The 144,179-nt window shown below is 46.1% G+C and overlaps 3 protein-coding genes and 1 long non-coding RNA gene across 4 annotated transcripts in view; 2 read left to right on the top strand and 2 right to left on the bottom strand.

Annotated features, from left to right (window-relative positions):
- The first annotated feature begins 63,107 nt into the window (after positions 1 to 63,107).
- galnt9 (polypeptide N-acetylgalactosaminyltransferase 9) lies at positions 63,108 to 105,774 on the top strand. The gene is made up of 11 exons (XM_047015870.1): positions 63,108 to 64,031; positions 70,089 to 70,269; positions 75,973 to 76,139; positions 78,848 to 79,022; positions 84,244 to 84,441; positions 86,744 to 86,861; positions 98,342 to 98,527; positions 100,352 to 100,489; positions 102,400 to 102,495; positions 104,935 to 105,102; positions 105,265 to 105,774. The coding sequence occupies exons 1-11, from the start codon at positions 63,791 to 63,793 to the stop codon at positions 105,409 to 105,411; spliced, it is 1,815 nt and encodes a 604-aa protein (XP_046871826.1). The 5' UTR covers positions 63,108 to 63,790; the 3' UTR covers positions 105,412 to 105,774.
- Positions 105,775 to 121,664: 15,890 nt separating this feature from the next.
- On the top strand, positions 121,665 to 126,408 carry atad1a (ATPase family AAA domain containing 1a). Its single transcript, XM_047016008.1, has 10 exons — positions 121,665 to 121,758; positions 122,376 to 122,616; positions 122,762 to 122,860; positions 122,951 to 123,071; positions 123,203 to 123,403; positions 123,628 to 123,734; positions 124,038 to 124,127; positions 124,249 to 124,299; positions 124,677 to 124,849; positions 125,129 to 126,408. The coding sequence occupies exons 2-10, from the start codon at positions 122,443 to 122,445 to the stop codon at positions 125,253 to 125,255; spliced, it is 1,143 nt and encodes a 380-aa protein (XP_046871964.1). The 5' UTR covers positions 121,665 to 121,758; positions 122,376 to 122,442; the 3' UTR covers positions 125,256 to 126,408.
- Positions 126,409 to 130,256: 3,848 nt separating this feature from the next.
- On the bottom strand, positions 130,257 to 134,362 carry LOC124463997. The gene is made up of 3 exons (XR_006955686.1): positions 133,172 to 134,362; positions 131,365 to 132,972; positions 130,257 to 131,254 (listed from the first exon to the last, which is right to left on the bottom strand). It is a non-coding gene; the product is annotated as an uncharacterized LOC124463997 (long non-coding RNA).
- Positions 134,363 to 142,852: 8,490 nt separating this feature from the next.
- htr7c (5-hydroxytryptamine (serotonin) receptor 7c) overlaps positions 142,853 to 144,179 on the bottom strand; it is a 13,026-nt gene continuing 11,699 nt past the window's right edge. The window contains exon 2 of the mRNA XM_047015730.1: positions 142,853 to 143,585. Coding sequence (XP_046871686.1) covers positions 142,853 to 143,585 — 733 coding nt within the window. The remainder of the gene's footprint in view (positions 143,586 to 144,179) is intronic.

Here is a 144,179-nt window from a genome sequence, read left to right as displayed (position 1 = left end):
CTATAAAAAATAAAAAAATGGAAAAAAAAACCTGAACAAATCTGGAAATTCCTGCCTAAGCAGATGAACATAAGGATCAACTCTGATGGATTAGTGAGGGGATTTGCCACTCGAACCTCATATACACACACACACACACACACACAAACCCACTGAGTGGGGGCAAATCACACATCTCATTTCTATTATGGAAGGTGGATAATTGCAACATTTTCGTATCAATTCAATGCTTCATTACCCAATGGGACTTTTAACAGAGGCTTAGGCGGTGTTGTACAATCGTCCTAATAGGCCATGCGAGAGCTCCACCAGAACAAGCCAAGAGTTCTGTTCCACATCCTTCATCTCATCAGTCCTATGGACCGGCTCGACAGCGCAGAGTGACATTAAGCAGGCGTGCTTTGTTTGCGTGACGAGTTCACACAAGTTGATCTAAGCTGCCTCAACAAGGACACAAAACAAACAGGCGCAGCGAACGTGGCCGTGAGTTGGTTTTATGTGAGTGAGAAAACGCGTGGCGCTGACGGGAGGATAATAGCATCTCCTGGAGAAACCTTCACAGGCAGATCGACGGTGATTCGCAGCGACCTCAACATTCCCATCGAGCGCTAAGGTCCGGGGTGGTGCGAGAGGATTGTGGCTTCGTCTCAGGGTGGACTGAAGTGTTCCAAGGAGGTTGAGCACCCCGCCTCAGCCAGACCCAGGTTAACCATCACCCACGGTAACCTGAGGTCAGAAACACTCCCTCCACACTGTGTGTGTTGCTTATCAGCATGCTGCCATAGGTCAGTGTGTCTCAGCGGCCAATAGGACCGCGTGTCAGCGAGTTAATTGATAAGCGACTAGCACCAAAGTCAATCTAGTGGCATTGGCAGGGCGCACTAAATGTTGATGGCTATGCCACTCTTACAAGCCCTGCCGAGCACTCATCACACAAATGGCAGCCGATGACCTGTCTTCGAGGAACCCCCCCCCCCAAACATCTCCATCTAACAAACGAGACACATCACCGGCCAATGAACAGGGTTCATGTCTGAATGTGGTATTCATGGTTGGCTAAGCCCGTCATCGCTGACATGCAGCCGCAGCTAAAGTAGGAGCCCCTATTGTTATCTGTTGACAGCAGTTACACCATTGTGCTGGTGAGATCACACTGGAGAGCACTTGAGTGTGACTACCCACAAGTCTTTCACAGTCAGCACCTGTCAAATCAGACTAGCGCATGCTGCTAGCATATTCAAGGGCAGGCAGGATCCAGAATCCGCTCAGATCTTACACCTGCACACACACACACACACAACCGCAAACACAGCTCAGATTATTCACCTTCACACCGCACACACACACTCACTCAGAACCACAAACAAATACAGCTTCTATTGTACACCCCCAACACACACACACACACACAAACACAAAGCTCAAAGTATACACCAACAAACACAACGACAAACAAATACAGGTCGTATACAACCGCAAACACATTTCTCAATATCCACGTAGCTGAAAAATGTACACACACACGAGCCAAGTCAATAACACACACAATGTGACCCCCGGAAAACCTCTTTGAATCCTATCTCCTGCCACTCCAATTCCAGTAAATGGCATAAGGGGAGTGAATGAAACAGTAATGGCCATGTTACCTTGACAGGTTAAAGGCATCCTCAGCTACCAAACTGATGACAAGGTACATCCGAACAACACTTCAGGCCTTGACGTCCACATGAAAAAAGGGGAAGATGTTGACAACTCTCCTCAAAGCTTGTCATACTAGGTAACGCACTCCCATCTAATGAGCAGGGCCCCCAGCTAGCTGTGGGAGAAGCTACTGACTGGACTGATGGAATCTCCATAAACAGGACAGTCATAACATCATCCCCCCTCGAACCGAGGTAGCAGGTGTGGGCTCACCCACGCACTTCCTAGTCATGCCTGGGCATTGGTACACAAGAATTTGCAATTTGGGTCCATAATCCTGTCATTAAGACCCCTCGCGTATCCGTTGAAGTTGCCGTGTGAATGTCTAGGTAGGAGCCATAGACCATGCAACCCAGAGGCGCTTACAACAACCTGCTTAGACATGCAGAAGGTGCCATGTTACTCGGATCACTTCCTTTGCTACTGTGTTATCGCTTTATACTCTGTACACCTATGGCTGTGACCGAAGCACAATCTTAGATGTGGATGAGTTGGGGCTAAACATCGTGTAACATGACCCCCAACCTATCTTCACGGCATGAGTACACATACCACAGTAATTATTAAGAGAGTGGTGTACAAGTCAGCACACAGACAAGTAACCCAAAGCATCTGCTGAATACACTTCAGGTATTAATAACACAAATGTTGATGTGTATGAGACAGCATCCCCAACTCATTAGACAACCACAAACTTCTGTCATATGCCATTCGACGTGTCCAGCATAAATGATTTGACAGCCCTTACCTCTAGACAGTCCAAGCTAATGAAACTGGTAATGGCAAATCCATCAATTATATCCTCTTCTTGAGAACTGGATTCTCGTCTCTTTCGTCGAGGGGGGCGAGAGGCTCTGGCAGCGGGTGTCGAGTGTTGAGCCTTTTTAGCGTTCTGGGAGGTGGCATCTTTTCCAGGACTTTGCTCTCTATCTGAACAAGATGAAGGGTTTGGACTGCGGGCATCCCTGCCCACCGCCTCCCGTCTCCGTATCCTCTCACGTTTGGAACGGGATCTCCGACTGGGCTTCAGTTTTCCATCCATTTTAAAATATATTGCACCGTAAAAATCACTCGAGCCCACCTAAAGAGAGACGTTTCTCTGTGCGGGCAAACAAAATTATAGACTACTGTAGCTATTACAACGGGAAGCTACTCGTATAAATAACACATAAATATAAACAAATAATCGCAAAATGACCTTGAGTGTAAACCTCGAGAATAGCTTACAATAAACAAATGTTCAAATATGTCATGCAGGCGAAGCGATGCAAATCGTCGTATTTGTCGCTATAATGTCCTAACGTCGACGCGTTCTTTATATAAGCAGGTGCAAAACGGCAAAAATAGTTACAATGAAGGCATTCCACTTCCTTTGCAACTTTTGTTGCATTGGACAAACAATGTTATAGCCTAGCTGCATACCACAGACAGAGCTGAAAGATCATGTCGCTGCCCGTTGTTTTCCACCCCCCAATCCATGATCCGCTGTCAAAAAAGGAGCCTGGACAATATCCGTAAAAAATCCTTATTGACAATAGGTGCTTACCGAGTAAGATATCCCGTAAATGATCAATGTGAATGATCCTATTGGTAAGTTTCGACCATATTCCTCTGTCAAGTTCCACTGTAAGCCTTTGCGCGATATGGCAACGAGGGCAGGGAAGTCTCTCTACTTATGCGCAATATTTTCTAAATGAGAGGCTACTCCGCACGGCTACTTAGGAGCACAACGAACCATCAACTGAACAATCCCGTTAAGGCCGTATGTATACACAATATAAGTTTATAAATCCACGTTTGAATCCTGTCCTTGGTAGCTCAGTTGCTCGTGGCTCATCGTATTTTTTCTACTCGCATAATGCAAAGCTTTGATAAGTGTCCTTAAAGCGACAGGGGTGATTAAAATCTCATCTCGCCTGTTTTCCCTTCAACCGAAATTAGTACAGTAAAAGCTTCATAGAACCGAGATAACTGACGTACTTCCGCCACCTCAGGCTAAATTATCATAGGAAGTGAGCTAGCTGGTTCATACTTCCAAATGTCTTACTCACTGCATTTACTTTAGAGGCATTTCTGTAACGTGTAGTCACTTTCATGAAGCAGCCTACATGTCTTTATCTAAAGTGTCAGTTTGACTTGCACTTAGCTTACATTAATCAGATAGCCCAGGCTACCCAAAATGCCAACCCCTTTATCCATTATCCACATATCACATAACATATCATGCACAATTAGCCTACCCTATGACAGTTACAGAAATGATATGGTATGTTGACGAAAGAGAGAGCACTTTTGGCATTTTGGGTCATCTGATCACAGTCTATGGTCTAATCACAGTTTATGTTCACAGTTTCTTACCATAGCAAATAGTTATGTCATTCATGAATATTATGATAATAATATAACAGATCATTTATTCTGACACACAAAAAGTTTCATACTTTTTGTGTACTTTTGATGTGGCTCTCCTTATAGGCCAGTATACTTACATGGGAGTACACATTAAGGCTACAGTTGTTCTGCACACAAATACAGGAGAGAAACTATCTACAAGTTCTTGGATGCACAAGTTTGGAGACATTCTACCTACTGTTTGATACTCCTTGAATACCTCTGATCTTGATATACTAATGATTAGTTTACTGCATAGACATAAACTAATACTGTTTGTGTTATTCAGTCATAGCGAGGTTAGAAATAGACATGCTTGTTAATGAGAAAACACACCATACCATGTAGAATTGCATACCTATAAAGGCCATGCTTTCAAGTATGCTACACGTTAACTAAACGCCTCTACTGTTGTGATTTTCGAGTGCTTTCATTAATTAGTCCAACAAGCAGCAATTAAGGGGTTGAGAATTACATCTGTCTTACTGGCATGCATATATATTAATGATAGTGATGTGTGTTTTTTCAGGCTCTGAGAATGGCACATACTGAACATGGAAAACTCCTGTTCTTACAACTGTGTAACCTCTGCCAACCCTGAGTGTGCAAAATCTTCTGTTGTGAAGTGTTTGGGATGAGCTCATTCCATAAGGAGATTAGAGAGGAACAGGTACAGAGTCTGGGGAAGAGGGGGAAGAGATTACTTCTGTTTCTTTCAGGTCAATATTTCCATGGTAGCTTAATCCACACATAGAGAATAGTCTGAGGTCTTAAATCACAGTTATTCAAACAGTATTCTCTTTGAAATTCCCAGTCGGTCTGTGGTGCACTTTTTCGAACAAAAGGAGACTGTTGGGCTTTTACAGAGAAAGTTTTCCAGTTTCTGTCTTTTGTCCTTAGATAATGACAAAAAAAACATGTCCAACAAGTAAGTGAAGCCAAATAGTTTTTTTTTGAACAGCCAAGGTGCTGTCTTTTCAGTAGATGCTCTAACTTGGCAAGGAAAGTGAGTTCTGGTGAATATATAAGACTCAATACAGTACAACAGCTCTCTTTGTCAGACTATTCTGAGAGCTTCTCGGATATACAGTAACACAGTGTTCAAAAGTGCCACAGTGCCGGAGCAACGAGAGGAGCAGTTTAGTGTCGAACAGTAGAAGCTAAACTACACACAAAAGAAAAGTGTAAGCCAGTGACAATATTTTTGAATGGGGCCAAAACCTACAGCAGGATATTAAGGTTAACCCTAATACATTTGGTTTAGTATGATACTGGTTATGGCATTTTATGAGTGTGTTTGAAATGACTGCTGCGCAGAACGCAGCTGCATGAAACCACTTGACAGTAAGTAAATCCAGCATTTCCTTTTTTGGAGTGAAGGCAACTCCATCATTGCCTAGCCCTGGCTGTCACTGAAGAGATACAGTGCATTAAGGAGACAACCAAGCCGGTGGTTTATGCCTACAGGGGTTGTGGTAGGCTATGTGAAATATTATGGAGTGAATCAGTAGACTGTCACCATTTAGAAGTAGACTACATGAGGGCTTGAGGCAACAAAATCTCTCTAGAGATTGTTGACAGTCATGACATTGGCTGCTGTAGGCAGAGTATACCATCCCATGAAATATTAACCTGCTAGTTACCCCTACCTCTCTTTCGTGCTCTCTCTCTCTCTCTCTCTCTCTCTCTCTCTCTCTCTCTCTCTCTCTCTCTCTCACTCTCTCTCTCTTTCTCTCTCTCTCTCTCTCTCTCTCTCTCTCTCTCTCTCTCTCTCTCTCTCTCTCTATCGCTCTCTCGCTCTCTCTCTCTCTCGCTCTCTCCTATGTATTTTTTTGTTACACAATCATGTTAAAATTGTAAATGTACCTCAGTCATGCCAGTGACTACAGTATTACGTACTCTTACAAATAATCTTTGACATGTACACTCATCATTGACATTGTCTTAATCTCAATGAATTTAGGGACCTGAGAAATTGTAGATTCTCCTTGTTCTCATTTTACCTCATGGTGAAAGCAGCGATGTGTCAAAAATTCAATGAAGTGGGTAGGAATCCAAGAGCCTTTGGATATTTTATTCCACAGAGGAACATAGTTTAATCAAACAGAAAGATTAACCTATGTCCTTTACGGAGTGAGAGAAGAAAAATGAGTGGAATTTACCGGCAGCCCTTAAAAAGCCAATTTGATTTTTATTACAGACATCATTCAAGGTGAAAATTACTAATTTGACTTGCTATTTTTGCAAAAGAAATTGAGTCAAGAGATTGCTCTAGATAAATGTCATAATAATGTCATAATAATAAACTTGGATGGTGGAAAATATGATGTTCACAAAATGTTAGCTGACCACGCTCTTTTCTTCATACCTTGCTTGTCCTACATCACCATCAAGTGTGTTATAATTTAAGAATCTCATGTTTTAGTTTTTGTTCAAGGGGTTTCTCAACATTTTAAGGGAGATAGCATAATGTGTTTTATTGATCTTGACTGTCTGTGGCAACTTCTACTCTGAAGTAACAACATTCCCTTTCCAAATCATATCAAGAAATGTTTTGCCAGCAGAGCTTTTCATAAAAGATATCTGAGGCGATCGATAGATTTCTAGCTCACAGTTTCGATTTCTCTCAGTGAAGGGATAAACTGTCCCTCATTTGTGCAGCTGAGTGATCTTGTTGTAACACTATGAAGGTATAACACAGCAAACCTGACAGCATACCAACACAGAACACTGCAGTCATTTATCCTGGGGTGTGCTGGGGCCTTCTTATTGGCACACAGCTTGTTCGTGTCTGAGAACCATCATTACACCGCTACAGTATCTCTACTGCCTGCTGTTGATACACTAGCAAGGATGAAGCGATCCGCATGCGCTGAGAGGGAAGGGTGAGTTTGTTGTGTTCTCTGCTTTCTTCAGACTTACTACTTTGTCCTTTCCTTCGGTGCTACATAAGCCACACCAGTGGCTGCATGTAGCTTTTGTAGCTTACTGTGGTCTCCCAAAAGACTTAATCCAACACTCTCTGTCCTCTTGTCTTTTGAGTGACAGAAAACTATTCTCCGCAGCCACATTGCAATTAACACTTGTTACGTGGGAGCCAGCAGCTGGAGCTTCCCAAAACATAATGAGAGAGAGAGAGTGAGAGAGAGAGAGTGTGAGAGAGTGAGAGAGAGTGAGAGAGAGAGAGAGAGAGAGAGAGAGAGAGAGAGAAAGAGAGAAAGAAAGAGAGAGAGGGAGAGAGAGAGAATGATTGAGAGAGGAAGCGAGAGAGGGGAGAGAAAAGGAGAGGCAGAGACAACACGCTGTGCATCTCGGCTCCCTCTTCTCGCGCGCTCCACGACGAACGGCACGGTAACCTCACCTCATCTTTGCAAGTGGCAGATTCCACAACCTTCAAACGAGTGGAAGCAAGGGTATATTAGCGAGGGGAAATATTTACACTACAGCACTTGCCAGACTGACACGTTGTCACAAACTGTCACTTGCTATCACCACGCTCCTAAGGTGCTTTGGAATGAGTGTCGTTTTTGCTCGAAACAAGTCAGTGAGAGACAGACATACAGGCACAGGGAAAAGGTATTGTTTTGGTGTTTTTGTTGTTTTCGACAGAGGTGTTAACAGCGGTATTATATCAAGGAAAAAGTCATTACGTGGAGTAAATGTGTGGTGGAAAAAAGCTTGTAACAGGCAACAGTTCAGGCTGAGCAGTCCTTTTCTCAGACCATGGAGCTACAACAATAATGCATTGTGGTCTATCAGGGTCTTTAATCTTTCAGCCGCGCGCTCACTTATGAGGTCATGGCCTGGCTCCTTTCTTATCCTCTCCACTTTATCTTTGGATGAAAACTCTGGCCCAGAAATCTTTGTAGGGGGGGGTGTCATTGATAGTGTTTGAATTGTGAGGCTCATTGTGAATACCGTTTTTATCTTTCAAACATTACTGCAACGATGAGCTTAAAATTGTCATCTGATCTTTGCCTTTTGCTGTGTCCGTGATACATCTATTCTCCAGTTCATCCGATTTATTTGAATTGCAACGTGAGACTGTAGCTCACGGAAAACTCACAGCAAAATCACCGACGTGAGAACTCAAACGATCGACAAGATGATTGAAAGTTAAAAGCCTGTAAAGGGAGTGTGTGTTTAAACAGAGGGCTCTGAGCGAGCGTGTAACATTCTGTCCTTAACACGGCTCCTTGGCTTTCACAAGCTCTTGATTAGCGCGCAGCAGCCGCCAGATAAAATGCGTTCCCAGATCTCTGGGTTTGCACATTGAGTACCATAGCATTTCATTCCTCTAGACAAACAGCTACTTATATACAGTAAGCAAATAATGTAGCTGCAGCTAATCAAGCAACTAGTGTAGTCATTCTGTTAAGTAAACGTTGACTCAGTTGACTACAGATTCTTTCTTTGCACCAGAGATGTGTGACATGTACATGCCAAAAAACATTGGAGTTTTCCCCAGCAGCATTTCATGTTAATTGTTAACAGACTTAAACGTAAAAAGTTACAGTTGACAGTATTTGTGCATCAACGTGATACTTTATGAAACTGCTGAAATTTATGTTGTACTGTCAAAATGTCAACTCCCTTATGTAATAACCAACTGCCATTCCATTTTCACTGGATTTGTTACAAACGCATCAGTACTAAAATTATTCCAATGCTCCATGAGGAAACATTTCCTCAGTCCAGTATTACAGGCAATGACTTCACTCCAATGAATTTATGACTTGAACCAGAATGTATTCACTCCTGCCCTGATTCATAATGTAAGCTTCAAATGCAATATCTACTCCATGATCGTGTGTGACTGCGAGGAAAAAAAAGAGGCATTTACTACTGAGTGTGACACATTGATAGCCCGCCCACCAAATGTGTGTCGTGTGACTGCTCATTTGGAGAAGCTGTCTTTCATCGACCATCCTTCCTTCTTTAAGGCCTCTGTAACGTCCCCTCACCCCGCACCAACCCCTTTCACGTTTTTCCCGGGGAGTTAGATTTGAGGGGGTGAACAGGTCTTGGCATACCTGTCAGCTCGTGAATAATATGGAGATGGATGGAACACCGTGTGAAATGTCAGTGTGGTTTTTCACTGGGCAGTGAGGAGGAAGCTACATTTGTACCTTGACAGGTTGACTTTGTGTGATTGCAATCCCTTCTCCCACCAAAGACTTTCATTAGCCATCAAATGGGCTTACTACATTAAGACTTTTTGAGCCGTTTGTGATTATGTTACCTATTTTTAAGAACATAAGGAGGTTAAGGACAAAGACATTGGAGAAAAATGGAGAGGAGAGCAAGGACCTTGGCTCTCATTATGGTTGTTCTTTTTCAGTACATTGTGGTGCCTACCTCTCTCTCTCTCTCTTACTCTCTCTCTCCTTTGGTCTCCATCTCTTTCACTGTCTCCACATAAACATTCCACCTCACCCGCTGCAGCCACAGACAAAGAGAGAGAGACACACACACACTTCCACACTTCTACACAGCGAGTCTCCCTCTCTATTCTGTGAGTCACTTTCACTAGCGTGCTCTTTGGGTTGAGCTGCAGTTAATCTCCTGGCTCTCTTCTGGAGGCAGGATGAGAACAGAGGTAACAGTAGCTGGTCGGCTGGCTGGCTGTCTAACTGACTGGCAGACTGGCTGGCTGGCTGACTGGCTGGCTGGCTCACTGGCTCACTTTCTTACTGGCTGGAAAACAGGCCAGCTGGCTGGCTGACTGGCTGGGTAACTGACTGGCTGACTGGCTCACTTGCTGTCTGGAAAACAGGCCGGCTGGCTCGCTGGCTGGCTGGCTGGCTGGCTGGCTGGCTGGCAGACTGACTGACTGACTGACTGACTGGCTGGCTGGCTGGCAGACTGACTGACTGGCTGGCTGGCTGATACAGTCTGGTGAGCAAGTCTAAGACTCCCCAGGGAGTGCTCATATGTTCATAAAAAACAACAAGCACAGTTTCACCTACTCAAGTGATTATGGGTCTTGTGTAGGCGTCGCTCCATGTTTGCTCCTGATGAAATGCACTCTAGCTTTTGACATTTCGATTTCAATATCCCGCCAGCCCTTCTGCCTGAGGCTCCATATCCCCATTATATCTGCCGTGATATACATATCAGATGCCACACACTCTGGAGGAGGAAAGAGGGGATTGTGTGTGTGTGTGTGAGGGTGTGTGTGGGTGTGTGTGTGTGTGTGTGTGTGTGTGGGTGTGTGTGTGTGGGGGGGGGGTAGAGAGCAGCTCAGGGATTGTTTTTCTTCTATCAGAGCACCATTAGTTGTTGTTTTAAAGGAGGTTGTGTGTCTGCATTTGTGTAAGTGCAGTTCTTTCTGCTTGGTCTTTGGTGCTTATAAGTGCACTTGTATACAAACACAAACAACATTTCTACAAACAACATTTCTGGGTCGGTTTTCAATGCACGGAGACGAGAAACAAACAGCAAAAGCACAGTCAGGTGATGGTGGTCGATTTGCCTTTGATTCTGCAACATGACAGGTGCTGATTTGAACAGCACCCGTTTGTCTGCAGATCAGGCTCCGGCGAGAGTGTGGAACACCAGGAACTCGTCAAAAGCAATATATGGAAACACAAGCTGAGCAAGGGCTGTTTCTTCCATCTCTCTGAGTTTGAATTCCAGTTGGTTTATTTCTAGGTGGTATACCAGCCAGTCAATCAGTCAGCCAGTCAGCCAGTCAACCAACCAATCAGTCGACCAGCCAGCTAGTCAGCCAGTCAGCCAGCCAGTCAGCAAGCCAGTCAACCAGCCAGCCAGTCAGCAAGCCAGTCAGCCAGCCAGCCAGTCAGCCAGCCAGTCAGCCAGGCACTCAGTAGGTTCGCTTTCAGCTCTTTTCCCCAGTGAGAAGAGATGTATCTCTGAGCACAGGAGCGAGGAGAAATATCCCTGCTCACCGCCACTACACTCCACTACACACCTACACACACCCAAACTGTGTTTCTCTATTTGAGGATCATGGAGGATCAGACTGTTGTCCAATACACACACACACGTCTCCACACCTTCTCTTCCCCTCCAGCCTCTCATCCTGCTGTGCCCAGAGGAGCTGTGAGATGACAGGGATACATAGAGAGACACAGAGAGAGAGAGAGACACACAGAGAGAGAGAGAGACACAGAGAGAGAGAGATACAGAGAGAGAGAGAGAGAGAGAGACACAGAGAGAGAGAGAGAGAGAGAGAGAGAGAGAGAGAGAGAGAGAGAGAGAGAGAGATGTGCAATGCTTCACCTGACTTTACTCTCCAAAGCTTTTAGTAAAAAAAAAACAAGCAGTTCTGTCGGATCCAACAGCCACACTGTGACTTCGCCCTCTCTCTGCAGAGGGTTTGCTTAGATTTTTCAACACTTTCAACACTTGTCTGTTTGGTCAATGTCTGCACGCGCATCCTCCTTGTCTTCGCTTCTGTCATCTGGCCTTCTCCTCCTCTATCTTTCTCAGTCTTCCTCCATCTCCCCCTTTCATTACCCCACCCCCCCCTCCTCCCTCCCCCCTCCTTTCCCCTTCATTCCCGAGGTGGATTTCCAGCACTTGTTGTTCCCTTTTGGTCTCAGCTAAAGGTGAGGGATGCATTCGCCATACTAATTACCGATGTCCTCTGGGCGGAAGGGCAGATTGGTTTTCAGTCACTTCTCATAAGCAGGCCTGCGGGCGAGGGGGCCGGCCGTGGAGTGTCACTTGCCCTCCGCCCCGTGTCCTTGGAACGGGCCTGTAATGACAAGCGTCGCCTTATTTGGTCCACCAGAACACCAGCAAGGAACCAGAACGCCTGGGAGAAGCTCAAGAAACCTTACCCCACCTGAACGGATTCCTCTTGGTCTCAAAAGCTGGTGGATGTGTTGGTTTCCGATTTCACGTTTCAACAATGTTTTGTTCGAGGAATTCCGGTTAAAGCCTGCGAGAGGCTGGCCTGCTTTAGACGTATTCAATGAGAAGAACGGAAATAACATGGGAACATTTACCTTGGCGGTAGGTAGATGTTTGGATGCTACTCTCATTCGTATTGTGCTCAGGTGATGAGTCAAGGGAGGACCAGGATTGGATGCTGCTACCACGGCCAGGAGAGTGAAAGCAACACATGGCTGACAGGTCATGCTTCAGTTCTCCAACCCTTTAGAGAACGGAACTTGGATTAACCGATTTAGTTCTCATGCACGAAAGTTGTGTATTTAAAAAAAAAATCTGAGGTAAAACGTTCAACTGCAGATCTAGATGTCGCAGGTTCAAATCTCCCCTTGCGTGTCGCTTTGGATCCAAGTTTCTGCTAAATGAATGTATTATTATTATTATTTAAACACGTGGAATTAATTGGCTGCCAACCAAGTCTGTGTATGATGAGGTTATTGAACTGTGAAGGAACACAGGAGAACTAATCACAATAGTGACAGCGATGACAGAAGACAAGCGGAGTTGATGTCAGTCGGGCCGGCAAGTCGGTCAGGAAAACAAATGTGATGCTGAATAGGCAATAATGTACAACGTGTCAGCCTAATTAAGGCCAAGCTTATTAATGCGTTCCTATCTCAAATAGATTAGCTACAGGCTAACGATCGTTGAGTAATGACCCAGTGAATTGTCCTTTTGTATTGTCGGGATAAATACACTTTTCTCCTCCCCCCCCCCCCCCCCCCCCCCCTCTCTCTCTCTCTGTCTGTCTATTCTCTCTTTCTGCCTCTCGTTCTCAGTCGGCCACTTCCCCAAATCCCCAAAACATACATTTCCGAACGGCCGATTGAGCTTTGGCTGAGGCCCTTTTGCTTCTCCCATCGATCCAGTCCCCACCCCTCCAAGTGGAGTTTATGCACTAAATTTAGTCCAGTGCTAAGGGCTCTCATTAATTATAGATCCATCAGCACGGATGGGGAAGCGCCATTGATTGGTTTCTCTTCCAGGGAGAGAGAGGGAGGGAGAGAGAGAGAGAAAGCGAGAGAGAGAGAGAGAGAGAGGGAGAGAGAGAAAGCGAGAGAGAGAGAGAGAGAGAGAGAGAGAGGGAGAGGGAGAGGGAGAGAGAGGGAGAAGGAGAGAGAGGGAGAGGCCTCTGAGAGCCCCAGTTTAGGCCAGCCCCGCACTCTGACTCAGCCTAAAAGGCCCATTAGCCCTCGTCTGCACAGGAGGTATCCGCCATCTCTCTCCAAGCCGGCTGAGCGGCGGACCCTTCCACCATCAGCACTTTCATCCCTCCAAACTTCGTCTGCCTCTGGCTCCGGTCAAGAGGGCCGGGCGCGGAGGAAAAAATAAACACACATGAAGAAAATGAAGCGGAACGTGAAATGAGGTCACGCAATGTTGCGTGAAAACAGGCCTCGAGCGTGTGGGATGATCGGAACGCGGTCAGACGTCAAGTCCAGAGTGTCACATCGGAGACCTATGACTGGACAGTAGCGACAAAGGGGAATTTGTGACAAGGTCCTTTCAGGATACAAAGCTGAGCCCGAGGCAAAGTTTTCATTCAGACCCTAGAAGCAGTGCTGTACATTTGTTCCAGCCTCACACTCAGCCAGCAGATTCCTATCCCCCCGGACCCTGCTGATTAGCACAGCTTTCAGCCCAGATTCGTGACATTGGCAGGAGCACACGCACATCCTTCTTCCTGATCCGGAACATGAAGGAACACCATCGCTCTCCCAGGTCGCAGCTGGAGAGCAGGTGGAGCAGCTGTCGTCAGGCATCTGATGTGACACCGTGGTTCTGTCTGTCTCCCCCTCCCCTCTCCGCCCCCCCCTGCCCCCCCACCCACCCTCACACAGACACGTCAGTCTCTCTCCCCACCACCCCACCCCTCCTGTCCGTCACTCCCCGCCCCCGCCCACCCCGTGGGCTGGCTGACAGCCCTACAGCACTGACCACAGGAGGCAGTCGTAATGATAGACCCCCTGGCCGATGTGGAACCACACAGAGCACGGCTCGTCACAAAGAGTTGCTCTACTGGGGAATTATGTGGACTGACCTGGCACAGAAGCTGTGCATTATCCAGTGGATTGCCTCTCTCGGTTTGTTGACAGTGAATAAGCCTCGAGTTTGCCCTGCCAGTCAATAAATCCCAGCTCATGTAAGACGTGCCGATGGGAATTGATGGATCGTTGGACCTGCTTTCTGGTGCTCTTGTTTTTTGTGCGTGTACGCGCGGGCTTTGGGATAGTGGGTGTGTCTGTGTTCGATATTTTCCACAGGTGTGCGCTTGTTTGTCTGTGTTCGTCATGTTCGGGTTGATACGCATTCAAGAACAGGCTGTGAAAGTAGCTGCAGAGTGTGTATGTGCATGCGCAAGGGTGTGTATGTGAGAGAGTTTTGGGGGGAGGGGGTCTTTGAAAATCCAAACTGAAGCCAGACTGCGCTCAGAGGGAGGTGGGAGGAGCTTGTGCTGTCTAATCAGTCGCCTGTTCAAAATCCCCGCCGCTTCGCTTCATGCCATGTGACACAGCGCACACACACGCTGGCGTGCCAGATTAATTTATAATAATGGGCGTACGTGTCAGGGTTATTCATCAAAGCCTTTCCCCGTGGCTCAGAGTTCTCAGTGCAGTGCAAGAGGGCCACGACTCCAACGACCTAACATCCGATTCAGGTCGTGGGGACTTGGGCTGAGGCGTTGGGTGGAAACAGAGTTTGGAGATGATGTCGTTGTGAACCATGCCGAGAGGGCTAATGCTCCGCTTCGCTGACAGATGCTTCCTCTGCCTCGCAGTGGGACAGGGCATCAGCTGGTGACCCGGGTCAGTGCGGCTTGTAGCATGCTGTCGGAGCAGCATCTCAGTCCCTCTCCGGTCACCTGTCATGGTCCAGGAGGGAGAGGTGAGGGGATGGAGGTGAGGGGATGTAACAGGATGGAGGTGAGGGGATGGAGGTGAGGGGATGTAACAGGATGGAGGTGAGGGGATGGAGGTGAGGGGATGTAACAGGATGGAGGTGAGGGGATGGAGGTGAGGGGATGTAACAGGATGGAGGTGAGGGGATGGAGGTGAGGGGATGTAACAGGATGGAGGTGAGGGGATGGAGGTGAGGGGATGTAACAGGATGGAGGTGAGGGGATGGAGGTGAGGGGATGTAACAGGATGGAGGTGAGGGGATGTAACAGGATGGAGGTGAGGGGATGGAGGGGAGGGGATGGAGGTGAGGGGATGTAACAGGATGGAGGTGAGGGGATGGAGGTGAGGGGATGTAACAGGATGGAGGTGAGGGGATGTAACAGGATGGAGGTGAGGGGATGGAGGTGAGGGGATGGAGGGGAGGGGATGGAGGTGAGGGGATGTAACAGGATGGAGGTGAGGGGATGGAGGTGAGGGGATGTAACAGGATGGAGGTGAGGGGATGTAACAGGATGGAGGTGAGGGGATGGAGGTGAGGGGATGTAACAGGATGGAGGTGAGGGGATGGAGGTGAGGGGATGTAACAGGATGGAGGTGAGGGGATGTAACAGGATGGAGGTGAGGGGATGGAGGGGAGGGGATGGAGGTGAGGGGATGTAACAGGATGGAGGTGAGGGGATGGAGGTGAGGGGATGTAACAGGATGGAGGTGAGGGGATGTAACAGGATGGAGGTGAGGGGATGGAGGTGAGGGGATGGAGGGGAGGGGATGGAGGTGAGGGGATGTAACAGGATGGAGGTGAGGGGATGTAACAGGATGGAGGTGAGGGGATGGAGGGGAGGGGATGGAGGTGAGGGGATGTAACAGGATGGAGGTGAGGGGATGGAGGGGAGGGGATGGAGGTGAGGGGATGTAACAGGATGGAGGTGAGGGGATGTACCAGGATGGAGGTGAGGGGATGGAGGGGAGGGGATGGAGGGGAGGGGATGTAATAGGATGGAGGTGAGGGGATGTCAGGTGGCTGAGCGGTTAAGGAATCGGGCTAGTTATCTGAAGGTTGCCAGTTCGATTACCGGCCGTGCAAAATCATGTTGTGTCCTTGGGAAAGGCACTTCACCCTACTTGCCTCGGGGGAATGTCCCTGTACTTACTGTAAGTCGCTCTGGATAAGAGCGTTTGCTAAATGACGAAATGTAATAAAATGTCAATGTAAGAGGATGCAGGTGAGGGGATGGAAGTCAGGATGAAATTGCACTGAGACTGGAATCAGAACAGAATAGAATCGGAACAGAACAACATAAAACAGAATCAAACTTTATTGTCCATCCAGGACAAACATATGCTGTGGCATCCACTTCCATTGAAGGATCACATACTGCACACATACAGTACATTCTTATATCATACACAGCTGCTAGAAACCAGTCACTCCAACAATTCATCAAAGTGAAACAGCCAAACAGCGTTGGGTTGCATCAAGGTGCAACTGATTGGATTTCACTTCAAAAACCTGAAAGAACAGAGAGAGAGAGAGAGCAGAGAGAGCAGGAGTCTGAAAGCTTCCAACTGCCTCAGCGACCGAACGTACAGTCAGGAAACCACGTTTCACAGCGCACATTGCACTCAGTAGGATTTGTTTCCAGCGAGTGTTCAAACATTTAAACACACAGACGCTTAAAGGGGAACCACCTTAAAAGGGTATCAGCTTAAAGGGGTATGCTGTGAATAAGCTCTCTCTGCTCTCTAAGAAGAGCCCTTCGATGAACTTGACACGGTCGTTCTAACCCTGCATATCCACCAGACTGTAGTGTGTTGTCCGCACCAAACAAATAGCCTGGGCCATGTATTCTTGTTTCATAACTGTGCCCTATGTGTGCGTGTTAGTGTGATTAGGTGCGTGAGACTGTATGTGTGTGTGTGTGTACCGTCGTGGGGGTGGGCACCGCGGCTGACAGCTGGGCCTGTGTCAACGTCTGCCACACTCCCTGTATCAGGTTGCCTTTCAGTGGCACCACCTCCTTAATCCCTGCCTGTCATTCCAGAGCATTCACAGGTCTGCCTCCCTCCCTCCCTCACACACACACACACACACCAGCTCTCTGAGAAAGCCTGCTTCTCCCTGCTCTCTCTCTCCCTCCCTCCTCTCACTATCTGGGATATGGAAATGTACGACATTCCTGCATTAACTCCGCTGCCATGACTACTTCCAGGATCCTGGCTTGCGTGGGGGCGTGTCCGAGGGAAGGCTTTGTGCTGTTCCTGATACCATACAGGGCCTGCTCTCAGTTTGGATCGGAGAGGCAGATGTCAGGACATTGTTTGAAATGACCATTGGCATACATGGTGTATGTTAAGTGTGCATTGATTGTGAATGTTTCATTCAACAGTCCTGATCCGACCTGCCAATCAGAAGCCACTGTGAGCTCAGTCGGTTCAGTGTGTGGGATTGAACTTTGAACTCCTTCTGACAGCAATAAAAGACTCGCACGATATTGTCTGTCTCCTCTCTTTCGTTATCCCTCTCTCTTTGTCTCCCCTACTTCTCTATCTCTCTCTTTCTCCCTCTTTCTCTACTCTGAAAAGGATGTATATCTACGTACGCAAAATCTTCACACCTAGCAAGTAACAACCCATAAATACACTGATGACTGACAGTGTGTGTCCGTATATACGTGTGTGTGTGTGTGTGTGAGCGTACAGTATCAGTACCCAAGAGATATGGAATGCTGCCGAGTCATGCCTGCCAAAGACAGTAAATAGTTGATTTGCGCTAGGCTTGCGTGTGTGTGTGTGTGCATGTGTACTGTACTGATGGGTACTGTATGTCTGTATGCGACTATGCACCGTGATGCTATTCAAATAAGACAAGTGGAGATGCTTTGCAGGCCCATGCTCTGTGATTAACGACAGTGCAGATGGTTTCCAGCTGTCGTTTACCAAGAGAATTAACTCTAATATTTACAATGAGGGGAGCTGGGCCCAGACAGCTGCATGCCAGTCTACGATGCCCTCTGCCAGCAACAAGTATGGAGTCCATGACCAGCCACAGGTTGAAGATCACACACACACACACACACAAATGTACTACACACGCCACACACAAAATACACACTTACACACGCCTCTCATTCTAGCAGGCCTCTGCTGAAAATAATGGGCACTGTGGAGACTAATGTACACACAAGCACAACCAGTCGGGCGTGCTGTGATTGAATGAGGAACAAACCGGACCAGCAGAACAAAACCGTTTTTAATCATAGTCATAATCCACATCTTAACACTCACGCGCCCAGACTCCCAAGGGTTTGACGAATGGAACCCTTGCCGCGCATGGCAGCATTGCACAGCAACCTGGCCAACTCTTTTGTGAGCCAGATACACATGAGCCGGCGGTTTCAGCGCTATTAATATGCAGCGCCGCTAGCTCAGTTATGGGCCTGCCTCTCTTTATTTCCCATGAAATGGAACATGTGTTTCTAGCCTGTCACAGCGGAGCCCCATCCCTCCTTCTTCACCCCGGTTGGATTTCCTTCACGACTCGAACAAGGCCGTCTACCGGCCCCTGCCCCCCGCATGGCACACCTCGTCTATTATTCACGCCGGGGATGGTTGAATTGGCGTTGTGAGGAGTGTGGAATGAGGGGTCATGTGATGTCCGTTAGGAGCGAGGCCGCGGTTTAGCCCCGGCGGGTCACAGGGCGGGACTAACGCCGTGTCTGTCCGAGAGCCTCCCCCCTCCCTCTCCCCCCCTCCTCTCCCTACTCCTCTCCCTACTCCTCTCCCCTCCTTCTCTCCCCCCCCTCCTCTCCATCTCCTCTCCCCTCCCCTCCTCCTCTCCTCTCCCCCCTCCTCCTCTCCCTCCTCCTCTCCCCTCCTTCTCTCCCCCCCTCCTCTCCCTCTCCACTCCCCCTCCTCTCCCTCTCCCCTCCTCCTCTCCCTCCTCCTCTCCCCTCCTTCTCTCCTCTCCCCCCCTCCTCTCCCCTCCTTCTCCCCCCCCTCCTCTCCCTCTCCTCTCCCCTCCTTCTCTCCTCTCCCCCCTCCTCCTCTCCCCCTCCTCCTCCCCCCCTCCTCCTCCTCTCCCCTCCTCCTCTCCCCTCCTCCTCTCCCTCCTCCTCTCCCCTCCTTCTCTCCCCCCTCCTCCTCTCCCCTCCTTCTCTCCCCCCTCCTCTCCTCTCCTCTCCTCTCCTCTCCTCTCCTCTCCTCTCCTCTCCCCTCCTCCCCCCCTCCTCTCCCCCCTCCTCCCCTCCTCCTCTCCTCTCCCCTCCCCCCCTCCTCTCCCCTCCTCCTCCCCTCTCCCCTCCTCCTCTCCCCTCCTCCTCTACCCTCCTCTCCCCTCTTCTCCTCCACCTCCTGCTCCTCTTCACCCAATGCCATCCACTTGTGGAGAGTCTATGTAATATTTATGTTAGAGATGTACTCTTTTAGTTTGAAATATTCAGAGTAGTGATGATCTATAGGAAGTACGAGATTAGGTGCAGTTAATGATCTCCAAGCAGTGCGTTTCATGCACGATAAAGCAGTATGTTGCTCAGGTAAATTGCTTGGAAGACAGCATCTCTCTGTTTCTCTCCACAATACCAGACACTGCTTGTCATTACTGTAAATAAAGAGACAATGTGATTGTCAGCTCTGCCTTTTCTTTGTGCATTATCCCACCCTACACAAACACACACACACACACCACACACACACACTGCTTGAAAGGACCCCATTTTCAGATTTGAAGACCAAAGCAGTCGAACCCTGCTGTAATTGAGACAATACTTGAAGATGGTATCCGATGGGTGTTTACTGTATAGACTGTGCATTCAAATGCCATGCCGAATTGAAATATTCACGACAGTCCACTCTCCACTCCATATTGTAACCAATGGGCAATATATTGAGGCAATAAATGTCTGAAAACATTTGTACAGAATACGGTATGTCTAATTTAATGCTTTCCTAAACCCGGACCTGGAAATGCATGTATAACTAGAATCATCACAGTTTAGTGACATAAATGGATTGATGGACCCTTCACTAGCCATTAATAAGAGTTAGAGTGAAGAGGGTGAAGAAAGAGACTGGGTTGGGAACAGTTACGTTACAAAACGTATCTGTGGCAAAAACCAAAAGGCTGAGGGAAATGGGTCACAGCAAATCTGCTCTGTGGTTTTACTGTTGCTGAGAGGAAGGAGATGAGAGGAGGAGAGGAGAGGAGGAGGAGAGGAGGAGAGGAGGAGAGAGAGGGAGTGCTGGGAGGCTTGATAATCCTCTTCAATCCTCTCTCTCTCTCCCCCCTCTCTCCCCCTCTCTCCCCCTCTCTCTCTCTCTCTCTTTCTTACACACACACAAACTCTCTCTCCACGTCCATTGTCAACCGCTCTGTTAGTCTTTCTCTCGGCGAGGGTAAGAGATAGAGAATAGGGAGGGTTTGGGGGCGGGCTGTGTGGGCTGTGTGGGCTGTGTGGGCAAGGGGGGGGGGGGGGGGGGGGGGGGGGGGGGGCGGAGGGGGGGTGCCTCTTACACAGATATTCAATTATTGGAGGGGTCAGCATTCCAAGGCAGTTAAGATAAACTCACACAGCGCTTGTGTACTGTATCCATATCCACACAGTTCTTCAGCGCTGCTGCTGCAGACGTCATTCCAGTTCAGTGCACTGGCCTGTGAGAACGCCACAGAAATGTGATGACTCCATTCTGAGACTGTGGTCTACCATGCCCGCCAGCGCGACGGGGCCGCACACTGTTCAGCAGGTCGAACCCGCCGAAAATGTAAACAAAGAACGAGTCGCAGCGAAAAATGAGCAACGGCAGGGAACCGAGCGCAACAATGGCCGACAGCTCACCTACAAACAGAGGGACAACCAAAACAATCCTGAAAAAAGGCACTGAATAACTGAATTAACCCCCCCCCACCCCACCCCCCAAAGGGTGCGTTCCGGCATTACAAAGCACAAATAACACAGCAACACGGCGTTATTATCCTCTCCTGTTGTTTCAGTGTCGATCAATGTCCCTCCCCACCGGGCGCGCTAATGAGCCCGACTGACCTGAGGACCTTGAACACAGACAGACAGGGCCAGCCTGGCTTGGAGGAGCAGCTGTGGAGAGAGACCAGCCCCGGCAGGCTCGTACGCCCCGCTCTCTTGTCCTCCCCTCGTCCCCCCCCCCCCCCCCCCCCCCCGCCGGATTCCCCCCTCAGGGGCCTCCGGCGTGGCGGTGGCGGCGGCGCCACAATGAAGCCACTCTGTTTCTCAGTGGGCCTCTGACATCACCCACTCGGCCTCTCTCTCACTGGATTGTGTGTGTGTGTGAGTATGAGCGTGAGCGTGCGTGTGTGTGTGAATGTTTGAGCGTGTGTGGATGGGTGTGCATAAACGGGGGGCGGCCCTGGAGTCTCGCAACAATGGATGCATCCCTCTCCTCTGCCTCGGTATAAAAAGCTCTAAGTGGGTACTTGGCAATGCATAGGCGACTGATTAATGGGCTTTAGATAGACTCCCCCGCATTCAGCCTCTCCCCCACTACATTATATGTAAGGAATTATTTGTGGCGTTTCACTGTACACTAAACTGGGAGGAAATAGTGCAGCCGGTTGAGTGTAGCGCCGGGGCAGAGAGACCTCTCTGCTCGGATGATGAACGACCCTGACGCTGTGTGGAGTAACAGAGAGAGCCCTCTGAGTCATCTGCCGTGTCAACAGTTCTGGGAGGAAAGAGCTCACACGAGCTAGGGGCGCTCTGATCAATGGGCGGGGAATGTGTGCGTTTCTCCCAAGATGTTTCTGGGTTACCTACATCCTTCGGTACACACAGCCTGTCAGTAGGCATGGGGGAATCAACCAGACTAACCAGGATACACAATCCTTCACATCGTGGTCTGAATAGCTCGAGAACGTAACAGTTTCTACGTGGGGCTCCGTGCGTGTGGACAGAGAGAAGAGGCACGAAACTGACTTTTTGGGGTCGGATTTAAGGGTGCGAATCATTCCATACTTTAAGTCATCCTGACTCCTGCTTTTGGGGTTACTAAGATAACATTTCCATTCAAGAACTCGAGCTGCCGGGGGGGGGGAAGAAGAGATTTGATGGCTTCCAACGTAAATAAACACAGAGACGAACGCACCTTCGGAAAGCCAAGTTCTCCCAGCTTGGACTCCTTCCAAGTGTCCTTCTCTGAAGCACACATCTTATAAAGCTTGGCTCCCAGACATACATTATGGAAAGCATGTCATGCAGCCAGTCTATCGGCGCTGTCACATCTGATAGCTCAAATGACAAATCAATTAATTCACACGAGAGAGAAATGACCCTTTGTTCCAGATAAACACTCCCAATATGTCTGCCATGGCCATCCATTAAGTGGGGAGGCACTGTCGTTCTTTATCTACCGGTGTGCGTGTGTATTCTCTCTGCGATCGAGCTTGCAAACTTCAAATGCCAGCCACAGGGGCCTGTAAGTGTGTTTGGCAAGCGAAGGCCATGGATTTATGAAACATAATTACCCCTAATAACCCTGGGGCCTGAAAGGTTTAGTTTCAACACTGGTTATGTTAATATTTTCCTAAGGCTCTTCGATAAATTAAACAGTTCCATTTGTTGGCATAGCCCTCTGCGGATCCAAGCAGAGCCAGGGGGCACAGCCTGGAGCATCGGGCTGAAGCGAAACCGAGCGTCACTGAAGAGAACCGGAGGACGAAAAAAGGTGAAAAGAGCCTGTCTCCTCTGCTTGCTTTCCGACGCCACCTCTGTGTCACTCCGAGAATTCAAACAACAGACTGGAGTCTGGAACCTTCCATTCGCTCCCCTCGCCGTTCATCTCTGCGAAACATCTGTTTACGTAAATCCAATCACAACACGTATTTTGTTTCTCGACATGTGGCACGAGTAGTTACAGCTCCCAAAGCTGGTAATTGATAGCGATGCATTATAGAATTTGCGTTTGTGCCCATCATTGATTTCAATAGGTCATTATCAGAGGTTTCTTTTGAACGCTGAACTTTCAAACCCATTTGTTGTTTGGAAGAATGCCAAATAGATAAAGATCAATAACGGTCCACCACCTCTCACTCCTGCATCTGTGGCTATATGAATATTGTATTAATGAGACAGAAATGGTACGTTTTTTTCTTCCTGAGGCCATCATTGATTCAAGCTCATCAAAACCTCATTGTGAGGAAGCCTGGTTAACCTCAAATGATCTCCCAGGCTGTAGTCAATGACTCTGTGAACAAGCGTCCTTAGCTGAAAGCCCATCTAGATGACACTTCTCCCAGTAAGACGACAGTTTGATGATGGGATCTGTTCAATCTTGGGGCGATACCTGGATGCTCCCTCATCTTGTGGGTGACGTTCAGGAGGACTTTTGAGCTCAGATTTTCTTTGACATATATCAAGGAGAAATGCAGAACTGTCATGTCCTACTAGTTCCCAGGCTGGTTTTACACACTGAAATGTCTCACTGCGATATCATACTATGTATCTCCACATCCTTGCGTTTGCTGGTGGAAATATTATTATTATTATGATATACAACATGTTAAAATAAGTACGACATTCCTGCATTAACTCCGCTGCCATGACTAATTCCAGGATCCTGGCTTGCGTGGGGGCGTGTCTGAGGGGCAGGCTTTGGGCTGGGTGGGACTTATGTGTCCTCGTCTGGAGAGCTGAGCTACACGTTTCACAGGACAGTAGTCACAGCTGGCACCAATACCTCTCAGCCTATCAGAGGCGAGCAGAGCAGGACATTTGATCCTCGGTATCATTTTCCCAGGATGCAACAGCTGAAAGGTTCCACATAGGTGAGACGCAGCAGGAGTATATGTTTTTTAATAATGAAAATACTGAAAGTCTTGTTTTTCTTCCCTGTCTCGGTTTAGGAGCACACACACACACACACACACAAAAAAAAACTGAACCGTTTGTTCAAAAAACAAAGCAATAAAAGCAATGAGTCTGGAGTTGTTAATTTCCTCTTTGCTTCAGTCAACCCAATCAGCTTCTGTCACAAGGATACAAGAGCCTTCCAGGTGAAATTGAGAGAGAGAGGAGAGAGAGAGAGGAGAGAGAGGAAGAGAGAGAGGAAGAGAGAGAGGAAGAGAGAGAGGGGAGAGGAAGAGAGAGAGGAAAAGAGAGAAAAGGAAAGCAAAAAAAAAATTGGGAAAGAGGTAAAGAAAGAGAGAAATTGCCAGAGGCAAAGAAGCAATCGAGGACTCTCGAAAACCCCTGGAAGAAGTTAATCCAGGCCGCCGAGGGGGTTTTCATTAGCTTGGCAATCTGTTCCTGCAGAGTAGGTGCAGATGTAAGCTAAGTGATATTTTATAACTGTGAGCTTAGAGGTTCCAGTGCAGGAATGTCTGCATATGGGAAGCATTACAGCTCTTTTCCACCTAGAGATCCTCCTTACTCTTTACAGGAATGTGGCATCCCGCTGGAAAAAGAGGGTTGCTTTTTAGCCCTTTGGATGCAATTTAAGTGGATGCATTCCGGAAAAGTCTAAACACTCTAGTAGTGAATACGTGTCCTGAGGCAACATTCCTCAACTCCCGATAAACTTGTAACCGGATGACAATCCCATTCTCTGGGTCAGCGTACATGAGATTGCTCTGTAGAGCTCAGCTCATTTTACCAGTTGACAGTGACAACCTGGCAACCCAAACGTCTTCCTGTATCCAAAGAAGGACTGACACCGTTACGGTCACTGTATCACTTCTGGACGGGGACAGAGCACTGGGGCCGCCAGGCTGGCTGATAACCCCCAGAAAGGGTGAATCACCCTTTGTGTCAGAGTGGCAAGGTCCAGCACTGCCCTCTGCACAGCCCTCATCATCAGCTGCAGCTTTTAATTAGTACGTGTCCTTCAGTCCGCCTTGCTTCCAGCCATTAGGACCCTTAAGCCCTCTGCAAATTAATTACAAAAGACTGGGCAATCACAGTAATTTAATTCAGCCCCAGGCACCCAGCTTCACCCTTGACTCTTGGCCTGGGTGTGCAACAGTAAGAGGCGAAGAGAGGGCCGGGGTTAGCTTACTAACGAGCACTTAGTCGGTGTTTGCATAAGGAATGTGGGAGTCGAGCTTGCCACAGAGGAGTTCTCGGCTCTAAAGTGTTGTTTCTCCCAGTTCAGTCCTTATCTCACTTAGTATCCATTAAGTCAATGTTTACATACGGGAGCGTTACCGTGGGGACGCCCCCTTGTGGGACCTGCTATCAAAATCACGTTGCCGAGGGGGTGAGCTCGCCACTCACTGACTGATGCCGACAGGTAAGTGCTGAAGTAGGCCAATTAGACTGCGGGGGAAGACTGCGGGGGCAGACTGCGGGGGAAGACTGCGGGGGCAGACTGCGGGGGCAGACTGCGGGGGCAGACTGCGGGGAAGACTGCGGGGGCAGACTGCGGGGGCAGACTGCGGGGGCAGAGCAGGAGGAGAAACGAGGCCAGGGCATGCAGGAGGAGCCCTCCTCCAGGAGGAACCCCGCACATCAGCCATGTCAGGTCAGCTCAGACGCCCGCGACACCTACGGAACACTGTTCTGGAAGGATCACTTGAGGAAAAAAGAGAGCCGTTTCTTCGGGTTTTCAGCGAGTGGAACGCGAGAATCGAACACATGCTATGCTGTTCCACGTGCACGCGCTTACCGCGTGCATGCCTACACCCTCTAGGCTCGAGGGATTGTTTTCCATTTGCAGCCTACTGATACACATTCTCATGTTCAACATGAAATGGAACATCTGCCTTTCCCCTGGACATGCAGCATCTGTGTATGTCTTCATCACACACACACACACACACACACACGCTTAAACACATGAAGCGAGACTCCTGCACTAAACGTCAACGGGATGGTAAATCAAAGATATGTGAGCAGAGAGAGACGGGCCTTCGAGTAAGCGTGGTAAGCGTGGAGTGAGAGAGAGAGAAAGAGGAGAAAGCAGAGTGAAGTAACATAGATAAATAATTCACAGGGACATTAACATCAAGTGAAAAACATGAGGTGTTGCAGCATTGGGGGGGGGTTACGTGCCATCTTGGATTAGCCTAGCGTAGCGTCCCGGTCCTCTCTGAGTGGTCGGTGTGAGGGAGGCAGACGGACGCACACCACACACACCGGCAAATCGAATCCCCCCCGCTCCATTTCACATCTGAGGTGAGGTGTGCAGATCGCAAAAGGAGAAGCTCTCATTGCTAACAATGTATTTGTGTTCCTACATCTGTAACTAGCTCATCCCAGGGGACCAAAGGGCTCCTTGAACCCCGTATTTAGCGATTGCTCTTGTGATGATAAATAATGGCAAACGCTCCTGAGTTTATTGTCTCTCCCAGCGACCCCCCCGAGGGAGCCGACTCATCGGTGCTACGGCAACATCCCATCAAGCACTGTCATAACATCCTCATCTAGCATGGTGCCACGGTCCTGGGTAATTACTGGAGGCCACACCATGCTTTTCTCCTTGAATTATTCTCTCAGTGAGCAGCTGCTAAACAACAACTTCTGTTTAGTCAGTAAGTCCTCCAGCATGTAGATTAGCTCTGATTATGGTCCGCGTTTCCACAACAGCGCTCATTCTGATTGCGGAATGTAATGAAGCTGAATGGGGACAAAATGCTGAGACGGCGGATAAATCTGTTTCTTTTGAACCTCCTAAAAACACGGAGAACTGTCTTGATCTACACATGTACATTACAGTAAGAGCAAAACGAACTAGTGTCCAGTCAGCCTGGGGGTCTTGACATTCATCTGGCCAGATTGTCAGTGGGTCTGTCATTTGTTTGTCTGTCTGCCAGTCTGTCCACTTGTCCAGTCTGTCAGGTCTGTCAAGTCTGTCAAGTCTGTCAAGTCTGTCCAGTCTGTCAAGTCTGTCAAGTCTGTCAAGTCTGTCCAGTCTGTCAAGTCTGTCAAGTCTGCCTGGTACCTGCCTGCCTGCCTGGTGCCTGCCTGCCTGTCCATCTGTCTGTCTGTCTGTCTGTCTGCCTGTCTGTCCATCTGTCTGTCTGTCTGTCTGTCTGTCTGCCTGTCTGTCCATCTGTCTGTCTGTCTGTGTGTCTGTCTGTCTGCCTGTCTGTCCATCTGTCTGTCTGTCTGTGTGGTGCTCGGTGCCTGGTACCTGCCTGTCCATCTCTCCGTGTGCCTGCGAGTGTGACAGAGCTGCAGACTGAGGTAGGGGTGGCAGGAGACACGGTGGCAGAGAGGCGTCCTGGGGCGTCGCCCGGGGCCCACGGCTCAGTCCTCTCCTCTCCAGCTTCTGCCACAGATAAAGGTCAGCGCACATCCCCTCTCACAGTGCACTTTACCACGGAAGACTGGCTCTCCACTCATCTCCCCTCACTCGACATTCTGTATTGGCCGTTGTGATGGTACGTTCTTGTATTGTATGTGCTATCGGGGTGATGATGATGTTTGACGATTTCCCTGCAGCCTGTTTTGAATTGGAAGGATTGTCAGGGGATCATATGAGTTGCTCTCAGGATTACAAATGTAATGTGGTGCATTGATGCATACTGGGGAATCTGGTAGAGCATATGCCATGAGGCATGACAGATTTGCATGGATAATCTCTGTTTGAGGATTAATGGCCTTTTTTACATCCTAGCTTATGAAGGGAGGAATTACGGAGTCTAATAAAATGATTCTGGTTGATGATCAATAATCATAAGTGGTGTTTGTAAGCAGATAATCGTTTTTTGAATAAATCAAATTTGAGATGTGTTGTTTACCAACGTATATTGATCTGGTTGTCTTCATAGCACACTTCCTGTGTGATTGTAGTAGTGGCATTTCAAGTAGAATATTTCAAGTCTCGGTTCCAATTTATCAATATTGGTAGGAGACCACACTGTATATACTAGTATGTACAATATTCAGTACCAAAGGTCTGTAGTGTAGACCTCAATACCTCATGTAGACCTATGTCCACAAAGAGGAAGGAGAAGACTACAACATCATTGCTAGTGTTGTTATTCCATGTATCTATCAAGCGCATCATTGAAACATAATCCTTCTGAGTGCAGCGGCTCTAGAACGTTCTCCTCGTGAATACCTGCAGTCCCTTGTCCTCCTGGTGACTAACTGCATGGGGCACATTCTCCCAGATCTATGAGTTGTCTAATCTAAATCTAATCCGCCATTTTTTATGGATAAATCCTCTCTGAACACTTTGAACCGTAAGGTCACTAATTGGATTTGAGCCAATCCTGAGGTAATGCACACACAGGCTGGACTCATGTCAGGACGCTTTAGGAAGAGTGTGCTGAACCGTTGATTTAGAGGCAGAACTAGCTGTTTGACTACAGACTAGAACCCATTTCTCTCCCAGTAAGGAGTTCTAGAACAGAATTTGAGTTACATCAATTCTGCGTTATTTTCAACACATACATGTAGACACTCATGCATGCACACCTCTAAACAAACCTACTGACTGTGGATACCTGCAAATTGTGTGGACAAATACACATGCTGTGTACAGACATAAACACACGACACTGAAGCGCACACACACACACACACAGAGTATACAAGCAAGCACACATTAGACAGTACATTACACACATAAATCCCAGATCAACCAATGAACAAGATGCTGCTGGCACAAAACAGCCATTCATAAACTATTTCTCGTCTCTCTGGTTTCCAGGGCTCTGTCTCCGTCATTGTGTTCACGCTCGTAAACATTTCCATTCCCGAAAGCGACGCGCTACAGTAACCCCTCGAGATGCACCGTCGGCCGAAAGAGACAGTCCTAAAAACAGTCCTCGTCCTGTTACCATGACAACGCGGGAGACCGAAAGGCAAGAGCGGAATGCGGCCACTTCCAAAACCCTCTTTGGAACCCGGCCAGCCGGCGGACCTGTCCTCGTCTCCGTCTCCGTGGTGACGGCCACGTCTGTCGACGGTGACCCTTCCCCTGCCTCTAACACTGACACACCAGATTACAAGCCAAAACTGAAGTCATTACTCCTTAATGGGCTGAATAAAAGCCTGGCAAGATGGACTCGAACGCGTTTCATTGTTGCAAAGTCAGCTTTATTAAGCAAACCCTGTGTGCCACGGGAGCAAGCGCTCTATGATCTCACCGACAGCTTTTACAGACACTCACGTCCAACCTTACGAGTTTAACCTCTGAGATATTACCCTGTCAAATCCCATCGGACCTGAGTGTGATGTGACCTTTCCTTCAGCTCCCATCCAAGAACTACAAAAGCTTAGGCGGGCCGAGGCAAGCTTTTGGCAGGAGATCAATACTAATCAATTTGCGAGTCTGTTAGGTAATAACAAGCTAAGATGCTGCTCGGAAAAATATGTCTTCCAGACCTCCTTAATTTGTCATAATACCGGGGGGCCAAGGAACCAAACGAGATTATCTGGCTGGAAGAATCTTCCTCCGTGACAGATACCCTAGTCAGGAAGTCATGCTCGCTCAGCAGAACACTGCCCTGTTCTTCAGAGTCCACTCTGTAAAAAAGGGATTCAATTTGGGGATTGCACCCGTCTAAATGGAATTGTTTTTGCTGGTCAACAGCAGACGTGTGTCCTGATCAACCTGCTGTACGTTAGTCATAGTCTCAGTAACCAGAGTAACCAGAGAAGGACCTCGAAACCAACCCACGCAACAGGGGCTGCTGTATGTTGAGGCAAAGAACTCCTCGACACCACTCATGTCCACATAGGCTTCTAGCTGCTGGGGTGTTGCTCTGCGGTCGCAGATGAATATCTAGATCGAGGATGCATGGAGGAGGTGGGTGAGGGCCCGAGCCTGTCACATTAGCTTCCCACACAGGGGCCCTGAACCCCCTGCGCTGCCGGCAACACCAGTCCCATTAATCACACACGTAAGGTCAGGAGCAAAAGCCAATTTAGCCGCATGCTCTACTTGTCGCTCACAAGAGTAATGAATATATTTCTCCGAAGCTGTAAGAGCCAGGCGGAGAAAATGTTCCATGGTATCCCCCCCCCCCCCTCTCTCCTCCCACACACATAGCACAGTCACTTGTTGCTAACCAGTGCTAGGATTAAATTTGGTCATTTTATTTAGTCACTTTTCACCGTATTAGCCAGGTTAACCAACCAGCCCTAGCTGTATCCTCGCCGAATAGGTGTGTTTGGCTTCTGTCCGACGAAGCGACTCCTGTCACCTCCATCCACTTCCTCTGAGAGCAGGAAATCAGATCACTTTCCCCTCATTTATAATTGAGAGGCAGAGGTAGGTGCCTGGAGAGCAGAAAATGAATTAGCTTCAGGTATTTTTAGCAGTCTAAAAATACAGCTTTAAGTCTATTTTGAGGGTCCTTTTAAAGGAAAGGAACCGTCTGTGCTATTAGCAACATCTCTAGTTCTTGCAAAGGATTCGAATGATGAGTTTTGTTTTAGTGAGGAAGGTGGACAAACATGTAATAGAGTTGATTATTTCCTGAACGTTGATATTATGACAGGATGTATTATTTGCTGTTTCAAGCTACTCAATAATCAAACAAAAAACGAATTAGTGTTGGCTATATCAGTTGTGCTTATGCAGGCAAGATAAGAAATCAATTGAGAATTCCATGAAAGCACTGTTGAAGCCCAGAAACCCTGTATACTCAATGACTTTTGATAAAATCAGCCACCTAGTTTCAATATGAATTCATCCAGCAACACACCCTTATTACCGCCATGCCCTCCCGGATGCCTGTAGACTCCCTCCACCCTATCACACCACGCAAAACAGATCAGCATAAAGATCCGGATGACTTGATATCAAATGAGCCAAAAACGTTGGATAATATAATCGGCTAAATGAAGTCATAGGTCAGTTTGCCGCGTCTCCTTACCTCTGTCTCCTCCGACCTGGGATAATTACACCTTTTATCACCCATTATAGAGGCCAGTCGGAGGAGGACAGGTAGCTCTGGGCGGATCAGGCCAGCTTCCAAGCTGATATGCAGCCGCCGAAAAGCTAATATTCACACACCGAGAAACGTATTGTAGAATGCAGGGGAAACAGACAGGACTCAGGACACAAGAGGCAGAGACCACGTTGTCAGTTTGATAGCTCAAGAGCCCAGATATATGTCCTCGTGCCAACACGAAAGCTACCCCGGTGTTGAGATGTCCGCCAAAACAATAAACCAGGTTGGTGAGACCCGTTCAGAAGCGAAACCCCAGTCTGCCTACCCGGTCAGGTCCAAAAGCCCCAGGCCTTGCCTTTCAACCTTTCCACCAATGCCCAAACCAGGCTAGACATCTCCCCCAATTAATCAATAACACTCGAACTTTTGTAAACCAAACCTCCCCCAGCATTACAGTATTATACAGGAGATGAGACAGTGGATTCAATACCGCAGATGTTGCTGTTGCGGAGTGGTGTCACTGTTTAGTGTTGTTCTAAAAGGACTCTGGAAAACAAACGCAACAGATGGGCACGTGTTTCATCCTTGTGCCCCCGCGTTGTCCCTGTCTTCTTCGCGCTTCTGTCATCCAACGCCTTTTTGTCGCCACGAGACGCTCGGATATGTTTGCCAGTGTTTTACTGTCACATTTTAGGTGTAATTTAGATGATGTTATGGCATTCGATCGATGCCCATATGGAGAGGATGACCCCTCCGCGTTCACACAGAAGTCTTATGGCGGCTGTGTGGACCACCGCTACTCCTTCTGCCCAGCGATTCTTTATCCTGACAAAACTCATCTTCCACGCCTTCATTCTCAGTTACTAAATCTATCAGTATTCGTCCGGTTTACTGACAGGCACCTCATACACCATCATACTATTATCAATTCTCATTTCTGAAGCTCCAGCTAAGCTCATTTACATTCCCGACTTGAAGCGGGCATTCATCAGTGTCACCTGTCACAGTTCTGTCGTAATAAGGAACAAAAGCAGCCTTCAGCTTGGCACTGGCCAAACAAGACAAAGAAACGTGTTCTACAGGCATTAGGAAAAGATAGCGCTTGATGAAGTGACAGAAGCGTAACGACTTCTCCCATCCAAAACGTCTTCCACCGCCGGTTTATTTCAACTTCCGCTTGATTGCGGTTACGTTCCAGGTTTGTTTGGAATTCCTCGTCGCTGTCCCATCAAAATGAGCTCGACGATTTTCAAATGGATGCTCTGTTCAGGCTGCTTGATTCCGCCTCTTGAGTGAGTCTTTAGGAGAGGCCTAGGGGGGCGCGGTTCCTGTGTGTGCTGCCCTGTCTTTTAAGTCTTTCTGAGGAGCTACAGCTCATTTCATCTCCTGCCAATCAACGCCGTCTCCGGCCGACAGACGCGCCGTGGGCCGCGTCTTTCTTTACTTCTCTCCGTCTGACAAGAGACGAGGAGAGATACAGTGCCGTGGCCTACCCCTCCAGAAAAAAAGCCATTCGCGAATGCAACACCTCGCTCTCGGCTGTCCGGCGAAAGCAACGCCGCAGACAGCAAGACAGAAGATGGCAAACATAGAGACACTCTAGAAGGGTGGGGGGCAACGACGAGCTCGCTGCCCGGCGTTTAACCGAAAAACACTTGCATTCATCCAGTCATTGGAAGCCTTTTTACACAAACACTATGACAATTTCCCCTCACTTTGAACGTACGCGTGCACTTCAGCCATAAAACGTGTGCCGAGCGCCATGCTGAGAATGTGAGAGGCTATTAAGGTCCCTCTCAAATGCAATATCCGCTTGGCTACGTGCACAATTACCGACATGTAAAAGAGAGTGGCCTTCTTTTCTTCATTCATCTCTTTATGAGACCGTGTTCCCATTTACAGGTGCTGGGGGACAGACTGGAGGAATATTGATTGCGTGCTTTCTTCCAGGCCGTGTGGAAGATCCATCAGCCTGCAGCCCACCCCAGTGAGCTCTGCCTGGGCTCGCTGGGGCCTCAGCACTCCCTGGAGGGCAAAGGAACCCCCCTCCACATCCTCCCTGGGCCATTTCATCTGCAGACTCTGATCCTGTACTTAATCCCGTGGCATAATCCCAATCCCAATCAAGCTAAACTGAACATGGTTGGCCCATCGTTTCACATGTGTGAGGAGGAGCTGACCTTATAAGGTCTGGTGGGTACATTGGAGGGAGACTGTGAGGTTGTGTGTTATTGTTGTTGTGTGTGTGTGTGTGTGGAGGCAGAGGGGGTGTGGGAAATGTCAACACAAAAATCCAGTTCTCCCATTGATATATGCTACATAGAAGCTTAACAGAGATTTGAATAATTCAAAGCACTCGTGTTGCCAGATTCCATAATCAGCTTGCCGGGCTGAAGGAAGCAGTGAGCACCGTGGTACTGCATGGAGACTCTGTGTCGTGCGCCCACATGTATAATTAAGTGACGTGGGCGTCTCTTCTTGTACACGGGCATCTAAATATGCAGGCCATATAAAGGCATCTAAATATGGCCTTAAAATACATCGAAAGTGATTTGCTTGTCGGATGGTTGTTGCTGCGTGAGGACTCTGGCTGGGGGGGGGTTTTGGGCGATCCAGTGGAACGGGGAGGGGGGGGGGATCAGGTTTTTTAAAACGAGCAGTCAGCCAGTGTGACCTTGACCTGCACGCGCTCCGTATCGCTCCCTTCGCGTCGACGGACACAGATGGCGTGGCCATGGCGACCAGGGTGAGACCACAGGACTGTCTCTCCGGTCTGTCTGTCGGTCTGTAGCCACGGCGACAGGAGCCCTCTAATAGACACCTTGCCAGGGGCTGATTAGCACACGTAAACAGCCATCCTGTCACTCCTTTTCCCGGCCAGATGGGATCCTGCCTCGGAAACATCCGGAAAGCACATCGGGTTCTGCGATGACAAGCGCCGATAAATGTCTTTTCATCACCCGGGTACATGGAAATAACGTGTCATCTGTAAAATTGCGGTGATACTTATGTGTTTTTGTTACATAACGTGACACTTTTTGTGGGTCCCGTGGTATGTTTTAGCTTGGAAATCATTGCGCACAACCACAGTTTTACAACTTTAACCTGATACTATGGTCTGGTAGTGTTTTTTAATCACTATGCCTTAATTACATCTGTAAAACTGAAATTAAATAGATTACATGAAGAACAGCTGCTTGCAAAATCCACAAAATGTTATGAGCTAATACGATAAAGCGTAGGTATTTTGGTTTTGCTTTTAGTCTAGATTTTAGTCTTGCTTTGCATGGAATCCCATTTTGAATTGGTTTGAAATATATTTATTCAAAACCACCACAACATAACTGTAAATTCGAGACTCCAGCGTCTGAGAGCGTTGATGTAGTGTACAAGCACGAATAGCCTCCAGGAGCAGCATTGATTCTGCCATTCAGACGCCGGATATAAATCAACAACCTGTTCATACTCTCACCTAACCCCTGTGAAGACCATATCCCTCACCAATCATCCCCGTGACTCACACGAGCACGCACTCTCTTCCTGGATACACACAAGCACACACTTTCTCCTTAGATACACACACACACAGTTTTATCAGAGAGCCCCTCAACATTAGCCTCTGCCATTGCAAGCTGCAGCACAGTATAAAGTCACTGTGGACCAAATGACATCCTTGACACATTCCTCCTGTATTTCTATCCTCCTTCTCTTTTCCACCCTACTTCCCTCCCAGCCTATCTTACTGATCCTCCTCCCCTCTCTGTCTCCCTCCCCTTATCCCCTCCGCTCCCCTTGCTTCTTACACTACCTCTCCTCCACTCATCTCCAACCCTCTCCTCCCCTCCTCCCCTCCTCCCCTCCTCCCCTCCTCCCCTCTCACACTCCCTTCCTCTCCTCCCTTCCTCCCCTCCTCCCCTCCTCCCCTCCTCCCCTCTCACACTCCCTTCCTCTCCTCCCCTCCTCCCCTCCTCCCCTCCTCCCCTCCTCCCCTCCTCCCCTCTCACACTCCCTTCCTCTCCTCCCCTCCTCCCCTCCTCCCCTCCTCCCCTCCTCCCCTCCTCCCCTCTCACACTCCCTTCCTCTCCTCCCCTCCTCCCCTCCTCCCCTCCTCCCCTCCTCCCCTCCTCCCCTCCTCCCCTCTTACACTCCCTTCCTCTCCTCCCCTCCTCCCCTCCTCCCCTCCTCCCCTCCTCCCCTCCTCCCCTCTCACACTCCCTTCCTCTCCTCCCCTCCTCCCCTCCTCCCCTCCTCCCCTCCTCCCCTCTCACACTCCCTTCCTCTCCTCCCCTCCCTTCCTCTCCTCCTCCCCACAATTCAAGTCTCACAAACAGACACAGCTGTGAGCCCTGAGCTGCAGTTTACCCAGCATCGTGTCAGGCCCTGGGCTGATTGACAGGCCCAGAAGGCTCCCTCTCTCTCTCTCCGCTTGGAGAACGTATTATCATGATAATAGTAATTGCGCTTGATTATAACCTTCAAAGGGAATCAACGCTAAATGACGACGGGGTGAGCGTTCCTCGACACCTCTGGGTCAACAGCCTCATGGACGCGCCCTTGGCCGGAGCCCCTTAAGTGGAAATGGCAAGGAGGAAAAAGCGGGCAGGGCTCGGCCCGATGCCCGCAGGCAAACAGTAGGCCTGCCGCTATCCAGCTGGTTCACCCAGACATATCAAACACAATCACGTTCTCCTCTTCATTCATTATCTATGGGGGCCCGGCCCAGCGCGCACACACGCCATCTCCTTTCATCCCCTGGGATCTGTAAGGCTTTGATCTGTGTGTCCCCCTTCGGCTAGCACAGCTACACAGAGGGCAGGCTCCTCTGGTATGGGAATATTCCGGAATGATCACCCTGGCGGTTTCTCTTTTGGGCAATTTATTAAACATGCTTCCATGTGTGAATGTGTGTTCAGCAAGTCTTAATTAATGGATGCCTGGAGGCCATGTGTTGTGCATGAGACTAAAAACTACTTATGAATATGTTCTGGGCTGAATCGGGTTGGTTGGCATGAATACAGGAATGTATTGTGCTGCCTCCTCCACACGTGAATGACAGGATTCACTCTCCCTACACGCAAGACGCCGTCCAAGGGAGGGATTCCATGACAACCTGCAGTCTGCAGCCCTTATGTCAATTGCCGTTAACGGCTTTCTCGATTGCTAAGTCAACATCAAGTCTCCCTCTCAGAATGAAATACTTCTCCTGTCGACATCGTAAGTCTGTCGGAGGGGCCCTGAAATACGGCCCTCCTCGGACCACCTCGGAGGCGAACCCAACAGAAGTGCTGATGTTTGTGTTATGGCTGGGGGGAAATCCACGCTCCAAGTTCTCTGAACCCCCTTGTAACTCCCCCCCCCCACTCCCCCTTACTCTGTCCAACCCTGGCTCCAGATTGGCCCAGCAGGAGACTCTTTCTGCACGGTAACAGCTGATGAATCCACCGTGTAGGGAACTCAACCCGATGAAATAGAAAAGAAGAAAAAAAGAAATACGAAAACAACGACACAAAAAAAGCACGGTATTGATTGCGCCCTGGCTGGATTCCTCCTCTTTTTTTCCACCCACTCGTGCATGCCCGAGAAATGAAGTCATAAAAGCCGTCTTCGGCTGACGTTGGGGTGATCACAAATGCATGTGCGGTGGGAGAGCTGCATGGATGGGGAGGGGGGGAGGGGGGCTGACCACAGCACAGTATGTCTGCTTGTCGCCATGCCGTTGACCATGACATGCTCGCCACTGTGGTTGACACTTTGAGCTGAGGTTTTAAAGGGAGATTGAGAAAACGAGAGAGAAAGAGAGAGTCATAGACAAGGAAACATTCAAAACTACCCCTTTGCTCATGTCGAACTTCTCTCTGCGTGTGCAAAGCGCTTTGGACAAAAACGCTGTACGCTCCACCTAACCAGCAGCACTACACAACACTGCACAGACCACGAGACATCTTCAGCAGCCCACCAAGCATCCACCTTCTCTGCCCCAGTCTGTGTCCCCAGGGGACCCCAGCGGAACGGCCCACAGGAAGGAAACGTTTGCCAACAATGGGAGCTTTCTGGTCCCAAACATGCCTCTGACACTTGCTCGTAGCATTTATTCTCAGAGCCGATCAGCTTCCTTCACACTAGAGGTTGTTTCTCCAACATGGGTGGTGAACGCAGTGACCTTTAACCCCTGGAGGATGTTGACCCCTCGAGCGGTGACATTCCACAGGGGAAGCTGCACGGCCTCCCACAATGCACAACGTTCACGTGGCTCCAAATGAAAAGGTTTGCATGGAAAGGTTCTGTGTGACCTTTCCAATATTGCTTTTGGCTTAGAACATGTTTATACAACGTGCATTGCGTAGGTATAAGTATATTGATTGAATAGGCAATTAAACTGAGCTAAATGTGTAGTAAATCTTAGATGAAATCCATCTGTGGGTTTCATGATCCAGAGGGCTTTCTTTCTTGAGATCATACTTATACTATTTGCCCCATACCGGATGATAAGACTTATTAATTAGAGGTAAACATAGACAGCTTGAGATTGCCAAGAGGAGCAGAACTAAATGATTCCAATAAGAATTCCTAGTGGTGAGTGACGAACGTGATTTGATCAGCGGAGACCGGTTGGATTCTTCCCTTGACTTTGTGCGCAGTACGTGTGCAGTCCATCTTCTATTCCAAACTCTATTTCGGCTCCGTTCACGGAGATGGAGTCCTGACGATGTCTTCGTGGGTGAGAGCCGTGTGGACGTCAGCGCTTGATGAGCGGAGGGTTTCAGTGTATCAGTGTTACAATTAAGTCATGTGTCGCTTTCAGCTGTTCTGCTGGTAATCTTCACCCACTCCCTAGTGTTTATCAAGTGGGCTGAAGTCTATTTTACAGCTAATTGCTTGGATATCATGTTCATTATGAAGATGGATGTCATGACCTCGATCAAAAGCACTTTCGACATCCGAAGTCATGTGGTATTGGGTTTAGCACCACACTCAATCACTGGTGCTGATTTCATGCAAATCACATTCCGGAAGTACTGTACCTTTGCCGAAGAGAAATGATGAGTTTAACACCAAAGGTTTACTTTACATTTATGTCCTCTCTGATGTCTTTCATGAATCATGCCTGAATCATTTTTAAGCACTTATGGTCTAGAAATAATATGGTCTAGAAAAAACACAAGATATGACTAATATAAATGGATTCAGATCCTGGAATAGAACTTTATAGTGAAGTTATTAAATTAATCTTTTGACCTTGTGTGCGTTTGGGTAGGCGTGTGTGTGTTTAATCGAGTTGAACGGGTTGATCTCAGTCCTCAGTATGAATGCCGCCCACCGCGCCATGGCAAAGCTGTTTTTTAGCTGGCTAAAAGGATGTTCAAGAGAGGTGTTCATGTGAACTCAGGATTACCCAGAGTTCGAACCCGGGCGTGGGCAAAGAGAGAGGGGACATTTGTACTGTGAAGTGCAGTGCCACCTGTAACATGTAGATGTGCGTGCGGGTCTGTGTGTGTGTGTGTGTGTGTGTGTGTGTGTATAGAGGGGTGTTGCAGTGACGAGTAAAGCCATCAGTGGGACTGACAGGGTGATGAATGTTTTCGGAGACAGTCAGGACTGGAGCTGGGACGCCTGGATGAAGGGGAACCAAATAGCTACGGCAAATCATTCCTGTGACTGCCTCTGCCAGCCGTTATTCACTCAACTATAATAGGGGCTGTAGGCAGGAAGAGAGGCAGAGGAGCACACAGCTGTGGCCACCAATACTGCATCGAAAACAGTATATATAACAGTGACAAAGCTCCAGCACGTGATTCGGTTGTCTTCTTCTTCTCTGTCTCAGAATCAGAATTCGGTTTATTCGCCATGTATCTTATACAAACACGGAATTTACTGTGGCAGGGAGGTGCAAACACTCAACATATACGAATCTTGAATTAAGTAAAGGGACAAAAGTTGAACTTTTCCTAAGAACTAAACAATCTAAGAATCTCTCTTCGAATGTTTCACTTCATCCCACCCACCAGGCCCCTCCTGCTCCTCCCCCTCTCCATCACCCTGCCCCCCCCCCCCCTCCCCTCCCCGCCCCCCCCTCCTCTCCTCAGCCCATGGTTAATGAGCTCAGTCTGAGCTGTGTTTAAGCCCATTAACCTTTGCGGGCGGCGGTGAATTCGCAGAAAGAGATAGAGACGGAATGAGAGGGAATGACGGAGGAGGAGAGAGAGGAAGAGAGGGAGAAAAGAACTACTGATACAGGCACGCCGTGTTGGTGGTTTTGACCCCCTTGAGACTTGCTGGTTTTAATCTCATTAAAAGTGTGAAGATCTTTGTCGCAGGCTTCCATTTTTTCAACCCAAAAGTCCAGAGTAAGATAGCTAGTTGAAGAACAAAGATGAATGCTTCGGTTCTTATGACATCGTAGTGGGAACGAAGCAGGAAGTGTCGTTGCTACGGTTCAAATGCCCAATACACACTGGTACAATATTCTATAACTCTTTCTCCGTGCTAAACCTCTCACAGGAAGGCCATAGCTAAAAAGGAGTTCATCTGCAGTGTAACACGGCAATTCCACTGTACTGTATGTAGATACTACACAGACTCAGAGTTCAGCTACACAAGAACAGGAACAGACGCCAAAAAGCCCAAATAAATAAGAGAAGTGAGGACTCTCTTAGCAGGTCGCCCTCTCAGCAAAGGGGAAGTGGGAACGACAATAACTGTAGATTTCGTGACTCACCCACACATTGAAGCCGCCAAGGACTGGTGTGGCCACAGCTCTGATCTGCTCTACTGCAATTACAGCACACACACACACACACACACGTGTTGTCATAAGCCTTGTTACAGAGTCGGCACCTACCCTGAGTCAATGTTCCACTCATCCTTGTCCCAGACCATGGCTAACCATGACCCCTGACCCCTGACCCTAATGGCTGCACTGCAGGCAACGGTCACATCCTATACTTCGGCAATCACGCTGATCTGATAGCCATGACGCTAGAATCGCACAGCAACGAGCTGTCACAACTTCAGGAATGTCATATCGTCTAATGTAAACAGCCTGAATCTTATTCACTCCATTTTATGTCCTAGTAAACGTGTTCAGCGTCTAATTACATTAGCAACTGGAAAGGTACATTGTCATCCTGCCTTTGTAAGGTAAACAGCTGCTATTTCAGAGTGTCACATTGGTACAACACAGAAGGGACTACAGAGGCAACACTTCGCATGGAACCATCAGGCAACTACACACACAGCAGGACACACACACACGTGTACACACACCTGCCAGCGCACACACACACACGACAGGACACACTCACACACGCATGCAAGCACACACTTAAAGACACACACACACCCATATGCGCGCACAGACACACACACGCCTGCACACACACATCCCCAGGGGTGTGTGACTATGATGGCTCCATATTTCTCAAGGCTGGTTTGCTTCCCTCTGCTTTTGATTGTCTGTTACTTGCATGGCCCCCTCGGGAGAAGCAGCGGAATTGTGTCTCTCTCAAGCAGATGCTCCCCCCCCCCCCCCCCCCCTCCGTAATCTGCGCTCGCTCCGAGGCGATGTCACCCCGCCGCCGCCGCCACGGCCGCAAATTTACAGAGGGAGCGCGGAGGGTGTACTGGGGCGTCTCTGCCTCTCGTTCTCCTGATCAACGGCAGGCTTCACATGCTCAGCTATTCAAACTGAGAGGGTGGAGAGCACCAGAGAGCAGGGGGGATTACTGACATGGGAATTGCTTTTTATTACTCTAAGGTCGAGGGCCTTATCTATAATCCATGAAGCCCAGGGTGGATGGTGAACAGGCAGCATCATGGAATCGGTTGTACGTGTATTCGTGTGTTATCGCTCCGGTTTGAGTTTATTAGACCTCAATCTATGCAGGATCCCTCCGGTGGGAGATACAGTAGTTAGATAGTGACGGAGGAATCCAGTGCCAATATCTATTTCTTTCTCCTCGGTTGAGGATGAGGCCCGCTTTGTGCAATGTGATATAACGGTTTCTAGGGATTACATCATTGCTAGGGTTGCAGAGGATCTGAGGGAGAAGACTTAGACTGCCACCTGGTGTCTCAGTCACAAACGACATGCTCAACTCGGCACACACTGAAGCCCCCCTTGGGGGAAGTCGTGAGACTGTGTTCCCTTCAGCTTGGCTCAGTGAAGGCTCTCACAAGCAACATTGACTCTATGGAACATCAGACAGCCAAGTGTCTGTGTTCCGGCGTGTTCCTCTATCCGACGGGTAAACGGGCCCTGGCTCGTCCTCATCCCTCCTCCTGTCAAAGCAAACGGTTCGGGATGACACGAGTTCGGCGGCGAGCGCGAGCGCGAGCGCAACACCGCCGAACTCTGCGACGCCGTTCCTCCCGGCGGCTGTCATTAGGAGGGGATTACGGGCCTCTTTTGAAGTCTAACGGCTTTGAAGAGGCTGCGGTTCGCAAGCAGACGGGAGCAATCCAGGCCTCGCTCGGGGGGAAAGCGCGTGGAAGCGCTCGCTTTTCCACAACATTGATTTGTGTTTGTTTGTTTGCCTTGTTGAAAGGATCTCCGAGGAGCCTCTTAATGGTGCTTACAAAGCTAATAGAAAAATGGCTTCAAATCCTCAGCTGTGTCATCATTGGTGTGTGTGTGTGTGTCAGCGGATGCTGGTGTCAGCGGATGTGTGCGAGCAAATCCGGAGAGGGGCTTCTATGTGGCAGTGTGACGTGGTTTGTCACCCTCCCAGCTGCACAGTTTGGTTCCTGTGGCACGGTGTGCTAGTATAACACATGCCCACTAAGGAGAAAACCAAGCTGTTATGTGGTCTGTTTATACTGTAGTGTTACACTATCATATTTCCTTTTTTGTTGTTGTTTGAATTTGCTTGAATTACGGAATAACAGTGGCAGCTGGATTGTCTGGAAAAAGTTATATAAACAGTAGATCTTTTTTATCTCATGCTGGCTGGGCCATCCAAACAGCATTCATCCAGTGCTGTTGTCCTCTGACAAGAAAATGTGGCAGACCTAATAACTCCAAACTTTCGTTTGGTCATTAATAGTGTCTGGCTCACTTCTCTATACACATCTTTAAACACTGCTCATGTTTCATCTTCAGGAATCTGGCAAACGTTGCTTAGGATCTCATTTTGGTTTCTAATACAATCCTTCTCACGGTGGTATGGTACAGAAAAGTGTTTCAGGATGAGTAGCACATTTAAAGCAGTCATTTGAAACATGATGTGTTTACAGAGTTGGAACACTGGACTCTCAGATGCATGGCAGCTCATATATAGATTCAATGGAATTACTTCCTCTCTGGGTGGTTTCTAGACAGTAGGGATCAGCGAATCTACCTAAACAGACGTGCAACCTGCATCGTAGACAGAACTCATACCAACATCGAGAGCCTTCTTTTGGTGCCTCTTTAGTATTGCGCACACTTTGTACAAAATACGTTCTACTGTCTTTTCTGTGGAATCTTCCAGCAACGCATGTATATCCACTACCATGGACATTGGCTCAGGACTAGTAATTTTGTATCCACTGCCCTTTGTTCTTAGTTACTTTTTACAATTGAGAGGACTTTATAATTACCTCAAGGACAGTCAAGTAATCCTCGTTAAGTAATTAAGACGCATACCATTTTTTTGTTTTCATACTAAACTGTAACAAAAAACAAAACGATGTTGTGACAGTTATTTCTCTTTAAACATCAGACAAACCCAAACCCTCCCAGACGACGAAGACACCTGACCACTGTGAGAAAGATGTCTGTCAGTTTGTTTAGCTGCAGTCAGTCAGTCGTAGGGTGTTTTAATTGATGACTGAAGGGGCTTATCCGTACATGCACACAGTATCAATACCATCTGTCACGACACCCATTACAATCACCCGGGGGAACGCTCACAAACCAATCAACCTCAAACAGATGTTGGAAACATTTCCATTAGGACATTTCCCAACGTGAAATAGCACAAACTGTTCTCGTTGTGAGGTTGACGCCGCACGTCTCGTCGTATCGTAGAGAGACGGTGTTGAAAACAGGGAAATTGTTATTCAGGTCAAGTGCTACATGCTACTGAATGAGCATTTAATAGCATATGAGCCCCGAGGCAAGAAAACTCCTATTCAAATTCTAAACACGCCAATGTCATTTAATGACCTTGAAGAGACATGTTTTTACAAGTAGGAGGAGATATTAAATGCAAACAAGCAATTTAATGATGCCATGGTTTAACGACGATGATGATAAGATGATGCCATATTTATTAAGCAGATGTTCTCATTCTAAGAAACCTAAAGAGGGGGATTTGAACTGGCAACCGCTAAAATCTGCAGTCAAATGCCCTGACCACAGAGCTAAACCTAACCCCCCTAATGTGAATAGTCAAGCACAGTAGACCACCTTCCGCCGACAGAACCATTTATATTACATAAAGGATATAGATGGTCACATCTATGGTCAAGTACAGTACATTGACCTTTCCCGGCACAAAAAAACTACATTTCCCATCCATAAATCTACTCGAACCTGTGCAGCTGTAAAGCGATCCGTAGTTCCTGATGTTAATGCCTATAAACTGGTGGTAATGGAAAGGGCAGAGTGCCGGGGCAGAGTCTCCTGTGCTGTGGCTGTTAAAGTCTGGCTCTCTCAGGCCCTCTGCATGTCATCCAGTCCAGCATCTCAACACGCCGGCCTCGTACAACCTTTAGAAATGTCAGCGCCATAAAAAAAACAATGAAATCCAAGTGCCAGACCTCCGGTGTGTCTCGTCGGACGTCATTCGTTTTAATCCTGTTTGCTCGGGGGAAACCTGTCTCGAAAGGTAAAAAAGAAAAAGAAAAAAGAAACGTCTGTATGTCTCGGCTAGCTGAGCAAAGCTATTGTAAATCTATCTGTGTGTGCTGACCCCTCCACTCGCCTGGAAGCCAGTCGGACTGTCTGACTGCCGATGGGCCCCTGGCCTTTAGAGCTGCACCTCCGCTAGGTAACGGAGCCGCAGTGATCTCACGTGCCTCCTGGCAGTCTCAGGGTCAGCACCAGGGCTGTCCACTCCACAGAGCTGTCCACTCCACAGGGCTGTCCACTCCACAGAGCTGTTCACTCCACAGAGCTGTCCACTCCACTTCCCCCGGGTCGTCCAGGGGGTCAGGGGAGGGCACGGACTCAGTATAAATATTATACAGGGTTGAAAAGACCCAATCCAGCGGTGGGAATGTCTTAACTTGACAGACTCCTTAACTTGACGTCAAAACTCGCGGTATATTCAGACAAGTCCATTGTAAAAAGTCTTCATACTAGTTTGTGTGTCATTACACCATTTCCCTTGGGAGGAAATAATGGGACTGAGTTGATAGATTGGAGAGGGCAGGAATGGACCAGAAAAGACTGCCCTCCTGCAAAGGTGTTTATTCATTTGACTGTTACTTGGCACATGTAGCCCATGTTTTCCTGACAGATGCAGGAGTACTGCGGTCGCCAGGCCACACACACACACATCCCGTTGCTCCCGTGATTAACCGTGTCTGTCTCATGAGTAGCTTCGTTCATCTCTGGGCCTCGACTCATTTCGAGACAAAAACAGTGATATTTGTTGCCTCAGTCAGGGTTTGATGAGGTAACCACAGAAAGAGGTGTCACCCTGTGCAGATCAAAGGAGGCATCTAAGAAAAGAGCTGAGTGCGTCTGGAGGACTTCCTGTCGAAATAGGCGAAGTGGAGAGCTGGTTTTCATTTCCTCTTTCGTAGACGAGTGTGACTTCCTGTGAGGCAAAGCTCGTCTGGGTCGTTTGGGCCCTACTGAAAACAGAGGTTGTGTTTGCAAGATAACAGCAGACACTTCAGGGAGATTCATATGTAGCACAGCCAGCACTTCTGCCGATAAACACACCATACATTTACAACTTACAATAAAATGTACTTCCCTGCCTCTGAAATGGCTCTATTTTTACATTGTTTTGGAACAAAAGCATTTGCTGAAATGAGGAATATATCAAATGTGGATGTGACTTGGTACACTACAGCTCACTGTGGTACACTCTCGTTTGGCTGCACACCACAGCAAACGAAATGAGGCAGCACAGCAGCTGGTTGCATTGTGTGTGACCGGGCTCCACATCCACCCAATCATGCCTAACAGACTGTTTATGTGTTTGTGGCCTCTCCCTGTGGTGATTCTGTTGGAGCTGGAGAGGAAAACCACAGGAGAAACACCAGTCCGGTTTGGCCCCTTCCTCCATGGTGTCACATGTAGCCTGAGGGGCTCATGCTTCCAGGAAGTCATCCATTTTTAGGTATGACAACATCCTGGGGGGGCATCCATGTCACAGTTGTCAGTTCCACCCCAGAAATGTTTACTTTATGCTACACTGTCTAAATGCTTTACCACTGTGCGTTATCAAGATCATCTTCAGTTCATGTACTAAAAGGTTGGTAGGCCTACCTATTCATTTGTTAGCTGTTAGCTATGATTCACTTGCATAGGGACCTCACGAGGGTTGGAGGCTAGGTCATAACAGTGTGGAAGCAGCTGGGAATGTTAGTAAGTAGATGCTTGACATGACTGCAAAGCCGTGCCGCAAAGTCTGCAATTGGGGCCCGAGGTAATAACTAGTCGGAACGATGCGTGACGTTCTCCAAATTTAAACGGACGCACCCTCATAGCTCGCCGCTTGATAAATCAATTGTGAAATGGCACCTTTTCCGCTAAGTTAAACAAACATTTATTCAAATGTAAAGCATGGGTATGTAATGCATCACAAAATAATCTCATTGCAACGTACATTCCCATTCCGCTGTCAAATGTATTCAAATTCGACATCAGATATTCAGGCAGGAACCGGCAGGGTTGCACATTACACTGAATAAAATACCTATGCTGGGTGCAAGGCAGAGTGAGAACTTGAGTAGAGCCCTGCCAAGCAATTTACCTAGGCTGAGAAACAATTGGAAACCTTGTTGTTTTTTCAACAGCGACTGTCAAAGAAGCAAATATCTAAATCATGGGGATTCATAGCAACCGTCGAGTTCTCAATCAACGAGCTATTTGTTACTATGCCATTGGGCGACCTGCCACTTAGTGAGCTTATGTATTGACTGTGAGATGGCAGGAGGACAGGGTCAAGATAAAAACAAAAGTATCATCTTTTTCTTAGCTGCTCCATAGGACTTTCAAGCATGGTTACACATTAATAATGTATGAATAACCCTTGTAACAACAGTTAAACAAGATTGCAAACAATTCCCTATTTCCAGTTCTAGTTTCTTGTTGACAGTGTGACCTTTGAGATGACACACCGCCACCGAGTGGTGTTGGACTGTACTGCACACAATTACCAGCTCATGCTACTTCAGTGTCCTCATTATAATTTCAGGTGTCAGCCAAATAGGCTTACCGATGTTTATATATGCACGTTGAAAGGTACTGCAGTAATCCAATTTCCTTTAACTGGATAGAATATTGACTGTATCTACGTTCCCTTAGTCTCTCTCTCTCTTACCCAGTTTTTATCCTGCTATCTCCCTCTGAGGAATGGTGTTCATACTAGAGAATCTGGGAGAGAGAGGAAGGAGAGAAAGGGAGGGAGGGAGAGAGGGTTAAGACTGAGGCATCATCATCTCCAAACAGCAGAGGGCAGTAGCTGTCCACCCTCGTCTCCACACACGCTCCTCTGAGAGCCCTGGCATCATGGAAACACCAGGAGGATACAGGGTGCAGCAAACAATGGAATGAAACCAGACCGTGACATTCTTTGTCCCCGTGCCCCCTTTGTGCATCTGCGACCGTTTCCTTTGCGGAAATCTAATTATGTGCTCAATTGATCAGTGCAGCCATTTCCAAGTCTTCATCAGCTGCTAATTAAAAAGCACCCATGAAACCAGCCAGGTGATGGACCCTGGAATGAGACTGTTGATCACACACACACAAACACACACGTGCACGCCCACACACACACACCCACACAGACAGACACACGCTGCGTTACACGGCTCCAGGCATTGGAGCAAGCCCATGCTGATACTCTGGTTAGCTCACACTCAGTGTCTGAGAGGTGCATTCGTCAGCCCCTGCCGAGGCAGGGACTCACCTGCCCACAATCCATCATCACACCTCCCTCACAGACTGAGAGAAGCACTACACCCCCCCCCCCCACCCCCCCTCCCCCCCATCTACAGACCCAGGGTTCTTCACGTGCCCCCTCAGCGACCCCCCCCCCCCCCACACCGTACCCCCCTGCCCCCTGATACTGCAGGGCGAGGCCACAGGGTCTGAAACCAGACCCGACTTCTGGTACCCCTGCCACACGTGGCCCGACCCGGAGCCTCCCAGCCAGGAGCCCTGCGTGTCTGGTGGACGGGGTGGCAGCCCGCTGGCCCCCACAACCCTGCACCTCTGCATTAGGGGTTGTAAAAAAGGTTACAAAAAAGGGGCTGCAAAATAACTGTATAGGTGCAAAGAGCCTACTTCAACAGTTTCCTTTTGAGGGGGAAGACTGTGTGTGTGTTTGCGCGTGGAAGTGTGGTGCGCTTGTAGGTGTGTGTATGTGTGTGTGTTTGTGTTCCCTCTGATCTGAGGGAAATGTCAGAGAAGCATCCTCTCCTTATTACTCTGACCTCAGTGTGCCGTGGTTGCCAGATCTTCCACCAACCCCCCTCCTGGGCGTGCTTCTCCAGTCCGCCCTGTCCCCCGCGACTCGCCGAGACCCCCCCCCAGCCGAGTCTTATTTCCCCCCGCCGAGGACGGAGGGAGGCGGATGGCGGCGGCAAGCAATTTCAGAGGAGTGGCTAGTGACTCCCAGCGGGTCGAGGGGCATGTTTGAATGAGCCGTGGCAGGGGGGCGGAAGGGGGGGGGGGGGGGGCGAGGACAGAGGCGAGGACATTCGTGTCGGAGCTGGAGAGCAGTGACTCAGCCCCCGGAGTGATGAGAGGAGAGCTGCACACAGGCTTTGTTGTCGTTGCCCTTGCCGGGTCGCGTGTCTCTCGCGCGAGCATGCCGCCCCGTCGCCGTGGCGCAATGCGGTTGCCGTGCCAACGGTCGGCTGTGACAGGAGTGACGGATGATAAAGTTGGGTCGGCTGTGTCTGAAGGTGAGCAGTAATGGACAACTGGTGGAGGAAAAAGCTGTTTGTTTTCTGGCAGGGAGTTAATGTTGCTAATGGCAACAGTGCTACTTTATTGATCTGTTGAGACATTAAAGGGAGTGTGTTGTTAATTAAAGTGTTTCAAGTGGACTATGTTTAAAAGAACGTTCTTTCTGAAAACTAAAAAAAAAAATGAACATTCTCAACAACAAAAAACAAATTCTTAGTAAACAGAAACCAATCATGGCCTGACTGTAAAATTGTTATAGTGACTAAAAACATGTTTACATATTCGGCAGTAGGAGACATGTGGAGATGATGGAAATTCTGCATTTTCAGGGAAACACTGTTGTGCCATTTATGTATGGCTTTTGGAGGAAGACATGCTGACTAAAGTAGAAATTCACCTTCCTCTCTCAAAAAAAAAACATGACCCTTAATTCAATTTTCTGACACCTTATCACATACCGACTAAATTAAAACAAATGTTTGTTGTTTTGTCTGCTCTTGCATATTCAAAGCCTTGAAATAGTTCTTTTTACAATTCCCTCCGGCTAAAACATTCAAGCAGAGAAGCCCAAGGACATCTTTTCTGCAAATTCTTTAGTGCAAATTGACTTTAACATTACATGAATGCTTACTACTGCAAATGCCTAATAGCAGAAAGTGTCTCTCCGACTCCTGGGACTTGGTGTCACTGCCTTTGCGACTCAACCTGCACTCTTCATTTCCTGGCATTGTTAAGACACGCGTCTGGGCCCAAATTACCCTTGTCTTTTTCCGAAAACATATTTCAGTCTAACCCGACTACAAAGGCTCCTGATGCAACTGGGAGACATCTCTCACCCCCCCGCTGCCTTCTTTACACCAGCCTTGATCAGAGGCCGTGCTAAACAGCCTGCCAGGCCTTGCTAAACAGCCTGCCAGGCCGTGCAGGCAGACACATCCTGTCTGCGCAGGAGGAGCCTGTCTCGTGGCTGAGCCCCCGGGCTAGCCTGTGACCCCTGGACTCCCCCCCCCCCGACGTGTCACCTGGGACACCTGCCCTTGACAGCAGCACTCCGAAAGCTCAGCCACGACTCTTTCTCCGGCCTCCCACAGTGCACTGCTCAGCAGAGCGTGAGGCCTTGAAGGGCACCGGGAGAGAGAAGCGTGTGGAAGGGGCGGAGGATGGGGGGGGGCAGGAATCGCTCCTCGCCTAGCCTCCCTGCCCTGCCTCACCTCTCCCCCACCCCCTCCATCAACGCCTTGTCTGACGCAGGACAGACGGGTTAACTGCAAATCAAAACGTGGGGTGGGGAGGGGGTGGGGAGGGGACCCGGTCATAATTTGAGCCCGCTGATGGGAAGAAGGAGATTGGAGAACGTGTTCTGTCTTTCCCTGCTCACTCCCAGCCCGTCTGTGATTGAATTCAGACGAGTCTGGATTTACAATCACAACTCCCCGTGCTATTCTAGGCACGGCGGGATCCTCCTCCCCTCTGCCCGTGCGGGGCGTGATGACACACTGATGCACCCTGGGAAATGGGCAGAGGAGACAGAACAAGCTGAGTGGTGTACCCTCCAGATTTCAAATCAAAAGCCATCTTAACCCTCGCACAGATTGATTCCTTAACCCCAAGGCACGTTCCTCTTGGATCTTAAATCGCATCATTGAACCAATCCTCAGAGAACTGTGCTTGTATTTTTTTTTTACATTTGGCACTTGCTTGGTTCAAAATCTTAGAAAAACTGGAGATGGAACGTTTTTATGCCTTAGTATGGATTATCTATTGGTTAGACACCTTCCCATCGATACAGTATGCTACTGTACTCAGGAATAATCAATAACTAGGCGGAGTGCCAAACTTGCCCAAACTTGGGTATGGCTCAGTAGTAGAGAATTTGAGTTGCCGTGGTTGCAGGTTCAAATCCACTCTAAGTGGATAAAAGCCACTGCTAAATGAAAACACTACTGCTCTTATTACTATCATGAGGCTGCGTTTCGGGTACTGTATGTGTTCCCCACCCTGGGGTTTCACAAACACAGTCCCTCTCCCGCGGCAGCAAACAGCAGTTTACTCAGCAGTCTGTGGCCCTGTGGGAAATTTCCAGAACAGTTTCCTATGATGTCCTGTGAATGGGATAGGAGTGAATGGTGAGTCAGAGAGATGTAGGCGTGCGGGTCTGAGTGGAGTAGATAACTAACTTCCTGCTACTGCTGTGTGTCCCCCCCCCCTTCCCCCTCCACCCACGCCCTTCTCCATCCCCCCCCCCCCCCCCCCCCTTCATGCTTGTCCCGGGCCACCTGGCCCACTTACACCCACCTTTCACGGAGAATTAACGCCAAATGAAATGTACACTCACATAAAAAAACACCATGCTATTTAAAAACTCCCGATCTGCATTTTAAGAAGGGCTGGCTTTCTCCACGACCTTCAGGGGGACCCAGTGAGTTCATTATTGGAGGATGTTTGACTGAAAGGATGTTTGTTAATAGCATGCCACACACACACACACCCCAGTGTGACAAGCCTGTTGGATTTGTCACCGACTGGATCCACATCCGTTCTGTTGTCTTTCAGCACTCCATGTTTCACATTGTTGTTCGTCACACACGCTTGTGAGGGTGATGCAATCTCCAGGGCAGGAGATTACGAGGTGTGACTAGATTGTACCGCAGCTCAGAGAGATTTGGGAACGACGAGGAGACACCTGTGATAACTTCCCGCTCGCCGACCGGGTCCGCAATCGGCAAATCATCTCTCTAGGACGGTGGTCCTCAATCCCCAGGGGACCGCCTGCCCTGCATGTTTAGACATTTCCCCTGTTCCCACACGCCTGATTCAAATGAACGTGTCATTCTCAAGCTTTTCGCTAAGCGACCCCGTTCCTTTGAAACAGGTGTGTTGGAGCAGGGGTAACATCTCGAAAATGCAGGGGCAGGCTGTCCCTGAGAACCAGGGACCACTGCTCCCGGAGCACAGGGGGGGGTGGGGGGGCGTCCACACGGGAAAACACACGCAACTGCTCACCGCCGCACGCACACACTGCGCCCGGACAAGGCCAAGCACGAAGCTCAGCGCCAGTGGGTTCAGCACCCAGGACAGCGCCCGCCGCTTAACACCCAGGACAGTACCCGCCGTTCAGCACCCTGGATAGCGACAGCCCCCACCCCACCTCCAAGACCTCACAGACGGTTGCCCCGGAGGGATCAAACCAGACAGCCGTTCCTTCATCAGGAGAGCCTCTAAGGACTGGGGGAAGCAGTCACATGGGAGACGAGGGAGGAGAGACACGATGACTTGAATGTCCTCGCAGGCAGCGAGGAGGAGGATTAAGAAAACGCAAATCAGAGGCTCAGCCTTCCCCTGTCTTGGCCTGGTCTCCTCTGCCTCGCTACACACACACACACACACACATACTGACGCTCTTCATCCTATTCACACCTCATCATCTCTGGCCTTGGAGATAGGTATCAGTCTCACAATCATATCTGGTATCACTCTCACAATCATATCTGATGAAAACCAATGTGGCTAACACGGATTGCTCTGCACTAAGTGAGACTCAAAGATTATCCTCGAATCAAAAAGAGGAGAGAATGTTCCACGCTCTCCCACAGCAGCATCGCTCAGGTTTCCGGTGGAGGCCCCGGATCCCGAAGGGACCCGTCTCAACCACAATGTGTTCACCCGAAATTGTCAACACTTTCGACAACAGTTCCGATAATAAAACATAGGCTTGCTTGTCCTGAAGAGAGGGACTTTTCATTTTCAGTACTTTCGATGATTACCTGTGATTTCTAAGTCTGAAAGGCTGCACAGCGCTGTGCTGCGTCTCCAGAGGGACGATGAACACATCCAGAGGGGGGACAGGTGGAACTAATTCCATTGAGACAGAGGAAACAAGTAAGAACCCAAATTACAATGAGGGCTGATTTGAATTTCAAAGTATCAGTGAGCAAGGCGCCTGAAAATAAAAAAAAGCTGTTATTCCTCCTTTCATCTGTTCCCTCCCTCCTTAACGTCCTCTGACTCAGAGGGGCCTGGTGGAACCGGATGTGTGTTGGGGGGGGGGGGGTCAGACAGGGGGCTGGGCAGTGCTAAGGGGTGGGGACAGGAGTCGTCTCCTTTCCCGAGGCCGAGAGGGACTCGAGTCGCTGCAGACCGTGGGAGACGGTGAAGTCTGCTCCCAGCCTCCTCCATCCGCCATCTGTCCCAACCAGCTAACATTAGGATGTCTGGGGGGGGTCTGAGCACTCCACTCCACTCCGGCTAATGAAAGTGAGTCTGCTCGAGGGGGGGGGGGGGGGGGGGGGGGGGGGGGGGGGGGAGAAAGAATGGAGGGAGGGAGGATGAAGGGAAGGGAAGTAAAATATTTGAGGGGTTATTGACACAGAGGGGGGACTGACAGAGGAGGGGGCTGGCAGAAAACAGAGGCCAAGTGTGACAGGGTAGGACAGGGCATAGAGAGAGAGAGGGAGGGAGGGAGGGAGGGAGGGAGGGAGGGAGGGAGGGAGGGAGGGAGGGAGGGAGGGAGGGAGGGAGGGAGGGAGGGAGGGAGGGAGGGGAGAGGAGAGAGGAGAGAGGAGAGAGAGGGATACACGTTTTCCCAACCTTGCCAACCGCATTGTCACACAACATGGAAGAAAAGCCCATTGAACTAATGCACTTGTCTACCCAAATCTCTTCAGGTTCGTATCTCTTTAATAAGGAAGTGCACATTAACACCAGACCATTTGTAAGTTAGCAATTTTTTGAAGATTAAAAGCCGTAGTCTGGTAAATATATGCCAGGTTGACATTGGTATTATATGACCAACACAGTTACAACTAATAAAAATATAGCTGCAAGCAGCAACAACAGATTCCTCGTCAAAATATTATGACATTTACATGATAAAGGGTTAGACTTAACTGCCGACAAAGGAACTGTAAAAGCACATTTCAATGTACTAGGATTTGACAACTAGCCTCAGGGTTACAGATGACACACTCTAGCAAACTGAGTCACAAGTGCTTTCTTGTCGGAAAATGTGTTTGCGTCAGTCCACTAAGTGACGAACATGAATGGGACTTTATACAGTGTCCAATACAGTCTCACAACATCGTTAAAAATACAACTTTCACGTTCTTTTTCCACTTTTGTTCAACAAGTATGTTTGGGGACTTTAATAAGAAGTTTGATATGCAGATTTTCTGTGTACATAGAAGCTTCTGTCTCTGTGAGGTCAAGAGGTCATGCAGTGAGGCCCCCCTCTGAGCAGAATATAGACACGGAACGCACACGGTCCAGACACTCAGGAGACAGTAAGGCAAAACATGCACAAATAGGGCTTGTGTGATTAACGACCACTTCACCTGACTTGTACGTTCTAGTATATCAGTGAAGTGAACACTGAAGACCCGTTAAGGAAGCGATTCTGTGCATTCTATGTTTGAACATGTCCAGATACTGTATTTAAGCTCTCTGAAGAGAGATGTTTCTCACTCATGCTGGTCACTCTGTTGTGGATTGGTGGCATGATCCGACGTCGAGCTAATAAAACCGAGTTAACCCTTTTTCTAATTGTCACGACTCTTTCTGGCCTGGCTGCTGACAGATCCATCCTTACACATTTCAATAAACATTTCAGAGAAAAATGTTTGGATTGCACCAAAGGTTTCTCCAGTGGATGTTCATTAGAGGAAGCCAGTGATCAGTTCAGTGAAGGATGACATCTTCCTCTTTGTAGTAGAAAGCTTCTGTTCTCATGCTGGTGATCGTCATGACGATCATGAGCGCTACAGCGTGCGCTGACACGTTCTCGGGAAAAACACGGCGAACATTTGATTTAAGTGTCGTGTAGAGATTGTGTTGGGACTGAGACACACTGCTCCATCTACACATAGCCACATAGGAGAATTCACTGAAAACTCCAAATAGATAAGGAGGATTCCTAATCAAGACGGCTTTAGTGGTGATTTTTCTCCAGGGATGTGATTGCTGTCAGAGAGGCTCGGCACAGGTGTACCTTCCGCCCCAGGCATTATCGTTGACTAGATGATAAGTGTCTTTGACACTTACCCAAAAAGGAATGTCTTGTCACATGTCTAGGCCTTAATAGCAATATCATCTGGAGTTGAGATATGCAGTTCTGCTTAGTGGAAAAATTGGAACAATACCGTGAAGGTTCCAGTTCCGTAGCGTGGGTAACCATGAATAGAATATAGAGAAATACAGCTGTGAGAACATACATCTGTTCATACATGCAGAGCAGCTGATGTTCCCTTAAACCATGGTTAGCATCCAATGTTCATGCAACTCATCCCCAAGCAACTGACACACAGGCGCTGTGCCTTCGAGGGGGAGAGAAAGAGTGTACGTGCACAGTATTGCACGCTGTAAGGCCTTGTTGGCAATCAACAGCATGGGTTTCTATGGATCTTGTTGTGAGTGTGAGAGCAAGGCTATTGTGAGAAAATCAATGTCTCCATCCGGCCCGTACAGCCTGTATAACTACCCCCCATCACCACCCCCTCCCCATGCTGAGTGGACACGAGGCTTCTACGCCTGACCTCCTCCACCCCCACCAGGACACAGTCGGGTGCTTTTTACTCAAATATTTAGCAGCTCTGTGTAGTTCCGCCTCAGGCCCCTCAGCCCACCGGTGAAACACAACAATCAACACTGGCTAGTCTCTACGGTACGGGGACCCCTAGGAATCCACTGGCTGTAGGGGGGTATCGACCCGCCCCTCGTGGCCTGCCCTCACTTGCACAAGGCCGTGACAACAGAGAGAGGCACATCTACGGTATCTGATCCCGACAGTAAAAAGTGCATTGATTTGAATTGAATAGCTTACCGTTAAGTGGTTTAAATTGCTAATTGATTGTTTCAACGATGCAGGCTACGTTGCTAGCCACATGAGTTGGGAACTGGCCTTGGCAGCGCAGGACAATTCCGCGGTTGGGTCTCTGATCAGAGCCCCTCCCCTCCCCCCAGCCAGGGCAGGTAGTGTAAGCCCACTGCTAGGGGGTACACACCCATGTTGTCCTTCCTGCTCACTGAACACAGCCCGCCAGGAAATGTGTGGACAGCAGATCAACATAGCAGGGATGCGACCACGTGATAACATCCAATCGGAATGGCAGGGAAAAACATCTTGCCGGGTCCTTTCTGCCCAGACACGACGGCAAATCCCTATTTGCATGAAATTAATATGTGGATGAGGTAGAAAATGGCTGAGCACTCAAGTTAAACTCATTAGCAACCCCAGCAGGGGCATTTGTTCCACAGCTATCAAGGATTCCTGAGCCTGCTTTCATTATGCATTCGGTTGCGACACTTCTACTCTCTGTTTGGTTATATAAAATGCATTAAACTTACAGCGAGGGGGGTGGGAGGGTGTGGGGGGATTTAGCTCCAAGCGACACAGTTTTATATAGTGCGGAAATCTAAGAAAAACCTGTCTGTTTGCTTTGTTTTGTTGAAAGGACAAATGCATTACGATGTTACAACAATTGGCATCATGGGATTTTAGGGACTTTGGTAATTGCAGAAGTGATTGTACAGTTAATTGCTTTTCTTTGTTATGGATGTTACTCCAATATTTGTAGTCAGAGTTTACATTTTATGTAATTGGCTTTAACAGTAGAAGGTTATTAGTTATTTATGGAAAGAATTTCCCATAGGAAAAAAAGCTGTTTTTTTATGCATAAGTCTGAATTTCCTATACTTCCCACATTCCTTGCTTGTTCATCCAACAATCTCCTTATACACGGATGTGATACTCCTATAGATGTCACTTCCAGCAGAGTTTGTAGAAGGATTCATAAGCGGATATACTATATGTGTATTCCCTAGTTATAGCTCTCTCTGCAGCGTGTACTGGCAGCATGTAAATGTCTCGACAGACATGACAAAACCACCCTATCCATTTGGCCATATATGTTGAATAAGGATTCATTCAGAACAGCCTCGTGTCAAGTGACAAGCCAGGACACCAATGTTCTTATTTGCCTTTCATTCACTCCATTGAGGGTATTAAGGTTCTCAATCGATCAACTCGTTTTCTTTTCAATTTGTCATCTCATCCTCTGTTCTTGCCATCTCCGTCATATCATAATATCCAGATATCGAAGGTCCTCTTTTTATCACATCCCAATAACAGCATTTTGCTAGCAATAATGGTAGGTTGTTCACATTCATGCTAAGACACGAGAAAACATATCCTTTTGTACAATAACGTAAATTTACCCAAGGACACAAAGTAAGTTCGCACAACCGGGAATCAAACCGGCAACCTTTTGATTAATAGCCCGATTCCCTAACCGCTCAGCCATCTAACCCCTAAAACTGAATTGTTTCTAGGGCAGACCGGAGGAAAACGCACTGGCAAGGGAATCCTCTCTCATAAATCCGGTGTGTTCATAGTGAGGTCGTGTTCTCCTGGTTGTTTCACCACTGACTTGATGTCATCAGTTCATCAGAGTGGCCCCACCCGATAAGGCATAACAGGTTTCATGAAAATATTAAGTTAATCTGCTTAAGAGGGAGTCTGGAGTCAAGGTTGCGCGTGATAAAAAGCCAAGCAAATTCCATTGGACGAGATGAGCTGAGACGGTTAATGCGAGGGTCTGGCGTTCAGATGAAATGGATTCATTGTGACGGATGCAGATAATGAGCTTTAGTCAATCAGCTTGAGAGTCCATCCAACTGCCGTTTCAATAGTTACCTTGGTGATGTCCCAGTGTGCACTACACACACATGCATTTGAACAGAGCTAGGCACAACAAAGATGAAAACAGACTGGTCTCTTTTACAAAAGAGACCAAAATACACTTTTTGTCGGTTGAGAAAGAAATCCATCGGGGTTTCAGTAGCTGCTGTTTACTGGACAATGCAGAGCTCATCGGGTGAAGATCAGGGTATTATGCTCAATGAAAACAGGGGTTGAGGCTGTTTTAAATGCTTTGCCTCAAAGCTCAAATCAGTTAGAGTATCTCTCTCTCTGCATCTAACGCCTCAAAATTATCAAGACTATTTTAAGGTCAAGGGATTTTGTCCCCTAAAAACGTTATTTTTGTCAATATTCCTTTCAACTCCTTGACTGTAAGGTTATACCAATGTACCGGTAATGTTCTGAATCTGCAGTCATGCCAGAACAATTCCCAAAATGTGACTTTGGTATAATATGTAAACCTTCAGAGAAAGAAATATTTTCATGTTTTACTAAAACATGAAATCTTTATTGTTAGAAGGCAGAGATAACTCCACCTCCACAGTAAGCCCTGCACTTTTCTAACAAAGTCAAAAGATCAAAAGGCGGCACTTGCATGATTTAGTAGCCTGACATAATATGAAAGTGTTGTATTAGCTTTAGGCAGCACGCATTTTGACAAAGTTATCTTCAGAACGCTGCAAACCTGCTGAGACACTCCGCCACATAGCTGAGGCTTACTGGAGCTATGATGGCTGTTCTTCCTTCCTGGAAACTGGAAGGCTTATTTGGCTGTTAAATGGTGTATCTGTGTTTCCCTGCCATGAAATTACAGTACGTGGTAGAAACAGTTCAAGCAACATCAACACAATACAATCCCAAGTTCTACCTACTGTACCCACTACTGAACTACCTGAAAGCATTAAATTACTCACTGAGGTGATACGACAAATAGTTTTTTCTGTGGGTGTTGAGTAGCGAATTATTCAATTCCATGTCGATGTACCATTGTGCATTCGTTACAACAACTGACCCGGCCAGAAGTATTTTATTTCCTCTTCTTAAAAGGTCACAAATGAAGACACCCACTGTCAGGGAGGAAAGGTGGAACAAAAACATTTACTCTTGGAGAGCTCTCGGAATAATTACCTGGGTGGTATCAGAAGAACCAGTTGGAGAGAGCACAGATTAAAAGGGGAGAATCCTCCAGAAGCCATTAATCACACACACTGGAATTAACTTTCAATTGACTTTCTTGCCCCTAGATATAAAATAGATGGCACACTAAAAAAAGGAGTAAGCAACCAATCTGTATTGCTCAAACACCCTGAGCTGTCCCAGTCCAGTAGGTTATAACCAACAGTACTCCACACTCATTTTCGACTAGGAGCAAACATACGTGTTTTTTCCCCCAATGGAACTTTAATTTGTCAATTTGTTCAGCTGAATAGTCTATAACTACAATTTATGTTATCTTTGTACCGTTCATTATTTGCTTTTTTAAGAAATTTCAACTAAAAATGATAATATTTTCACAATTTGTTGAAAGCAAATGTCATTTTAAATTCTGGTCCATACTATTGCATTTTTTCCATTATATACCAAAATGCTCTAAATTTCACATTAACTTCTGAATGTCACATTGACATTTGTGCAGCTGTGTTTCCATTTGAATCCCCAAACATAACTATCTCTCTGTTGTCTTTCCCCCTCCCCTCCCTCCATTTCTCTCCCTCTTGAGCTGAGTGCTGACCTACGCTGCCCTCCCCCCATCCCCCTCTGACTCCACCCCTGCAGTTCCCTCCGTGTCTCCCCACCTCTCCCTCGTCCGCCCACCTCAGCCCTGAAGACAATCGTTCATTACCCCCACCCCCACCCCCACCCCCACCCCTCCTCCCGCGGCACCACATCTCTGTTTGTATGTATTTCTTCACGGCACAGGCCTCTATCTTTAATTACAATCACACCGATGGGGGGAGGGCGGCTTCAGTAGGTGAAGGGAGACAAGCGTCTTTTTGATGTCGGCTGCTCCCGCGCCTCCACCTCCCCGTTGCTCCTTTCCTCTCCAAATGGCATTAATGGGGTTCGACTCCCACGGCTTGCTCGGATTTCATTTACAGCGAGTCAAGGATGAGTTTTGTTCGAAATAGGTTAGAAGGCCTCGGAGAAAGGACGGCGACTTAGCATGACAGAAAGCACCCCCCGGTGCAATGCATTAAAAAGTGGGATTTTTGGTCTGGCCATCTGCGTGCTTTTGATCCCTGGTACCAATACTGGCTATGCTCCTTTGGTATAGAAACAGTGTGAAAAGATCTAGACGTTGTGTGTGCGCACGCGTACCGTACTGTATGAAAGTCTAAACGTTCTTTTCTGGCTAAAATAGCCGCACAAATACAAATGACCCCCAAATATGACAATATTCATGTCAAGAATCTCGGTTGCCTAAGGCTTCTGCGCAGTACTGTACACGTGCACGTTCTTCGGTGCATGTGTGGAGGTGCGCGTGCATCTGTGTGTGTGTGACCGACACAAACTCTGTGCCTGATTAGAAAGAGGGTTATCCCCTCAGAAGAAGGACCGTGGCCGCTGGTTCTTCGGCCCACAGGTGAGGAGGGAAGTGAGGATCGACACACCTGCGCCTGTTGTCCCTAACAGGATGACGTAAACAACCTAAAGATCACACACAGGAGACGCTGCCAAAGGTGTCCAACTGTCCGTGTCTCTCTATCTGTGATTGACCTCCCAGAGGGAGGGGAAACAACACATGTTGCTAATAAAAGGGTTCGTACTGCAGATGTTTTTCCCCCCCGAAGAGAAGCACAGAGGCGGATTGGAACCTGTGACCTCTTGATCTGCCGTCGAATGCTCTTACCCACCTGACGTGGTGATGAACAGCACGAAAGCAGGTTATAGCTTCCTGATTCCATCTGAATGGAGTTCTGTGTTCTTGTACTCAACAGAATGCACAGAACAGAACAACAGAAGAGCATTCCATTCGTCTTCATACCTTGACCACACACTCGAACAAGTGCTGCACATGTTGAATGTCACGTACACGTGAACAGATTGCATTCCCCATTGTACAAATTCTGTACATGAAGGTTATTGTCATGCTCTCAGACAGAAACCAGCTGCCCAAGATTTAGGAAGTCTCCTTGGCACCAACAAGCTTTTACAGATGTATTTGGTGTGCCCACAATCTCAAATGACTAAAGTCATGCAAAAAAAAATGACAATAACCATGTAAAACAATAATAACAAAGTGTTCATGGCCTTCACTCACAGGGATTTAAAACAACAATTTAGCTGGCATAGTGACTAGGTAATGTGGATAGTCCATTTGTCTTTGATTCAAATTTTGATGCAGTGATTATTTATTCCCCTGGCTGTCTGTTCCATTATTCTTTCTAATTACCTGCGCCAATTCTTCTGTCTATGTTCGCCACACTGGCAACCCATAATTGCTTCTGCCATAAATCAAGAAACATTCTCAGGAGTTGCTCCATTAATATGAATACACATGAATGCCAGCTTCCTGTTTGTATTGATATAGTGACTCGTTAATTTTGATATGACATCAGGAACTGACATTCTGTTATTCTTTTCTGGGTGGGCGATAAACAGAGCTTGTTGTTTTGCTAATTCAGCTTGACGTTTCATATCTTTGGACCACTCACGTCCATTTTATAGTATATTTTATGAAACTTTTTGATGAAATAACACACTTGTCTGTAGCGCTGATGTAATTGGGTTTGGAGCGATGCATCATAGGTAGAGACCCACTTGTGCACCAAGGTCAAGCAGCACATTGTCTGATTGGGAAGCTTGCCGCAAATAAACATTCAGACAACCATCCTCCGTTTGCCTGTTTTAATCTGCGCTAAAACCACCAAAGCTAAAGATGGAGATTTGAGTCCCCCGGACTATTAATATTCCCTTACAGCATTAGGCAAATCAACTGTCCCAGTCGTAACCAATGAGAGGAAGAGAAAAGGGGTTAGTTTGGATCCAAATGAGCAATGTTAAGGGAGACATAACTGGGTCTTGACATGTTAGCCTGGGGTCAAAGGGACAACGTATGAACGATTAGTTATGTCAGGCCCAGAGGCCCTGCTACATTAGCAGTCGGGTGATTTGTGATTGGAAGGAGGGCTATTTCCAGGAAGACAGAGTATAGCCAGGACCACAGGAATGTAAGAATTCTGTCAAATAAAATAAATGTGTGATGAGTCAGTAGATTTGATCTTTGGGATTTCAAACAACCGAAACATTTACTCAATGGAGACCCTTGTTGTTGTGCTGTTAGCATCTGAAGTACTGCCAACAGAATACTTGAAAATTGAGAAATGATTTCAGTCATGCACAAGAGACAAATAATAGTGATACATGTCAATGAGAAACATCGGGAAAGGCAGTCATGCTTGACCTAGGATCATACATTGCTAAATTCGTAAGGACGTACATCTCATTTATCCTAGATTGTAAGGTCGATGACGAAATCAAAGCACAATGTTGGTTGTTACAAAGCAAATGGCGTTGCAGAGCAACAATTCATCGCCTCTTGGCTACTTCGCTCCACTGTCGTGTATGGAGGCTTCTGGAAGTCATGCGAGGATCGTCTCAAACCTGTAAACATACACTCTCTGTTGTTGTATTGTTTGAATGAAATAACTCGCGTGTGTCAGTTTGATGCAGGCTGCTGTAAGACTGTTGGATATCTCCAGTGGCACATGCTCTATACTTCCAAAGTATAAGTTTTTTATTACTTAGAGATCTCTAACATCTGAATGGCTTGCGAACTGAAAACAAGTGACAAATGTACAGTGAAATGGAAATCCTGATGTGTGTGTGTGTGCATGGCAAAACTAATACTTGAGATTGCAGTTCTGTAAGAATACAGAGACAAAGAGTCACGCCCTATTGCCCCATGCAGTGAGGAAACACAAACGCATTCACTCTGGCCTTGCAAGAGAAATCCTGTCTTCTCAACAACACAACCGCTCACTGTTTCACATATATAGTGCACAGACTATAGGTTCCTGCTTCTACTAGGTGCGATGAGACCACGTCCTTTAGTATGACATTAACAAAAGAGGTCTGCCCCTGTACAAGGTTGGGAGGAGAAGACTGTACTTTCATGTATGTTACATAAAAGGGACCACACAGGAAACTCCCATTTCCTTCGAGCTTCGAGTTTTCAAAATATCAAATCTGTCACTGTTTGGTGGGGAAGACATGCTGCAAAAACGATTGCCTGAAGGAATTTACAAGTTTGTGCTCCATGTGCTCTCTCAGCTTTCTCAAGAATTGTGCAGTTGAGACATGTTTTTAGAAATAAACTACCAGATCTGTCGGATGATTGTGGGTGGGAAGGGGTTGTATTGGGAAGTGTTCAGTTATCTCTAATCAGGTGAAATGACAGTGACTTTCTGAATCTCAAAGGCTTTAATTTACTTGAATATTAGGCCAATTCGCTGGGAAATTACTGATTATACAGTTACCGCAGCAAGAAGGGGACATAGTGCTGAGAAGAGATAAGAGCTGATTTGCTTAAACCGGCTTGCTTAAGTGCATATGTGTTGGGAATAGACAGCACTTGATGAGCAGGGGGTTTGCTGCAATAATGGACAGATTCTCTGGCTTCTCTTTTGATCTAAGTAATCACCGCTAAACATTAACGCTGATTTATCACATCCGGAGATGCTCTATGCACTTGTAATATCGATTGTAACATTACTCTATAAATGTGTTATTTTAGCAACATGTGCCTCTGCAAGTTGTCGGATGTGTGTGCAACAAGAAGTGGGTGAATTACTGTACAACCTTTAACCCCAGTTACCTTAACAGGCAACCAAGGACGTAGCTTTGCTTTCACATGTGGGAGGACCAGCTTTTTTTCATAACTGAGAATGCGGCCATTAAAAATATTTTTCATTACTAAAATGCGGGGGGCGGGGGGGGTTGGGGGGGGGGGGGGTCATGTTCCACCCATGCATAATGAACCCAACTTTCCTAAGGCTACCCTATGTTATTAAAAAAAAAATATATGATCTCCCCCCGGTGATCTCTCGCCGGCAATCGCCCATATTTGAAATAAGTCTAGACTAACTTTTCCACCCAGGCGTACTTGGTTGTTGGCATTGCCAGCTTTTTCATCATCCAGGACGCACACTGGCAATGTGTTGTCTGCAGTACACATGCATTGGCACTCTTGATACAATTAGGAGGAATAGGCAGCAATTACCTTTAGCTCCTTAAAATCACACATTTTACCAAATACATAGTTAAAAATTATTTCGATACCAGCTTAGTGCGCTGATATTAAAATTGAGAGGATGTTATGGCACATATGGAATTCTGAGTTAGGATACAATATAGATCATTTGAAAATGCTTGTCATCAATACGTATTGAAATGGCCGACATTGGTGGCCAATGATGTCTCGGTGCTTCATTTTTCATATCTATTTATTTGATCCTGCCACGGCACAGCCCATGGGTACTGAATATTCATGTTTGTGCCTCTAAACGTAACAACGCAGTAGCGCCCTCTGGACTTTTTCCCTGCTAGAGGCTGAAAGAGTGAGAGAGGGTGGAATGCGAGACAGCGTGCAAGCTGGCAACACATAGGGGTCGACTCGCTCACCATGCAGAGAGCGCAAGCATCCGGAACATTTAACAGCATTTGAGGACAAAACCCGCGTGAACTTCTATCTATTGGCACCTGCATTTTTGTATACGACCAATGGCGGAATGATAAGAGAAACTGTTCTAATAGTTTAGTAATATTCGGATGTATTTCTTCAAAGGACGAATCCTATGACCACAACGCCTTTGAGAAATGTCAAAGCAGTGATAGACGATGCTTCTCAAATACGGGATAGTGCAGTGCTATGTAGGATGGAGCAAGACCAGGACTAGGGTTTGACCAATTTTCACATCGCCGAATAGATGTTTGGCAAAAACCAAGACAGAGGGTGTCTGCCGTTGTTTATCGGTAGTGGTAACGACTGTGTTCCTACATTTACGCTTTACAGCAGTGCGTAGCCTTTAAGCATACGGCGTTGCTGATGATCGCCAAGATACTAAGCATCCTCCTTCAACATCTTCGCCAACCTTGTACTTTTTCATCCAATGCCCAGTGAGAACTACCGCAAATCTGCAATCTTGTGTCCGTGGTGCTGAAAGGATAGCTCCTGGTGTCGTCCATTCCTTCCAAAGTTGACCCAACGAGAACGAGTGCTTTTAATTTTCTAAGAGGCATTGCTGAAAATGGATTATTATCTGGTTTGACGGCGTCAATCCAGTTATCTCTTTGGTTTCATGGCTGTGGCACGTAAAATAAAAACTTTGCTTACGGTTAATATATTAGTTTTTGTAGGAATTATACTATTCTCCGTGTACTGCAGAATTCAGGACCGCTCTGAAGAACTTATACCGATCGGGCGAATTTCAGATCAGAGACTGCGAGCCAGGAATGGCAAAGTTTCTAACTTGGTGGACCGACAGTTCATACTCCAGAGGCTTGAACGCCTGGAAGACGTTGTCTACAATCAATTGAATGGTATGGATAACAATGACATGATATAATACCCTCATTTGGCCTATATATAGAAATAATCTTGCAGCACGCTTTATGAAAAAAATAAAAAAGAAGATTAATTCTCATTTACAACACTGTTTGCTATCAGTTGGATATGACAAGACAACTGATCAGTGAAATGTGTCTCTTATCGCTTCATCTGTCATTCCGTACGTGCAGTCATCCAGTGTCTTTGTACGAGGCATTGTCTTTGTCTTTTCTAATCTAATGTCCTCTGTAAGTGAGGAATTGAGCTTACTGTAATTAAAAGGCCCTCACGAGCTAATTGGGATTCATACTGTACCTGATCTACGCCGTTCTACACAGTGGAGGTCACGTGGCCTTCTTTTACCGGCTAAATAGTTATATTCCCATTATTCTTTTTTAATGTAGTTTAACTTGTGCCGCCCCCTGGCTCCAGCTGGTTGTCAGAAATCTGAAAGAAGATGCAAGAAGATGTTTCTTATAGAATGAAATGCCAGTGTATTTAATTATATAGCTATTGGTGCCTGCTATGCGAAGGGGGTTGGTTTGTGGAAGCATTCTTAAAATCATTTTAAAAAGGACTCAACGTTTGATCTTGGGTTTGACAGTCTTGTGAGAGGACCACAAACCACATCTCCATCACTTAAGAGATTGGAAACAGCTTGAGCATTGCAGTGAAACGATTGGGAATGTTGCATGATTCATCATGAAAGCACAGTACAGCCAGAAAACACAACATCGCTTATTCTGTGTGCACCTGTGTGTATACCTTTCCCTTCTACAGTGTCTCATCGAGCTTAGTGCCCCAGTTATCACCCAAGTTCATGCAAAGATCCCCATCCCAACATCATTACACGCCAGGGGGATCAGAAAAGCTCTGGTTTCACAGCTGCATGTTCCCCAACACTCTTCAATTGGGGACGTTTAAAAAAAAATGTTTGATTGTAATCCTACGCCCCAGTGCTGGCATCATTTGGGTATGAAAGAGTTCACTCCTTCATATAGAGTTATGCTTTCCACCTGGAGGTGAGGCAGCAGGCATAGCCTCACCAAAAGTCAAATGCATACTCTCATTTAAATGCTGGGTGACTTTGTGTGAGTCGAGTCTGCTCTGGCCTGTGGTGTGTAGACAACGGACTGGATTCCAGAAAGTGTCTCTGTTGTCATGACACCTACATGCTTTGCCTAGTTCCATACACCCATTATATCAATTTCTCACCTGTTCTCGATGATCGTAAAACAAGTTTTCTATGGCTAAACCTTTTGCGGCAATACCTACGCCAGCAGATTGCCCTTAGCTATTTTATGAAATTGCCCATATTGTTGTTTGCTGTATAACAATGCCCCTCCTGAATGATTAAGAAAGGACCGAATTTGAACTGAAGGACATTTCCCGGTTTACAAAGAAATGCAAAGTAGAGGAAGGTCATGTGATTCCTCACGGCAACAACAACAGTCAAATCTGTTATCGGTCAGGGACTGTTAAGAAGCGATTGACAAGGAGGTTATCAGTTCACCCTGGATAACCATCTCGGTTCTAAGCTTCTTGTTCACAGGCTTTTGGAACAGAGTTTTCATCTCAGAAGAGTATTAAAACTGACACACCTCTACTGATTTTCACTAGTTTAGATTCAGTAGCCTACAGATTTTCATCTGCAAAGCCCTCTGTGACTTCCAAAATCGGTTCTGATTTAAAATTTGATGACTGGCTGTCTTTTCAGTAAAAAAAAAAAAAAGAAGAATGTAACACAACGTATAGGGCATAGAGAGTAGTGTCAACATACAATATTACGTTGACTTCATGTATTTACATGGCTTAGGTGTGAGAGTGTATGTTTCATGTATTGTAGCTCGAGCCCCGTTGTAGACAGACAGAGCGAGTCATTGGGGATGTGATTCCGGTTCTTTCCCCCTGGTGCGGGTGGGGATGATGAAAGGTGGCCCCTGAGATGCAACGGATATGTCACGACGCCTATCTATAAAACCCAATTACAAGGAGAACGCAACACTGTTTGTATGCGAAGCCCGCATTGGGAAGAAATGATCGAAGACGAATACAAAACATGATTCTTTCGCTCTGTCTCTCTCCACCCCTGCTGTCCCCCTCTCTCTCTCTCTCTGGCTTTTCCTCTATCCCTTTCTCCCTCTCTCTCGAAGCCTCAGCCCACCTTAATGAGTCTCATCAAAGCGCGTGTGTAATTTTCAGCGGTTGGTCTCCTGAAAGCTCAGTAGGTGGGGGAGGGGGAAGGGATGGCTCGAGATGAAATTAAATATTTTAAAATAATAAGCTGTAGATGAGGAATGGTCTTCAAAAACCATCTGCAGAAACTTCCTGCCTTAAGCAGTCTGGGTACTGGTTTCAAAGTCTCATCAGACAACCTGTCGTGATGCAAAAGACTATGATGGAAAATAGAGTAGTTCTCAAACTTAAGTGTCCCCATTGGCTAGGTCACTTTATCAATAATCTCTTTAGATACAACAAATGTCCAACAAAACCTGTAGCATGTTTACTCATGTTGTAACCATGGCTTTGCATTTGTAACCTTTCTGTTGCCATTCTTTTTCCATTATTCATCTCCCTTTTCAGTTATTTTAAGGTGCTTTTAGAGATGTTTGCCATGGTAGTCCACTTGTGTTGTCATGTCAGCTTGAACCGTTACCGTGGCAGCAGAGTTGATCATGCAGAGATTCTTTGACAAACGTCATCCCTCATGTAACATGGGGGTATCATCCTGGAAACCTCTTGGGCTAGCCTGCCACTGTCCTGTACAGCAAAGCCACTTTACCCCGTTGTAAATGTTTTATACATTTTATACATAGTCTTACATGTAATCATTTTAGCTTTCATGCAACACAACACAAATGAGTTATTTCCTTCAACAACAGTTCACTCAGTCGCTTCTGAGAAATCAATATTTAGAGCATCTTCTTCACCATTGACACGCACAAACCCACTCTCCTTTTAAATCATTCAAGTGGTTGTCCTTTTGTTGGAAACTGTCACATAAAGGGCAAATAAGACACTTTAAGACAGTTGTTCCATAATTTATCGCCATCATAGCTCAAATGCATCATGTCGCACTTCTCACCAAATGGATTTGGAGTGGCCATTGAGATTGATGTGTACTTGGACGAGCAGGTGGATTGATGCTTGAAGAATGGGAGCCATCTCAGTCCCAGATCTAAGACTCTTCATCTCGTCTACTGTAGCCTGCACCACGACCATCCCAGTGTTGTGCTACTCAACCTTCCTGATGGGGAATTAAGCCTGTGTTTACAGTAATGGTGGCGCCAGATGTTAGTCTGTAATTACCTCATTGTGGGATAATTAAGGTGTTTTGCTAATGTGCATTTTACAGAAAGAGACCCAGGTAGAGGATATTAGGGCTGAGTATATTCCACTGATACAGTACGGAGATTGCATAGGATAGCATGAAGATGCATGACATTGCATCATTGTCACTCTTATTAATTTCCTTTTTTTGTTAATTTATTTTGTCAAGGAAAATATGCAAATGTTGGATTTGGTGGAGAAACATATCATACCTTAATATAGATTTAAACAGTGTCCGGAAACTCACCTCATAATCTGTGGCTTTACCCCAAACTGCCAGTCTATTGAAATCATCTAGTTAAGCTCAAGCCAATGACCACTAAGTAATTAATTGAATTAGGTTCAGTCCTTTTTTTGTTGTAACGATGAGTCATTCCTTTTGTGTCACGCCCACAGCAGTGCCCCAATTGAGTTCATGTTTTCCCCTTCCCCTGGTGTTTCCTTGTGTCCTGCCTGTGTGATTATATACACCCGTGTCTCGTTAATTGTCCGTGTGAGGTTTTCAGTTTGCTCGTTTGTCCTAGTTGGTTTCAGCAGTGTGTAGTTTGGTCCTTTTGCGTATTTATGGTTCCTTCCTTGGTCCTTTGTCAGATTGTTGTTGTGTCATGTCCCTGCATGTGTACACTCCCCTCTGGTTCTGTGAGTTTGAAAAAATAAACATGTTTTTGGTTTTTGAATATCCTGCCTGGCCTCTTTCCTGGCGTTTTGGTTCACCTCCTGTACTCACTCCCTGACAATTTTGTATGTACTTACTCAAAACCAAGATCTATTTTCTATGGCTGAGAAGCTGTACTTCAGTCATAGCATGTGTAGACAATTTTCTGTTATTAAAACCACAAGAGAAACAGCTAAATAATGTCAAATAAATACACACATCTTTGTGGAAAGCAGATGATTTTTTTTTCATCAAAGCGGGATGACAAAAAGATGAAAGGACAAATTTTCGCTCAATTTGCATGATTAAGTTGCTGCGTTGAGGCTCACTTTCCTCTCAGCACAAAAATAATTCTGCTTCTCGGAGGAAAACAAAACTGATGAGCACATGAAAAGGTGAATCAGCAGAAGGCAGATCACCGTAAAAAACGCAAGTGATCCTCCCAAGCTTTGTCAAAGTAAGACTTCATCAGCAGCTAGTACTGTTGTTTCTGAATCTGTACACGACAAAAACTGCTCTGAAACCACAAACTGACCAGTTGTCACCACAGACTGATTCAGCTTCCTGTTAGTTAGCAAAGAGTTGAGAGGGATGCGACTTCCAATCATATCAGTACTCTTATTCAAACAAGGCCCATTTATAATGGAATTACAGCAGACTATAAGAAGAATAACAACGCTGGTAGCAAAACAAAAGGGTTGTCTCAGCAGAGAGGGGGGGGGGGGGCAATTTTTAGTCACCTCTTTTGCTAGTACGCTAACACAGACTGAGCTGAACCAGAATCTGTCCGGAACCTCCCGTCCATTTGGTATTTTCATAGCATTTGGCTGACGCATAACTGATCCCTCCCAAGGGGAGGGGAGCTGCGATTCAGCTCCAATTACAAATCTCCAAGAAAGAGGCTGCTGATTAGCGGGCCTCAACAACTGGAGAAGATACCGCTGTTCCTGCTAGGGCGGTCCAGAAAGGCCAGAATACTTCATTGGTATGCCTTGTTTACCTCCCATCCCCCTGTCCATCTGGATGGGAGGGCATGCCTGATTTCACTGTTGAGAGGCCACTCTGCAAGGATGACGGGAATAGCAAATGATGTCCCCGCAATGTCACTCCGCCAAATTATAATAGCCAGGGGGAGGTTACAGGTTACCTCAAGAAGCAAAGAACCGAAAAGGCAAAGTGTACCAAAGGTAAGAGGAGTTACACACCGGCACCATCATTAGGATGTAGACTTTGAAGTTGGAATTTTGACTGAACCACATCAATACTGATCAAAACGCCGGAGTATTTGAGGACCATAGACATGAAAGAGCATGTGTTTGAGCAGGTTGAAAATCTGAGTTGGGATCAATAGCACCGGTATTCCAAATCCTTCTTTCATGTCAGTGACTTGTTAGATTCTGCTAAATTCATGTTGCAGTGGGTTTTTAACAGGGGTGGTTTATGACCTGTCAGTTACAATAGAAGAGGAATGAAGAGTGTGGAAGAAAGTGATCATTCAGGCTTATTATCCTTCTGAGAACTGATAACTGAATGTGCTTCTATATTTAACTAGATGACCCAAGACACTGCATAGAAAATAGATTATCTATGGGTTACATATTGCAAGTATTCATAATGTAGACCCTATGTCCCAATAATTAGCTTGCACATCTGACACACGAATGTGGGCAAAGTTGTGATTCTACGTGACATGTTGGTAGCGATGCTCAAAGATTCCTGACTTGGTACGCGTCCCACAGTACACGTTTGACATTGACATTTTATAACATTACAAACTGGACTTATTTACCAACATGTTCCCCCTTCACAGCCCTGCGTGTGTGTGTTTGTGTGTTTGGCTGTGGTGTGAGGAGCTCAGAGAGCCGTGTTCAGGCTGGCGGCTGCAGCTCGTCTGGAGACAGAGTGTGATGATGCCCTACTGTAATGCCCCGCCGAGTCGAAGAGCTGCCATGAGACTCCGACCCGCAAACCATGAATGTCAATGAGCTGTCTGTCTTTATGAGCCTTCCTTCACCAACCTTTACTTCTCTCTCTCTCTGTGTGTGTGTGTGTGTGTGTGTGCCAGGCCTAGCTAAGCCCATCGGGCTGGTGGAGGGCCCTGGGGGCCTGGGCCAGGGGGGAGCAGCGGCTACTCTGGGGATGGACAGCCATGACAAAGAAGAGAGGTATGAGGAGTATGGCTACAACGCCCACCTCAGCGACCGCATCTCCCTCGACCGAAGAATCCCAGACTACAGGCCCAAAAAGTAGGTTGATCCGTTTTTTCCCACCCCCTCTCCTCCTCCTCTCCCCCCCCCTCCGTGTCCACCTCCTAATTTTCCTCCCTCCTTCTCCTCCTTTTCTGTGTCCACCTCCTAATTCTCCTTCCTCCTTCTCCTCCTCCTCCTCTGTGTCCCCCTAATTCTCCTCCTCCTCTGCCTCCGGCTACCTACTCCTTCTCTCCCTCCATCGCCTCGTCCTTCCTCCTCCACTCCAGCAGACTCCAGTTTGCGCAGGCATCCAGGGCAGCTGGGGGTGCAAACGAGGCCATGGCATCACACAAAAGGAAATTGCTGAAGACACGTGTAATCTGAACATGAAAGGACATTGTCCATGGCCACTGAGAAGATGCTGATAGTCGGGGATAGTTAATAATGCAATAAAGAGAAAGTCCGGCAGTATTTTCATGAAAGAGGGCATGGAGACGTGACATGAATATTAATTGTCTTTTGAATGAATTTTATATTTAGAATGTTGGACTATATCTCCCATACAATGAGTTTAAGGGGAATAACAAGGGTTGCCTCCAGCATTTAGATCACACAGTGTCTGAGAAAAAAAACGGAGTGAAAGACAGAGACGCTGAGAGGAAATCAGCCGGCCTGAGACTTCTGTCGGCTTATTGGGGTAACAATCCAATTCACCCGCACGCCTTTGTTCTCTGCCTTCTTTATGCTGTGAAAAATAGACGTGCAGAAAGGGAGTCAAATGAGTCAAAGAGGGAAAAAAAGGGCATTAATTAATAACCGACTGAAAGTGTCCTCACAAAAAAGGGATTTGGGGATATGACTCGTTCTGACGCGATTGATTCCACAGGGAAGCTTCGTATGTTTTGTTGACTTCTCCATGACGGATGTTTGTCTGTTCAGTCATGCGTGTTTGACACTATTCTCACAGCAGACTAGACATGTGTCACCAATGGCCTGTGGCTGGAATGCTAAATCCACAAGTGGAATCTTTGCACCCGGGTTCTATTTCAGATAAAGACCATTGTTACCGCTTTTGTCAACATTTGCTCACTGAGCTGTGTCTTCCATGTAAACAAGTCATTTCAAACAGAACAAAAAACCTTCCATGAAATAGTTTCAAATCACACAGTGCATGTACACTTGACACAATGGGAAATGAAGATGGATTCCTCCACGTTTCATGTAAACAAAGGAAATCAATACGCTGAATAGAACAATGTACTGTAGCTAAGCCTGTCTCCCTGTGTATGTTTCACTAAGATTCGGTTGAAACAAGAACTACGCAGTCCATTCATGTCCAGTGATATTGATGATGTAACAGATAAGACATTTATAGCAGAGAGTTAATGAGGCTAATTTCTCAATGCAGGAATAGAAGTGCTATCGCAGTCGTCGTGTGGGTGTCGTTTGGCATTGTAGTTGAAATAAAACTGCGTTTCGATACAAGTGCATGAGCTCAATACCCCCCTGTCTGATGGTCTCTTAATTGCAAAGGAGTCTTTGAGCAGAGGTCTTTGATGGCTTCAGGGATACATAATCTGCACATTCCCACTGCTCATTCTCTCATTGCCTGTCCTCTGGTTATGATATTGATTTCCTCTTGTGCATGTAGTTTCCCGTTGCCCCATCGCCAACCTGTTCCTTGTATTTGCGCCCACTACTGGCTCCCGGTAGAATTAGGATTTGTCAAGAAACCGTTTGTGAGGATAAAACCTGTTATTCTTGTTCACTGGCTGCTCGGCTGGTTTTTATGTTGCCATTCACCTCTAGTGGTGACATTTAGATCTTTGATCTGAAGGATATGAAGTAGAGGCTTTATAATCATGACCGGCGGGCAATTGAAGCCAGGCTGTCCTTGGGCACTCAACTCCAACAACAAATATGTTTATAGGGATAGAAAAGACAAACAATGACAAGTTTAGTATCGCACCTGAGGTTTGCAGAGGGTGTCGAAGGCAGCCCAACACGCCAAAACGAAATAGCACGTTCCATTTTGAATTTCAATCACACGCATCGTCTACATCCTCACTTGAAAAAATACATTCATGTCAAGTCAAACTAATATTCGATTTCCAAGGACGTAAGCAATGCAAAATATGCTGTGCTCCCCCCAAGGCCTCTCCATTTGTCTGTCAGAGGGAGATAACTGCAGAGTACAGCAACTGGAAGGCTAAAGACCAGGGTCTACCTCATCTCTTAAACCTCAGATACAACAGAATGGGATCTCGAGGTCATAATGGCGCCCGTTTATAAGTAAAAGCCTTCGTCGCAAATTGTTGCTCCACCAACAGCCATTCGGTTTATCTCCTCAACCGGGCAGCGAAATGACAAGGCAAACGATTGTCTTTTGGAGACGAGCGTTCTCTATTGAAAAGTTGCTTTCCACATATCTGGTGCCGTGCAGGTTATCGAAGGTTAATGTGAAATTTCACCGCGAATAAGAGAGCTGGGAAGAGCCGACAGACTGTCGGGCTGAGGCATGCAGGCAGGCTGTGTAAAGGGGGGGAGGGCGGGGGGGGAGTGATGGGAATATGTCTTAATCTAGCACTCTGTTTCTGTCAAAGCTTGTTCCAGGTCAAATTATGAGAGCTCGCCAGTGAGCGCGGTCCTATTACAAACAGATGAGTCGATTGCTCATCCTGTTATGGTCTACAAGCCTCCCTTGGTCCTGCAGACAGGTACAAATTTAAGGTTGAGCGATGTCTTAAATTGGATTCCGTAACTAGGCCAAAGGAACTACGATATCACTTTTCAAATCTCGACGCAGAGTTGTTGCTGCAGACGAGAAGCTCAAGTGAAGAAGTGAAGGTGACCATCTAGAATCTTCTGACTTAGATGAGGCGTTACTATGGTAATATCCATTAAACATTCCCCGGCCATGAAATATTTGTCGCATAGAAGACACGATATATTTAATTCTGTTTAGGATGGATGTCATTCCATTGCTCTGACTCTACAAAGGAAAGCCATTGCATTGCCAGATGTAAAATTGTGTTTCTAAGGCTCGAATGGTTGATTGAATGAAGCAGTAGAACAGTTAGTTTAAATTAATTCTTCCCAGAAAATGAGACAAGGCCAATGAGTTTTCGGCTGACAAGATACCTAATGTCAATTTTTCTTTTCATAAATATTAACACCATACGAGGGTTTAAATACAATGTATGTAACATGTATAAATAAATAAATGTACCGAATGTTACACTGTGTATATATATATATGTATGTGTAGTCTCAATTCTTCACCATGTCAACTAGTTTCTTGAACATATATACAATACAATAACAATGTGGTTATTGTACAGTACTTTACTGTACAGAGTTTTTCAGCTTAGACCATATAGTGTATTGTAAAGCACAGCCTGTTCGCAGAATACTGTAAAGACTACTAGACTGACTCAATTTCCTCTGAGCTTTCAGCAAAGAGAAATCATCTCAGTCTTTTCTCTCTATATCACTGTCAATGTCTTTTATGTCAGCTCCTATTTCTGTGAGGTTGTAAGAACGGCCAACACAGGCCAACCCCACCAGTCTCAGGAGCATGGAGACATTAGTGGAGCGCACACACACACACACACACTCCCTGAAACACACACACACAAATGTACACACTTCTCCCACAAGCCCCAGCGGGCAGAGAGGATGTAGCACCATGCTGGCTGCCATCTGCTACCCCTTTGTCCCTCCACCATGACCCTACCGTCACCGTGGCCTCTTAACAGTGACTCAACCAACATCACACACTTTTGCGTGTGATCTCGTGTGATCTCAGCTCGGCCCTGCCAGCACAATTCACACAGCCCACACCAGGTCTGGGCCCGGGACTGTGAAACGCAGACCGGCCCACGACCGTGTATTATTATTATACAGTATATTTTATTTTTTTGCATTATGCCGCGGCCCTTTGACCAGACGTTTGGGAAATCTCCCGACTCTCCTGACGGCCAGTCCGACCCTGGCCCACACCAAGCCAGACAATCCCGTTATCTCCTCAGATGAGCACAGTGGTGCGCCGTCCAATACTGTGCTGGAGCAAGATGCCTATTCTAAGACTTGCTTTCTTTGAAAGAAAAGGCAAAGGTGCAGATTACGTTCCTGCCGGTTTTAAACCTCATATGGGTAAAATATTTTGTCAAATTGAAACACAGTTGTTAGGATTGACACCTAATTAACATCTTATTAGGGGATTACCAAACAGTCCGATTCAGTGCAGAATACAAGAAACAGGAGAAGAGACAAGTGGCAATAGGGGAGTAATTAAATTCAGTTGACGTTGTGGCAGTGACATTATTTGAGTGTTGGGCAATGCTTGAGAAAACATCATGTGAGCTGGAGGTTGCTATAGGAATCATGCAGCTACAGTGTGACCAAAATCTGCCATCTTTAAACCTGTGCTCCAGTGAATGGGAAGGGGGGGGGTCCAATCACACAGACTGGAAGAACAACATTACCAGCGTTACGTAAAATATGTTGCTTGTGCTTATGTAGCTTCACAGCACAAAATCTGAGTCTGCTTTTGTGTGCAGGAGCGTGCGTAAGTGTGTGCATGCATGTGTGTGTGTGTGTGTGTGTGTGCGTGTGTGTGTGTGTGTGTGTGTGTGTGCGTGTGCTTGTGTGATTGTGCGTGTGTCCGCTGGTGCATTTGCATGTGCTGTTCAATCCATTAACTGGGTCATTGAAAATGGCAACATGAAATCGGATTCCAATCACTGCTGCACAGATGCTGTTACCATGGCGTCCATAGTAGAAAAAGACCCGTAATCATTGGCACCAGAACGCTGCCATTTAACAAAGAGAGGGGGGGGTCATTCCAACCAGAGGCACTGGGCTGAGGAGAATGAGGATGGAGGAGAGATACAGAGGAGAGGGAACAGAGAGGGGAGACGAGAGAGAAAGAGAGGCGTAGTGAGAGATCAGAGGCAGAGGAGGAGAGAGAGGAGATAGAAGCAGAATATGAGAGACAGGATATAGAGGCAGAGGAGGAGAGACAGGAGATAGAGGCAGAGGCGGAGAGACAGGAGATCAGAGGCAGAGAGACAGGGGATAGAGGCAGAGGATGAGAGACAGGAGATCAGAGGCAAAGGAGGAGATACAGGAGATCAGAGGCAGATGAGGAGAGAGATGAGATAGAGGCAGAGGAGGAGAGACAGGAGATCAAAGGCAGAGGAGGAGAGACAGGACATTAGAGGCAGAGGAGGAGAGACAGTACATCAGAGGCAGAGACAGGGGATAGAGTCAGAGGAGGAGAGACAGGAGATCAGAGGCAGAGGAGGAGAGAGAACTGTCCTGGAATCTTTCACACCCTTGGTCTTCATGACTCATCTGTCGGTAGCCTCTCTCACCTCCAGCTAACACCGACTCTGCCGGCTGCATGCTGCTGCCCAGGAGCACACTGTGCAGCTACGACTCCGCAAACACCAGTTTGAGTTTGACTTCTTTTTCTTTTTCTCTTTGAACTGTAGTAGATCAGTAAGGTTTTCACACACCATCCACTCACTGTGCAGACACCTTTTATAATATACAAAAAAAATATTATTCTCATGTACACCTAGACAGACATCACGTCATATTTAATGTAGTGTGTCGGGTTTGATTTGGAACCAGACCAACAAGATGATGGATCACTTTGACTGATTGGCAGAACTAACTCTGAGAACCATTCAATCGCTCCACCATTGTTCTTAATGCCTGCCTTTCTTTTTCTCTCCTCATTTTCCCCCTCAGATGCAAACAGTTGACCTATCAAGAGGACCTCCCTCAGATTGCGGTTGTGTTCATCTTCGTGAACGAGGCTCTCTCGGTCATCCTGCGGTCGGTGCACAGCGTGGTCAACCGCACCCCAGCCCACCTCCTCAAGGAAATCATCCTGGTAGATGACAACAGTGACAATGGTGAGACATGTTTTTTTCCCCATAAAACTCACCCCTACTCTTGACTTTTACGGCCTGGTTACGTTCTCCTGTACTCTACCTCCCCCAGCCCCTGATCCCACTGTGCATCGTTGTCTAAGTGTGGGAGAGGAGTTTAGTCTGTTACACGTGGCAACGTGTCAGATCAGCAAGCTTAACCTGATTACCAGGGCTCTTTAACGTAAGACAAAGATTTCTGCACACATAAACAGTCTGTGTGTGTGTGAGTGCGTGGGTGTGTACCCCAACGCGAGCTCAGCGACACGAGGAAGGTACCAGTCACGAGGAGGAAAGAGAAGGGTGTCGGAGAGTATCAGGCCCTCTAGGGCCGTCTCCTCAACATGGTTACACCTTTATAAATAGCAACTGAAAAAAAAAAAGATGGAGGATCTGCTCCGTCCTCTGCTGAGACTCTGCGTACACCATCTCCACGGTAACGCAGGACGATGCCAAAGGAGAATTCAGGGAAGCTTCCACACCTGCATGGCCTGTGGCGTCCAAGCCTCCTTTTCCCAGAAGCCCGCCTGGTTCAGACGGGGAGACAATGAACTAGATTCCGGCTGACACTTGGCCCTCCATCACTTGGCACAGGGGCCTGGGCCTAGCAAATCAACACCCCCCCCACCTCCTCCTCCCCCTCCTCCGCTGGCGGAGAACAGAGGCGCATAAATAACATACTGAAAGAGGGCCGAGCGAGAGTCAACATTGGCACACGCTCCCTCTCCCTGTAGAGGGGCTGAAATAGGCAACTATTTAGAGCCAATGAGGAGGCAAAAATGGCAGCAGTTTGCCTGCACAGCAGAATCCGCTCCCTCGTCCACCCCCCCCCCCCCCCCCCCCCTTCCTTTTTTTTCTCAGGAGGCTTGTGATTGGTGATGGTAATTTGTGCGGATGCGTCCGCCGGCTCCTCGTACTGATATGACACTATTAACATGCAGGCTTGGCTACTTGACCTTTTCTGGCTGGCTATGGCCGTCTCTTCTCATTTGGAGCGAGGCTGGGTGACATGACTGGAGGTAGGGGCGAGGATCTCGTGAATAATGAATCCCCCTCTGAGGAAGCATGTTGGCCTTGTCTCCGTGACACATATCCTTCGCTGGGACCCGGAGTGACATTTATTGGTGGTTGAGAGGTTTATTTTCAGAGGCTCCACAGAGGGAGCCTGGCAGGATTCATACCGTCCTTGATGAGCTTCTGGTCAGTGTATCGTGTTGCAGTTGCAGCCCCGGCCACTGGGGGTACGCAGAAACAACGCAAGGAAATGCTCAATGGTCCTTTCGAATTCAGTACTCGTTAGCATGAGCTAACGATTCATGTAATGACAATTGGATCTATTAAACAGAGGCCATATTGAACACAGTGAAGATGCTGTAGAGAACTGGATCATTACTGGTCATTAAATATAACCACTCTCATTTAAACTCCTATTTTTTCAGTCTGAAGCCCTGCTGTACATATCTAACTGATAGAAGAAACTATCGAGTCATAACGACAATGCCAATGTATCCTGTCTTTATTCAATGTTCTTGCACCTTCCGAGGGCCGTGACGTGCACATAGCAACTCAGATGTATTTTAATTTGATAACATACATTAAACTGCACTGGTATCAGGAGCACATTTACATAAGAGTTGTCTTCAAACTTGATTAAATGTAAATTAAGTTCACTTCCTCTCCTCCTCACTCACCCAGTTTGAGTTCCCACAGTCCCCAACCTCATACGTGGATTCTAGCTCCCTACAGCATATGCCCAACACAGCAAAATGTCATATTCATAGTATGATAGATAGTTATTTATTATTTTCAGTGTTGCACTGCCAATCCCATAAAACAAATTCCTTGGTCCATAATTCCCTGGCCCAGTTGCTTTCCAACTTTCTATTTGTTTCCAGAGGATCAGAGAGAAGCCACACCCGTCTCTCCCCCAGCACAGGCCACACAATTACTGCACTGGGTTGGGTTTCATCCTTTTTTTTTGCTGCCTCAGTGTGTCCACAGTTCCCTGTCTGCTCACAAATCACACCCAGACACCTTGACCCCAGATGCCTCAATGCAAAGACTCCCAGCACACAGACTAAGGCAGACACCTTACCTGGATCTGGAATATACCCGGTTGAATAATGTAGCCTGTAAATTTGCTTGAGAAATAGGGGGTTCTTTCTCCCAACTCTTATTTCATGAATAACTTTGAGTCTGACTTGAACTCAGAACTACAACTCCCACTCCGAAAGCCAACATGTACTGTGTTAGAAAGGCAGAGATTCAGGCGTTGTTTTTCTTCTTGTAGTAGATTAATGGCTACAAGCCCTTTGTCGGGTCTCGGCAATGATTTAGTTCTGAAGCTGCACTTGCTTGGAAAGTGCCATTGTTCTCCCCCCACATTCAAAAGTAGAGCACTTAGCATCCTGGAGGGAACAACCTCAAAATATCATCCATCCTCCACAAATTGAAACTCATGGAACTCGTTGTTTACAGCCAACGGTGTGTTTTCTGTAAATAAAGCCAGAAGCCTCATTCTTGAGTTTAAAAAGGAGAAAATCTTGACGGTGCAGAATGAATAAGGTCAGCCGTGTTCTGCGCTACATGGCCCAGTTGGAAATCATTTGATATGTCGTAACAGGTCTTTGTTGTTGTTTTCTGTTCGATTTTACTTTCTGTTTACTTCACCCTTCTGTTTTTCTTTTTTACAGTTGATCTGAAGTTCAACCTAGAACAGTATGTGAACAAGCGCTACCCAGGCCTGGTAAAGATTGTGCGGAACAGTAAGAGAGAGGGCCTCATCAGAGCCAGGATCCACGGCTGGAACGCGGCCACGGCGGCAGTTGTGGGGTTTTTCGACGCTCATGTGGAGTTCAACACTGCCTGGTGAGTACAGCTCCGGTCTCTTTTAACAAGATATACCCTATCTCTCCTTTTCGCTTTGCGGTGGTTCCTCTTTTGCATGGATTGGGAGTAGATTCATCATTATCCATGACACATGCTCGTTTGTGTAAAACAGTTTAATAAAGTGCCAGCCGTGCAGTGCACGGACATAACGACCTTAGACGGCACATTTCTGTGGGGAAATGACCCCCGCCTCCCTCAATTCCCAGCCTACCCTGGGGCTCCACTGCTGGTCTACTACTCTTTAACTGTGAATGATAATCAGTCCAACGTCTAGGAGAGACATTGTGGTTGAGATTACACTCGCTAGTTACCGGCATCCCACGTCAACATAAGCCAATTCCAAACACGCTTGTTTGCTGAAAGACAATTAAAGTCGCGAAAAAGTCTAATGTTGTGTTTGCCACATTGTTTTCCCCCAGGCTGCGAGCTTCTAAGCGTTATGAAATTACTTTGGGGGGTCTCAGCCCAATGTCTGTGTGACTCTCACATTTACCACCAAACAAATCACTCAGGCGCTTGTAATTGGCACCTAATTTGAGCCTGTCATTCTGTTGGCTTTTGAAGACGGAAGGTTCTTCGTTCCTTGCCTGGCCGAGGGGGAGGAAGGGGGAGAGGGGGGACGGGGGGAAGGGGGGAGTTAGAGAAACATTTGGATTATAAATTGTCTCGCTTCCTCTTCTGCAGTAGCTCAACCACCTACAGGGCTCTGCCACGGCATCAGGCTTAGCACCAACACAGAGACGTTTACTGAAATATGATTATTATTGTGACTTACAGTGGCAACAGATAGGGCACCAGATGACATCAAGATCAAAGCTGTAAAGGTCTCTGCCCTTGTTGGTCAAATGCAAGGTCATGCCTAAAAACTGTGAACACGGGTAGTCTGTTTGAATCAGATTGGACAGTTTGTTACTTGTCCCTTTGACCCCTAATGCCTCACGTACAGTTTCTAGATCCTCCCTCCGGGGGGTCATTAGTCGGGCCTAATGCAACACTTCAAACCCAGACTCTGCCACTGCCTACTCCACTTTGGGGCAGGGAAGTATCCGGACGGGGGTAGCTGATGATAATTGATACCTTGGTGGTTCCGTCATCTGTGCCTCCATCTGTTCCTTTTCAAATATGGACGTGCTTTCTGCCCCCTCGACAACCCCTTCAGCGCAAGGGAAAGTGCTCTCTGTTAGATGTCGTCGTTGTCCCCCCCCCCGCACACCCCACTCCCTTCCTGTTTTACATGCCACTTTCTCTCCGCATTTCCTTTCGAGTTGATTTACCTGTCGCCGCGAGTCACGCGCTCTTCACAGGCGTTCTTGCGTAAGCTGGCTCCTTTGTTCAGTGCAACCTCGCGCTTGTTTGACATCAGGACGCATTAGGAAGATCCACACACGGGGAACTCCACCCGTGGCCCTCCGTCCTGGCCACTTCCCCAGAGTAGGCGGCAGGAAGATATGGCCGAGGGAAAGCTCCTTAACGACACTGCGTTTGGCGTTCGGTTTTCGGTGTCGCGTTTGCGTGGGCGTGAGTTTGTTTAAGCCTGTGCATGAGCACGCTTTGGTTATGCAGCGCTTTTATTGAGATAGCCTAGTTCTGCAGTGTAGCCCAAGGTGCAGGTATACTGTATGCCCATTTGTTACAGCAAGTGAGGCAACCCATCCATCCTCATACGATTATGCACTATGGCACATACACTGATAAGTGAGATGGATGGTTCCTCTGGAGGGAGGCACGAGGCCCACACAAACGACCTTGGGGGAACTGTCAGAGTATGCAGGACGCCAGGACACAGAGCCAGGAAAAGCAAGCCAACGTCTGACATCACGTGTGTTGAGTTGGCATTGTTTTCCTTAGCGTATACATCACCAGAAGAGAATGGAATGAAATTATCCTCTTTTGGACCGTCTTTTGATATTTCTCTTGGGCATATTATATACTCATTGAGAGTCTTTTAATCGTTTTTAAGAGTTTTGCATCTGGGGAACAGCTGGGTTGAATTTTAATGATTTGAATTCGAATTTGTTATCATATAGATGTACTCTATCCATTATCTCTTAAGGCAGCATGCATCCTTACAAATCCCATGAAAAGGTGCATCCATTCACTGTGGCTAGTGCCACAGCGGTGCTAAGCTACATTACAATATCTCTGTTCTGAGACATGGAACATGGAATGGAAAGATGCAGTAATGAGCATCTCTGCCTCTTGATTGGTTATTCATGATTAATGATGATCATTAGCAGAGTGCTTGTTACATTTGTGTGGGATGATAAGTGTCCATCTATCCACAAGGGCTAGTGAAATACGCAACGGTTCAGAATGTCAGTACATTGATAACTCCAACACATAACACTTTTACACCGGTAGTGGAAACTCTGAGGAAACAAACTCTCCAAACAATTATCTCTTAATGGTTTTTAATGCTGTAATAAAAAAAAACGGATAAATCTTGAATCCTTCTTAATGGATATCGGGAGCATTGCCTTTTACAGATGCAGAACAATTGCTAGAAAAGCTACGTTGAAAAGAGCTAAGCATGTCTGGTCATTGACGTGCTTCGAAACATTTCCTTCACGGAGACAAGTCATGGCTCAGTGTTTCCATTTTGGAAAAGTGGTCGACATCCCAAAACACAGACATGCCATTTAGGCTACCTCTACACCTCTCACACATCCCCCTTTATGAAAAGTAAAATGGTTGAAAAAAATCTAACATTTGGTCTAACATTTGATAAAAACGTTTCTTGGTTCTAAAAATGTACATTTCAGCCAAATGTTTGTTTCAAAGCATCTTACGCTTAACACTTGCTATTCAGAGAAACAGCCCTAAAGACCAGTATTTGACTCACAGGATGATGCATACAGTTTTAATGTTCCTGAAAAAGCCTAGAGGCATAGGAGGCTGAGATTACTTTCACAGCTGCACACACAGCCTCTCTCTAACATACAGATGTGTGTGAGCTTGCACATCAAATCTCATGTTGTATCATTTGCTCCTAAACCGAAGCCACTGCATGTCAATAAAATCCTACCACTTTCTGCATGGAAAACTTGCATGTTCAGATACATTTCGCCCCCAAAAAGGAATTGAAAATCCCATTTTAGGTACTTGGGGTCCTGTCTTTCTTTGGCATGGTAGTGAAAGAAACTAGATCCCATTATCTGATAAATGTGTGTTTGAGAAACGTTTCCAGTTCAAGATGTGTCACACAAGAATCCCATTAATCTGGAAAATATTGGCTTGTAATCTCAAAGGCCTTGCTAGACTCTGTGCAAAGGACAAAGGTAGGGCAGATAGGGAAGGCCCCACCGAAGACGGCGGTTAGGAGTCAAATACACAGAAATTGAGATTTGCGAGATGTTGATCCAGATATATGACGGCCAGTTAGTTAACACACGCCTGTTTGCTCTGGTGGCGATGAAACTTGCTCCTATCATATTAGAGTGACACAATCTTCCAATACTCTGATTTATCCGAATCACAGAGCTGAGATTTCTTACCCAGTGCAGTAATGAGATACAAGTCTAGCAGACCTAATGGTAAGACCCACTATCACTACAGATTCACGCCATTGTGTGTCACAGCTGAAGAGGAAAAATATTATTTGAATATGAAATCTTATTGAATTTGGACAGATGTGGGTGGCTAACCCATCTGGTGGTGTGCATACAGAATGAAGGGGGAAATGACAGGGGCTCATCAGTCACCCCGGATCCCTCCCCGTGTCTCTGCTCCTCTGGACGTTTTCATCAACATGGCCCCCCTAAGAGAGAGCCTGCCTGGGGGGGGCGTGTGCTGCTAGCTTCCTCGCGGCCAGGCTAAGCTATCAAGGCCAGGGAAAGGAATGCCTGGAGTGTTGGGGTGTGTATGTGTGGGATAGGGGTGGAGGATGAGGGTGGAGGGGGGAGAAGGGGGCTCAAGGTTAGGGGATACGTATGGCATCCGGGTTGAAATACACAAGGCATACTCAGTCATCCGTGTTAAAGCAGATAAACCCAAGCAAGCTGAGAGGATAGGCAGCCATTCTCTGACTGAAAAACTTGTTGGTACGGGGGAGAGCAGAGAAACCTCTCGGTCAAAGCCTCGTAAATCGGATTTGTCAACCAAGACCAACACACAGTACGGTGGACCCACACCAACTTTCTAATGACAGACTATTCAGGCTGACATTCTGCCACGTTTTTTTTTATTTATCACAGTCATTATACCTTCAAAGTGGGGTAAGACATCGACCTTGCATAAGCCAATCATTTGGAATGAGACCCAGAGTTATTTTTACAATACCTTCAGCGTTATTAAATGATGGCTTTTTTTCCTATGTGTCGCGTCAGTCAGGTTTCTTAACTGGAAAACTCATTTGAAGCTCCACTTGTTGCTTTACTTATGCTGCTTATAGGAGATGAAAGGTTGTACATTTTAAAGACGTGGAGAAAAGGAGTTTCGGATACAAAGACAGTGTATAGAGTAAAATAGTTAAAAAGTAACATTTGAGACTTGAGTAAGTTGAAAGGGAAAGAGATAATAGTTGTCCTTAAATTATATTTTTATCTCCAGCACTCATTCGGAGGTTCCAATTTGCAGTCTCCTATTTAGATGGGATACCAAACAATGTAGCTACTGTATTAAAATTATGAGAGGTAGCTATAGCTACATATGTATGCTACGTGTTCGTAGTCACCACCATGCAAACACTCTCTCACACACACACACACACACACCAGACATACATGCACGCCAGAGGCTGTCAATAACAGTGGGAATATTGACATTGACACCACTTCCTATTTACAGTAGCCTCATAAAAGTATCAGCATTCATGCCTGAGGCCAAAAGGAGTGGAAGAAAAACAAAGCTAAACTCCACTCTGTGGCCTAGACCTCCAATAACCAAGGGACACAGGCAGGATGATCTGCTCTCCGCTTGACGTACTCTGAGAGAGAATGTGCCAAGCGGAGCACGCCTGGAGCAAGAGCCAGTGTTGACGGGCGTGACAGGCTCGTGGTGGCTGACAGTCTGGGCACATGAGCCGTAGTGGCTCGTTTCCCCCCGAGAATTGGTTTTTATCTATCTGTTTATTTCCCCCCTCACTCTACCACTCTAAGACACTCCCAAGTCTCACGCCCCCCCCGGCATCCCACAGTGTGACGCTACGACGCGACGTTCGCAGAGAACACCCGGATAACATCTCAACCTCCTTCTTCCAAAGGGCCGAGCCCGTTCTGAGCAGAATAAAGGACGACCACCGACGGATCATTCTCCCGACCATCGACAACATCAAGTACAACACGTTTGAGGTGCAGCAGTACGCCAACAGTGCTCACGGCTACAACTGGGGCCTCTGGTGCATGTACATCCGCCCCCCGCAGGAGTGGCTGGACAAGGGAGACGAGACGGCACCCATCAGGTGAGCTTCCGCCCCCCCCCCCCCCCCCCCCCCCCCCCCCCCCCCCCCAACACCACCACCGTCCGCTCCATTATAGATGAGGACGTTTGAAATATGGATAGGGACGGACCCGGCTTATGACTTATTCATGTTCCGACCTGTCAAACCCCGAACTTGATGGGTGTGTGTGCTGGCTGAAAGACATGAGTCAACAGTTCTATGAAAAAGTGTCTAATTACCTGATGAATATGTTAATTTATATGCCAGCCTGTACACATGAGACCACTGCGATGAAATGTCATTAGTGTTATTGCATATCGTTTACGGTACCACATACAGAATGTTAAGTCCACACACTGGTGTGCTGTAGATGACCTTTAACATGTCAAATCCTAGAATAAATGGGGGGTGGCTATTGTAATGTACGTTCAGGTAAATCATGTTTTCCATCATTTTGAGATGTTCTTGATTATTATGCGGTATCATATTTCACAGAAATGGACACATATTTCTCTCGACAGCTGTTTGGTTCCGGCAAGGTCATGGCAACATATTTCCTGGAGAGACAAGCAGCAGTATGATCATATTCATAATTCATAAACCTGTTGCCTGACGACTGGATGTGACTGCTCAACTTATGGGACACATTTCTTTTTTTTTGTTTGGGCTTGAAAGAGTACAAGCTCTCGATTGAAATTTCACAAAGTGTCAGGAGCCAACCAATAGGGACGTCCACACGAGCATTCTACTCTGAGGAAGACTTCAACGAGAGCGATAACTTAGCTACAAGCACACACCCCTTTGCTCATCACTAGCCAGAGTAACTGTATCTGACATTCAAATACACCATACTTACGTCCGCTTAAAACAGGCGTCTCCTTCCCACACGGAGGTGTTCTTCCTATTTCTTCCAACAAATCCTCATCCAAGTCAGGTAGAGTCGGAAAAACCGCAAAAAAAAATGAGCGCCACTGAGGAATGAGTGCCGTGGTGCTGTTTGCAGTCTCATTATTGACACTTTGCTGGAAATGGACAGAGCGCCTCAAGGGGCATTTGGAGTGTGTCGGCTGTTTGAAGATCCCTATTGGAAATCATTCCTGCCCTTGTTTCCTCAAGCTTTCTGCCCATCAACAATAGAAGGCCACGGCTGTTTAAAGCCCAGACTGAAGCCTGCTCTGTCGGTTGTCTCGCCACCATGAATAAAAATACGATTGTGTCTGGGTTTTTTCCCCCCAAGATAAAGGGATGAAAGTGCCAGAAATCTGAGGAGTTCCAAGCAGGGGTGCATAGCACCATAGCACCATAGCACCATGCACACATAGGGGGATTGAATCTGTCTGTTGACAAAGAGAACCATTTTGGCAGCTACCGAGTGCTTGTCCGGGGTGACCATGCGTTTTTTTTTAGGTTAGATTTATCCATGCTGAAGTTGTGCTTTTAGTGTGGCTGCATTTTTTGTGCGTGTGGGGAATTGTGTGTGTGTGTGAATATGTGGGTGTGTGTGTGTGTGTGTGTGTGTGTGTGTGGATGTGTGTGTGTGTGACTACGTGGGTATGTGTGTGTGTGTGTATGGATGTGTGGTTGTGTGGTTGTGTCTGAGTGCTTGTTTACCTTTGTGCATTTTTATCTCATTGGCCTCTAAATACCGCTTAAACAGAACTGCAGGCACACACAATTATTATGACCTAGAAGCCAAATACAAACAATATCATAATTATAACTTGCCCTAACCTAAACAATCTTTCTTTTGATCACATTTTACTTCACAGTTTAAGTGGTGTCAATGGATCACTGCTTAGTTTCTAAAATGTCCAGTTTTTTCCTCTAACTATTCCTTCAAGGGGCATATAAAGTGGCCTCAAAACACTTCCTACTATGCCTTGACTTAATGTATGCTATCCTTGCTGCAGGCTCCACACTGCATCACATAGCAGCTGTCTAACTGACTCAAAAGTGCCTTTTAACTCTAATTCATCACATAGTTCACTTATATTTGAATATACTGGTCTCTAACTATTTTTTCCCAACATCCCTAGGCATTTTTTTTCTGCCATGGCTAAACCCATTAAAAGCAGGCCTGGGGTAGAAGAGGCCTGGAATTAAACAAGGTCTTCGGAGACCTTGAGAGAACAGACTGGTGTTGAGTGGCACATTCTCCCCAGGCCATCACAGTCCTGCTCTGCCTGTGTCTTCTCTTAGGGGCAGCTCTCTGCTTCCCCGAGTCATCTATATTTACTAGAGGACGTCTGCGCTAGCTCACAGCTGCCGCTTACCCCGTTTCTGCAAACAATAACACTAATAAAATGCCCCGCTCTTCTTCTAGAACGCCCGCCATGATTGGCTGCTCCTTTGTGGTGGACAGGGAATACTTCGGAGAGATTGGCTTGCTTGATCCTGGGATGGAAGTCTATGGGGCAGAGAACATCGAACTGGGCATGCGGGTGAGTACTGGAATGCCTCTAAAGCTCTGTCTCCCTGGTAACAAAACGCTAAACAACTAGGAGTAACTACTTTTGTGCTGTAGTTTACTGTAGACTCGCAGAACTTCTTTTTGAAAAAGTTCTCACTGGTGAAAGACATATCTGGGAGCAGTGCCGAAGGGAAAGTTGGATTTTTAAATGAAGGTTTGAGCTGTGGTTGCCAAGTGAAAAGACTAGTGTGGAGAATTACAAAAGCAGCAATTACAAATCCAATATCAGGTGGGAGGAGGAGCATTCAGTGGAATAGTCCAGGTGGAAATAAGGATTCAGAGAATGTTATATACAAGCTTTAGAATGACTTTTTTAATGTAAAAACGACAAAAAAACATGTTTTCAAGCCTAAGGGCTACATCTTAAGAAACAAAACCCAGAGGCGCCAACAGAGCGGCATTTAAACTTTCTAATGTTAGAAATGTGATTCTTAGATGGCCGGGGAAAACCTTAATGCACATCTTCAGTCAACCCAAATGCGTTAAAGCTGGTATATACGGAAAATGTAAATCTCTTTGCCGCGGCTTTGAGTTAAATTTAACGCTTGGTGTGAGCGGAGAGGCTTGGTGAAGAATTGGCTAGCGTTTAAATTCAGAAAATGTTTCTCTCCAGTCAAGTGGAACCACTCTTAAATCTAGACTCACTCTTGGCTTATTGGAAATGAGAAATGCTTGAAAGATCCCACCTTCATTGGCCCTTGTCGTCACATCCATTTTCGAATCTTGAGACGACTTTAAAGGCACTTCAGAACGGGTTTCCTTGCGTTTGAAAAGCTCTTCTGAACATACGAAGGCGTAGGTCAGGATTTATAGATTGCGTCAACCCTTTATGGTTTCAGCAGACGTTTATAGCGGGTGATGACTGTTTCAATGCCCTCATAACTCCAAATGGACTAGGCTAACGCTGCTTCAATAGCGCAGATTTTCCAGTTAATAAGACACATGCATTCACTTTGCAATTGTGTCTCAACATTGCTGATTAGGCTACCAGCAAACAAAACACTTTCTTATTGATGCTATTGGTCATTGTATAATGTGATGTGTTCCAGCACTAACTGTTGTTTTCAAGGTTAGAATAGGTTTTCTCATTCATTAGGCCTGCTGATGGTTAACTAACCGTGTCGCTGTGGGTTCTGAAGGAAATGAAGCTGAGTTCAGACGAAACCTATTGAAATGTGGTTTTCTCAGTCTGCCAACTTACAGTGTCGCAAAGAACTGAACAGTTTAGACACTTTGGTTGTCCGAGAAGTAGCGTAGGACACGAGAGGGTCTGACATTTGCACAATCAAAAAAACATCCCCAACGACAGCATAACGTGTCTGCCTATGAACACATCAGCTGCTCAAATGCTGCCTCCCTATACAATTATAACTGCGAATGAAAAAGTACACATCACAAAGCTAGCTATTCAGCAAATGCAGCACATACAATACCCACTAAGAATAGCCCTAGTTGTCAGTTTGACCATTAACACAGCACAGGTGTTAATGGAATAGAGATCGAGCCTGGTGGTAGATAAGGGCAATCATTTCCCTGAGGTTACCCTGTCTGAGGCTGCTCATTGTGGGGCATGCAAGGAGCGGCCATTTGGGAGAGGTTTGATTGACAGGAACATGTTTAACAATTAGCCACTGTGGCTCTATGTAGCACTGCCCTGGCCCATTTCTCTGTGGATCTCTAAGAAAAGCACAGTTCACATATGAAGGTTAGAGCTTCTGTATAATTTACTGTGCGTTCTGCCGTTCTGTACAGCTTTGTGTAGAAGGCTTGTCTCGGCACCCAGGCCCTGGCCTCTTTAAGTATGAAGGAGGTTAAGATGTGCAGGGAAAAGGTGCTTCTCTGACAGCCGTGCAGCGCAGTAGTGTCGATTGTGATGCAGTCAGAGGAATAATGTCACTGGAGAGGATTCGCATTGGAGAAACCATGGAACTTCTTGTCAGAGGTATTCATGTGTAGAATTTTTTTGCGGGAAAGGCATGAGAGAAAACCCTTCAGCAGAGACGGATGCAGCTCTGAACCGCTGAGAGGGGACTGACATGCATCATCAAGGGTTTTCCTGAAAACAGGTTGGATGGTTTTATCACTTAGCAACCGCTTTTTTTTCTGCAAACAAAAACATTTTAAAGGTTTAAATGAATTGGACCTCCTGCAAAACCTGTTTTCATTCCTGAAGCCTAAAACACTGCTTACTACGAGGCTGAGTTTGCAAACGGGAAAATAATGCAGAGGAATGATAATGACACAGATGTCAATACATATTTTTATTGCTTCACGCATGCATTTGTCCATCGACTTATACTTTCCACCAAGCACTGAGGTTGGAAAGAAAGGTCTCCCCCCTTCCTCATACTCTGAGAGTAAAGTTTCTGGAGCCTGGGAGCAAAGAGAAGCAGACAAAGACTCCAGATCTGCTTGATTCTGTGTATCGCTTATCTATTTCGGCACGATGCAGAGAGCTTCACCCATCTGATAAGAAAGACAAATGAAGACAGTAACCAGATCATTATCAAAATGGGGAGCGAGGCTGGGGCGGCTCTGTCTGTTTCTCCAAGCCCTTTCCCACCTACGTCCACGGCAACAGGAAGTCACCTTGACACACGCCGCCGGACCCCCACCGTCCCCATGTTAGGCCTCCCGCCATCTGTGGTCGTCCTCACCCACCTCCAGCAGCCGTTTGGAACTCACCGCCAAGGCCTTTTCCATCACAGGATGGTTCTGCTCAGATGGGGTCAGATGGCTGAGCGGTTAGGGAGTCATGCTATTACTCAGAAGGTTGTTGGTTTCGATTCCCGGCCGTGCAAAATGACGTTGTGTCCTTGGGCAAGGCACTTCCCTCTTCTTGCCTCGGGGAGAATGTCCCTGCAGTTACTGTAAGTCGCTCTGGATAAGAGCGTCTGCTAAATGACTAAAAGAAAGAAAAAAAAAATTGCTGGTCACACTCAGAGCCCAACCCCTGCACTGCCTTCCAAACCATGGATTAAGAAGCAGGTGGAGGAATTGTGACGCCACCGCACCGTGACACAGTGCCGAAGGGAAACGTATAAAGAGACGCGCTTGATCCGTCGTGACGCTCGCAAAAAATGTATTCGCGGGGTCTGGGAGGAGAGCACTGTCGTGTAACGGCAGACCCGGGGTCTGCAGACGAGTTCTCCGGGATTCTATCCTAGTCTCCTCTTCCTCCAGCTCTCTCCGGAGCGCCTGAATGATGAATTCCCTGAGAATACAGTCCTTCACCAGAGGACGTGGGAGGAGGAGGGGGGGGTCTCCATTGATGGGTAGAGTGTTAGCCTGACAATGGGGGGATACCGTTCAGTATCGATCAAGCATTTGTCTTCTTCAGTGCATGCATTAATTATAGGGTCTTAATCAATCTCGAGAAGCTTAATGGACTTAGAGTTATATACTGATTTGTTCCTAACGGTTTTACCTCAGGCCAGTCAGGAGGATGAGGATAGAGTAGAGATATCCTGCACCATGTGGTGATAACGCTTATTATCAAATTATTTTTATGTTAAGTATGGACAATTCCGTCTTCTATTTTGTTTCGCCTTTAGTAGGTCCATATCAGCAATCTGCACAGCACCAGCAGCATCAGCAATCTGTCTGTCTAATTTATGCGGGGACAGATTGTGTTATGAATCCTCCCCGCCCCCCATACCCACCAAACAACAGCATGCAGCTTATTCTCAAGTCCTGGAAAATCCCTGAATGCCTTTTGGAGTTTACGAAGGGTTTGTGAGATCAGAACATAGGCTGCTGCCAAAGAGAACGAGAGCCTCTGTCTATCAGGACCCGAGGGACATGTAATTAGGCAGACTTGTCAGCTCACCTATTATCTGCACGAGTCATAAACTTCATTAAAGGGCCCCCTTTCAAGAGTGACTGCACTCGCAACTATCTTTAAACACACATTGACGAGGCAATTAAGATCATTTCAGAACTATTGTGTGTTTCACATCCCTCTGTCTTTGCAGAGCCTATTAAGCGACGGAAAAATGGTTCGGATAATTAGCATCAAACTCTCTCTGAAGACGGCTGTGCCAATAAGTTGGACAAACTTTCACAAGAAGCAGATGTTACAGTGGATCATTGTTCTCATTAACTTCAACAGCTTTTAGGTTAATTGCCTCTGTTTAAACTGTCAGACCTGGTTGTCAAAAGCAAAAGTTTGATTATGTAACTGAGCAAAACACCAGGGTTTTTGTTTGGGGGTGCAAACTTCACTCACCTTAATCCAGGTAGTATAAAAGGGAACACTCTTTTGAATGGAGCTTTGACAGTGGGCGTCGGAGTTCAAAGCTGTGCAGCTCTGCTGCATTCCTCGCTTCAGAACATGTCCTGGGTTGAACTGTACATTTTGTGGATGCGGTGGAGAAGAGCAGGAACATGATGGGAGGCTCTGGAGAGGATGCTAATACCCACAGCAGGATAAAGCCCTCAGCACACTCTGCTTTGAAACATCAGTCATCTCTAAGACATCCTCGTGGGGAGGGGGGGGGGGGGTTGGCAGGGGGGGGTGGACTGATTAACTGACACCAACATTCCTACAACAAACTACGATGCCACAGTCCCTTCGTCAGTCCCTCCCTCTTGGGTATTCAAGACGTTCAGAACGGCTTAGGAGAGGCGCTCTGTACTCCTAATTGTGCATTCACAGTGACTACTGTGTGTCACTCTGTTCTGAGAGCTGTATGATCCTCGCATTGAGAATAACGCTTCTGAACACCGGGCTTACTGTACCCTTGACTTGCACAAACAAGAATGGAGGTTGGATCGACTGATGCTCAGGCTGAGGTCGATAACAGAAGATTTCAGAAGGTTCTGGTGCTGGGAGTCGTTACTTGTTTGTTGTTTACCTATTCAGCTTTTATGGTATGCTGTTTGACACCATCCATTGTATACACTCCGAGAAAATGTGCCTTGTTTGTTTACAGACTGTTCTGTAAATAAAGGTTCTGCAGTACAAGTATTTATATTGTATAAGCTTCACTTTACATTGGAATGTTTTTGTCCTATGACAATACGTTTACATTTTATTCCTTTATCAGATGCTTTTATACAAAGCGACATGCAAACTGCAAACAGAAAGTAAGGCAAAAGATAAAGATTCAGAAGTGCAACATTATTCTGGCGGCCATGACTCTGTTAGCCATTTTGTTTGCCCCTTTCCACAGAACCTTATCAGCATTTCTGCATGTCATTTGTAAAGCGTGATAATACCAGTGCTTTGATTGCTATGTGTCAACACTGCTCAGCGGGGCTCTGAGATGAAATCATCCTTTAAAGCCACATGCTGTCACAGGGAATTCAACACAGTGAGGGCTGAGACAGTGCGACCACATCAGAGAGGGACTGTGCGGTTAACCCCTTTGTGTTTGAAATCAGTATTTGTTGGTTTTTCTTTTGAATCGAGCAAGCGTTTTAGATATTTGAATTCAAAGAGATATCCCTCGGGTGTGCAGGGTTCGAGAGAGGTGAACATATCAATTAAGAAGGCTCCACAGGCTCGGCTGGTTATCCCAAGCTTCTTTCTCCGTCTGCTAGAACAACCCTATGGATACAAGGCTGTCTTCGTTTAATTGCACAGATCTCTTCTCTGCTATACATTAGCAACTAGTCCCAGGTTTTGTGAGCGAAACCTTCTGTGGTTTTAAGGGATATGGCTGCCTAATGCCTTTAATCCAGGCAGGTCCATGTATTGCTGCACTGTGGCTTAAACTCAAAAGAATTGTCCCTAGTTGCGCACCATACATGTGGGCACTCGACAGCACTGTCTGCCAATGAGGTAAACAAGGAAATACTGGTTGGTCATGCTGGCTGTGGGCCCTAAGTTGGGACTGGGCTAGAAACAAGTTGTTTATGTGGTGACACACTCATAATATGTGAAAGTCTTGAGGTTTAGGTGATGGTCTGGTTCCTTTAACTGGGGATGGATTTGCTAGTGAGACTGGCAAACAGGCGCCAATACACAGCACACAAAGATACTGAAATGCACTTGACAAAACCTCGGATCCGTTATATCATTTGCAACGAAGGCAGTGTCGCAGTACATTTCAATAACTGCCAGTCAAGATACTGGAAAACATTGCCAATACCATATCCTTGGGGCTAGCTGCACGCCATATACAATAAAACACTCCGTAATATACTTGGTGTGAAAACCAATCAAAGGTGGCCTCAGGCCATGCTTGAGAGGATTGCCAATGGCTTGGCCAGGCATACGAAATAGCCGATATGCGTAGGGATGAACTGTGGGTGACCCTAGGCTCCTGTTCTAGACCCTGCTGACGACCCGCTACACTCAGGGAATAACTACCAGGCCATTTTCCATGCTGTCTGTCAAATCACTCAGCTGCCATGCTAGATGAGGCAGTCATATTAAATTCTGCAATGCTCCAGGCAACCTCAGATCATCCCAAACGGTATTCATGACCCAATACTCAGACCTCATATTCCGCTGCCTCCTCCTTCTATAGACGGGTGATAGATATGACTGGATGCATTTGTGAGTGTTATTTTCTGAGACCGTTAAGAAGCGGATATGAGAACTAGAGAGCCACAGGATGTGAAACAAAGGCACTGAGAGAAGCTTCTGTTTTGCCGACAAAGTGTAGAGAGTTCAATACGTTTTCCGGTTTTGAAAGGAAAGCTCTCGTCTTCCTTTCTCCTACGGGGGTGCATTCGCATTGATTTTTCAGTACAACAGTTCAGGTTCAAACCTGTTTATTGTGGCTAGTAGTTGGTTTGGGAGGGAGGTTTTTACAGTTATTTTCTGAATTCCCTGGAGGTTATCGCCACAAGGGTCCTGCTCCAGTTAACTAACTACTGTGGCTGTGGTGATGATCTGGTGAAAGAGCAATGTCATGGGCCTGCGGTTTATATCAGAATATAAAAACATCCTGCATATGGCAATGCAGTGTATGATATCTATTTTTGGCAGGGTTCCCATGCCAAAAATATTTGTTTGCTTGAAACCTGGCTTCAATAAAGATGAACAATAACAATACGAAATAATAACGCCCAGCTATGTTATGCCTGTGTTTTAAATGGACTGTGATGTGTCTCAAACCAATAATCATCATGAGTCCAACAGCCGTTAAGCTGCGACTGCAAAGCATTTGATTAATTCCATCCAAACGTGTCATAACTTGGCTTGACAGACCAGATGATCACACCTGCATCGAAATGATTGGCTGTGCTGGAACGAGAAGAGGAGAATGCGTTGCCGGGGCGAAGCTCGCTCAGCGTGTCATCCATGTGTTGTGTATCCCGCCCCAGCACCCCTCATCACAATCATCACATAATCATTATGCCTTTTGTGTCCGGGGGAAAAGAAGGCATTTGGTCTGATTTGTTTTGCTAATACTTCGGCTGAGGCCTCCGAAGATAGGAGGGAGTGACAGCGTGATAAGACAACCTGGAACGTGACATACATGAGAAGCCAGGAGTCTGCCGCGCGCCCACCTGTTTCCGCTCGGCATTACCGAGGCTGAAGCCGTCGCCCGTTGGAAAGGTCAGATCGCGGCTGATGATGCTCAAAGACGAACCCCCCGCCCCCCCCAGTCCCCACAGACTGCGTGTTCTGTGCCGCAGCCTGTTTAATCAAGACGATATTCCCCAGCCTCCGCCGTCGCGTGTTTTCCGACGAGTCCTTGGCGAGGTAATTTGCACTTTAGAACATCTTCACAATCACGCACACCCACACACCCAGGAACGCGGACAGTCTTAGTTAAGGAAAACATATGAGATTAATGTCACACACAGATAACGCCCGTCCTCATCAATAGACTGTTGGATATTCCAGTGAGAAAAACATCCCTTAAAGGAAATAAATGGTAACTCCAGCAATTCCTTGTCTGCAATCAACCGAGCTATCCCTTTGAGCTTTTAGGAATGGAATACCAACAGTGACTACCTTGTCACGTATCGCTTGTTATAGCTGATAGGCAACAGTGGCGAGTATTTCTGTCCGGATTAAAGATGGTGTTTGTATCTGGCAAATCCCTGCCATGATCCAGCTATTACTCTGGGGTGCACAATGGTGGCTTGGACTGGTAGGAGATGGGAATGACAAGCAACATCAACCATCCCACGAACACAGTGGAGCAATTTCAGATCGACAGATAAAACATCAAACAGCCCGCTAATGGAGAGAGTGCAGAGGGGAGCGCTCTGGCTAATTGAACTCTCTGTGCGCTAAGTGTTTTATCAACTCTTCTGATACACTGCTCACAGAGTGTCCAAACATGTCACATCCGAAGAGCTCAGGACTGTTTGAGCAGTCTCACTCGTGTGTTCCGTACCCCTTATCAGTGACAGTGGCAGGCTAGGCTGAAACATAACTCAGACCAACGGGAGGACCTACTCCAGAACATACTTCCTGATGGGCTTTCTTACCTTTCGGAAATGCGAACTTGAAAACATATTGATCCTCCGTGTGGTTGTGGCGCCGCTTGAAGCACTTGCAGAGCCACGACATGCCGTCCAGCCACTTGTGCTATAAGTATTGATTATGCAAGTGGCCGCCCATACAAACATGAGCTTTTGAAAGCAGCATCGATACCGCGTTTGTACATGTGTCCAGGTATGTAACGTGGCCACGCTCCATCACCAAGGTCTACGGGCCGGTGCTTGCCACTCCCTGGGCTCGAACACGCCACCTCTGAATTGCCAAGCGCGACCACTACCAGCTACGCCAACGAAAAGGTAGCTCTTCGTGGAAGCGGGAGGCCTGTTATATAATTGAGGAGTGACTTTTTCGTATTCACACCCGTTACAGATACACGGAGTGAAGTGGGAAAAATTCTCTGGACAGTTCTTCAAATGATCTATGAATGGACTGTATATGTACTGCATATAAACAGCACACTGTACATCTTCATCTTTCTTCTATCTTCTGGTTCTTTCTGTGAGACTAATCGAAAATGGTTGTGGACAAAATGGCCAGCGGTTGTTCATAAGATTAACACGGAATACACATTCGAACGAGACCAGAAAGAGAGGAAGGACTGCTTTAGACCGGATCAACACAGTTGACGCATTAAAAGAGGCTTTTAAGCTACTGAGGCTCACCAAACACAAGAGCAGCCAAGTGAGACGTAGCCGAGGGTGTGAAGTAATGGCCCTCCGCGAGGCCTCACCGCTTGGAACTGGATCAGAGGACCAACATTTCGAATGTCTTTTATTAACGTTCAATTAAACACACACTGGCATAAACACACCTCAGCGTAGCCGCACATGAGCAGTATGATAATAGAGCCTTGGATTAATATTTCATTGTTTTCACATTTCCATGAACGTGACACACTTTGCCATATGGCTTGGGGCTTAGTGACTCGAACATCTTGTCTCAGTTAATTTCGTAGACCTACTTCTCAGGAAGAATTTACACTGCTTGAGTTATTCGATTTGACTTACTGATTAGCAAGCTGACACGCAGCATCCAACAGCTGAAATGTTTACATCCCGATACGACAGAAAACATTATGGAGGGAGAGAAAAGTAGTATTTTGACAGTTATATGCTACCCTGTCGCTAAAGAGTGCGAGTACTGTTCTGTACCTGTGATATATACCATTCCCAGACCAGAAGTCAGTGATTGACACTGACACAAAGATCATGTTAACCACTTAGCCACAGTGCTACATTACATTTATATTTAGTCATTTAGCAGACACTTTTATCTAAAGTGACTTACAAAAGTGAGCTTTACAAAAGTGCATAGGTCAATGATCATGAACAACGAAATAGCTCCAAAAACATTGCGGGTTGACAAAACATAAAGCATACATTGAGAAAAGCAAATAAGTGCCGATGGGTGGAACCAGAAGAGCATGTCGTTAAACACATTTCAATTAAACAACATGATCCTCGAAAGTGCTAGAGTGTACATGGAGGAAAGCAAGCAAACAATATAATTCACAGCAAGTACAAGCAGTTAAATCAGTTACAACTAACCAACAAGTGCAGCGAGTCCCTCAATAAGTGTCATTGTGTTCCATCAGGAAATAATCTCACATCTGATCCAACAAATCTTTCTTAAGTACCGTTGTGCTCCCGGAACAAGTGCGTCTTTAGCCCTTTCTTGAAGGTGGAGAGACAGTCAGTATCTCTGATGGAGGTGGGGAGATGATTCCATCATCGGGGGGCCAGACAGGAGAAGAGCTTGGGCTGGGAGTGGGCGCTCTTGAGAGGTGGGACCACCAGACGGTTGTCCGAAGAAGACCGTAGGTGCCGGGTGGGAGGCTGGACTAGAGACTAACCACAGTGCTAACCACAGTACAACACTGCAAGAGCACCCATGTCAGCATATCCTGTTACTGTACGTTTTAAGAAGAGTTACTCGATATATCCTTGAAAATTATAATACCTCCGGCAGTCTTGCTGTTTTCAGACAGTTTGGAATGGCAGCTTGTGCTTATGGTGTTAGATAAACCTCAACCGCAATGGTTTCTCTTTCCACTCCCCTGCCTCGTACTGGGACTTGGGGCGTGTTCTGTTTTTAATGTGGAGCAGGCAGTATTACATTTGGGTTCAGAGGGATGTTAATGGTTGGAAACATCTGTTACGCATGGTGATTATGGTCATTAAAAGGCTCCTGTGTCTCTGACTGTCAGTATATAGCAACATATTAAGCTGCTCTCTCAGCTATAGATACTCTATAACTGCTTTTCGTTTCTAGTCCCAAGTTATTCTTTTGTTTAAGGAACTGTTGTTACTTTTAAGTTAAAGCGATGTTTGGATGTAATTTATTTGTGAAAATCCAATCATTTGTACGCCAGAGTAATCGTCACTCTTTTTCGCACCTGAGTGCGGGGTTTGTCACCGTCGAGCCACTGCATTTCTCGAGCCCTTAGTCAATCGATACTTTTTGCAGTGATGGACGTTTTCGCCAGGATGAGACGCGTTTACGGTCTATTTTTATACATTATCTCAGTGCCCACGTACACACTATTCAGGGATAGGGTGTCAGGGCCCCAGTTCGTCACAGACAGCTCTCCTGGGACACTCATATTTACGGGCCGTTCCTTAACAAACCTATTTCTCATCCTCCTTTTCTCCTCACTTCAGCAGAAACGAAGGAAGCGTAGCTCCTGATACCCGCGCCAAGCAAAACCAAACTGCACCTTCTTGTAAAACAAACAAGGAAGCTGCAAACAGGAAAACCCTTGTCGATACAAATGTTCTGTTCCATTAAAGCGGGACTAAACTTTGACTTAACAAGAGGCTTCTCACAAAGCGCATGCTTTGGTTGGTGTGGTTGTGGTTGTTGGCAACATTTGCGAATCAAAACACAACCTTGTTTGCATGTTAACTGTCTGTGCAGTCCGTACGGTTGCATCCAATGGATGCCGTCCTGTAAGCTGCCAAGGCATAAGAACAGCAGACCGGGCCTTTAAACAAGCTGTAGTCCTCACTCTAGGTTCCCCTACTCCCCCTCTCCCCCCCCAGGTGTGGCAGTGTGGAGGCAGCATGGAGGTGCTGTCCTGCTCCAGAGTGGCCCACATCGAACGCATCAAGAAGCCCTACAACAACGACATCGACTACTACGCCAAGAGGAACGCCCTGAGGGCGGCTGAGGTCTGGATGGACGACTACAAGTCCCACGTGTACATGGCCTGGAACATCCCCATGAACGTGAGTCCTCCCCTCTTCTCTCCCTCGCTCTCTCCTTTTCCCTCCCCTTTCTCCCTCTCCCCTTGAGGCCCAGGAGCTCCGCACACTTGTTCATTCAGACGAGCCGCCGTCTCTCCCCTCTCCCCCTGGAGACGGGAGTCGATGGATATTCAGAATTCAGATTTCATCCCAGTTGACCTTCAGGCGGGCCGGGCTGGTCGGCGGACGCCGGCTGGCGTCTGGCCTCTGAGACGAGGAGAGGCGCGCCGCATGAATGAGAGGGGAGCGCTCCTTTAATCAGGAACTGCTTTCATACGCATCCGTTTACATGTAATTGCTTTCAAGGGCCTTTGAAACGACGCTTGGAAATAATAAACATCTTTTTTCATGACTTACACAAGGCTGATGTAGGAATACTAATTGCTCGGCTAAGCGCTGTGTGTCACTGCACAGAATGAACAATGTCTGTGTCAGGAACCAGATGCCAAGGTTGGGAACGGCGCAACAATTTTTCCAACCTCATTGTCGGTTGGAAGCAGCTTGGATTGTTTCTGAAGTCACATTAATACACATCCAAGTCCTAATCCTCGCGACAAGTCCAAAGCTACTTCAAGCTTTGGACTTGGGGGGGGGGGGGGGTGGGGGGCACTGTGGCAGGGCCACTCGACCACCCTGCTGTCCTGCGATGCAGTTTCTGTATGTAATGTACAGGAACATGTGACATGTAAAGCCTGTTAAAACATCATCTCGCTCCCCTCAGCCCCCCCACAGGGAGGTGTTGGGGGGGGGGCGGGGGGCATGGAGGGAATGATTACTTTTGGTTGGAAGGCAGAGCCTGTGATTCAGTACAGTCGTCACCACAGTCCATACAGCCCCTCTGAAATTGAAATAATTTGTTAGTGTTATTCTGCAGTCAGTAACAGCAGATACCGGCATTTGTTATTTACAAACCTTGAAATATGGCTGATGTCAGAGGAGGAGGGGGAGGAGAGGAGTCAGACGAAGGGAAGTTTGTGAGAGCTCGGGGGTGTTAATGAGGCGATGAATGAGTGTGTATGTGCATGTGAGAGGGAGAGAGAGCAGGGAGAGATGAACAAAGAGAGAGAGACAGATAGAGAGAGAGACAGAGAGAGAGAGAGAGAGAGAGAGAGAGAGAGAGAGAGAGAGAGAGAGAGAGAGAGAGAGAGAGAGAGAGAGAGATACAGGGAGGAGAGACATAAAGAGTGGAACGGAGAGAGAGAAACAAAGGGCCAGAAGGAGGGAGGAAGAGAAAAAGAAGGAGCACAGAGCCGTGGACTTATCAGGCATTCCCTCCATCAATCTGGGGAGCCACCTCTATAATGCCAACAGGGCCGTGAGACCTCATAATTAAGCAGCTGATTAGAATTTGCTCAGCATAGTATCATGTCTAATGAAAGAACAATGAAGGTCTCGCATGGCGGGAACAGCCCATCCATCTCTTAACCAAACATCCCCCCCCCCACACTCCGCACACGCATGCACAAGTGCCCACACACGCTCGTGCACACACACGTATGCACACTCATGCACGCATACCTCCACGCGCGCGCCACTCCACACACACACACACACCTATATACAAGCCCGTCACGGCACAAACACGTATCACTACACACACCTACACACCAACACACACACACTACACAGAAACACAAACACACCCATATAAGCTCACCCCTATGCAAATATACACCACAGAGAAACACACACACACACACAAGTCACCCTTGTATTGTAAGTCTACACCTGCAAAGGTCTCCTGTTTGAAAAGGTTTTTGACAAAGGGTCTGTGAGGTGAATGTATTCCTGTCCCCCTGCCGACAGAACCCTGGCGTCGACTTTGGAGACGTTTCGGAACGCGTGGCCCTGAGAAAGAGACTGCAGTGTCGAAGCTTCCGCTGGTACCTGGAGCAGGTGTACCCAGAGATGCGCAGCTACAATGACACCATCACCTATGGAGAGGTGAGGAACACATTAGCCCTCAGTGGTCAGCATAATAGGGTTATCTTACACAGTACACCAGTTAGGTCTGACCACGTCATTTGACTGGACAAGACGCACTCCATGAGTGCTGATATAGTGGGACTTTTAACTAAACATGTATCTCTCCGCTTACATTAACAGTCATTATCTACTTTGCATTGTAACAAACTTTGTGCCACAAATAGAGATATATTTTCACAAATAACATAAATGACAAACGGTTACCAGGAGAGAAACATACGGATAAATATGAATGATACAAAGTCGTGTGCAGGTAAATGTTTGTGTTGCTCGGCAACAGTCCAGTCGTGGAACTATTTGTGTTGGAGGAGCCAAACGAATGATAAACAAACAAATCACAATCTATTGGCTCTTATTGCTGTTAATTAATAGATGGCGCTTGTAGAACTGTATGAAAGCAATATCACACTGGAGGTCGTGCTGTTCTATCAGCATGGCTGGGGTCTTGGTGGAGGTGCAAGGCATCCGAGTACTCTTATACTGATGTTCTACTGATCACAACAGTAGTATTGCTTAAGTACACATTATAAAGATAGTTTATTGTGTGGAATACTAACCAACAATATACATATGCAGAATATTCTTATATTGTTTCGTTTTTTTGTAGAATCACAACCATTTCCATTTGTATTTTTCAACAGTGACATCAATAGTTTGACGAAATTATCGTAGCTAATGTCAAGTTTTTTGTCAATCTTTGGTGAATTATTTTTCTACCTTTTGCTGTAGAGTTCCACAGCATGTTCTGAGAGTTCAGCTGTACTCCACATTTGCATAATGGGAACAGTTCGAACATAAGAGACCGCTGTGATGTTTATAGATACAGAAAACAGCACAAGCACTGCCGTCGTACTGTTCGCACACGAGACGTCCCTAGCTGACAGCATATTTCCCCCACTCTGCACCTCAAAGATTACATTTCAAAAGGAAAAATAAATTAATTCATGGGAGTCACCCAAAGGTAAAGGTATCTTGTTCCCATAGCAACGCTGCGCGGCAACAAGATTAGATGCAATTTACTCATAATGAGTTTTAATTAAACACTTATTAGCTTTTCGATGCCGACTTGATTGTTTTGGGCTTGGCTGCTCAACCCCACACAGCAGGTAAAAGATGAAGACAAGTCCAGGCACCAGAGACAAACCAGTCACAAGCACCGCAAAGTATGCCATTTCTCTGTATCGATTCACAAATAGAGAAAAACAAAAAAAAATCTATAACCGTCTTAAGCACATGTATCAAAATTAACCTCTCGATTAATCAGGTCCGACTTCCCGTACAGAAGCATTTCCTTTATCCAGCTCTGGCAGTGTCCCTACGAGCGGTGTCCATTTGGATGGCACTATTTCAAATCTGCGACAAGCCGTGGAACAGTTACTTTGTGTTGCCATAGCAGAGCGGCCGAAGAGAAGGCTCATCTGTCATTGGCTGGCGCGGGCGTTCTCCAGCGCTGACCAGACCAGCGGAGCAGAACGCAACTGACAACACGCATGATAGATATCTCACGCGCCGGAAATAAAGTGATACACATTCAAATGGGACCGTCACGAACCCCGCTTGGCACCTTGCCTACAGGAGTAGGGCTGTGTATGTCTGCGGAGGTGAATACACATCCGAAACTGTAGAAGAGCTACTGCTCATCACAAAACCTCCTTCCCTCCCTCCCTCCCTGCCGATATTGGACGGGAAACCAGTCACGTTACCTGTCGCACAGATGACAAGGTAGCACAAAGCAGGTTGGACGAGGAAAAAAGCATGGCTAAAAAGCAGACCTTACAGACTCATAATATTGAAGAAGTACAAAAAGAGTGTCATTCACCCATCCCCCCCCCACCCCCCATGTCACGTCTGCCTGTTGTGTGTGTCAGGTTAGAAACAGCAAAGCCAGTGGATACTGCCTGGACCAAGGCTCCGAGGACGATGACAAAGCCATCCTCTACCCCTGTCACGGGATGTCACCACAGGTGAGAGAATATCAAAGAGTTTTGGAAAGTCGACGGTCAGTTAGCAAGGGCCTGACTGTGGTGTTACTGTAAGAGGCTCACAAGTTGTCCCGGAGGCCGTTAATCTGCCTGTGTAGCCTTTTCTCACTCTGCCTCTCTCTTGATACCTCGCTGTCCTCTCTCTTTCCCTCTCTCTTTTACTCTCTCTCTCTCACTTTCTCTCCTCTCTCTTATCTCTTCCTCTCGTGTTGTGCCCTCTCTCTCACTCAACCCTCTCTCCTCCCATTTTCCTTCTTCTTTCATTCCCCATCGCTCGCTCTCTTCCTCTCATTTCTTTGTTTTAATCCACTTCCCCCCCTCCAGCCCTCCTAGTATTTCTATTAGAGAACGCTCAATAGGTGCTGCCCTGCGAACGCGGATGTGAGGGAGGGTCAACGACCGTTTCAGGCGCGGGCAGCAAAACAAAAGCTCACGCTGAAGAAACAATCATGCAAATGTTATTCATGGCTGAACACCTCCTCCTCGACTCCCCCCCCCCCCCCCCGCCCCCCGCCTCTCTCTCCCGATTCAGAGTGGCATGTTTATTATCCGTCACATGTCGCATATGGAAATATATTGCTCTGTCAGGGCTTTCTCCGTCTTCTTGGGGAGCTTGGTGTAGTCCAGTAATGCACAGCTATGTGAGTCTTTCATCCTGGCCTCATGGGAAATAAATACATGGAAATGTATTTGGTGCCGTTGTGTGATTAGATCACTGTAACTAGCTGTGCAAGGCATTGAGTTGTAGACCCTAGCCCTGCTAACCTGCTGCCTGTAAGCCTGTTGTCTGTTATACTGCGGAGGGGGGGGTTGTTCACGTGTGGAACCTTGCAACCAATCAAGCTTGTGTTCCTGTCTTTTAGAATTGGTTAATTCCCATGGCAGACTCGATTCCTCATGTTTATCATGTTGTGTGGTCCAATTTTAAATGTGTTAAGGATACAAAGGCATCCACTCTAAACCATGAACACGTACAGGATAAACAAGGATTAGAGCCAAATTGTCATTTACACCATTGATCAAAATCTTCTTAGAGTTTCGTTAGACAGACAGACCAGAATGTCAAATCAGTTTAAGATCTACGAAACTGGAATGGCGGGTGATTGACAAATCAAATTGCCTGATCTTTTAGTGTCTTTTAAGGAGGACAGCTGCCTTGTCCACAGTGTGTGATGAGACTTTGTAAACAAGGTTCCATGGAAAGGGTTCATGAAGTTCAAGACACCTTTTGTTATATAAAAGAAAAATCCTCATTAAGTATCTAAAACAGGAGAATATCGATGAAACGAAAGTAGCAATCAAAATGCACACACAGCTCCTTTGTCAAGGACAAGATCAGAAAAAAGCCTTTTAGAAACAAAGAATTCTTTTCATCTTCCTCAAATAGACACACTGCTTAGGGAGAGCAGCCAGAACAGGGATTGGATCATATTTTACATCTCTTTTTTCTGTTCTCAAGTTTTTGAGAGAAAGTGCATTAGCTCAAGAACACATTGATCTTGCACTTCAGCTTGAGTGGCTGCAACAGCCCATAACAGCCACATGAACGCACAAGCCAGAAGACTTGGCTTTCGACACCATTTTACTTATGTATCGCCATTAATCGTCTAGCTACTGGATTTGAGATGTTATTGTTGCACTGTATTTAACCAGTTGAGATGTTATTGTTGCACTGTGGTAAATACGTAGGAAAAGCTTCTGCTAAATGAATAACACGTCGTGTAAATGTAAATGTTGCGTCCATGTAAATCCAGGTTGTGAACTGTTGTGGCCGAGTATTATTCCTTTACAATGATCCAGCCAACCCTTTTAGAATCCCTTATAACCCAATTACCCTCAATTTTATGGCAAATGGCAGAACAATGGAGGGAGTTTGAGTGTGTTTGTGTGTGCGTGCGTGCTGTGTGTGCTGTGTATGTGTGTGCTTTGTGCCGTGTGTGTGTGTGTGTGTCTGTGTGCGCGTGTGGTTGGTCTGCATTGAAGACCCCACTATCTTTTGGCATCTCATTTTTCAGGAAGAATCACACCCATGAATAATTGATGTTATCTCTACTGTACACTTACGTAATAGATACGCACAGACTCTGGGCCTTTCATGTGTAGCACTAAACACTTTAGGATCATGTTTAGTTGGGGAAATCTAAAGCAATATTAAACAATACAGTGTTACCGCATAGGAGGCCAAAAAGCATTTAACATGAGGTGATACGTTAGCAACACTAGAGATGCAAAACGTCATTTGTTCCACTTTGCATATTCAAATTGGATTTTGATTATGACATTGAATCGGGTACACTGTGAAGGCAATGCCATAACATTTCCTGACTGGAAACTTCGGAAAAAGTTGTAAAGAATGTTTCTCATGTGTGTTTTTGCTCTCCGTCGTCTCAACTAACATGATGTTGTTTGTCCCTGTTACAGCTTGCTCGTTACTCCACAGAAGGTCTCCTGCAGTTAGGAGCCTTGGGATCCACCACCAACATGCCTGACACCAAATGTATAATAGATGACGGCAAAGAACGCACTCCCCTCTTGAACAAATGTGACAGTGTTTCGCGCATTTCCCAGAGATTGTGGGACTTCACACAGGTAGGGAAGATGACACTCTTGATCGTCTCAAACTTGAATTTTGAGATCTTAAAGAAGGTATTCCGGATTGATCGACAACATCCATGATGTGCACTCATATTAACCATGGGTCCGCGTTCACGGTGTTCATGTTAACCGAATCTTGTCATGTCTTGTTTGCAGAACGGTCCAATCATTAGTCGCGACACTGGCCGATGCCTAGAGGTAGAGATGTCCAAAGATGCCAACTTTGGCCTTCGACTGGTGGTTCAAAGGTGCTCTGGACAAAAATGGACAATTCGAAACTGGATAAAACATCCAAAGCATTAAATGACAAACGGGATCTTGTAAAGAGACTCCACTTCGGACTCAGGTTGTAAAAACCGTGGACAGTCGGGACGGAGGCTTCCCATAAGCGCTGAAGGACCTGAATTGAGAGGATAGTGTGCTGACTCAGCCATGGACCACATGTACTAACTCCTTCCTGAGGGCAAGGAACTGTCATCTGCTGGATCTTAAGAAGAATCTGATCAATACCTGTGTTCATCTGCACCTGGGGCCACACTACAGAAACCAGACTGGAAAGCTAGTTGATTTGAAACCCTCTATATTTCTAATGTCTACCTACATGTCTTTAAAAAAAGAATAAGGGTTAACTGGAATGCAGTTAACCCAGAAGGTTAAAGGTTTAAAAAAAACGTTTTATTTATTTTTGTCTGTTTGTCTGTGCAGATATGGGAAATATCTGTATTTGAATATATGGTTTGGGAAAATACGGTATGAAAATATGGTATCGCTATCGATTGCCACATCAACATTGCTTTGATTTGATATGGGCTGACGGATGCAGTGATTTGGGATGTTGTTAGGACATTGCACTATCTGGGTAAGGGATTTTGACAGACTGATGAAAATATTCTTTGGAGAAATCAAACAAGCCTCTTCTTTTTCTCGTTCTTTTTTGACTGTGTTGCTCGGTAAAACCTGGAGCAATCATGTGCCTTTTTCCATCATTCTGCTTCTTCTGACCAGGGAATGTTCAATCCCACAAGCATGTACAAATGATTTTAAAGTGATTAATATATAAATCTAATGTAAAGATGTAAAAAAGAAAAAATAGTAATATATCGTAAAACTTCAACTGGTATCAGTCCATCAATGACAATTAGGAAAATAAAACTGTTTTTATGATGACCTTTGAAGTGTCTTTAATAGCTGTATTATTAATACTTCTAAAAGTAAGAATCTGTTAGAAACATATTTTTTGAAAATATTTTTTATGCAAATGCTGTTCCTGGTATGTCCCATAAAAGCCATGACCTGCTTTTTGCAAAGCCAGTTGCTAACAGAAAAAAGCATAATTACTGGCCTTTGTTGTGACTCCACTTAGAGCCATTTCTGCCTCCTTCAGTAGTCTTGCCTTACGCTCTTTGGTATAATCCACCCACAAAATAACCGGTCTTAAGAAAATACTGAAAGCTTTTCCATTCATTACACACTGCAGCATGCCTTTTCCCCTATAGTTCTACAAAATCCAGCCAAAAGTTTCACAGCTTTGCAGCAAAACTTTATAGAGCCATATACTGCAAATACCGTAAAATTGAGTCGTGCGACTGAATTTCTTGGCTTATTTCTTGACAATACATGTGTATTGCTTGAAGGGTATGTCCTTGAATAGATACTGTGCATCCTTTGTGCCCAAGAGCAAGTACCGTACCATACAGTGGGCCGAGGTGAGAAAAAAGGGCCCCTTCAGTAAGGAGAGTCGTAACCCGCACCTGTGTGCCCGGCCTTGCAGATTTTAATTTGGTTTCCAGCTGGTTTACTCCTAGAGATTGCAGGAGCACTCAACCCCGGCAGGCTTTTTTGCCTCTAATCATTTCATATAAGCTAAAGATCATTTCTGTCCTCTAAACTCAGGGCGCACCGGTGTCTCGCTGAAATATCTTAGTTTTATTCCGGCAGAATTTACAAACACAACAAAGCCAGTGGCTGAAGCCCAATGTTCAGAAAATAAGCCGCAGAGGAAATGACTGTTTTGTCAATATTTCTTTAGAGTACATATGAACACACATGCACACGGCATAACAATGGGAGTCACTTAAGAGGGATTGTTGTGCCATCGAACATCCTTCTTCTTATTTGACAATTACCACCCGGGAGCTATGGCAACACACGTGTGTGAGTGGTTTGTGCTGTGGTGGTAAACGTGTGTGTAAGGGTTTGTATTGTGGTGTTTAGAGTGTGTGTGTGTGTGTGTTCGCACTGTGGTGTTTAGAGTGTGTGTGTGTGAGTGTGTGTGGGTGGGTTTGCACTGTGGTGTTCAGAGTGTGTGTGAGGGGGTGGGTTCGCACTGTGGTGTTACATGTGTGTTCGTTTCTTTGCATTATCGTGTGCGAGTGTGTGTGTGCGTGTGAGTGTATGTAGGTGTCTGCGCATGTGTGTGTCTATGTGTTCATATGCAGATCAGCCACACAGGGCTGCATATGACACTGTAGCTGTTGTGCCCCTCCTAGCGGAAGGATGGAACCCAGCAGGTATGAGTTACCTGCTGGCTTCACGTCTGCGAGCCACCGAGACACAGGGTGACAGAGTGATGGGCCGGGGTGCTATAGGGGGTAATGGTCGGGGTAGAGGGTGCAGGCGGGCAAGGACACACACCTCTCACAGACACGGAACTGTGTATGTTTCCCATCATCACGCTGACAATAGTCCTTTTCAGCCTGGGCCCAAGCCAAGAGCCAGAGGTGACTTCATTATTCAGACAGACAGGGTTTTCCTGGCTAATGGCGGGGGGATAGGGAGCGTTCAAGAGAATCTGATGGCGTCGTTGCAAAATGCAGCGGGCTCTGCTGTGAAATTCTATACCATAAGCGGTTCGCACTATGTGCAGTACTATGGTCCGGCATTCAATTGGACATTCTGTGCAGGGGAATTGACAGCAATTACTGTAATGTTCCAGTGAGCAGAGAGCCGGGGACCTGGTGTGACAGCGAGAATGCTGGAGGATGTTTTAATGAGCATAGGCTAATACAGTGTGGCTTCGAAATACACAACTTTATGCGGTAGTATTGGTCTGCCTGCCTGCCTGCCAACCGACCGAACCATCTCACGGACCATCGACTATCTCAACTCACACCAGAAGTCTTTTCGTGTCCCTTTCAGGAGTAGAGCTGTGCAAAATCTTTATTCATACCCGTTTAAAACAGGAACTTTATGGAGGATGTGAATAGAGTCATGTCTTATTGTAACATATTACTGCCTCTTAATTTATGAGCCGGCAGAGACTAAATGATATCTCTCCTGTCCAATATTTCACAGCTTTTAATGTCTTCATATGGGAGCGAACACGTGCTCATAACTCAGGGTTCTAATACACTATAATAAAAACATTACTTATGGTGCAGGTTTGATTCCATTATGTATCAAAGAGTAAAGCTTTACATTATCTGCATACAGTTCAGCAATAATATCTAAAGATATATATAATACCATATACATAGTATATTTATGACCACCCGGGATACATACACTTTTTATGGTAAAGAGGTACTATTTAACTTGTGCTTTTCTGGGAAACCTCATGAACACATTAGTGCAGCTACATCAATTGTGTAACAGGTGTCATTGTGACTTGCTCACTCTGGAGTTGGAACCACGGCCCTCCAACTCATACCCACAACAATCACCTTTCACAAACACCACATTAGCTAGCTACGCCACCAACATTTTGAACCAATCCAACTCGTTTACGTTTGTAAGGACTAAAAATGACCAAAAGACTTTGTAAGTTCCTGAAGGGAATGATCCACAAATGATGGTTGACTTTCTCTTTGTATTTCTCTAAGTCAAAGTGAACTATTTCCTAATGGACATTAATGGCCGTATAGATACCGTTGATGCAATGAAGCGTGGTGACAATCTTGGCACGTTGTGATGTCCATTAACTAAAGGCTGATGTGATGAGCGAGAGGAGAGGCCGGATATTCGCCTCAACAGCTTGTGGATCCTGTAATGAGATCTCCTGAGATCAAGAGAGTAGCTCCAAGACACAATTAGAGCCCAGCATAGCTCTACCTCTGAGTTACAGATGGGGAATGTAGCACAGAGGTGGATCGTGTCTTTGCGTGTGTGTGTGCTATTAAGTGGAAGGGAAGAACATACTGTAGAGTTTTGGCAATCAAACTATTACAGTTGCAGTTGTAATTGCTACAGAGTACAACATGACTACAAACAGCAACCCAAGAAGCCAGTCAGGGTAGGAACAATCCCTTGAATAAAGATTTGACTATTTGTCTATAAGTAATAGAAAAATGTATTGTTATCTATGAATGTATGTATCCTAAACTAGCAGACTGTATACAAACTGAATCATAACCTTACTTCATTGCTCATTCCTGAATGGTTCTCTTCAACGAGCAAATATCACTATCCAGCCACATGAAATAAATGGCCTTTTTTGCATTTAGTTATTGAATGACAGAATATAAGTGTTTCAATGTGACTATTGTAAGACCTCTGAATGAGTCATTTCCATAGATCAAAAATGAATTATGAGATGAATTGATCAGTCTGTCAGGCACTTCGGTGAAACCAACCACCTGATCAGTGGTGAGATGTGGAGGACAATATGCAGCTATCAGGAGACATACAGTGGATAAAAGAAGCCATCAGTTTGACAGATGAGAAACAAAGCCTTTTTTCTCTGAAAAGGCATGTACATTATTCAACAGATCACTCCCTGTATAGGGATGCCATATCATGAGCAAAAAAATAATAATTGGAACATTACAGAAATACAGATTTTCAAATATATTCAACATGTTCCATTCTGTGTTATTCTTTCATGGCGGGAAATAGTGGCTGAACTACATGAATCCGAGGCTTGTTTCCTGAATTACAGGATGGATTGAAACAGACCCATTATACTGTGTGTCTGTACATAGACTCACATACAGATACTTTGGTTGGTTACACATGCAGACACCGATAATGGCATCTCTACACAGTACTAACTCCCACACTGTCTCTAGGAACAACCCATGTGAGTTGAGGGAGAATCCATTACCAGTCTGAAAGGGTCATCGAAGGAAGGCTTTTAAAACCCTTTTTGCAGCTGCATCACACGAATGAAATATGACTCTGTGGCTTTGTGACCAAATGCGTGCCCTAGGGAAAAACACCCAGTAGCCTAGTTTCAATGCAACATTATATAGTCCAAAGTTACATGCATTGGATGACCAGAACTACATTTACTTATAGATCTTAGAACATAGTCATCTATTAATGTCAGTCTTTTTGAAAAACCCATCATAATATGCGCTGAAGGCACATTTATAGTCCTTCTAGGTGACCCAATCAATATTGGTTAGCCTTAAAGGACAAATATGGTGTTGCAAAATGTAGCTATCAAATCTCAACCAAGGACTACTGGAACAGGTTAGCTTTCATTGGCACAAAAACAGAGCTAATTTAAATGTCACACACACGCACCCACACCCACCCCTCTTCACTCCTCTATCCATCCATTGGCTGTCCTCCAAGCTTTAATAACACGGATGAACAGAATCAATCTCCCGTACCTCTACAGTGATGAGGTAATGGAACACTCGTACGTGTGCAATGGACTGAACCACGGAAAACCAGGATGTCGCCCGTACCACACGGGAAACCAGGAAGTAGCCCGTACCACATGGGAAACAACTGGCCAGGGGATCTCTGCTCAGATGTGCAATGTGTAATATCCATTGAGATCGTTCATGATTGAGTGGAAATGGAAGGCATCACCTCATGCTGGCTGTCAAATGTGCTTATGGTGTGTGTCCAGCTACAGCTAATGTGAATTTACTTATTACTTTTAGGAACACTAAGCACATTTTTCACATCCATCGTTTATGTGAGGACTACTGTTTTGTTTGACAACTGAGTTTTCTCGTGGCAAATGCTGTTTCCCTGTGGCAAATCATGCTTGAAATCCACCTGCAATTTCCTTTAGTGACAGAGTGCTGCTTGTTTTTTTAAATACTGTACCAAAAAGGACAACACCTCCATCGCACTCAAACATTTGCATGATAAAACAGTGCTGCAGTTGGATTGGGCTTTACAATGTACTCATATTTCTCTTCCTCATCACTGTCAAAGTCCATCAGTGGGTGAGGGTGATTAAATATGAGTGTACTGAAATAGACACTGAGCGAGAAGCAACATTAATGCCAGACATCTTCAGAGCAAATGTCAATCCCCTCCAGCACACGCACAGCCTTGGTTAAATGCCAGTCATAGATTATTTGATGGAAAAGAAAATGAGAGATTAGGGTACCAGTCCCTCAAGATGTGTCGAACTTTGTAATTGAAAAAAGAAACCAAAAAAAAATAATGGTTTCTTCGTCTTCTTGAGGATAGTGCCTTTGTATTTCCTCTGTTATAGGTCTGGGAGATTTTCTTAGGTTTTACATGCCATTTTATTCTCAAAACGCAATTCACTTAAAAAGACAGGTGGTTAACACTATCTTGAGACAGAGTATGGACTTTTTTGCAATAGTAGTATGACACTTGTATGTTCTTAACTGTGAAAAGTAGTCATACATTTAGATGCCACTGTGGATTGTTTTATTTGCAAGATGGTCTACTTACTTTACTCAAGGTCACAGTTTACGCTCTGCTCCCTCTCTCTCTCTCTTTCTCTCTCTCTCTCTCTCTCTCTGTTCATCTGTGAATACAAAGGAGCTTCATTTTATCTACCTAAACAATCAGTCATGTCTCTTTAAATGCCTTCCTCCCTGGTGCCCTTGATGTAGTTTGGTGAAGGAGACATTTACACAGCAAGAAGACAACCCAGGCAGACTTGACCTTAACAAGATCAACACGGAGCCCGTATTGTTATCAAAAGAACAAACTTTGGTGTGAAACGGTGGCATTGCAGTCGAGGAACTATTTTGGTAGTCTTAGTGAAAAAAAAAAATGAAAAAAAAAACAAAAACAAAAGAGAGATAGCAAAAAAGAAAAACCTTTCTCCTCCTCTGATAACCTCTCCAATCAACCGGGGAGTCGGACTCGGAGACAGTGTGATAGAATACATCACCCACTGCTTCCCTGATGGAAAATCAACATTTAATCACCATTCCTGTGCTCCAGTAGGAAGATGATTATCATCAGGGGAAAGTGGGCCATCATTTAAACAGAACTTTGGACTAATGCATACTAAGTTATTACCTCTACTGTGAGTGGCTTACACAGGGTAATAGGTAAAATATGCACAGTAACAAAAAAAGTTGTATGTTAGGTCACACTTGAACTTGAATGTGATGTCTTCAGAGAGTACAGGCCTGTGACATTTTAATTTCAAAAATGTGTTCCCAAGGGCTATTTAACCCTAAAACACCAGAGTTCACATCAGATTTAAGTGCAGGTCTGAAATTTCTGCTTGTTTGTATCAGTGGGGCTATGCCAGGCAATACTGGGAGGCCATGCGCGTGTGACCACAGTGTCCAATCAGCAGTGATTTATGGTTTGTTTGTTTCATGAGATGGAAGCGTAGCCTTTGATACTCAAGAACAATCGTGTCACCTGTGCTCTTTCCCTGAATTGGCTCTCTGCTCTATCTGTTTTGGAAAATGCAGTTGCTGCATTTCAGAGATCAATAGCTTTTCACCTTGGTTGTCAGACACTAAGACAAGACTAGTTTTTCCTGCATGGCAAAGAATTTCATGCATGGTAAATTCTGGATGCATAGCCTACGTCTTTTCCTGCAAATCTTTCTCAAAATGTGTTTCTCAACAAAGAAAGACCTTTAAGTTAAATATATGAATTCTTTTCTGGGAAACAGCATGATTGGAAATGACACCTGCCTTGTTTAACTTCTGCATAATAACAATCGTGCATTAATTATTAGTGCCATGCTGGAGGCTTGCTTGGAGCGAGATATAAAAATCCTGTGAGTCCTCTTCTGAAAAGGGCAATTTTAGATCGGAGGAAAAATTATACAATTTTAATTATGTTGTGCATGCCACTTTCTTGTCTTACCTTTCATGAAAATGTCACCACCTCAAGCTAGTTCCACACAGCAAGCATATCTTTTTGTTCATAGATCAAAACTAGGAACAGAATTAAACTGCACATTGATTTAGTGTAATTGGCAGGTGGTCTGTACGGTTGACCCTTCCCTGCACACAATATGTGCCACAGTCTTCTCAATAACCAGCAATTGTTTTCAATATTTCATGAATAACGTTGAAGCGAGAACTCTCTATAGTCTGTGTAATGGCTGTCTCTCTTCAGTGAGATGGGTAGTCATTTTATAAACACGGTCTTCCTGCAAGTACCTATTGACTTCACTGGTGTCCACTCCTCCATCCATTCCACAATTTCTATTTGGGTTCTGTATTTAGGTCACTTTTTATCCTCCGACATGATGAATAAAATGCTGCCTCATTATTTGGGGTAGAACAGGAGACAGGCCTGTGTTCTTTGTGCTCTTCAAACCGCTTGGCACATTTCCTTTCAAACCAGGGTAGGATCCTCAAACTATTAATCACAATTTTGAAATGTTGCCGATGTTTACCGGGCAACGTCTTTAGAAACCAATTGTATGCAGGTGGCAATTAATTATTCCTTGACAGAAAGCTATGTACAACAACTGTGTTTTAATTTAGGATCCCAAAGAAGGGTCATTAATCTTGACAACATACTGTACACTGCACCACGCTATGTTGTTATTCGCCTACCTCTCTCCTGCTTGTTTGTGATGCATTGTGTATGGTATTTTTTTTTGTTGCAGTTTCTTTTGTTTTTATTGTTTTTTTATCTGATGTTTTGCAGGTTTGTGAGCACAAATAAACAGGCCACCTTATCCCTAGTGTCTCCCCCTAGGATGTGAACTTCAGCAATGGAGGATTTATGTTGTGGTCTAGCAAACTGCCAGCAGCTGCTGTGGCTCTCACAGGAACAGCTTACAGGACGTGCATTTTTGATATATGTAAAGTCCCATGCTAAATACAATCCACTAGTGAGGAAACCTGAGCCTGTATGTCTGTATTTGTCTCTACTGCTCTTGTAAACTGTATTATTGCTCCAAGTCTGTTCTATTTAGGTACTCGACGACGAGAACTGTTGTGACAGCTCTGTGGCAGGGAGCTTGATCCACAGCCTCCTGGAGACAGGGAGAGACCCAGGGGTCTGACAGACACGCCGTTGTGAGGCCCAGAAGACGGGACATCGGCTCTCTCAGAGGGTGAGCTCATTCTCCTGCAACTGCCAGCTCCATGTCACCCAGACCACCTCCAGCAGGCTGGGTGTGAATGCTGCATCCCCCAGACCTCCACAGGCTGGCTGTGCGATCTGCATGCACCGTCCGAAAATGCTGGAAGATTTTTTCACCTCACCTGTGACCACTATTCATGACAACAAATTGAATTCAAATTTATTTGAGTGCAATTTTGAGGGTTGTTGGCAAGGACTGCTATTCACCATGACAGCGTTTCATCCACATGCTGATGACAACTATCAGTCTGGGGTATTGACAACCTGTTTGTTGGTTGCAATACAGCATAATCTTGACAAATGGAGGAAAAACAAGCCTTTGTCAAAACGTCACACTGAATTTCCTGTCACGTGACCAAAAAGAGAGCAGAGAGAACGAGTTTGCTGCAGCTCTGGATGAGAGGAAGCGAGGGAGAGTGGAGGAAGAGAAGAGATAAACCATTGCTGCAGGGCTGGGATTGTCTGGCAGTATTCTCTCCGTCCTCAACAAAAACGACAAAGGAGGCAAACTCAGATTTAAGATTTCAGAAAAGCATTCAGAAAGCAATAGACGGAGCATGGTTGTTGCCAATGTTACTTAGAAAAAAACATTGTTGCTAAACGTTATCTATTCGTACCCATTAGAAAACAAGTGGGATTTGCCTTGAAAACCAATGTTGTTTTGAATCCTACTCAATTTTCGAGCTCTTTATGGAGAATGAAAGCACTCCTAAAAGCTAAATCCATTCAGCATACATATACTGTGATGGAGCAGCCCTTAAGGGAGTTTCAGTCCACTCATGTCCTCTGTGGTCTGACATAGAAATGTTTTGGCTCCTAAAACACCACGGACGTTGGTCAGAGCGCAGAGCACTCAAAAGAAGCAGGAGTAGCGTTTGTTGTTAGGGCCAGCCCGAGGGGGGAGGGTAGAATGTTCCGCACAAAGCCAGAGTGCTATTTGAACACACAAGCAAACCTTTCAAATCTGTTCACCTAGTGTTTGTCTAATGGACATGTAGGAGAAAAATGTGATTGAGGATGAGGGCTCGGTATGCAGCATTATGAGGTTCCGGAATGTTCTCGCTGCATGTACTTCATATAATTTACAACCTTCCCATCTATAGACTTAATCTCTCCGGGGACATTTCCCACCGTTGGTCTTAGATTTCCATTCCTAAGAGTAGCCCTATTGCAAACCTGTACTTTTACTCATGCGGTTTTGCTGTGGCGGTGGTGACCTTTCCAAAGAAAGGTTGCACTGTTTGTAAATTCAATCAAGAAGTATGACTCGGTTTATTTCATGGCATCCCCTGTGTCGTCTTGGCCTGAGAAGGCTGTGTCGTGACAGGGTGGAAGAGGTGAGTTTTGTGGTTGTATATTACAACTCCCTGCAGTGCCCTTCACAGCCCTATAAACTCAGGCTATGCCATTACAGCCCTGCACACCATTTTAATGGGGGACGGTATAAGGCTTAGCCCTCTTTTTATAAGACGGCTGACACTTCATGATCACCTGCGGATTTGATAGAGGCCAACCTTAATATCTTGTACTCTCTGTTCTTGGTATTTCTATGGATATGATCCATACAGAGCCAAATTTGAACTGAGTTTCAGGAGGAGGGGACTAAACCACAACCCCCGCCTGTTATTATCAGTAACACACCTCCGATACACCCAGCAGGGCTTACTCACCCCAACCAGAGTCTTCTGTATGAATCATGCATCCATTCATCATACCATTCATTGATTCATCTATTCATCCATTTATTCATTAATCCATTTATTCGACGGAATTATATTGGTAAAACTGAAAAGTGTATTCAATAAACAAACCTGAAGTGCTAATTTCTGACAAACTAGAGTACGGACACATATTTACAGCCTTTTAATTTCCTGCCACGGCAAAGAATTTCAAGAAAATACAAAATCAGAACAGTTGTTGGCAAAGCCTCCTCCATGCCATTGATGTGGTTGACCGCGCACAGTGATGTATGATCCAGTCCCAGCCCCCGGGAGAGTCTCCTCCCACAGATCTAAAGACATCACATTTCTCTTTCTGAAATAATATCATCCTGCAGTCCACCTGAGAGCGCTCCATACCTGGAGGACAACGAATGTTGTGAGCCAAGGAAAGGAGAGGAGAAGAGAGAGAGGGGTGGGGGAGGTAAGCTCATTTGGACGTCTCACCGATGTCCCACAGGCTACATGAAACACTGATGGAGTTGATAGATTGGTGAGAGTGCCGGGGGGGGGGGGGGGGGGGGGGGGGGGGGGGGGGGGGGCTTGGGTGGGCATGGGCCTGACAGAGGGCTGACACTAGGAAGCAGGTAAACCAGCCTGACACAAGCCAAGCAAGAGGAGCACCACGGTGAGCCTTCTGTACAGAGCCAGGGTTTATGAGGGGATTATCAGAGAAGGTGAGATTATTTTCAGGGATAAATCTCATTGTGTGAGGCCTACCCCGGCCCACAGCGAGGTTTGCCTCAGAAAACCCTGGGGTCGGGTCTGCGAGTCGATCTTGAGGACTCACAGCCAAGGACGTTGAGGAATGACGTTTCTCAAACTCAAAAGCTGAGTTTCTCTGATGTAATGCTGTTATTTTGAACAATATTCCCGGAAGAGGAAGCTGAAAAACTGAAACATCACCTCGCTAGGGCCCCTGGCTCAAACCTAAGTGAGCTGAGGTGATGTTATTTGGCAGCAGGTTTAATCAGCCAAAGTAAATGTTGTCTCTGAAATCCTCCGGGGACCTTAGGACGTGACAGTGATCTGCCTTTTCCCATTAACCCAAGCTGTGTGGGGGACACAAAGCTTGATGGAAGCTTCTCTGCTGCACAGTTACAGCCATCAGTAGAGTCAGACCCATCATTTTTCCTTCTGTGTGAAACGTAATGACCAAATATGGCCACTGGATGCTGGAGATGATTCAGAGATGATTCCGTTGGCTGTGCATCGATGCGATACGCTTTCACTCGGCTGCTTTTAGACGCGGTTTTCTCGCAGCAGAATGGGGCACTACATGGGAAGAAGTGCCGGTGGGATTTACGAATAAGGCATCTGTCTTTTTGGTCCTCCCTGGATCAAGGAGCTCATTCAACAAGGAAAATTACAGCTTTTTGTCCTCTGAAAAAAGACAACTCTGTGCAGTAACTGGTTTGCTCTATGGCAATGGATTGGCTCAAAGTAGGCTTCCATATAAAAAGGTACCTTTAAAATGATGGATTTTTATGAGAATTGGACAGGCCGATGTGACTGTAAAGGAAGACACTCAGCAGATGATGGAATAAAATCATAATAAGTACAGATAGATGTTACTGTAATATATAACTGATTTATATCCCTTGTGATCCAACGAACAAATCCATGACACTATGAAATAGAATGTTCTGCACTGTGTTTTGTATTCACTTGTGAATTCAGCACAAGGGGACTTTTGATTCAACATGGATTTCTATAGGTAACCAAGGCAACTCAAATGTACAGTACACTCAGCAGCTAGTGCAAAGCCATGATCAATAATGTAGGCCTGTGTGTCAGGTCATAGCTTGAGAAGGCTGTGTGCTGAAAAAAAAGACCTTTTCACAAGATTACTGTACAAGTATTTTTTATTTGATGGCCATTCTAAACATGAATAAGGAATGCATTTTTTTATGACAAAGAAAATACTTTCCGTCGTTTTTTTAGAGTGACAGAATCATTGCTTTTACTGCCCCCCCCCCCCCCCAACCTAAACTACAAAAAAAAACATGTCTGACAAACAAACTGAGAGTCAAGTCAAAGAAAGATTCCAGAAGGTTCCAGCCACGGGGGATGTCATTCCTTGACATGAATACGCTGACAGACTTCACTTCTGTTCCCACTCTCCAATTCAGGCCCAAGCACCCTCAATAGGCTTCATTTCATCTACAACACTGAATGCATTCACTTTATTTATTCATTAATTTCCACGTGGCCACTGCCTGTCATTTTGATGAATGGGAGCTGGAACTGGCCAATTGTTTTCACTCAGCAAGACAAGCCTTGCAAGCTTTGGACTAAAATGTCCTTGTAGGAGTGTACCCCACCACACACACACACACACACACCCTCCCCCTACCCCCACAGAGAGTCATCCTGAGAGAGTTCAATATTGGAAGCCACCTGAGGGATTAAGGGCTGTACACTCCTGTTTCAGCTCCATGGCTGGGAATGATTCCTGCCAGGTGGGTATTATGGAGAGTCATGTGTGTGTGTGTGTGGGGGGGGAGATGGTAACAATGCTGGACGTCCAAGTCGTCGCTGGGGTGGCCTTGGGGCCTGTTGTCCTCACCGTGCCTCCCTTGTCACTATCTAACCAGCTCTCTTGTTAGTGGCGTTTTAAAAAAACGGTCGGAGATGACCGGCTAAGACGTGGAGGGTCACGGTTGGCAGAGCGTGATAACCAGGCAGCTGAGGTCTGGACACAAAACACCTGCAGCCAATCGGAGGACTTGATGCCTTCTGACAGCATCGAAAACAAAGTCCAAAGATAGCAGATCAATTTAAGTCGACTAATGTCCACATCCACTGTGATGCCTCGCCCCCTGATTGGATGGTACACATTTCCAGGGGTCACCCATTGGCCACGTGCTTGGCAGTAGGCTCACCCATAAAGGTATAGCATAATAGTAGTGTCTTTTCTAAACACATTCAGGCCGTGGCCTCTCGTTCTTATCAGCCCTGGTGTAAACGGAGCTATCTCGGTATGAGGGAACACACTGAACCACGACAGAAGACGGTCAACCTGCAAAAATGTTTAGTCATCCAACAGCTCATTGGGAAATGAGCCATCAAATGTCAGGAGATGCATTGCGTCTGTATTAACCTTTATGGTGTTTGTAGACTCACTGGTGAGCGGTTCCAGTTTCAGGATGACACCGTTAAACTGTGCAACAGGGAAAAAGTCAATTGGGTTGTGGATGTTTCTATGCACTGTGCATAGTGACAAACGTTGCTTGTTAGTGTGAAGTTGCATGAGGGTAATACTGCTTGGTGTAAATCAGCATCGTTTTTTTCATCGATAGGGCTCTGCCGAAAGAAGAGAAAGGAACGACGGCAAGCTGTCATTGTCAAAACACAGCTGTAATGTGCTTGTTCTGCTCGTGTCAGTGGGTCGTCTCTGCCCGCCTGTGTTGCCGTCTTCGAATGAACAAAGAGCACATGGAGCCGGAGGACACGGGGAGAGACGCCACGAGAAATCTCTTTTGTGAGTTCCGTCGCGTCTCACTCAGATGTCGACTCTTTCATGCCTGGCTTCTCGGTTCATCCCTTCCCGTTTTCATCTTCCACATCCTAGATGGGGACGATCATCTTTTTTTCATCTGACGGGCATGTGTTCAGTATGCCTTCCGACGCCGCTGATAACGGCCCTCTGAAGAGGAACCGTAAAACGGATGTGATTCTATTTCTGCAACTTTAATGATTTCATCAGGAATGGTGCCGTGGTTCATTATAGATCACTTAAGGCTTTGTTATCCAGATTCGGCGCTAAGCACACAATGTGAGCTGAGTAGCTGATGTGAGGTAACCCACAAAAAACGTTGGGACAATGCCTCTTACCTGAGTGCTCTGTAACGCTTATGTCAAAGCACATGTAAACAATTAGATCTTATAGGGTTCCGAGTTTCGATTTAATTAAATCAAACGCATTCTAGTTTCGGCACTTACCCCTGTTTCTATTGAAAATAAATCTCATTGTCTCTTTGCTCATCTGGTTAACAACATTTACATTTAGTCATTTTTCAAACAAGAAAATGAAGAACTCTGTCTCGCATACACTATGGGCTGCCAGGGTTTATTTCTGTTCCTAGAGAGATTTCAAAGGGTCATTCATAATTTGACGTGCCTTACATGTAGGGTGGGTGATAAACAAATCTCCATACACTCACACAACAAGACACATACACACAAAAACACACAAAATACTCAATCTTAGTGACAACTAGGTATTCAACAGCTCAAACAGCTATTGGAATCATTCCTCCCAGAAAGGATCTGCTGTGTGAAACCCTAGCATATATTTCCCCCAGGACTAAACTGTTACTTTTAATTTTGCGACTCTGTGATGGAGACTGAGAACCATGCAAGCTGAATGTCTCTTTCCCACCTTCCCATGAGGAGGCGTGTTTGGGCAAGGTGCAAGGTGTTGTGGGAATATTGAGGCCAGGCTGCACTTTGCAGATACTCACGTCTGTGCTTTCATGCTCAGTCCCATCAAAATGGCCCTGTCAGCCCGCGGTCTTCAGAGACTGGTTTTTGCAGAACTGTGGAATTAAAGGTTTTCTGAAACAGTTTTCTTGACCAATGTCTCCTGTTCAGTTCGGTTCACAAGTTTACCCCACAGAGGAAGGGAGGTTATGAGTGTTGCTCTTTGAGTGTTATGTGTGTTGATTGTAATTGCGCGTTCTGTAGGAAAGAAATAATTGGAGTGCCATTCAGAGACATCATGCAGTTTAATGCTGTACTTTCTATTTGCGCAATCCCTTTGGACAAACGAGTAGATAAACAAATAAAATGTCAAATGTGCTGGTGAAAAATGACCCCGCCCACATCATGCCATTACAAAACCGTCTTGTCAGTAATGCTGGATAACTAGAGCTAACGCGGATCCCCAAGTGTTCGTTAACAATAACAACCTTTTGGTTCAATGAAATTATGTCCTCATGCAACTGTCACAACTACACACATCACCCGTCATTGCCATTATAGATAGAACGGCAGTGTTAATTGGTGAGTCCTGGATAATCCAGAGTGAAAATAAAATCTGTGGTTGTTTTAGATGTCGTGTTTGTGTGCCATCTAGTGGAATAAGAATTTGATCACATGTATTTTCTCTGTTTAACCACGTAATCCCTTTGATACTCACAGATATCGCAAACAGCACCGCTTGTCTCGGAGGATCTTTTTAAAATGTGGTTCAGTGTCACAGATTAACAAAAATGACACATTTTAATATCCGGTAAAGTGAAACTGGCCTTGAAAGTCCTCTGTACCATTTCCGGTTTCCCTTAACTTCAGAATTCGGTGGCACGGGATAATGGATAAATGGGAAAGAACAAAAAACAAGAAATGTCAATAATAGAACAAATCTGAACAAAATGTCTAAACATTTAACAATAAAAAGCATGACTTTTTGTGCGAAGACAGAATTACTTGGATCAATTAAGAAGACAGTGTTTATTTGATCAACAGAAGACATTGTTAATTTGGATCTTTATCAAAGGACACTATTTTTATTAATAAGAACACATGATATTGTTTACCAATCAGAATGCAGAATCCAAATTCTTAACTCGTTAAATTCGTGACCTTAATTTGAAAAAATTCACAAATATATCAACCGGAAGTGATATTACCGATTGAGGCTGGTGTCTCGTTTCGCAGGTGCACCTGAAAGGATGCTACGGTAGTTGTGGATATCTTTGTGAGTGTCACTTCCATTACAATTTTTTTACTCTAATACAAGGATAGTTTTCAGAGGTTGAGGTTTGATGTTATTCAGTACCTCCATCAGTGGCGACGTGGTTGCTTTACTAACTAGCACATCTCTGCTAGGCTACATAGCAGCAAGTTAGCTACAGTACTAGTAGCTGCTAAAATAGCTTGGTTGCTTGACTAGTCGTTAGTATTGCTCCCTAGCGCTTTTAATTTTAAAGTCTCCTGCCGGCATGTCTTATTAATAAAAACACTCGTTTGTCTTAAGTAATAAAAATTATGTTTTTATTTAGCAGACGCTTTAATCCAAAGCGATGTATAGCTATATAGTAGGCTACTGGGTATTTATGCCTGCGACCTCTTGATCGGCAGTCAAGTTCTACCTTTACAGTAGTTAAGCAATTAGTTAAACTCCCCCTAAAATCAATCTTAAACTTAAACGAGTTTACTACACTTAGTTATTCAGAAAACAAGTGAAACCACCTTCCGTCCCTCCAGTAGCTAGCTCTAGCCAAACGTCCGGGATACCCATGACATGTTCACTATAGCCATCTCTGTGTAATTAGACAATAAAAACCATATTCTGTGCTTGTTTACTTTGTACAGATCGCTCTCTGCCAAAACATCCTCGTATAGAAGTTCTCTGCCAATGGACTGACACCCGAGTGCTAAGATGCTACTGAAAGACATCCCACGGGAGGCTCTTATGAGGCCCCTATCCCGAAATGAAGTAGTGGGAATGTTATTGAGGCTAACCATCTTCGGAGCTGCCACCTATTATAGCATCAAATGGGTGGTAGAAGTAATGGACCCTACACACAAACAGAAGATTCAGGCCAAAAAGAGGGTACTGCTGCATCACTTAACACACTACTTAACACAGTACTCACACTCACTCACACATGGTAAAAAAATTATGAAGATAACTTGAATGATCCAAAATAGTGAAATCCTAAATAGTGACGTTCACAGTCACTTCTCCTCTTGCTTAGGCAGAGCAGCTGATGAAGCAGATTGGTGTCGAGGGAGTCAAGCTCACAGAGTATGAGATGAACATCGCTTCTCACCTGGTCGATCCACGTAGCCTGAAGGTACGACACTCCGAAAACACCTTTGTGTGGTCACGTTCTTCTGTGGCTAATATCTGAGGCTCGTCCTGACACGAGGGCTGATCTTTCTAGGTGTCCTGGAGAGACATAGCAGGGCTGGATGAGGTCATCTATGAACTGCAGGACACAGTCATCCTACCTTTCCAGAAGAGACACCTGCTGGCTGGATCCAAACTCTTCCAGCCTCCCAAAGGTACCAGTATCAGGCCTTTTACAAGACGTCCTTGGGAAAAATATAATATGCTATGCAATGTATTGTAAATAAAGTCAGCTCATCATTATTTTTAAACAATACAAAAATGAACCGTTGCACATTTTCTTCAGGTGTCTTGTTGTTCGGGCCACCTGGATGCGGGAAGACCCTCATCGCTAAGGCGACCGCCAAAGCATCCGGGTGCCAGTTCATCAACCTGCAGGCGTCCACACTGACAGACAAGTGGTACGGCGAATCCCAGAAGCTCACTGCCGCCGTCTTCTCATTGGCTGTTAAGATCCAGCCTTGCATCGTCTTCATTGATGAAATCGGTGAGTTTAACCTCCTCACATTAACGATGAACTTTTGACCAAAACAGTAATTACATGTTGTAAACTCCACCATTGTATATTTGAAACCTGCTTAGTTCTTGAATTAGTGTCTTTCGAATAATGTGGTTACGGTTGTATACTACACCTGTAGATACTCAGGGAACAAAACCGCCTTCAGCAGACACTGTATATATATCTAACCTTCCCATCTACACATTGGTCAGATTCCTTCCTGCGAAACCGCTCCAGCCTGGACCATGAGGCCACAGCCATGATGAAGGCCCAGTTCATGAGCCTGTGGGACGGGCTGGACACGAGCGCAACCAGCCAGGTAGACCACCACAGCCTGCCTCCTACCTCTCTATTCCCCAAAGGGGATTATGACAATGGATGACTGACTGACTGACTGACACAGTCAGATGCAGGTCAACAGACAGACAGACGCAGAGGTAGATACATCGTCGGATGCAGAAATAGATGGAACTTTCTTGATCCTCGATGAGGAGTGGCAACGTTAAAGCAGCATTGAACAGGAATAACAGTGAACGTATTTGTAACCAAAGAATTCCAATAAATATGCACGCTGCGTGTTTTGTGGCTGGGAGGTGATATTGTGTTTGTGGTTCCGTCACAGGTGATGGTGATGGGAGCTACTAACAGACCTCAGGATCTGGATCCAGCCATCCTGCGCAGAATGCCAACCACCTTTCACGTGGGCCTGCCAGTAAGAGACTCACTCATACACACATACACACACACACACACACACACACTCACTCGCTACTTTGGCAAAACACAAGTGCACTGTTAATCATGTTTTCTGTGTTCTTGATCTTCTTCTGCAGAGCGCACGACAGAGGCAGGAGATTCTGAAGCTGATCCTAGATGGAGAGAATGTAAGCGTTTGTGGAAGAATGACCCTTCTCTCCTTAAAGTGGATTGGCTCGAAAATAGTCTGCCGTAACCTTTTCCTCTTTGAGGAAGACGTGACAACGACGAGACAAAAGAAATCTTGAGAAGATACAAATATACATGACCAAACACAAACACATCTGACAAGAAATTAACCCGAAAATGCACACAACTGAATGACTCCCAGTTAGACCGAAGGGCCACTGAGAGGTGCTGTGCGGATAATTCTTTAGTCACCCGTCCTGAGTGACAAACGAGCCGCCTCGTCTCTCGTGAGCTCTCGAGTGATCATTTCCAAACACGCTGTACTCAAAACCACTCGCCGCTGTGTGACGGATGTCCTCCCCTTTTGCCCCCGCAGCTGAGCAATGCTATTAATCTGAAGGAGATAGCGGAGAAGACGGAGGGCTACTCCGGCAGCGACCTCCGGGAGCTGTGTCGGGACGCGGCCATGTACCGCGTCCGAGACTACGTCCGCAAGCAGCAGATGAAGCAGATAGCCCAGCAGCTCCAGGAGGAGGACGAGGAGGACAAGTGAGTCTCGCAAAACGACCTCCACCCCCCAAAAAAACTCAAACTTTCCTCAGAGCTCGTTCTTCTTTTTTACGAGTCAGCGTCGATGGGAGTTTGTTGTTAGCGTAGCGCAATTGTTACTTTTTACACGAGAGAGAGAGAGAGAGAGAGATTCTACCTGAAAATGGGTAATGTACACCATAGCAATTCTGGTGCTGTGCCCATGTCTTCCTGTGTCAGATGTTCACCCTCAAACGTCTTTGCCCCCCTTACTCCACCCCCCCCCCCCCCCCCCCCCAGGTCTCTTGTAGAGGAGCGACTGAGGCCAGTGACCCAGCTGGACTTGCTGTTTGGCCTGGACAAGATGAAGGAGTCCAAGAAGGCCACCATGCCCCAGAGATGTCTGGGGGAGGTCCCTCTGGACTAGCCCCCCTCCGGCCTGCCCCCTTACGCATCCTTGTTTTCTTGTCGGTGGCCCTGGCCCTCCTGTATGCAGTGGCCCTGTCCCCCTGTATGCAGTGTCCCTGGCCCCCCTGTATGCAGTGGTCCTGGCCCCCCTGTATGCAGTGGCCCTGGCCCCCCTGTATGCAGTGTCCCTGGCCCCCCTGTATGCAGTGGCCCTGGCCCCCCTGTATGCAGTGGCCCTGCCCCCCCTGTATGCAGTGGCCCTGGCCCCCCTGTATGTTGTCCCCTCCACACTCAGATCACTGTTCCAGATGAGGCCAGGATTCTTGCTATTTATTTTTATTTTTTATTATCTCATACCAGTGCACTTGAGACATTCAATTCATGTTTTACTGTCTGGGTACAGTTTATAAACACAACTAATGCTGCTCTACATGTACACACACAAAATCTTACACAAGGCCATAGGTTTGGGTTGAACATGAGTGAGGACAAAACATCTGTATCAGCCTATGCTAACATTATCCCTACTCTGCCACTGATTGGTGGGGATGTTTCAATTGTCTCTTGGCATTGATAGGGACATGTTCCAATTGTCCTTCCCTAAACCTATGCTCACACACACACCATGTCACAGCGCACTTGAAGACCTTAAAGGTCAATATCGTGACTGACAGCTAAGCTGTCCACACATGGATAGACTTTGTGAGAAGGGGGACATGCTGTCTGGATGTCTTCACAGTCCCCAAACATGCAGCAAAATTATTGTTATTCAGACAAACTAGGACGCACAAATACGCAAATGGATGTTTTAATCATGCATTCCTTGTGGTAAGAAAGAACAAGGAATATTTATGGACACCGTTATTTTTCTTATTAGAGAAATGATCACCAGCGTTGAGTTGTCTGCATGTCTGTGTGTTATTGAATGCGAAAAAATAAATTATTTAATGTTGCGTCAGTTCATATAATAATGCACTTGACCAAAGTATCAGGTTTACTGACATACACATACTGGATATGTTTGCATTTATATTTTTCAGTTTTGTTTATCATGTTGGACTTGACTTGTGTGGTGTATTGTAGGTGAATTATTTAAGTGACATTGTTATGCGTGTGCCATGGCTGTTAGTATTTGATGACATTTAACATAAAAATGATATTTGACATCTTCATAAAACACAGTTACTCTAATAACACTGTAACGTGGAAAAAAAGTGTCCCCCTTTCAGTTACAGAATGTTACTACATTCTAATAAACCTATTATTTTACCTTTTACACCAGCTGTCCCATGCTTACTAAAACCCCAGAGTCAAGACATATACAGGAGGTTGTAAACAGCAAAGAAGCAATCAAATACTGAATGCTAATCAAGCTAATCTCTTCATACAGTGCAGAGGGGTTTTATTCAGGCCTCGACTGGTCATGCAGTGTGACTAATGAGGCAGGATTGAGTGGTCATATACTGAAGTCCCTCAGTCCATGGCAAATGGTTTACTACCTTGCAAAGTAGCCATAAGGAGGCACTGTTGTTACATGTAGCTTATGGCGGTCATTTGCTTTGGCGCTTTCTGAGCAGTGAGCGGTGCCAAGATATGTCCCTGTTTACCAGGAAAAGAGCCATCGCGAGTTTTTAAAGAGACACACAAGATCGCTGTCCAAATCTGGAGAATATGTCAGTGTGGAAATAAACAGTTTAGAAGTCAGCCGGCCGCAGAGATGGGAATGTTGTAGCCCACATGTATGTATGCAAATTCAGGGTAACCCCAAACTAACCCACATTTTGGACCATTCATTCTATAGGTGAATGTGGCTATAATATGATCATATTTAGGCCAGAGGAGGACCCTCTAGTTGACCCCTATGTAAACCCTACAAAGTGTCCAAAATATTATTGTTTTGCATTAGGGAATATGAATTCAGATCATAATGATAATGGTCCACACTGTCTTGTTAAGCCCCTATGGCTCCTGCCGAAAGTCAAACTCTCTACCCATCAAGTGCTCTCCAATCAGGAATCCCCTTTAGATAGGGTCAAAGTTTCACCACTGATCCTGGTCATCACAGGTTTTTCTAATCATTGAAAAGGTTTGATCTGATATGCTCCCTAGCATGAATGGATGCATGGGCTGACCTATCTTCCATTAAGGGTTTGTGGGTGAAGTCTTAGGACCATTCACTGCCAATGCAGGCCACTTGTTTTCTAAACAACAATGCAACTCAAACACTCGTAGCCCCAAACCCTTCCTGATCCCAGAGAATCTATTGTTAATATTAAAAGCTCAGGCAAGATCTTGGGGATTTGATTCCAATTTCCAAACAGAGGCAGATACAAGGGAGGGGGGTATTTTTAGTTTAGGCAGGATATTTGAAAAGGAATGTGTTTTTCTGCACTGCAGGGGTGCTAAAACATTAGATAAACGGTAAGCCCAAGGCTTTATTGACAAAGTGATGTGGTAATCACTACTCAATCATTAAAGGCAATTACTATTCAAAGTTTTTTTTTCTTTTCTTCTGACGTCTTTCTCCCTTGTCATGAAATTCACTCTTCCAGCCAACCCCCTTGCATTAGAAGAGAATAGGTGTGTCCTGCACATTCTGTTTTAATAATCATAATACCAACAATGATGACAATAAGTCGCATGCATCAACAGCGAGTGTCGAATTGGCGCTGAATGAATCTGTGGTCTAATCTGTGGTTACTATTCCAAGTTGTTTATCAAAAGACGGGGGAATATGGGTCAAAAGACGGCTTCCATTCCTATCTCGTTCAATTATACAGAATACTTCAGCCATGTCTGTAAACAAGATGAGAGAGCCTCTTAATGCAATGCTTCCCTTTCCCCAGAGCATAAGTGACTGGAGATGAAAGAGTGTTTTTTTATATGGGAAGACATAGTAGTGTCTGGCTGATTGGTTTGTTCCAACTCTATAGGCTCGACACTATCAGATATAAAGGGAAGGTATCCTGTGGTCTGTTCGACTGTCTATACAGTCTCTGCGTGATACGTGCTGTGACCCTCTCTGTTATCCATACCCTGAGAGACTCCAGCCAATGCGATGATCGACTGAGCCCACAGTTATCGCACTGTACCCATGACTCAGTAGGGTATTCTGTTGTTTTATCAACCATGGGGATTTAAAATAACTATTTACTCTTGTAGGGTCATGAGGAGAGTACTTCATAAGAAAAACACTTCATGGATGGACTTTTTTCTGGGGAATCTATTATAAAACTGCTGTGAACAAGGAAGTCACACTTTCTCTGGATTACAGCTTTACAGTGCAGTCAGTGCAGTCAGTGGAAAATCGTCACAATTCATTTGTGTTTGCGTCAGAGAAAACTGTCTGCCGTACTGCATCGGACGTGATTATAATAAAAGTGTCATCATGAATTAACTTTGCTCTGTGTGTTTCCCTCTTCAGTCCAAAGGTTAATATATGTGTGTGCTTTTAAATGGAACTTGGAGTGGGTTCTTGGAAGCGGAGAAGGCTGTTTTAAAGACTCTTTAAGAGCATCTAGAACCCTTTATACGAGTTTTATGAGTTTCAGAACCAGACCCGCACAGTGCCTAAGGTGACTTGCGCTTGAACGCTTTAATGGAGAAAAAAAAGATTTTTCAATTTTTCAAGCTTATTTTCTCCCTGCCAACTGAGTTTTGTACTCTTCACAAACTGGAAGACTGGGTTTTAAAGAGGGGCTGTGCCATTAGGAGCAATGATTGAGGTCTCTGATGGCCGCAGACGTGTAGATGAAAGGTAATCAGAGGGTGCGTGGGGGCTGTGTGCTGGAGTGGGTCCTCTGAGAGGGTCAACGTCTCAGGCTTGATGTGGGGTCAGGGGGCGGGGTCTAACTCAGCTCACTCAAGGGGCTGAGTGCTCCCTTAAAATCAGAGGCCTGGCAATTGCATGGGTCTGTGCATGTGTGTGTGTGTGTGCGTGTGTGTGTGTGCGTTCGTGTGTGCGTGAGTCTGTATCTTTATGCCTATCTCTCTCTCTCTGTCCCTCAGTTCCCTTGCTAACTAGGAAGCTGGCTTTTAAGTGAAAAAACGTTGACCTTATTTGAAACCCTTATCGTAAACTTTAACCGTAGGGTTAAAGTTAAACGAGACCAGATGAAGATAATATCCCATTCCTGGGTGTGTGATCCCTCCATGGCCTATACAAAGTCTCACTTCCTGAGCCCCCTTTCTACTGCTTCCTTCTCTCATAACCAAAATGCCACCAATAAATCACGTGTTAATATTTGGCAGGCTTGGCGTGTCTTTGCCAGTACACACTGGCTGCCATGTTCCTGAATCATGCGGCTTCGCCTCCGTTTTATGTTAGCTATGTTAATAAGACCAAAGTACAGCCTTACCCGGGAAGCGGAGATGGGATAATGATCGCTAATTAATTGCACACTGGGGTCGTGGCTTTATCTCTCCACCGACGCAAAAATATGAGCGGGTGATTCACTCAACGCAGCGGGAGACACAGGAGGCGGGCTGCTGGCCAGAAACACGTGTGCAACTATCCAAGATGTCTTTATATTTATTCAGCCAAACCCCTAAAGATATCAGCGTCTTGGGAGACAATGACAGCCATGAGCAATATGGGCTGTAGCCAATCTGTTATCGAGCTTTTAGTTTGACTTTAATGTTCAGTACGCCCATCAGCAGCATCTGCGATTGCATTGTAATGATCTGACAGAGAAGAATGTTGCGCGCTGCCAATCTGCAGACGATAGTTTAATCTTGAGAAATCTTGACGTTTGCAGAACTGATGATGCTCTTGGAATACGCTGCAGACAGTTCGAACATAACACAACTGAAGAACACTCCATCAGGCTGTAGCCTCCCTTCCAAAACATCTCCATCATGATCAATGAGCATCTGAACGGTTGTGGAATCTGCATTTTACTGTCATAAGCAAATGATCCGAACTTTACTGAACACGGGCCCTTCCCCTGGACCTTTCCATGGAGCCCCCTGGGCCTGGGACATCTGTACCCTTTGCCCCCTTTGCCCCCAATGACAGCGGATCTGTGAGTCATCCTGCATGAAAGTGCATGTTGTCCTTTACTAAGGCTACTTACCTCCTTTGTCCTGCAAATGAACGAACTATGCCTACGTGACCTCAAAGACAAGCTCTCTTACCTCATTTGCTCTCACATGAAAGAACGATAAATTTGACGAAGAAGGAAGTAGCCGACAGCCCAACAGGCCAATAGTTTATGTTTCTGCTCTGTAGTGTCGCACAATAAGTTGCATTTGTCTGTATTCAGTTGCATCTCCTCCAACAGAAGAATATGACAAATCCCCTTTAAAAGACTGTGATGGTATAGATTCGAGGGTTGTTTTCCCCCCCCAGCTACAGACTTGATGCAAATCCTTCAGAATTGTAATCCTCATCCTGACGCAGTCATTACCCTTTAGAAACCTCAATCTCCCTGCTGTCCCTCTCCTCTTTTTTCTTTGCCCTTTCTCTACCTACTATTCATCCTCTCACCACTCTTCAATTTCCTGGAGCCTGGGACTCCAAAGGATCCGTATTTGCTATGTCACCAATTCGGAACTCTTTTAAATATTCAAGGATTACATTTTATTTTGGGTGGGGGGTTCCTCTGTGGATATTTTAATACATTTCTCCGAAAATCTATTCCCGGTTTGAGTCGTGGGGGACAGCAGTCATCGATCACTTCGCCCCTACTGTGAGTTCTACGTTCTGTCCAGCACTTAATGGATCAATAGATGCTATTGATTGCCTACCAAAGTGAACACAGAGTTTCCATGCCCGTAATCAGAACCTGATTCACAGGTAAACGTGAGGCACAGATGAGATATAAAATTTGCCACAGCTCTCAAATAATTACACACTAGCATAACACTACTGGTATATACTCAGAGTTGGACGTGTTTTTTCTTGTAAACTGAGTACTGACCATCGACATAACTTGCACACACAACAACGTGGAGTTTCCTCATATTGCAAAGTCTGGCCCCAAGAAGATTCAGTCCAGGCAGTCAAACATCAATGTTCTGTGGATGAAGCAAATGAGAGAGAATACGACTGAATAAAAAAAAGACCAGCTGGCAGTTTTATGAAATGATATAAATCATAATCCTATCTTTTTGAAATTGAGGCTTACATTAAAATGAACTGCACTGCTTGCCAGGGAGGCAATGAGTTTATTAATCTTTGGTTTACAGTGCAACAGTGACTTAAGACCTAGGACCAGCTTCTATGGATGTGAGGGAGGCAGCGTTGACCACAAAGACCCTGGGAAGCAAAACTGAAATCCAAACATAGAATTGAATTTGCCTCTGTGGGAGGGAAAATGGACACCTGAACTGAAAGTACCAACTCTGAAATGTGTCAATGTGGCTCATAATCTACGCTATACTTACTTTTGAGAGATTAACTAAAGATTTTGAGCAAATTACACGCTTTTAGAGGTCATCTATTGTGTGGTGCAGATTGTTTTGAGAAATTCTCCTAACATCCTAAAATGTTATGTAATATAATATTTGCAAATACAAATATTGAGGTGGATTAAAGAAATGTACCAAAACGACTGAGAAAAACGATTACATTGTCAAACATTATTAGGATATAATTCTGTTTCGTATTTACAGTTATACATCAAAAGGCGTAAGGGACAGCAACTTTTCTGGGTCGTTGACTTGCTTACTGAACGTAAACAAAATGTCTCCTCCATTGTTGTCCACATAGCTTCCCTGTAACGGTGACTGTGACGGTAATAGATGCTCCTGTCTGAACCCTCCCCGTGTTGGCGGGTGGCGCTGTGGGCCCTCGGAGTCACAGAGTCGTGTTCTCTAATGCCTGACATGATTTTCACTTCTCTGACTCAGTCCAAGCAGCTTCTGGGCTGCTTGACATTCTGCTGTGGAACAAACAGCCGCTGGCTCCACTGACTTGCCCTCATCAAAACGTCTCTTGAGTACCATCCATGCTTCCATGTCTTCCTTTCTCCTCCTCCTCCCTGTCCATTCTTCCTTTCTTCACGGCTTGGATGTTGCGTGTGCTTTCCTCATGATGGCTGAGGTTCCCATTTGAAAGTACGTCTCATCGTAAATCACCATAACCAGGCCTCCGTGGGGGTCCAACACGGGTCAGATCACGCGAGAGTTCCCATACATCTGTGACTGTAAATCTGAGTTTTCAACATGTTACACTCACCATAGCCTTGTTTGATCTCGTTTGAGTTTGTTGCTCAACTTTCTTTGGAGAAACTCCACTCTCTGTGGAGAGTGGGTGGAGTTTCGGTCATGTTTTGAGGATCTTAATAAAGGTCAGGTGATTGTGGTCCGGTTTTTCAATCTCAAAAGTCACGCCCCAGAATAGCACTCCAAGTAACAGTGAAAATGAAAGTCCTGCATGCCTTGATTGCTGCAAAAGATCAAGATGTAGTGATAATACTGCTGGTCACAAAGAACAGCAGTTTCACGCAGCCAAACATAGGCCTTGCTCTGCAATTACTGTTCCCCCATTCTAGCGGTTTCATATAAATTACCAATCAGACTCATACTGTTTCCTGGTTATTATTAAAATACAAGATTACTACTGTAGAACATGGGTAGGTCTGGAAGAAAACGAACATAGCCCTTTCTTCTTTTCAGACTGCAACCCAAGGCAGTAATTGCATCTTTCTCAAATTTGTATTAACATTGACATTAAAAGTCTTCATTTGCATTCCATAGAGGCCACACGTTGACAACCAAGGATCAAGGGGGAACTAAAACACAGAAAAAGTCAATTGAACATTAATACAAACAACTATGAAAATGACAAGAGGTCAAATTATAAGCTTGCTAAATTAGTTTTTTGGGCTACGAGAAAAAGCCTTCCTGCATCATTGTTGGGAAGATGTACATGTATTATGCTGTTTGTGCTACAGAGTCTTCCTCTTCCCTAAAAATAACTTGAGCACTTACTGTTGTGCTGTTGTTCTGGAAATGAAGCTTTGTGGGGGCAGGTGTGGTTGATCTGTTATACTTCATTTCTTTCACTTCTGATTTGCATCGGCTACAACAGTCAGCTCCATCTGGCTAACCATGCTGATTTCTCACAACCTCCTTCTGAAATGGACTAGTCATCTGCTGAGATAATCTGCTTTATTCAGCCCTGCAAGCTAGAGGTGTTAACAAAACTCCTTTTGTTCTATAATTGCGCCTTGGAAGCAACAAAAAAAAGAACCACAGACAAAAAGTGTCACCCACACAAATTGCTCCCCTCACAGATAAAGAACAACAAAAGAACAACGAGGCAGAACAAATCATATACAGACCTCCTAGCAATCCCTTTGTTGAAATAGCTTTTGTTGTTTTCTACAATCTACTCTTTGCCTATGCCAAGCCATCAAGATCGAGCAGTAAATCCCATTTTCTCTCTGCTCCCCCTCTCTCCTTCTCCGACCATCCTCTCCCCTCTCCTCGGCTCCTCCCCAAGCTGGCAGCAGGCCCCGCTTTGAGGCAGAACACAAATCAAACACTCAAATACCTTCAAGGCGTTTGTACAGATAGGTCCCCGCAGTGTATGAATGTTTCAGGCGTGGTGATGTTTTTTTGTGTCTCTCCTAACGGCGACGTCTACCATATGTCTCCACATTTCTAGGTTACAGCCACCTAATGTTGACTCCCTTATTCAGTCCCAGCATTTTGAATGCATTTGATTATTCATAGCTGTTCATCATGGCCTTCTTAAATCTGTTCCCTTATAAATACATGAAGAATGTTTACAATCCTATGAGATGCCTTTAGTCGCATGTGTCTGTTGAGAGATGGAGCATTTCAATCATTTCAAAACGTCTTTGAACTTTCCTGAAAACGAAGTGAAAAGACGAAGAATCAAACTCCACACCACGGAAAAAATAACATCTGTCACTAAAATGGGCTCAGATGGATTAAAGTCTTCTGCCTGCACCAAACGATCCATTATACGCAGTGTTGATTGTAGTAAAGAAATTTGCCACTGGCAAATATGGTTCTGTGAGGGTGGTGGAAGATGGAGACGGTTGGTAGTCACAAGGTTGGCATGTTTCTTTACTTCTTTACACAGTCTCTCTCTCTCTCTCTCTCTCTTTCTCTCTCTCTCTCTCTCTCTCTCTCTTTCTCTGTCTCTGTCTCTGTCTCTGTCTCTGTCTCTGTCTCTGTCTCTGTCTCTGTCTCTGTCTCTCTTTCTCTCATATACATCTGTGGTCGATACCGTAAATCCATGCTTTAAAGTGTCAGTATGACACAGTGTGCTTTGAGATGGCGGGGAATGCAGCTGTGTGCAGGCACAATATCCTGTCTGCCAAAGTCCATGCTGTACGAGTGTCTTGTCAAAATAAAATCCTAATGAATTTAGTTTAACACCTAAATCTGCGTGTGAAATAGGAGGAGTGTCTTCGCGCCACCACCAACACATCACACTCCTTCCCCATGCCTTGTTTGATGCGCAGCACTGCCAGATGATTAAGATATACAAGGAAACTCGATATCAGTCATATATCTTAATCATATGGCAGTGCTTTTCCCCCTGTGAACAAAAGCACTGACGGACAGGTTTTTTTCTTCCCCCCCCCCCGGTATTCACAGGAGGAATGTGTGAGAAGTGAGGGCGGCTTGAGCGTCATTCATCCAGAGGTGTTAGCTTTTAATACGGCCCAATGAATCATCGCCTCGACTTTCTTACATTCTTATTCACGCCAGAACCAGCAGTCTGCCCGTCCAAAGCGCCTCTTGATCTCATTTCTGCTTTTTTTCGACACAAAAAAGCAGACACAACCTCATCTAACGATTTCAATTGGAGAGTTCCAATCGCAACCGTTAATGTCTGCATTAAATGCTTCAATTTTTCAGTTGAGAGTATTTTGTTGTTGTTCAGAATTCACAACCCATGTGGGTACAGAGCGATAATCACAACAGAACTGTAAAAAGTGAACAGTAAGAAATGTCCATATGATGTGTTCATATCATGCATGTCAACGCTATATCTGAAATTGACTTTTTCAGATATTGAGTCAGTTGAACCTGCAAGCGTTATTCTCCTGTATGTCTCAATGCATCACCTGTGTCATGTGTCATCAAACCTGTTCTTCCTGCACCACCACCCTTTCCCCCACCTAATCACACAAACACACACACACACACAAACACACACACAAACACACAAACACACACAAACACTCTCAGCCCTCTCAGAGTTTCTCACTCAGAAGACACTCACCCCCCGAGAGAGATTGAGGAACGCGATAGCAGAGGTTCCTCTTAACCGAGCCATCTTATCCTTTAAGATGGATCCCAATCTGCCCGCCTTGTGATGATGTAACACAAACATTGCCAGCCACTTAGCTATCACCGCTATGGCTCCATCAACAGATAAGGACTACTCCACTCGCTTCTGTTGTTTGTTGGTGTGACTTTCATTTTTGCCCTCCAAGCATGAGTCTCGGGGGGAAGAAGAGACTAAACACTTAAATGAATTGTCTATTCATGGAGACTTCCTTTGTTGTTTGCACACCTATGCTTTGGTCATACACTTAGTTACACAAGTGTATGACACACAGCATAGTTTTGTGTGTGTGTGTGTGACAGCATGCATGTTCTTTCATGCTATATTGTGCAAATATGCTGTATTTTTTTATCCTGCACACCAATGGCTAAGTTTGAAACTTATTTGACTAAATCTGATGTCTATCAAATATACATCAGCAAGCTGAAGTCTGACCTCATTCAAGCGGCAGCGGTGTCCTTTGGAGAGTGAGTAATCTGGTCTGAGATATCGGCGGAGGAGATCTGCAACATTAAATCTGCGAGTCGCGTGCGGACAGGGACACAAATGGCGATGATTCTGTCCTGAATAAATTTGACCGCAAAAACACACGGCGTTCCTCTGGCTGCATGGCAAGGCCTCATGCTGTTCCTAACAACCTTGGCCAGACAGATCCTCAGGAGAATTGCCGAAGGCCTCTCTCTTCCGATGCTATCTGAGGTAATGGATGTAGGCTTCTCAATCACGCCTCCACTGCTCAGTGTGAGAAAACGAAAAAGAAAAGACCCTCACAATGAAACAATGGAATGAATGGGTTTTAGATTGTCGGCTTCAGATTGCGGATGGGCATGTACTTTGTGGGGGTGGGGGGGTCGGGGGGGATGATATCCAGGCTGTTACTGGCAGATGAAAAGGATGTGACAGGGAGGTGGGGATGCTGGTCCACTTATACTGCCTTTGGACATTGCCAATTCGTTTAGCCAGTGAGGGCCTTTATCATAACACTGTTTCTATTATACTGGAAGAAGGACATGCAATTAATCAATGACTTGACACCATCTGTTGAACAATTAAGACAAGCTCCATAATGTGTGTGTGGGTGCGTGTCAGATCTTTTGTGTGTTGGACCGTGTGTGTGTGTGTGTGTATCGTTGCGTACAAGCTTGCCTGTGGACAAACACAACTCCATCACAACAAAACCAGCCTACATCTAACACCAGCCAATCAACATGACATTTACGAGCAGGTCATTTCCAGACAAGGTTAACCGTTGGGTTTCCTCAATCTGAACATAAATCCCCCACGCCAATGTTTATGATTCGGAAAGCTACTGTATGTCAAAAGGCAAGCTGCGATGGGAAGTTATCTGATAGTTTTGTTCAGCTGTATTGATTTGTTGTGGCTGGGGGCCTTGCAGGGCCCACACTGTCAGTCCTCAGCATGTCTGATGTGTTTAATTGTGTGGCCAGTCAATGCTAGACGGGGAACTCATTTTCTAGAATGCCTGGATGTGATGGGAGGCTGTGTGGCAACATACACTTGAGAGGTAATTTCGGAGACAACCCCATTAGTCAATGTGAGAGCATTTCCACAAATAATCCTCTGGGTTAGATCCTCTCCTGTCAAACAAACACAAAACTGCAGGTGAAATGAAACGGCCTTTGAGATCCATTACTGCCTTTTTCTTCACCTGCTTGACCCCAGGGTAAGATTCATTTGTAGCATCACTCTACTTTGCAACAACAGCAATTGTTCCAGTTGTTGTCACTAAAACAGTTTGTACTGTGTTCTTTGAGCCTCTAGCTATGGACGTCAGGAGTTGGTCTTGCGTTGACGGCTGAAGCCTAAGTATCACGCAGCCCAGGCAAACCATCCACTCAAAGGGATTCTTTCCTTTGAAAACAAACGTCCTCGAAAGTCATTTTGTATGCGTGACGCGTTTTAGACTCCGGCAATGCAAAGTCCCCCAAAAATGATATGGCTGTTGTCCGTGCCATCAAGGGGATCTCACAACAGCAACAGAGCACAGGATGAACATCCAACACCCATTGAACGAACGGTCCTATCCAGTTTTACGAACCTCCGCCCGAGTCGTCCATTTCCTGAAACACGATCACATGATCAACACAGGAGACCCCCGGGTCGCTCTTCCTGGACGATGACTTGACATCTCCCGCCACCCACAGCTGAGGTGAACAATAAAAGAGTGACAGTTTTTTTGTTATTGCAGGCAAGGGCAGGGTGGCCAGGTTTGAGGTGAGCCCGACAGGGTGACAGGTTCTTGCAGCAGCTCAGTCAGGGATCAGAGCCAATGTACTCTGACAATAGGCAGGTGGGGATTGACTGGCCTCGTAAGTGGTTCAGACAGCAGAAGAGTGCCGGGATGTACCCAGGTCTACAACCCAACTGACTGCACTGGCAGACACACTGTCACTCTCACTCCTTTCTGCTGCTAAAGCAGGGACTAACAAGCTGTCACAGACAAGCCGTACAGCTTAGTTACCTGTTTCGGGCAGATGGAACAGTGAATGCTTTGAGTCTGGTTCAGGGCGGCAGGATGAGTTTCAGAACACGCGAGTCGGTTTGATTTTTTTTGTACGTGGAATTATGAAGGTAAGGTCACGTTTCACACATCAGGAAATGTGAAAAAGCAATCGCTTGTTACATGAGTGTAACATCACTTTCTAAATTAACAAAATCGGACTGCCAACCGAGGTAAATGTTTCATTCTGAAGAGCAAGAATCTTTATTGCTCCTAGTGATCAAACTGAATGTGACTCAACAATTGTGTGGGAGTGGAAATTTGTCAGAACCCGAAGCTTTACATAAAAAAAGATACACTTACTGTCATTAGACATTAACAGCAAAAGAAAAATGGAAGATTAAGACCGTGGTGTACAATGTGTCTGATGGTGACGAGACAAGTCTTGTGTCTTGCCGAGCGATTTGTCAGCTCCAACCTGCATCTCACAGTGAGATGAGACCATTTTGCTTGATCGCTAAACACATAATTCAACAGCTGGATGCCATCACAGAATGTGATGGGCTTGTGAGGTGAGAGTGACAGATTGAAGCATTGTTGACAGTTCCCTGTCCACCACCCCAAGTGATTCATTCTCATTGATGTAAAAGCCCTTTCATGCTGCGACTCCAAAGGTATGTTTATCATGGGTTTATGAAACCTTGAGGATGACAGAATTGAGAGATAGGAATGGCTCTTTTTTCAACACTAGGTTTTTATTTCGGGCTTTCAACCTGTCAATGCATGTCATTATCACAGACGGCACGCTCCAGTGTGGTCGATATCGCAGTGTGTAAAGTGTGTAGGTGTGCGATTCATGGTGTTAAACGTCGCCATGCACACTGGTTTACAAAGACAGTGAGCCAACGTCAGATCTCAAGACAGTTGGGAAGAACACGTTTCAATATTGACTCTGAAATCCTACATGTGGCATGATTAAAAGGCTCGATGAGCAATTTTCTTGTGAACTTCCAGCCGAGGGTCATTTTCATCACACACCACAAAAAAAGGATTCATATAAGAAAATGCTACCTATTCTTGAGTTTCTCTAATCTTCAATTTGGTTGTGACTTGCATTTGGACTGGTAGGAGAATACAATAGAGTTCATGAGTGTCATTTATGGAAATTACTATTAAAATAACCTTCAAAAGATCTCATACAAGACTTCTACAATGATAGTAACATCTACAAAAGCACTGCAATTACGGTTTCATTGATGACTCAACGAGGTTTTGAGGAGTGGAACCACCTTGTCTGGTGTGAAAGGAGACAAGGAACTCATCTGGTCCAATGACATGCTACAGCTTCTTACCTCCTTCCTTATTGAAACAACAGGAAGTGGTGTCCCTGTTCCACATGCAGATAGCATCATGTCTTTTAATCCTGCGCCTGTCCTCCCATGGAAGTGACACCGGTAATAGCCGCCTCGTATTGCATTTAGCCATCGGCTGTGTATGCAGGAGGAGGTTGATATTTTAGGTCACACTAAATAAACGAGATTACCCTATAATTGACATGTTTACAATGGTATAAATAGCAACTGCTTGGAGGGTCTTGGACTTAGTGTGTGTGTGTGTGTGTGGTTGGTTGGTTGGTTCAGGGGGAGGGGGTTGGTTGAACATGAGTGCCTTGGTGGTCCAATTATATTTCAGTAGTGTATCACGGCTGTGCACTCTAGGCTGTAACTCTGACTTGTGCATTAGTACCTTCACTTGATTCCTGCGGACACAGGATGACCTACAGTTTGGTCTGCCATCCTCAAGTCCCTCTCAGATGCATGGCTACCACACAAGAGGCACTTACATAAGAACATCTCCCCAATCTCAGCGCACATAAAACAGCTTTCGTCTCGCAACAAACGCTCTTTCAACCTCTCTCCGAAATCAGTGTCTCTTTGAATTAGGCCAAACGGCACACATTATCAGGTGTTAAAAGTTTTACAACTCAAGATCGGTTTCCTTGAATGTTTAATCAAAAGCTTCCACCACTAATTACTAGCGAGGATTAAAAAGTGTGGAGCAGAGCCAACAGCGTGTGTGTGTGTGTGTGGCGTTCCCCTCCCCCAGCCCGTTGCACGCTGTCATAGTTCAGCATGGAGCCTCTGGGCAGCATATGTGGTGTCGTCATCTGCGACTGTCTGCTTCCCTTTGATGAGAAGGCATCACGTGTGAACAACTGCTACCCTCTGCATCACCCCGTCCCAACGTCAACCAAACCCCCCCTGCTGTACCCCCAACACCCCATCCCCCCACCCTCTTCCCTAAGCCCCGCATCACCCAACCCCCACCCTGACGTTTATACGTGCTCGTGTCCCTTTCCTTTAGTGTTTACATGTCGCCTCTGACTACCATGTTAGGCTTGGTGCTGAGCAATACTCACAGTGTGACTCCTTTTTGGTACCTCCCTCTCTGTGTCTCTCTCGCTCTCTCTTTTTCTCTCTTTCTCTCTCTTTTTCTCTCTCTCTCTCTCTCTCTCTCTTTTTCTCTCTCTCTCTTTCTCTCTCTCTCTTTTTCTCTCTCTCTCTCTTTCTCTCTCTCTCTCTCTCTTCTCTCTCTCTCTCTCTCTCTCTCTCTCTCTCTCTCTCTCTCTCTCTCTCGCTTTCACTTTCTCTCCTGACAAGAATTTCAGCATAGCAAGCAAGACAGCTGCCACACAAGTTCTGAATAAAATATTTTGCTGGGAGCAGGATGAGAATAAAGAGATTTCTTTTTTGGGTCACCGTCCTCATTCACTTCTTCAGAGCTGCAAAGCGGTTTCTCTGAAACCCTTTTCCCTTCTTCCAGGCTTCATTAATGAACAAACATTGAACGTCATGAATTGTAATGCATTTCCGTTTGGCGATTTATAATGACAATACATTCCGTGCCTTCAAGATCCCTTTTCTTCGTGGTAAGTGTATCAGTCTTGCGATACACAAAATGAACGTGGCATTGTGTACAATTCAGCCTCTGAAGAAGAGATCTCTAGGGCCAGTCAGGCAATTCTGGGTCTTTGTTTGACAGCGTGAAAGCATATCTTCACTGTGACAACACATCTGCGGATCTTGAATACTTAATGTCCATCTGTCAAGTGAGTGACTTTACACATCTAGGTCACAGGGACGTGCATAGATTTTAGCCAAGTGCCACTTTATTTACAAAGAGTAAAATACGATGAAATAATGATTTTTCTTCTCCAAGTAATGCTAGAAGGGCATGGAAAAGCAGTTGTAGATGTGAGAGAGAGGTGTCGATGTAAATATGTCCACTCTATAAATAAAAGTCATGTTACAAAATATAGTGCAAGACAGCAATATGTCTGTCTGCGGTAAGATACATTATTTTCAAAAATCGAGGTAGAGAAAGCTCACACTGCTTGACTGGTTACGATTCACATGGATACAACAAAGTTCCTGTCAGACAGAAAGGGTGCAGCCAAGTTTTGTCGAAGCTTTGACTACATCCTGATACTGGAAGGAAACAGAAGCCCCCATCCAATAGAACTACGATAGCAAACAAGTTTCACACATAGAAATTATGTTTCACACCTGTTGATGATGCTTTCTTGTAGCCACTCCGGAACTTCCATGGACAGTTGAGAAATCTGTCTGTACAGAGCAGCAATGTCTGCGGCCGAACGTTCAAGAGTTGAAAATAATATGTATAGAAAGTCAAACAGCATCGTTGTTTTTAGGACAGACATCCTGTACACACATTTGTGTCTATTAAGCAAGTGTGCCAAACTAAGTTCAATCTATGCAAGCGACTGTGCTTCATGGTTCACACATGATCTAAAGCAGCATGTTGGACTAACATGAAATTCATGCAGACTCCACCAAACAACTCACAGCACGGTTTTCTATTTGGAATGTGGATTCCTGGGGATTTCAAACCGGGGATCGGGCGTTTGCGATATCGTTTTCTTAAACGTAACATCCCCCCCCCCTCGTCCTCCCCAGACACACAGACGCACACATTCGCACACGCGTTTGTGTGTCACGCACACACAAACAAACAAAGAAACACACAACTACAATCACGTTGAATCACAGCTTAAGCATGTGTTGCTACTCTCCAGGGCATGAGAACAAGGTTTGCGTCAGGCTCATCTGCGTTGTTGTGACACTCCTCTTCTGGAAATCCGACAGGGGGGGGGAACGATTTAGTTGTGTACCCCGTGAGCAGTGTGGGATATTTCTGTTGAAATACAGTACAGTTCAAAGGCATGTCTGGAAAGGAACTCCGAATACAAAAGAAACTGCCTTTGCAGTGGTTTACATTGTGCGAACAATGTTGAATAGATAATCAGTCACCTTGACAGCATCCTCGGCCCCCGGGCATCCATTTGGGAAAAGGTAAAGAAATCCAATTGTGGGCCGTGCTTCTCAGAGAGCAGACTTATTGACTGCACTTACATGTCGTTGTCCCCCATCTCGCCAGCGCGGCGGGAACATGGCTGAAGCAGTAGCAGATGCACGAAAGCAGTGTCAACTTGAATAGCCCATCATGTACGCTTTCCTGGTTCTCTTCCCCGAAATAGACTGACCGGGTCACCCAAACACTGAGGTGATCGTCCCGTTTTTCTTTTTTTTTCTTTTGCAGTGGGGGATGTAGTCTTTAAGTGACCCTAATACTGTCAGTTATTTATCTACAGTAGCCAGCGCACTGGTCCCATTTACAGGAAAAAGGGGTTGCCATTCACCCAAAGAGTCTCTTGGGGAAACCCCCCCGAAACGTTTTAGACGCCTCTTTCCTGGGAATGGGTATAAGCTCAGTGGTTAGGGCGTTTGACTGCCAATCAAGAGGTCGCAATGTCGATACGTTCTTTTTCCCCGCCCCCCCCCCCCCCCAATGGTTCTCGCTACACCTTGAGAGCCTCGTGGACCCCCACGGCCGAGAGCCGGCGGTTGATGTTGCGGTAGCGGCACCGCAGCAGGTCCTTGTAGGTGGCGCGCAGGTCGCGGTTGAAGAAGGCGTAGATGAAGGGGTTCATGAGGGAGTTGGCATAGCCCAGCCACAGCAGCAGCCGCTCCAACCAGATGGGCACGCAGCTGCACGTCACGCCGCAGATGAAGGGCCGGGCGGTGGACAGGATGAAGAAGGGCAGCCAGCACACGGCAAACACGCCCACGATCACGCCCAGCGTTGTGGCCGCCTTCTGCTCGCGCTTGAAGATGGAGATGTTGCGGCGCTCGCGGTTCAGCAGCCGCGACAGGCACTCCTCCGCCACTCCCGGCGGCTTCAGGCCCTGCATCCTCAGCGCCTCGCTGGCCACCGTCTCCAGGCGCTCGCGCCGCGCCGGGTCGGTGAGCCGGTGCTTGGCGCCGCTCTTGCGCGCCGCCCGGAAGATCTTGTAGTACATGAAGAGCATGACCAGCATGGGGATGTAGAAGGCCACGGCCGTGGAGTAGATGGTGTAGCCAATGTCCTGGCTGATGAGGCAAACACCACCCGTGTGGACGTTCTGGGCCCAGCCGCAGAACGGCGGCAGGGTGATGGAGGCCGATGCCAGCCACACCCCCAGGATCATCTTCGCCATCAGCTGACCGTTCTGTCTGGCCGGGTAAGTGAGGGGGCGGGTGATGCCCAGGTACCTGGAGCGAGGGAGAGGAGAGAAGAGAAGAAGAAGAAGAAAAAAAGGAGTTTAGCAGGATCAGAGACTACCTCCTCATCTGAACCCCCGGCCTCCGACACAGAGGACAGATCAAAACAGAACCCCGCTATGCTGAGTGCCGCGAAGCAGATGAAGAAGAAGAAAAATAAATCGAACCCAACAGGGTTTTAGAGAGTTAGTATCACCCAGGGATTCAACTCATCCTTCTCTGCCGTTTATACAGACCTTCTTCAGCTTAGTGGAGTCTGTTAGCATGTCAATGGGGAGATGCATCTCTGCTTGCGTGTGCGGCTAAGGCCACAACCTACTTCTACCGTGATTCATCTCCTCAGGGAAAAGGACTGTGTTCCTAGCAGGGCTCCTACAACAGCCGCGAAGGCACGAGGACTATCCCCGGCCATTTATTTTCCTCGTGATCAAAAGCAGCCGAAAAACGTCGAAACATCAAAGAAGTGCTTCTTTTCAAAGAGAGAGTCTTCACACTTGACGTCATGCGCTTGAGAGAAAGCCCCGTCATCTTCTAGAAGGCCAACAGGTTCTTTACTTAGGTCCAAAAGAAGATTACTAGGCATCA

Source organism: Hypomesus transpacificus, unplaced genomic scaffold, assembly GCF_021917145.1.
Source record: "Hypomesus transpacificus isolate Combined female unplaced genomic scaffold, fHypTra1 scaffold_31, whole genome shotgun sequence".
In the NCBI taxonomy this organism is placed as follows: Eukaryota; Metazoa; Chordata; class Actinopteri; order Osmeriformes; family Osmeridae; genus Hypomesus; species Hypomesus transpacificus.
This window is presented reverse-complemented; position numbering and strand designations above follow the sequence as displayed.

Coding starts and splice junctions, on each gene's coding strand:
- galnt9 (XM_047015870.1), top strand. CDS start 63,791: ATGGCTGTGGCACGTAAAATAAAAACTTTGCTTACGGTTAATATATTA. Junction 76,140..78,847: donor AGATGACAACAGTGACAATG/GTGAGACATGTT, acceptor TCTTTTTTACAG/TTGATCTGAAGTTCAACCTA. Junction 100,490..102,399: donor ACACCATCACCTATGGAGAG/GTGAGGAACACA, acceptor TGTGTGTGTCAG/GTTAGAAACAGCAAAGCCAG.
- atad1a (XM_047016008.1), top strand. CDS start 122,443: ATGCTACTGAAAGACATCCCACGGGAGGCTCTTATGAGGCCCCTATCC. Junction 123,072..123,202: donor ACTCTTCCAGCCTCCCAAAG/GTACCAGTATCA, acceptor CATTTTCTTCAG/GTGTCTTGTTGTTCGGGCCA. Junction 123,404..123,627: donor CGTCTTCATTGATGAAATCG/GTGAGTTTAACC, acceptor CACATTGGTCAG/ATTCCTTCCTGCGAAACCGC.